The sequence below is a fragment of the Bombus terrestris genome, chromosome 16, assembly GCF_910591885.1.
Source record: "Bombus terrestris chromosome 16, iyBomTerr1.2, whole genome shotgun sequence".
Lineage (NCBI taxonomy): Eukaryota > Metazoa > Arthropoda > Insecta > Hymenoptera > Apidae > Bombus > Bombus terrestris.
Window position 1 is genome coordinate 5,667,185 of NC_063284.1, and position 114,573 is coordinate 5,781,757.

The 114,573-nt window shown below is 45.5% G+C and overlaps 1 long non-coding RNA gene across 1 annotated transcript; it reads left to right on the forward strand.

Moving 5' to 3' along the window:
- The first annotated feature begins 602 nt into the window (after nucleotides 1-602).
- On the forward strand, nucleotides 603-70,905 carry LOC125386484. Its single transcript, XR_007226657.1, has 2 exons — nucleotides 603-666; nucleotides 70,842-70,905. It is a non-coding gene; the product is annotated as an uncharacterized LOC125386484 (long non-coding RNA).
- The last annotated feature ends 43,668 nt before the right edge of the window (nucleotides 70,906-114,573 follow it).

Below are 114,573 nucleotides of genomic sequence, written 5' to 3' on the forward strand. Positions count from 1 at the left end.
ATCTTGCAGTAAGACATTTCGTTTCGTAAAATGGCTTTAAAAGAGACAAGGAAGAAGAATAAATTACAAGAGGATACAGGACTGACAAAAGTGTAGAATACGAGCCTAAATTTAGGGCTGCGTTGGTTAGGTATTTTACTTTATAAGACGATATAATTACTTGTTGCATTAGATTGCCTTCGAAGGAGATACATTTTTGAAACCAATTATGTACGTTCCACGAAGCGTTAGGTGAATTAGTAGACAAGGAATCGGTAGAAAAGAATTTATCTTCCACTAGCATCTCCCTGTGGCGCGGACCAAAGACATTATCGACGAATAATGTGCCGGTTCATGGCCGCGGCGTAGAAGTATTGATGTCCTGGCAAACGCTTCGGCCACTTCCTAGCGGGTGTGCTACCCTGGCTCGAAACCTGCCAGGAATCAATGACAAATCCACCAACCAACCTTCTTGCCTCCCCGCTTTTTAATTGTCCGAATCGATGGACCGCCTGTGCACCCTGAAACCATGCAATAATCGCAGCTAAATATCATTACGCGCCGTAGTGTTACTGAATCGACCATTCGAATTAATGAATTTTCCAATCTTGTCGTTTGTTCCAGGCGAAGCGACGGTAGAGTAAACGACACGGAGGAGTCGGAATCTGGAATGGAGCAGATTTACTGGTAAGTCTCGTTTATTAAAAATTGACGCTGCATAGGAACGCGCCGTAGGAACGGGTTACCGCGTCACACGATAGATGGCAGCAGTAGTCTCTGTCTGAACTTCTCTAGAACCTGGTATTACGAATTATGTAAATACCTAGATCCGATCCAGTACTATTTACCAGATTGATAATACTAGACCGATGGTTCCGAGTAGAAATTGGCGGTCGCTCTCTTTTTAACGAACGTTAAACGACAATTTAGAAGTTGGTTTAACAAATTTTACGCTGGAAAGAAATCAGGATGGAAATCTCGGACGAATCGTTCCATCTACGAAATTCGAAAGACCTCGGAGTAGAAAGTTGCCAGTGTTCCGGAAGGCACGTTTTACCCTAGAGACTTCCCCTCTGGAGGAACGAGTCTCGGTATGCTCGTAACTCGTCCCTCGGAACGGTTCTCTCGCAGAGTTTGCGTGTAAGTTTTTTCGACGGCTCGGATCCGTGGTTATTCGCGCATAACTCGAGGCAGATTCTAGTTGAGCCGCAGATTTATTAGCGATAGAGCAGTTCGATAGGCGGCCGTGCATCACCACGCCCAACCACGCGGCCTGCACATGCATCGAAACACTCGACTCGACTTCGCTCGACTCCACTCGACTCGTCTGTCGAGCACAACGTGGAACGAGTGCGCCCCACGTCGCGTTTCTCTTATCCGCGTAGCTCCTGCAATTTCCTGCAAACCCTGTCGTTTTTTTTCGCTCCATCGTTTCTCCGTTTAATCGTTGCACGGCGGAAAGATGCTGGCTGGAAGATTCTCTGGAAAAAACGTGGAAGCCAGTTGGAAAGTCTCACCGTGGAATATTATCGGTGGAGCGATTGAATCGTCAGAAACGACGAGCCCGGGAACTCGAGCATCGTCCACCGAGCACCGAAGCGATAATTACAAGGAAATCGAGTGCGAACGAGCGGTGTTTATCGGCTGCGATCGGGCAAGCCACCGGCGGGCCAGCGCCGAACAGATAAAGAGCCAGAGAGAAGAGAATCTGTGTCAGAGGTTGCTTATGCCTCGGATTTATGGGTTTGATTACCGGCGCGGCATACGTGCCGCGATTTTGTATGGGTAAATCGTGATCCTCCACGCCTCTTCTGTGGCTCCCTCCACCCCGACCCAGCGAAACCTCGATCGCGTATAAAGTTATCGCATTCTCGGCCCCGTAAGTGTCCATTGTCTACTTTTCAGGCCCGCATTATGCCCGTTCTGCTTCTTCCCCTCTTCGGCTAACCTCTCTCCCAGCGACTTCACCGCCGGTGTAATTTCACTTTTACAGCCGCGTCGGATTCACCGGCGATAATCTCGATACGCCTTTACTCATCCTTCGGGTCCTCTGTTTGACCAGACGAATCTTTCGTATTTCACCAGCGAAATTGTTATTCTCGTTGGCAACGATTGCTTGGCGCTCGATGGCATTTGAATATCAGGAAGATGGAACTGTTCGTGCTCCTTATATCTGAACTGGTGTAACCTAAGTGATTCGCGTGACGTGGCTCTCTGTAATTTGGAACATACGTTGCATAGATATAGGGGCACCTACGCGTTACGCTGATCGACAAAGCCTTAACTTTGGCTTCGATAAGTACGCTCGTTCGTCGATTGACGCGGAGTATCCGTTTCACGTAGATTCGTCTCACGCGAACGGAAATCGCGTAAATAGAGCCTGTCGGTAAGATAGGAAAGATGCGTACACGTTCGATGACTGGCGCGACGCAATGTACTTTTATCATTATAACGTGCAGCACTGACGCGTTTCAATATCGTGGAATAATAAATTATTGTGTGCACTCGTCACTTTTGAAACTTCTAGGAGAATTATTCTCTGGTCGCGTAAATTATGGTCGCGCGTAATATTTACCGCGTAAGTTGTGTTGTAATTTGTCGCGTAAAAAAGGTGCCGCGTAAATTGTGACAAGGAAGGAGAAGTTTATCTTATATTTAAATAAGGTTTCGATAAACCTAAGCAGCAATTTGTTGTGCCTCCCCTTGATATTACGATAGCTGTTAAGTTTCCTATCTTGTATAATTTAGCACTTTCCCTGTAAATGCATAAATATCCGCAACTTAATTATAAGGCGCGTACGATGCGAATATAATAGCAGATTTACCTTAAAAGCAGATTAAGAAGCAGGGACAGTGAAAAGCGTTCAATCTTCACTAGATGCGTACAAACTCTAATATTTATAGATATTTCCCGTCTTGTACGTGGCTCTGCGTTACTTTCGCGTTTCGTAAAATGACTATAATCTGCTCGAACCCTCCAACTCTCAGCCATCGAATCCAACAAATACGAACTAGATTCGTTCGATTCGTGAGAGTCGTGTTCTCTCTTAAGCTTCGTTCACACCGAGCGATAAAGCAATCAAACAGTTGAAATTCAGCCGTGCAAGCACAGCGTCAACCAAGTGGAATCGATTCGTCGTCCGACTAGGAACAGCCCGTTCTTTTATCGTTGGTCCTGATCCTTTCAACACGCGGCCTGATTGTTGCAAGCGCAGTTGGCCGATGTGAACGTGACTTTAGCCGGAACAGCCGGCGCCTTCGGTAACCGTGGACAACTCAGACATTTGGCTCTCGTTATGGAATTTAAAAACGACGATGCAGTTTAGTCTTCTCTTTCGTTCGGCTGGAAATACTCGAGCAGAGGCGATAGCTTGTAACTCGTAAGCAGCTCTCGTCTGGCGATGCCGAAGACAGAGAGATGGTGGCACGAAACGGTCGAAAAACGCCGTTACGCCGGCGCATCAATCTTGCACCGGCTCTCCCGAAGCGTGGCCAAAGTCCTTCGAGAAGGAGGACGCTGTCGGGGAGAGACGTCGCTCGGCGAGAAGATGAGAAACGTCGCGGGAGGTCCCGCGCTCCGGGATTGATGGACATCCTCACCTACACGGCTGATTATTTGCCGCCACACGCAGGTTCCGGCCGGGCCCTGGCCTACCTCCGTAACCGCTCTTACGCGTGTTGCCACGGATTCCCGCCCGTAATCACCGGTCGTTAGCGCCTCATTCACCGCTGATCTCGACGCACGTCACCGATTTCCATTCCCTTCCTTCGTCTTGGATCGTTTTAGACCACGCAGAGGCGCACCGAGTTTCCTCGGCCCAGCTTTCGGTACGAGGACTCTTGCGTCATGCCGAACGATCCTGCAGGACTCGACCTTGGGGCAACCTTCGAACAAGTCGAGTTTTCAAGTTCAACAACAAGTTCAATTTTCATCTGCGCGATCAGTTGGACCGGTCAGCGGTATTGATCGTTCGTCGTTGGTGATCCCTGCGTTTTTAATCGACAAGTAAACGGAGAGATAACGGGCTGGAAGCGGCGTAACCGCATTAAAAGGCTGGCTCGTCTCAACACCTCATCTCTCATCGCGGTGCGTTGATGATGTTCGAAACTGGTCGGCTCATTAGTATGTGAAGCCTGGCTGCCACCTACCGGGCGGGGCAGCGGGTCATTGAAACAATGGTGTTGTGACTAGACATCATCAGGCCCTCTCAGAGTGTCCCGGTCTGATCGATTCCGGCGATGATCGATCGATTCACCGTTTCTTCATTTGTCCAGGAATCTTGGAAGCTGTGGCCACGTGCGTGCACGTTCTTTGTTGTCGAGCTAGATGCCTCTGGCTCCGCGTGCAATTTCCGTTTTACTCGATCGTACGTATACTTTGGAAAATGAACGACGTAATTACTGGAAAGTTTGCGTGCGTGTAATCTCGATGTAAATTAGCCGGGTAATTTATTCGAGGGAAATCAATGAAGGGCCTCCGCGTCGGTATAAATCAGACGCAGCTTCTTCTTTCTTTCTTTTCTTTCTTCTTCTCTTTTCCCTTTTTTCTCTCTTTCTTTTCGACTCTAGCAGGAAGCATCGCTTATTCGATCAAATCGATCGATCGCTAATAGACCTCTGCCGCGGCAACATCATTAATTATGGCGTAATACTCGCCGAGAGGATGCGTCGATCAGCCTCGAGAACCACTCTTCTCCTCTCACCGTCGATGAGAGCAGGTAAGCGTTCTTCTAAACTCTGGGACCAGACGCTGGGGACCTGCACAGCCCTCATCCTCCTCCCTCGAAAAAGGGTACAGAGTGCCAGTCATATATTAGAGAACTGTTGGGGACACCTAACAAGCTGGCAGGACACGTTTCCCAGAATCGGGGCTACCCGCCACCCTCTACGCCTCTCCTACCCTCGATTTTCTCCTTTTGTCCCGATATTCCACCGCGTATTTCACATCCAACTAGCCGGCAGGCGCGGATAGATATTGTTTCGCGCCGTACGCTTGTTCCCAGCCCTCTCGAAACCTCCTTCCACGCGTCGTCCACGTTTTCTTAACGATCCAAATCGTTTCGCCTCTTCTTTTCTTTTTTCGCCTATTGCTTTCGTCGCAATTTTAGGTCGACGACGTTTCGCCCTTTCGTCTTCTCTCTTCCTCCGCTTCTCTTTCACCGGGACGAACGAGCTGAATGGCTCTCCGGTCGCTATGATCGGCAGATGGCTAAAAGTTTAATTACCCAGGTTGAAGAGGTTTTCGCAACGGGATATTAAGGCGAGCGCGCAACTATCGGCCGACAGGCTTATCGCTAATTATTAATCCAGTAGTTCCCTTTTATATGCGTCGTAAGCGGCGCAACCTGTTCGCCGCGGAATTATTATTAACAAGAGCGTACATTCGAGCCACTGAACGATTAATAGAAACGCCACCTTGCCATTATGCTACCTGCCTGGGCAAAAAACTGGCCACGACCAGCAACTCGTCTTTTCCGTTTGCTCCTCTTTCTTTTTGGTAAAGAGAAGGTCCGAGGTAAGATACACGGCCTCACGAAAGTACTCGGACGCTTGTACGTCTCTTTTGTATTATGCAGCTTGTACACACACGCGTCCTTATATTTATTTCATATCCTGGTCGTATCGATAGAATTTGGAAGGAATCCAAAGATGTACCAACTATAGTATATTTCACAGAGGCCAGAAAGATATTTAAACAACGAACTGCCCATTACACGCGTTGAAATAATTACTTTTTCTTCATTTGGTAGACTTTTTACAATCAATTCTCATTTAGAATTATAAGTAAATTATTTTGCCATGGTACTGTAACTTGGATTATAAGAGTTTATAGTACGTTTGATTCTAGTTGAATCTAATGCTTAAATCTAAAGGGTCTGCGGATCTGATTCGTCGTGTCAAGTAATTGGGTAACTAATGGGTTTTGGTGGTCGTTAACTCTTATATTATATCTGTTACTGAATTTCGATATTTTTTCTTTGACTATGGGTATCCTAAGGTCGCGATGTATTGTTTCGTTGGTGACATACCAAGATACATCTTTAAGGATCTTAGAGTTTTTGATTGGAATCGTTGGAGAATTTCTATGCTGTTCCCCATAAAGGTAATTACTCGAAGAAAACCTCTACACCTTTTCGTTTGTATATCCGTGACCTGCAGACTGCTGTTACGAAGAGAATAGAATTTAGTGTAAAAGATTGAAAATAACGAGGGGACCATATTGCTATGGCCTTGAATATAAATTTCGTTTTCGGTTACAAGGTCTACAAAGAAAAGAGCTCCAAGTAGATTCTATTGCTGTTTCTTGTAGCCTTCGGCTACAGCAACACACCAAGGTTAACTTTTTGCTAATGTCCTTTGCTATGAATATATGAACGTGATCCCTATCTTCCTATTGTATCGTAACACTGTAAGAGCGAGGATGTGGATCAGCATACACTATACCTGTACTTATACTTACTTCAATATATTTTTCTATTTAATTCATCCACTGGTTCCTCTATCAGACAACCTCAACGGCACGTGTTGGTAAAGCTCGATATTTACGTAGTCGTGGTCAGCACTCGTTGCACGATTAAAGTATCTGTAACAATTTGTTACCAGATATACTGTAATTTCTACGCACATTTTCAGATGGTTTTCAAATTTGCCGAATATAATCGTAACAGGATTCGTTTGTAACATTAATAAAGTGTCGTTAAACGTACCGTATAACGCACACGATGTGGCCATAAAAGTCTCGCATGGCACCTAGACGTTCAGATACTTTCCAAGTGTGTCTTTTGAAGACCCGAAGATGATTCAGCGTCGTCACTCGTCAAGGGAGCGAGGGAATAATCGATGAGAGGAGAGGAAGAGGAGAGACAACGGAATCAAACGCTAAGGACGAACGTAGTTCGTTAATATCAGTTATCGAGTTGCGAAGCGCCTTAAGTGTCGTTGTCTGTTTGTCGTAATTTAAATATTTAATAACTCGAAGCAAAGTTGGAAACGTATAATGCGTATGAAATTCGAAGCTGTTCCCTCGATCTGGACGACGCGACCACTTTTACGCAGTGGTTCGACCGGAACAATAAAATCGCGAGAGGGCCGTTTTCAGCGGTTTTCCACGATTTTAACAGCCCGGCCGAATCCAGCGGGCTAGTCAGCTGGATAAATTAATCGAAAGTCCAGTGGAGGCTTCCTAAAATACCCGAACGAGTTTACCAGAAATAAAAACAAGTCTTAATTAAACGAAACGATCTCCGTGTTCGCCTGCTCGACCAGAAACCTGGTCGATACTTACGCCCTGGCTCGTTCAGCATTTCCAATTTAGTAGGTTCCACCGGCACTCGACAGTTCCCGTAACATTCTGCCATAGGGAAATCCACGAGCCACCTTGTACGCGACAACTCTGTTCCTTGTTCTTCTACCAGGTGCCATTCATTCGTACGCTTATCGGCGTCGATATTATTTACGATATCATGTTCGAAAAATTTCATTTATTCCCCGAGCAAAGGTTGTCGGTTGACCGTGCGTTGCATCCGAACAAGCTACCCGAAAGGATGCGTTTCGCGTTTGTTCGGAATGGTCAGCGGTTCGAGGACTTCTCTAGGCCGAACGGCTCAGGTAGCTCGGTCCTGGTATCAGAAACACATCGTGTCGTACACGGCTCGCGTCTGATAACACTATTACTCGAAACGATTCACACGGATCTGTTTTCCTTCCGCGATTAGGTCTGCTTGCACCTGGGAACGTTCGCTGCCCGGCTAATGGGCCGATCGCTTTCGTATTTTCTTGCTTGGAAAGGAATCGACAGCGATCGGGAAAGTGGGATCTTTATCATCGTCGGTTTGATTAGCCTGACAGGGTCCCTTGATGGCTTCCTTATTTGTAATCGAACCGCCGTCGTGACTTTCACGGCCTTCACACCTACTCGGATGAATCTTAATGTCCCGTGTCGTGATCACGGGAAACGTGTCTGTTGCCACACACGTAGCCCGAAACCGTTGTTGGGAAATCCAACGTGATACAACGCGCGAGCCACAGCTTCGAAATTCGAAAATGCCCAGCAGAAGAGGAAGGCGCGTTCCAACTATACGGAAGATAGCGGCCAGATCGATTCGACGAATGCTCTCACACGGCAACTCTCATATCCACGTTGTATACTTACGGTACGACCTTCGCGCCACGCGCAACGATTCGCGAGACAGGAATTTGTGGAAGAATGGCGGAAGAGTTATTTCGTCAAATGATCGAAAAGATTGCCCCCGCGGGGTTGCCACGAGGTTAGGACCATCGGAACGATATTAGTAGCCGAGTTTGCTCCGGTGTCACTGGTATTCCAGCGAAGATCCGTGGTTTATCTGCGATCAGGCAGGAATTCGGGATAGAAACCCGGCCGATGACAATATGGACTCGCGAGAGGAGACAAAGTAACGAGTGGCCGTGGCGGTGGAAGAGGGGTCAAGGGTAAGACATTCCACCAGTTGACACTCTAAGCTGGCCCGAATGTTTCGGATGGTTTCTCCTCCGGCTCCTCGACCTTTCGTCCCCTCCCGGTGCATCGCATCGCTACGGGTTCCAGCTGGATCCGACACGGCGTGTTATGGGCCTCGTAGACCCACAACAAGAGAGAAAGAGAAAGAAAAAGAGAGAGAGGTGGGCCGTGTGCCGTGCCACGGTTCGTGTTCTCGGTTCTCGGAATCGCTAATTAGTGTCCTCCTTGTTTTATTCCCATGGCCGGCTCGTTCTCTCCCAGAAAATCCTTGTCCACGACGGTCCTCCTCTTCGCGCACCCTCCGATCCGTCGGTTGACGCGTCCGCTTGACGATTTCATCGCGAATCGAGCGATTTTCAGTACCATCCGACAGACCGATCTTATAGATTCGTTTGTTTTTCGTTGGTTGGTCAATTTCATTGGTCGACACGTTCGATCGTGAGTTCTATCGCGGAAGAGTAGAAGCAAGGGAATGCCAGGCGTTCCCGTACGAGCGGAGATCGAAAGGTTTATCGATTTCTTCAACGAATTTCTCGAATGCCTTACACTTCTTCAGCAGCCTTCACACCTCCGATCTATCGAGCCATCTCCCCCGTGGATTTGATCCACGGACCAGATCCACCGTCCGAAACGGGCCCCTTTCTCGGAATCGCTAATTAGTGTCCTTCTCGCTTTCTTCCTTTCCAATCAGCCGGCCAGCCGTCGAATCTGATGCGAGCCGGCCCCGGGCCCAGACTGACTGACGCCTTCGCATAATTTACGACGCCATAAAACGGTCGATCAATCCATGAAAAACTAACGCCAACGATCGCCACGAGCAAACGACCGATCTCGGTTATACGATCTACGTGAATTAGATTCTTCACATCGATGCATTCGTTACGATCGAATGAAATTGAATGGATTGCAATATGCATAGCAGCGTGATAGTCTCGTCGTGGAAACACGCGCTGTCGTAACACACTTAGTGGAAGGTAAATGGACTTGGCAGAAAGTCTAATGAAATTTTACGTTGCAGGCATCGTCCATTAGGTACCTAAATATTTCGTATGTTAATTGCTGTAATTCGAACGATATTGATTAGAAATCGATATTAATTTTGGGAAAGTCGAATGAAATTTTACCTTTCAGGTATCGACTATTAGGTACCTAAATATTTCGTATGTTAATTGCTGTAATTCGAACGGTATTGATTACAAATCGATATGTATTTTGGCAAAGTCGAATGAAATTTTACGTTTCAGGTATCGTCCATTAGGTACCTAAATATTTCGTATGTTAATTGCTGTAATTCGAACGGTATTGATTACAAATCGATATGTATTTTGGCAAAGTCGAATGAAATTTTACGTTTCAGATATCGACCATTAGGTACCTAAATATTTCGTATGTAAATCGTTGTAATTCGAACGATATTGATTACAAATCGATATGTATTTTGGCAAAGTCGAATGAAATTTTACGTTTCAGGTATCGTCCATTAGGTACCTAAATATTTCGTATGTTAATTGCTGTAATTCGAACGGTATTGATTAGAAATCGATATGTATTTTGGCAAAGTCGAATGAAATTTCACGTTTCAGGTATCGACCATTAGGTACCTAAATATTTCGTATGTTAATTGCTGTAATTCGAACGGTATTGGTTAGAAATCGATATGTATTTTGGCAAAGTCGAATGAAATTTTACGTTTCAGGTATCGTCCATTAGGTACCTAAATATTTCGTATGTAAATCGTTGTAATTCGAACGATATTGATTAGAAATCGATATTAACTTTGGCAGAGTGAAATGAAATTTTATGTTGTAGGCACCGATCATTAGGTACCTAAATATTTCGTATGTAAATCGATGTAATTCGAACGATATTGATTACAAATCGATATGTATTTTGGCAAAGTCGAATGAAATTTTACGTTTCAGGTATCGACCATTAGGTACCTAAATATTTCGTATGTTAATTGCTGTAATTCGAACGAAATTGACTAAAAATCGATATTAATTTTTGTTAAGGTATAGAGAGCATTTGGAGAAACAAATAGTTTAAAATTTATTTACAAATTATTCAGCTCGCTTGTTTGTTTTCTTCTGATGTTTCTAATCGCTTCTAACGGCTTTTAACGACTTCTAACCGCTTTTAATCGCTTCTTTCTCAACTGAGACTTGCACGTCTTTCAACGCCCACATACACTTTCACACGTACAGTACAAATGTACCATGTATTTAACAATTTTGTCAAAGATACTTCTCAGCCAATTGTAGAGAAAGAAAACTCGAAAGGCTGCGTTTCAACGGGCTTGCGTTGTTAAAATCTCCGCTTCTTCTTTCATATTCGCGTCTCGTTCGTTTATTCGCCTCCAAACCGACCGATTACCGTTTACTCGTGGCACACGCCGGTTCTATCGAGAAAAGTAAATTATGTCAAGTACATAGAGTCTTAGAACGCTTTATATTTGTCGAATATAACGTTTACGCGATACGCTTACACGGTCAGCTGACTTTACTGCCAACGCGAGCGCGTTTCTCGCGCGATTACTCTGTTCTTGTTCAACAGACGAGCAACAACGATAGACCGAAAATAGTAGGCGTGATAGAACGACGATTGCTTTATGATGGACGCGTAAAGAAATATAAGAAGCGTTATAACGTCGATAAGAAGAAACACCAAATATTATTAACGCAGCTGTTACGTAATTGCCATCTAATATAACAAGCGATCGTCTCTCACAGGATTCGAGTAGCCCAAACCTACTATCCAAAGCTATGGGGATTCTGTGGTCGCTAGATGCGAGTGTGGCAGGACGTTACAGAGGGTTGAAGATGATTAAGAGTTTCGGAAAGTATGTCGAGCGTCGCTGTCGCGCGACACCGCAGGAATACATATCTGCACGTCCTTCGGCGGCAATAAGAACGGCCGCGGAATAAAGCAGAAACGTGACCGGCGCTCCTCGCAATTTACGTCAAAAGCGGCGTCGTGGATTCCCGCATACCGAATAACGACGTCGTCGAGAATAATGTCGCCTATGTAGATTCGATCCCGATAGCAGCAAAATACCACGCCGGTATCTCGGCGCAGTGCCTGACTGTTGAAACAAACCAAAAAGGGAAAGAAGAAAAAAGAAGGTAGTGGGTAGGTAGGGGGAGGGAAGGGGGTGAGAGAAGAGAGAAAATAGAAGAAGAAGGGAAAAATAAAAGGCGAAAGGAACGGGACAGGGTGTTCTTCCACCATCGGTGCCGTTTTCGAAGATGAAGGGATAAAACCGACTGCGCTTCGTTCCTCTTACTGCTCTCTCTCTCTTGCGGTGCTGTTTATCGCCTGGATCCCGCCACACGAGGAAAGTCAGCACGAGGGAGATCCGAGGGAAGAAGAGCAGAGGCTCGTTTCACCGTGTGATAGATAATGACAATTTCGTGTCACCGGTTCCTCCGGAACGGTTCTAACGAGCGCGGTTTACCTGTTGCACCGTGGGGTCCTGGAAAGGAGCTGCGGCACAATGCGGCCGGCAACGGATAGCAGTTTTTTGCCCAATTGAATTGAATGTAAAACACGGCCTTACATCAATCTGAGCCGCGAGACTGAGTGACCGGAGTGATTTAAGCATCGGCCGGACCGCCGTGCTCTTTAGAGCTTTGCTGTCTCGGACTATGGCTGCCGGGAATCGAAAAGGACTTGGCGTTAAGCCGATCGACCGTTGCTGCTCCCTCGGTCGTTCAACTTGTCTACCCTCGATCGGCCGAGCGTTTCGTTCTCCGGTTTATCCTCGCTGCGATTCCTCTTTTTACTTTATCAGAAAATTCGACGTTTCCACGTTGTTCCGTACCACGCAGGACCACCGTGTTCGTTAACGCGTCCGCACGAGAGAAGATCGATCTCCTACCACGCCAGTTCGGGGATAAAGTCCGACAGGGACGCATCGCTCGGACGCTCCGGGAATTTATTAGTCGGTTGTGCGGCGTTTTATGATAATTGGCCAGAGCTCCGTAGTACGATGCAGTTTTTGCCGCAGTCTACGTGGACGGAAAGGGGAGCTGGTCTCGGGAACGCGGCCGCGTTCTTCGCGGAACCATATCGGGAACGAGTCGCCTGGAATTAGCGTCGGCTAAAAATCGGATCGACGCGACGCAGGCATTCCATGTAAATCAAGGCCCCGTGGCAAATGTGGCGCGCGAACCACGAGCCTCTGCTCTCTATTCCCGGCCACTGTAGCAACGCGTTCCACGCTGACAAACTCCACCGGCTAACAACATTCCGGCCGCGATTCTTCCTTTTCGCCTGGCCATTGTTTGCCGCGTCTCTCCGCCCCTGTCCATTTATTTGTCCTCGATTACCGGCGTCGAAATTTGCATCCAACAACCCCCGGCTCCATCCCCGATACTCGTGCTCCACCCCTCCGCTACATCGTCGGCTACCCTCCGCAGTCGTTGATAGCCGAGTGGAAGTAAAAACGACAGTGGAGAAATCACCAGGGTGTGGAAGATTGGCCGAAGATCGGTGTGCAAGAGGAGGCACAGGCATGGGACGATGTAGCTGGAACACGGTCGAGTTAAGCGACAATTAAATAAAGCCGAAGAGGGTCCCGTGGGTCCCAGGTGGCGCGGGAATCGGTGCCTGCACGCACGTCCAAGGCTTCCAACCGACTCCCACACTCCGCCGACACGGGACACACGTACGTGCAGCTCGGAGAACCGTGTGAGTAAAGGTGGATACCACGGGACAGCCAGCAGGTATATAGCTCGCCTCTACCAAACCGTTGTCTTAAGGCTACCATATATTACGTCGGAAGACCGTGGGGCTGGCTCGGTCGTCCTCGTCGCACCTGCGCGTCCTGGCGTTCTCTCGCGCTCGGTTTCTCCGCTCACTTCCGAGATAGACGAAGAGGAGGCCAGGAGGAGGCCGAGAGGAAGGGCAGAGAGAAGCTCGAAGAGGTCCCACAGGCCCCGTGTCGTCGCGGGCATTCCTGCAGCTGATTTTATTTGTAGGATGTCAACCAGTCGCGGCCACGGAGGGACCAACCGAGGGACGCAGAATGCGAGCCTGCGACGAGACGGAGAGAGCAAGCGGACGGTCGGAGGAGGATGCAAGAGGCGGAGGTTCGAGGCAGAGACAGTGAGGAGCTGCGCGGCCATGGGACCCGGATCGGACCCAGACCCGACAGCACCAAACGGCAATTAATTCCCCTCTGGATTTATCGTGTCTAACTGCGCCGATCGGGGCCCGCGGATCCTATTACCCCCGCGGGCTCCATCATTTTTCCTCGCCCCGGACGCTGGCTCGCGTGTTCCCGGACAACCTCCGCTGCCAATCATTTCGACGCTTCTGTCAGCTTCCGTGACGATTTCTTTTCCGTGTCCTCGCGCTCTTCTAACAAATTTCGCCAGCAGTCGATGAAGATTGACACAGGTTTCGGACAAGTGCAGCCTAAGTTTGCCGAGTTCGTCATCGATCGCGAGAGATCACGACGCTGTTATCGGTAACGGTAGGCGAAGCTCGACCGTAGAAAAAAGGTCAAACGACCTCGTGGCATGTTTCCCGCGAGGCAGATAAACCCGCTGAGACAATGACGACACGATAACAGTGTGTTTTACGGCGAGTATCCATAGCTGCTACGTGGGCTGCATCCGCGCCATGGTGAGAGCGACTTTCCTTCGTCAAATTCAACGTTATTAACTGGCTGTGGCTCGACCATCCCCCCGTCTCCGTCCCTAGACACGGCTACCGTCTTTGATTATCGGTCGGGTATATTTTTTTCCAGCAAGATTGGCTGCCGAGATAAGCTTGACCGAGGGTAGCTGTCGAGAGTCAGCCTCGTCGAGTTCATCGTCGAGTACCCTTTAATTCCACCTCGCCCATAGTCGGAATTTCCATCGATTCGTTTGTCCAATTGAATTTTCGGCGGACGCGTTCCTCGATCGATCGCTGCGGCAATAGAGCGACGAATAGGGTGCTGTTCGTATTCGCCAGGACGAGAGCGACGTACGAGAGGACGATCTAATGGGTAAAAATTAGTCCTGACGGAGGGCATGGGTTCGACGAGACGGTAATGGTCGCCGGATTCTCGTCACGACCATAGATCGTTGGGTGCCGTGGTAGCCGAGACTGCCCGCTGGGCGTCCCAACACTATCGCTCCTGGATCAGCCACGGATTTCAGAAGCTACCAACTTATATATATCCACGGTGTTTATGTATGTTTATGCCTGTGTGCGGCCAGTCTTTACGGACCCCCTGCTGCACAGCAAGCGCGACTCTCCGCTCGCGAAAAGGAAGGAAGAGGGTGGCCATCGGTGGCCTAACCCCTCGCCGCTGTTCGTCCCCTGGTCGGCTGCGTGGCTGTCGATGGCCCATGGGAAAAAGGTGTAATAATTTGCAGTTCGTCCGTCCACCTTCTTTCCTCTGCCAATCAATTTCAACTTTCCTGCAGTGGTGTTTTTAATCCCGGCCAACGTTTATCTATCTCTAGATTCCATTTCGGTATCGATCGATGATTGATTTCCCGTGGATCTCATGGAAATACCGCGGGTACTCGCTTCGTCTAATTGCTCCGTCTATTTTCGGCCGGATGATTTATGGCCAGGATATGCAAAGCAGCTCGCTGAAAACGGCTCACCGAGTCCATTACACGCGTCGTTTCAGACTCTCTCCCTCCCCCTCGCCCTGTCTCTCTCTCTCTCTCTCTCCCTCGCTCGCTTTCTGTCTTTCTCTTCGGAGATTTTTTATGATAAATTAATCTAACCTCGGCAGAGACCAGTTCACCATTCGAACGCCACTTGGAACCGCTCGACAGGGGCAATAGGAATGAAGATCTCCCTGAAGCGGCGGCGAATTCGGTTAAATTAATTACGATCTTGGTCGGTTTATTAATACCTAACGAGTCGTCGGAGCGGACGCTGTCGTCGAAACGTCGTATATATTCGAAAAACGGCTGGTCCGGGCCGCAGGGATAAAAAAAAGCAGGCAGGAACAGGGGGCAGAGCCGACTTTACGACTGGCGGAATGCCCGGATCGGCCCTTTTTACGCGCGGATTTTTAATTGAATTAAACGATGATAAATAATCGAGCCGATACGAGAATGTCGCCCGTTACGTGCCGGATTTTTCTGCTCTCTGGATTCGGATCTTCGATCCCTCGATGCTCTCGGTTTCTTGCCGCCTGCTCGAACGAGAACCCGATCGAATAAATGCTATTCTCCTTGCTACGTTGCGTGCCGGTAAGAGAATACCAGATCGGATCGAGTATAATGTATATTTATTCCTCGATAACTATTCCTCCGTTTACGCTAACGACTACAGTCAAACGGGAAATACAACGTGGCTAGATCGTACGCCAGCTACTAGAAATCGCCAGCCGCCCGCTTGTCTCCGGAAACTCGAAATCCAGTTTGATCGGCGGCGTAGATTCTGCTAAATGCACGTAATAACGCAAGGAACGGTGAACGTTATCGCTGTTCCATCTGGACGAACTGCGTCCTTGACGACGGACGATCGTTAGACGTGGCTCGTAGAAAGCTGTCGGATCGACAGGCTATTCTCCTTTGGCGCGCAAACGTCTTACGACCAAGTGAAACGCGAGCGTCGTGTTTGGTGGAGAATTCGCGCCGCGAGATCGACGAAAATATCCGGCAGCGGCTAAAGGAAATGGTTTGCCGCGAGTTAGGAGGAATTGCAGGGGTGTTGGCGAAGCTATCGAGGGATCGAGAGGCCGAAAGGAGCCGGTGTACGAGGCGGTTTGAGGCGGCCAGAAGGCCCGGCTCCATTTATCATACAGGAAACAATAGGAACTGGCAAAACACGTGCTTCGCGCGCGCTCTGCAAAACCAGCCGAGGCGCAGATCGAACGACGACCACGACCACGACAACGACCACGACCACGACGACCACGACGATGGGAGGAAAGAGACTGGAGAAGAGAGGGTCCAGATACATAATACGCCGAGGGGCTGTGTGCACAAACAGGCGAAAAAGAAAGTCACCACGGTCCCCGGAGTGCAGACGGAGACAGACGGTGAGGGCCCAACGGGGTGACCGGTCTCCCTTCATTTGTTAAAACAATATAACAATTCATTTTTGTCACATCCACTGTCGAAGGGCTTTTATTGCGATGGCCAGCCCTCTCGGAATTGTTTCACCGGTCCAGCCAAACTATTGTCGAACCGGCGCGGCGGTGTTCTCTCGTCTTCTCCAGGGACGGACGAATATCTTACGACTCGGCCGAATACGCCATCTCCGGTTTTGCTTGGCAATTTCCAGAACAGGATTTTAAAAGAAACTGGCCAAATACGAAACGGTAATATGTACGATGGGATTTTTAAGAATCCGATAAACCGATGCAGTCTGTCAAATTGATTTACGTTGTCCCGATCGATCGCCGCAAGACGTGTACTTTGTTGCGTGGTCGTGCGTTTTCTCACTGTTTCTCGCCGTTTATCTTCTCAGGAAGATTTTTCGCCATACTCGCACGGAGAAACGTGCGTGATGCGCCGGTATCTGCGGAAATGCTCATCGATGATGATAAACGGCGACGATGGCGCAGAGTTTCACACTTGTCCGATCGTTGCAAACAGCTGTCTTTTTCTGAAAAAACATTTTCAGGTATAATTTTGTGCCTCGATCGTTGAGAAGAATAAAACTGTTTCTCGTTTGTTTCCCATGAAAATGTCACATCTGGTGTCAGTGTTTTCACGCCTGGCTGTCTATATTCCATGTTTAGGTACAGTTTATTTTCTCGTCAGTTTATTTTATTTGTCAGCTCGACTTTAGAAACTGCTCGTAACGTTAGAAATCGATCGATTTCGTAAGAACGTTTTGGTTACGTCCCTCCGCCCGATCTCTGAGTTTCCTATGGATTTTTGGGGAGAAGAACGTTAAAAACGTCGGTTAATTCTCAGTGGGAGAAAGATTTCAGAGCTGCACGCTTTTTCCAGAACAGGTCAGGGCTGGCGAGGAGCGTCACGCGAACTTGCAGCCGTTTCCACGAGAAAAATCGACTTGTTGCTATCTCGAGCGTCCCACTTCCAATCCTAACGAGCTTCCACCAGCTCCGTCGCTGTTATTCCTCTTTTTTTTTTTTTAAATCGCGAAATCTAGCCACGGCGATTTTTATTAGCCGGCTCTTTTTAGCCGCATTTTCTTCGATCGAACGAAAACGGGGAAGCGGCGCGTCGCGAAATGGCCCACTATGTCGTTCCGGGATGACTTCGGGAGCGGATAGGTTTCGCTAAATAATATTCCTGCAAATAAAAAATATAGAAACACTTTTCATCGCCATTTATTAGAAGCGTTTCTGCATCATTCGCGACAAGAGACTGGTTTCTTTTAAAATTTCTTCAGAGGACAGAGACAATTCTGATCTACGATCTCGTTAATTTAATTTTGGCTAAGTTATCATTGATAATTATAATTTGGTATATTAGCGTAACTTGGTTTATTGCTCAACAACCGTAATGGCAATTTAAGGCAATTTAATGCGACAAAAGATAGGAATATTACAAACTGGACACGCTTCTACTTTATCACCAAAACGGAACCAAATGTCTGCAACACCTGCGACATACTAAACTCTGTTGAACGAGTACAATTTATATACAAATTACACAATTTGCTACAGATTCGATTCGTTCCACTGGTCGTTCTTAACGTGGTCGCTAGTAACCTTGAAAGGTGTCAAAGGCGACTTTAAACACACGATCGAGAAAAGAAAAAGACAGCAGTACCATTTGCCAAGAAAACGCCACAAGTGAGAAGATCTAAGAATTCTGATCTTTTATTGGAAAATGTTCTACGCAGCAACGAGAGTACCGTAGCATAGAATCCAAGTGCAATTTTCTCTACCAAATAATTAATTACGAATAATGGCAGAAAGGTACAAAGTCCAGTGAACGACGGTTAATTATTTCTTGGCTGCTGTCCACGATCCATCTATTTGTGTTTGCCCGAACGCTGTGTTTCGTTTGCGGTTAGGAGCTGGCACGTACAACAGGCTTTTCCACAGGCTTTTCTTTTCCATCAACTTCGACTGCATTCGCGCCTAAGATTTCTCTTTTCCTTGAAAACTCGTCTCTTGGCACCTGCCGTATTTTTTCTACCAGCGCTCTTCGAGGGAAGCCAATTTTTACCACAACGTTCTTCGAGTCTGTTAGGATCTAATCTTAAAGTTAAGATAAATAATCTGTGGAAGACACGATGTTTATGTTGAAACAATATCAGGTGATATTTATTAAACAGGAGCAAATGTATTTAAAATATGAGCGAGTGATATGGTATAATTAACAAAGTGTGCAGGTCAAGAATTTATGGATTGTTGGCCAGTTACTCTCAGACTGACTGTAGGTAGTGATCCATGGTCCCTTAAAGATTTTCAAATCTTTGTGTCCTGTTCAATTGCCTGTGTAGGTGTCTATATAAAATTATTTGTGTCTATGTGTGTAATATCGTTGTATTCCAACAGAGTCCTATGTCGCGATGAACCAAGGCCCCCAATGCTGTTAACTCGAATGTCCCCGAAGATGATTGTTCCCGACCTTGGGGAACAGCGAATTTCGTCGATTTCGAATTACCAAATGTCGATGCGCCACCGCTGTGTAGAAGTTTAAAACGTGACGATAGATTCGCAGCGAGGAACGCCATTATGGATGAGCAAACTGAGGCCGGTCTTCCTGGTCCCGGCCATAAGTTAGCTGCCACCGGCTTGAACCCGGCTGCATGAGAGATACTCGCGGCAGCGCATTATTTACATATTTATATATTAAACGCTCGGCTCCTACCACGCGGCCCTATCCTCGGGGATCCCTTGTTGCCGTTTCGGGATACGAATCGGCGAAATTTGTGTTGTAACCAGCCGATTCCCCATGCGACTCGATAAAATTCTCCAGCCTCTCGCCTTCGCGTCTCTCCGCCCGCTCCTTCCTGCTCTTTTTTATGCACCTTAAAAATTTCTTCGGCAACATCAACTGGAAAAATGGTACTTCTCGCGCTGTTCTCGTGCCCTGTCGCCTGTTCAACAGCTCGCGGGCATAATTCGCGAGGAAACAGGATACATAGTTATTAAATTACTGGCCGAGTCTCCTCTCTGTGTATGCATTTTCGGCCGGTGGAATTTATCCCGTCGCTCCACCGGATCCAATTGCAGCTTAGAGCAAACTCCGTTTCGTCCATTTCGAATGGAAACGAACGAAATTTTTGGTCCGCTCGAACGGTCACGTGTATTTCTACCCGAACCGTGTACCTAAGCATCTTTCTGTGAGTTTTTAGGGTACTAAGATACGATCATTTGTATGTATGTATGAGTATGAGTATGTGGAAGTCTGTGCGTACACAGACGAATGCAAATGTTCAGTTAGTAGTGTGGTATAGAAGATGGCGAGGCAAAGAGAGTGGCGAGACGCGTGCAAATGTATATCGACGAAGATCTTGCGAATCACGTGTTAAATTGTTGACGTTATTAGATGTATAAAGAGAGAAAACGCGTGGATAAAGTGCAAGGTAGAAAATATATATTTAATAGAGGAGTGTAATAATAAGTAGGAATACAGTTTGAGCTGGTCCAGATCCGCACGCTAGCAGTGTTACCTTATGACTGAAAAACCCCGAAGTCAACGTCGCCTGTCTATTGTTTATGGTCTGCCTTCGTGCCAGTCTTTCGTCTATATGCTGTCGATGGCTTCAGCGTTTGAGAAAACTAAAAAGACCAGATGTAGAGTTTTCGTAGAAGCGGTGACCACTTCAACACCCTCCCTAAAACTCTACATGCCTACAAACAATTATATCTTAATAATTTTCTAACTCTTGTCGCAAATATCTGAACCTTGATTTTGTCAATGTCTTCACAAATACGTTTGCCAGCCGCCTTTCTCTTTTCCATTCAAATTAATTTGTTACCAAAAGACAAACTACGAGAAGACTAAACAGATCATGTATGTAGTACTCTACATGTATGTACTCTGTAACAGATCAGAGTTTTTCTTTTTTCTTTTTAGAAGTGATAAATACTTCGACATAAATAAATCTAGAGTTCTTTTGATATCAATTCTAAGTGTAATTTAAATGTTCCTATACATTTATTTCGGCGATTAGGGTCCATAATTCTTCACAGTTTTGAAGCAAACTATAATAAAATCGGAAGAAATAATTTGTCGCGTTCTACTGTTCTCTTTTTGCTGTCCTTTTCCAAGTTTACCAGTTTACCTATTTATTTACATTCACATAAATCTCTGAGAGTCATTAAACAATTGTATTTCACAGGCTTGTACAACATTGTATTAGTACGTTATTGTTTCATATAGTTGTACACACGTGTCAGTTGGTAGCGAAACCTGCTGCTAATAAATTTATGACAGTTTTCCAGCAAAAGGCCCTGGACGCTGTCAAACGTAATGCCACGTAATTGCCACGTAAAACTTAATATTAGAAACTACAAGCGAAGGTTAGGCTACGACAGGCGACTTCTGTACATACGAACGTGAAACAAATCTTAGATTAATACAACAGCGTTACGTGTACTTACGTATTTGCTATAAAAGCGAAGATTTATATCTGTAAATGTTTGTTTGATCGTTGATCTGTCGTCGGATTAGTCGGAATATTTTTATCCTTATCACCGTTCTAGCGTTATCAATTAACGATAAGAGCAATATGTTTCCACGTGCTATGTAAATAGCGACTTTGCCTTACGAAACAACGTTCGAATCTTTGCATTTTATTCGTTCGTTACAAGATTACGATCGTTTAAAGCCGGCAAGTTGCAATTTGTCTTTCGCGTTGGCTTCATCTGTAATTTCTTTTTTTTTTTTACAACTTTTTCATCGCATTTGTCACAAACGATCGTGCTTTTACGATACCTCGGGACTCGTACAACGGCGACTTATTAAAACTCGAAGCATCCGTATGGCGAAACGGTAGAAATACGGCGCTTTTTCGCCGTTCTGGTCGTAGGATCGATCGGTCGTTATCGATTGGCGCAAAAGCGAAAAGGGCAACTTGTTCGAGTTTTCCTTTTAATCGCTAGCGAGGCTCGGCGCGATGCGTCGGTTGGAGCGTGAGCTTGCGATATTCGAGGCGAAAGAAAAGCGTTTCCGACATATTTCATGCGGCCAAAGATAACGCGAAACGGTCACGTGAAACGTGTCAGAAGGAACTATGAAGATTTATCGCGGCCGGCATCGGTGCTCCGGCTGCCGGACGATCGATAATTCCTTCCTCGTTTGCTTGCAGGGCCGCGAGCTTGCAAGCCCGTTTAGAACGCGATAAAGTCGTTAGCGCGCATTATCGCCGGCCAGCCTTTCCCAAGGCCACGCCGCCCGCCTGAATAATACACGTTCCGTTTTATAGATCGCTTTATAGATCGGCTCGAGTCCATCGGGCTCGAGCTTTCGGTAAACGAGCTTCCTTGCCAATAATTTTCTTCGTTTCTTCGCACTGGAAAGTGCGGCAGAGCAGCGCTGGCAAGGTTGCGACGAGGCATAATTTGCACGCGTACTCCGCGGCGATACACCTCACAGCGAAGCGATCCACGTTGATTTCGTATGCGATCCGCGGGGGCCCGTCAAAACGCGCCGACTATGTCGCGCAACCTTCCAATAAAACACGCCACCAACGGCCATACAGTCCTATCGGAAAGTATGCGAGCTATCCTGCCATCCCAAGAAAAACCAATTTTCGATTCGCTCTTCGGTATCGCGTGTCTTTTGCCCCGTCGAAACCTTAGACGTCGTCCTGTTTTTTACCATTTTATCGGTTAACAAGCCGGCGACAGTCTACTTATTTATCGAGGTCCGCGCGCACGGCCACGCTTTCGAGAAGATTTCGACGCGATGTTACGAGCGTGTCTGCTGGATTAATATTTTTCTCGAGGCTGGTACCGCGCGGTCGAGAACGTCCCGGGAATGGTCCACGCCGCTCGTTAACATACTTTCGGTGTTGACTGTATGCGCGTAGAGAGCCGGGCTTCTACGAGGAGTAGGTTTCCGGCGGTGGAATTCCTTCGCGAGGCAGGCATCACAAAGGGACCGCGAGACCGTGCCAGTTGCCGGGGCCCATTTTGGCCGCGGCGCCATTTTGGTGAACCGCTTTATAACTCGGGAACAGCGTGCCTTGCTCTCGAGTCATCCTCTCTCCTCTTCGCAACCTGGTCACCGGCGTCCCCACTTTAATTTCCAGCTGCACGAACCCTGCACGGCCTGCGCAACCATGGTGCCAGAAGTCGAACCCGGAGCAAGAGTCAACGGATATCCACGTCCGTATCCGGCATAATTATGCAAAAACAGGGCGTAGGGAGGCTGGCCGAGGATCGGGCGAGATCAAAACGCCGCGGACGGGCCGGACAAATTGTTGGATTTATGGATCGGTGACGGGGCGAGAGGCCGCTGCTGGATCCACCCTGTTATCGTCAAAATCTCCGTAGCTTCCGAGAAGGGGCCACGACGGAGAAGGAAAAAGACGAGCGAACGGCGACCGATGTAAAGCAGCGCGCGCCTGTCTTCGTGCACCGTCCACCTTCTTCTCTCCTCTTCGCCGTATAATCTTAACGTCCCTGTGGTCGTGGTACCTGGTGAAAAAATTTGCCCGCGCCGCGATAAACGTCGCGCCGAATAAGGAGCGCGAGGAAACTGCGCGAGGAACGTGGCACGCGCGTTTCCTACCTCCGACGTTCCATCTTCTTCGCAGACTCAGCAACAAATTTCCTACTCGAGCGTCGCCCGTTAATTTCCAGATTCCGTCTTGTCGCTCGTTATCGTCGCCAATTGTCCGCGTGATTTCCCGCAATTCGGATCGATCCGAGGGTCAAGGAGACGACGCTACGGCGGAACGCGATTTTTCATCTACGAATGCGCGCTGTGCATTCCGGTTTTTTTCGGTCTCACGGAGAATCCAGGGCCAGGTTGGACGTCTGTGGGCGCCCGGTTTCGGCGAAAGCCAGCTCTCGATGGACCGGCTAGATTTCTATTCGCGATTAGGAGGCGCGTATACGCGTCCTACGTGACGAGAATGCTCGTCAGACGCGCGCCTCTCGTTGAACGGTCCGCGATATCGGGTTTCTGGCCTCTAACCACACCATCTGTTGCGTATCCGTGGCCGTTTGGCCCACGCGGCCTACGAATCCTCTCGCTCGTTCGCGATAACTCGAAGAACAGCATAGGAGGATTTCTCGTACGCGCACAGTTAACTAATTGGTTTATGAATAAGCTAGCGAGACGGTGATCGGTGGAATCGAGTCTCGATGATATAACAGGCCGCCGATTCCTGGTGGTCACGCAGGGACAATGGTAATTACAAGCCAGGCCATTAGGACAATGCGTCGCGCCGCATGGGGCAGGTGTTTTTCGTTCGATCAGCGATGGCTACGAGTCCGCTTGTCTCGAACAATCTGCCCGTTTGTTTGCTGATCGAAATTTCCAGCAGTCAGTTGGACGCGCGGCTGTTGTTCGTCAGTCGCCTTTCAATCCACAACGCTATTTCTTTCGTCTGTTTATCGCCATCGTTAACATCCAGATACGATTGCACGCGTGCAAGCGATCGAAATTACAAGCTTCCTACGGGAAATGTCCACGTGAGTTTCGATAACGAATATCGTGGGACGTGGGATTTTCGTTGGAATCGTTGGAGCGGAAGGCATCATCGATAGGTTCACAGACATCGCTAGGCTCGCGAGACGCGCAGGGTGATTCAGCGAATAGCGGAGAAGCGGCGTGCAAGTCTTACAGGGTCTTAAGGGCCGTTTCTCGCGCATTGTTTCAGACCCCCGCGGGGCTGTAGCCTCGCGAGTCATCCGGGAAAATTAGTTCGTCCGCGGGGGGTTCCTTGTTACCACCGAGGCGCCCTTTCCACCCCCTTTCCTCTCTTCGCGATACGTGAGAAACTTTTTTACGCAGCGTACTCCTTCTTACCGCGTCGTCGAACCCGTTGGATTCGTCGTTCGTTCGCGCCTCTCCATCTCCTCGTCTCGGTGAAGACGGTCGAAGAATTTCGGCCGAGGATTCGCGCTGCTCACGGCCCAACACGTTTTCCTCCAGCGGTGAAAGTCGGCCGTGCACGTTAGAGGGGGAACTTTCGGCTTGTCGGAGTTGTAATTTGACCGTTTAGGCGGCGTCTCCTGCGGAGCGAGATCGACTCGCGTTCTCATAGTCATTCCCCGAGTAACTCGAATGCCATTGTTGCGTAACATAAGATACCGACGAGCCCGAATAATAAGCATCGCGGTCCCTAACGAAATTAATCCCTTTGTCGTCGCCGAGATTGAAATTTCTCCACGAGCAAACGCCGAATCGACGATTTGTCGAGGAAACAAAGAGACACTTGTTCCTTACCGCCCCCGGAGCCACGCCACGGGCAAAAGGTATCTCGATAATTGCGATCGGGACGCGTCGTCCGAGGCGTGAACGACACGAATAGGGCGTTGATTTGACGACACTCCCATCGGGGGGAGAAAACTCGAGGCGCACGCATGCATTATGCATCGCGTGGCCGTTGTTTGTGCGTAGTCTTCCACGCTTTCTTTCGCTTTTCAAACTCCCACCAGTCGCTGGGCAACCACCGACGTTAACCGTCCATTCACTCCATTACCTTTTTTCTAATTCCTCTCGCTGGTCGGCGGATCTTTGTTTCTTCGCTGCTTGGCTGGCCTCTGATCGCATCGTAATGTCGCGATGGTGTAACAACCACATCGCCGTGTCCAAGGTCGGTAAGTTTACCGATAATAATAACAACGACGCGACCAAACCAACGATAACCACAAACAACGAGATACAACCGAGAACCGGAAGACTGGAGCGGTAATTTTAAGCCAATTCCACGTCAACCGAGTGCAAGTGTCAGTCAAGTCGATTCCTAGGCTCGTTGGCTAAGGTTAATTATCAGTTGAGCTATTTCTACCAAAACAAGTCGAAATGACTGGTCTTTAGAAAATACGTAATACGATTTATTGCTTTCTTACACAAGCAATTCAATGTTGTGTAGTACATTTTTGGTATTATTTGTAGCGGCACATGAGTCAGAGGACAATTCGAATGATGTTGTTGTTTTGCCTCGGAGTATCAAGATCGTTGGAACATACAAAATGTAAGAATAAATAAACTGCGGGCAAAACGATGTCGCCGCTACGTGCAGCCGTCGAACAAAGACGAATTCGAATTTTCCGACTCTCCCCCGATCAGTATAAATAAACGGACGCGATCGCGAGCGAATCAGTTATTAGCAGTTATTATACGAGTTATACGAGTTATCGATTAACATCTTCGAGTTATCTGCCAGCGATTATACACTGTCTTTGCGAATACGTTTGCACGAGCGACTTTGGACATTGTCTATATTTATTTATAATTTATTTCATTTATTTCGAATATATTCGACGAGTTGCGACAGCAAGTTCTCGTTACCGTTTTATCAATCCTCTACAATTCCACCACATATTAATCCAGCTGGGACTATGATCCCTGAACGAGGGTTGACAAATTTATGAAATTGTAGAGCCAGTCGTTATGACTGCTGTGGTATTTCTAGTGTTAGCATCCAGCGATCCAGTGATCGATCCGGAATTTTCTTGATATCTGATATCGTCGTATCGAATGATACGCGGTAAAAATTTGAAAAACGCGTGGGAAGTTGTAGAAAACGAGGAAACTGGTTAATTGGGGTTCGATAAACAGATCGTAGGATCCTTTTACATTTTGACTGCTATTGGTTTAAGTAGCCTCGATACGAAATTATTTTCAATTTGAATACACAGAAAACAAAATAAAATTCGTTATATTATTCTTTCAGTTATCGTTGCGAAAGTCATTAGATCATTGCGAAAAGAAATATAACATGAAGTAGGAATTGTAAAATAAAATTGTAAAACCAGTCGATTTGACTGGTGTGGTAATCACCATATAGTACCGAGTGATACAATGTATCAAAGTACAGCGATAAAGATCGACGTAACGATTCTCCAACAAACTCGCGACGATTTAGAGTTCCGTATGCTTCGATTCGACCGAGATCTCGCGGACGATGCTGCTGTAATAATCGCGTACACGTGCACGGAGATGGACAGCTACCGTAGGTCCAAGGACAATTATTTTGGCCTCAGGAGCGAAGCCGACAGGTTGGCAACTCGATCTGTCTTTCATCTGGCACGCACAAACCGTTGCCGATACCAAGGTTCGTTCCCTTATCCGAACCTTTATCACCGCGTTACCTGACCAACGTGCACGGTAATAAATTTCGTCCTAAATTATGGCAGTCCGTTGCACGAAAACGACAAGACAACTTGCTGCAAGAGTGCGCGAAACGCGGTAACGTTTCTAGTAGTCTACGCTGCTTAGTCTAATTAATTCGCGGCGATTACTAATTGGACGATCTCGCGACCGCCTATCAACGAGTTCCAGCCGCGTGATCCACGGTGCATCCTGGCTGACCCTGATAGCGTTTCCAATTACGCTGTGTGTCGGCGGGCTGAAATGCTTGCAAGGTGCCGCCCGTTGCTGTTCGTCGTGGCCCGTTGTCAACCGGCCGAGGCCAAAGTGGACTCATAGCCGCGTTATCGACGCGACGTAAGCAATCGGAGCGATCGATCGATGTGGTAGCGATGGTGAACGCTGTGCTCACCTACCAGAACATCCCTACCGGCTACCGGCGCTCTCTCTCTGGCTCCTGCAAGCCAGATACGCCATCTTCTGCCGGGTCTCGTCGCGTCTTCTCCCGGCACTCGATCTGATATCTCGAGCCGCCTCCATCGGCTATCACTCTGCCCCTTCTCTGTCGCATTCTTTCTATTGCCGCGCGGTTCTCCGTGCCCTCTGTCCGAGTTATTCCGGGGTCGAGCCACAGACCTCGAGTCACACCGGTGATCCTGCAACGCTGCGTGTTTTTACGTTTCGTGGTACGTCGGCAGAGGATTTTCCGGTGGGAAGAGCGGGACGCACGGGCCGAGAACGACGGCAGGATGGACGAGAGGATTTTCTCGGGTCGGGTCCCGGGGCGTTTGTTCGGGTTCTGGACCAACCCATCCATCGTTCGGGTGTCTGCTCGGCTCGTTAGCGATTCTGCATGAGTTGTCCTCTGTTGGCCGGTTGTCTCTTGTCTTTTTTCGTGGGCCCACGAGCGAGTTGGGCCTCCGCGGGGCCCCCTTGACGCGAGACCACCCCGTGCACCCGACAGGTATCCCCGTCTGTCACGTGACCTGTCACGGAACCCTCGGACCCCGCTCGGCTGAGACTCGACCGTTTCCTCGGTCGACGTGATCGACGCTTCGACGGTACGGCAGACTGTCGACGACAACCGAGATTCGTACGTCGTATAAAATAAGTTTACGTAACCCGCAAGACGGGGGTTATCGCGCGTAACCGGTTACACGGTGGCCACGACGCGTTCAAGGCCTTCGATTTCCCATATTTCCTGACCAGCCGGCCGCCGCTGGAAATAACAACGAAATAAATTTCATTTCGTCCCGGCGCGGTAGTACGTTACACGTGTTGGATCCGGCCGATACCATCTTCGCCCGGTATCGATTTCACAAAACCTTCTCTCTCTCTTTCTCTCTCTCTCTCTGTGGCTGACTTGGCCACGTTATCCTGGCTCTCTCAGCAGAGTCCTTTCCTTCCTGTCGACCAGCCATCGAATCGCTACCCGCCTCCGATTTTCCAGCCATCTCGAAGAAACGCCGCGATACCCAACTTCCTGGCGAAGCGAGTGCCCGAAGGCGGAGAAGCCCGACGTGCTCGCCGGATCCCGGGGACCAGGAGTTTAGACTAAACTGGCGGTTCCACGGGACAGGGTAAAAGGCATCGGTTGCCGGAACGCATGTCCTCCGGTTGTTGGACCATTTGCTCGCATCCCGTGTGGTCCGTCGATGTCCCCATTGTTTCTGAACCTGGCCGTCCGTATTCAAATTCGCTCGTTTCGAATTGGCCGGGGCCCCGCTGGCCGGCTCCGCTCGCGGATCCCGCGACCAAGCGAGAGCAACGAGAAGAGAAGAGAAGAGGGAAGGAAGAGAAGAAGGAGGTGGAGAGGCTCGCCTCCGTATTACGATCGGGCGAAACACACGCCGACTCGCTGAAGAGGGAGGAAGAAGAGAGTGGAAGAGATGGTGGAGGAGGAGGAGGCAGCAGCAGCAGCAGCAGCAGCAGCAACAGCAGCAGCAGCAGCAGCGTGTTCGAGAGGAGGAAGAAGCGTGATGCACGGTGTAACACTGTGTGTGCCGGCGCACAGAGAGCGGAGAGAAAGACGACGACTGGAATAAAATATTCACAGCCGCGGCCCGAGCGGGGCCTTAATTGCGATCAGACGCGATCTCGGATTCCAACGGCCGGTGGGCCCACGAACCGAACCTAAGAAGTCCCCTCGAGTTCTTCTTGCTTGCTCGCCTCCTCTCTTCTCTCTCCTCGTCCCCTCTTCGCCTCGCTCTCCGTCGCTTATTCCTCTTCCCTTCTGTTCCTCCACTCCACTCGGTGGTTGTTTCTTCTTTGAACCGTGTGCTGTGCTCTCTCGCTGTCTCTCCTCTACTCTCAGCGACCACGCACAGCTGCTCCTCTTATTCGTTTCTTCGGCCGTTTCGTTGCTCTTTCGAGTCAGCCTCCCTCCCGCCCCAACAGGCCACTACCGTGTCTCGACTCCTGTTTATCCTGTTACAATGAGATGTATCGACCTGTTCCGACCATCTACGAGCCGCGACTGCCGCTCCACGGGATTATTTAATTAGCTAGGCGATAGATCGGCCCGGTCACTTCCACTCGAATCATCGGATCTGCCCTTTTCTCTCGGGACCTGTGCGCTGCTCGCTCGAGGAAAAATCGTCCACGCCTTCGCGGCCATCCGCGCGAAACCGTAGGTTCGGGCGCGAGCCAAGTTTCCAATGTGCACGTGCAAGCAGATAAGAGGCGAGAAATATGCTACGGGTCCTCGTTCGTTTGTCTCTTCTAGTCGACAAGCGTGACTTGGATCGCGACTCGCGATTCGCTCTGCACTTTCAGAAACTCGCCTCTTTCCGCGGAATATTCGTCTTCGCACGATGACAACGAAACTCGATCAGCTTCGGGCAGAATATCGTAACGAAACGGTTCTGAGAACCTGGATCGCTCCAGCATTGTGTGTCCACTTTTAACGGTCCCCAGAGGAACAGTTAAGAATTCTATGGAATCTGATAATCGACTAACTTCTTCTTGCATTTGTCTCTGTTCATCTTCGTCCACGATGTCGTACGATCGGTCCTGCAATTTCTACGCCGATCCATTTTTCGCACAAGCGACATAGCTGAAATTCTTGACAATATCTCGGTAATAAGCGAGCACGATAAGCGGAAATATTATCCGCGACAGGCGTACGAGGAAGATACGAACGTAGCTTCTATGCGGCGTGAAGGAACGAAAATTACGCGAAAAGTGGACGTACGATGTTCGCGCGCCAAGTCGTCGAGGCGCGAAAAGCGCGGGCCGTTGACGATCGCGTCGAGCGCGTTGACCGACGCTAATGCGACAGAAGAAGAGCTGTAAAGTAGACGTTGAATCGGCGGTCGTTCGCTCTCCTCCCACTCTGCCGAAGCTCGACAGGATCTCGCTGGTGGATTGCATAAGACGCATCGTTACCTAATATCGTTGGAAGCAGACGTCCCGCGTTAAACGAGCCGCAGGATATGTCTGAACGAATGCAACGGATCCAACTTACAATTAAGAACCTGGAGAATTTCGCGTCGGTAAGTGGCGTGTAAACGCAAATTCCTCAGGCTGCTTCCGCATAACTGCGAATCCGAAGGAGTCCAGCCTGGATCCTGGGAATGTTGGATTTTTTCCGCGGCTCCCCGCTTTCTCTCTATCCGTTTCTCTGGCTGCTCGGCGGATGTGAACGCGACGATAAGGCCCGGGTACGTGCGTGACTCTCTTTCCGTCTCCGAACCCCCGCCGCCTCCGATCCCCTTGACACGGCTTGGATGCATTGTTCCGCGCGATCTCCCGCGTACCTCTGCACCACGTATATTACATTGTTTCTCCGGCTGGAATTCGTTACCTCGAGCCCGTTACACCCGCCTCGCGTCCGCCTAGCGTTCGTCCCGCGACAGCTCCCTTTCTCCGTCAGAGCTTCTCGATCCTACGACGAAAAATCGTCACCGCAGATCGAGTAGATCCGCCTGTTTCGCTTAGCGACGCGTTCCCGTAGATGCGATACGGATATCGTCGTTTGGATCGTAAGTTTCTAACGTCTCGCGTAGTTATCGACTTTGTTAGGTAGCAGACACCACGCACCGAGCGTTTACGTATCGTTTTATTTACCCTCGGACAGTCGAACAGCGATCGGATCCAATGGATTTCAGTGTTTGAACATGACCAATCGAACAGAGGCTCTAGATAGTAAAAGAACGTCTTTTCGTTATTTTCTGTTGCTATACAGATTTTCAGTTTGAACGAGTCGCTTATCCTTAATCGTTCAATGAGCGTAGCAAAGATAATTTCAATATAAGGAATCATATTTTGATCTTTTTCTGTTATTAGATTTTCAGTTTGTTTGAGTGAACTCCTTATCTTTAAAAGTTCAAAGACTGTAGCAAGATCATTTCAATATGAGGATTGACTTCTTCATTGTTTTCTGTTATTACATTTTCAGTTTGTTTGAGTAAATTCCTTATCTTTAAAAGTTCAAAGACTGTAGCAAGATCATTTCAATATGAGGAATGATTTCTTGATTGGTGTCTGTTATTACATTTTCAGTTTGTTTGAGTAAATTCCTTATCTTTAAAAGTTCAAAGACTGTTTGAGTAAATTCCTTATCTTTAAAAGTTCAAAGACTGTAGCAAGATCATTTCAATATGAGGATTGATTTCTTGATTGTTTTCTGTTATTACATTTTCAGTTTGTTTGAGTAAATTCTTTATCTTTAAAAGTTCAAAGACTGTAGCAAGATCATTTCAATATGAGGATTGATTTCTTGATTGTTTTCTGTTATTACATTTTCAGTTTGTTTGAATAAATTCCTTATCTTTAATCGTTCAAAGAGCGTAACAAGATCATTTCAATTCGAGAAATCATATTTTGATCGTTTTCTATTATTAAATTTTCAATTTGTTTGAGTGAATTGCTTATCTTTAAAAGTTCAAAGACCGTAGCAAGATCATTTCAATAAAAAGATTGATTTCTTGATTGTTTTCTGTTATTAGATTTTCAGTTTGTTTGAGTAAATTAATCTTTGAGTAAATAAATCTTTAAAAGTTCAAAAACTGTAGCAAGATCATTTCAATAAGAGGAATGATTTCTTGATTGGTGTCTGTTATTACATTTTCAGTTTGTTTGAGTAAATTCCTTATCTTTAAAAGTTCAAAGACTGTAGCAAGATCATTTCAATATAAGGAATCATATTTTCATCGTTTTCTTATCTTTAAACGTTTAAAGACCGTAGCAAGATCATTTCCATATAAGGAATCATATTTTGATCGTTTTCTTATCTTTAAATTCCTTATCTTTAATCGTTCAAAAACCGTAGCAAGATCACTTCAATATAAGGAATGATTTCTTGATTGTTTTCTGTTATTACATTTTCAGTTTGTTTCAATGAATTGCTTATCTTTAATCGTTCAAAAACCGTAGCAAGATCATTTCAATATAAGGAATGATTTCTTGATTGTTTTCTGTTATTAGATTTTCAGTTTGTTTCAATGAATTGCTTATCTTTAATCGTTCAAAGAGCGTAGCAAGATCATTTCAATATAAGAAATCATATTTTAATCGTTTTCTGTTATTACATTTTCAGTTTGTTTAAGTCAATCTCCTATCTTCAATCTTGGAACGATCTTATGAATTTAAATGATCGTTCCAAGATCATTTCAATTAGAAAAATTATATTTCGATCGTTTTCTGTTACTAGATTTTCAGTTTGTTTAAGTCAATCCCTTATCTTTAATCTTGGAACGATCTTATGAATTTAAATGATCTTCAAACGGAACGCCATTTATCTATGAGAATTTTGTAAATAGAATAATATCCTCTTTATCCAGTGATATGTTATTCAAGCGTACGATATATGACATGTTATCTTGATCTTAAATTTACTATTCAACTACGTTTTACATCTATATTATACATAATTTTTATTTTTTATTTTTCTTTCCTTTCCTTTTTCTCCAAGCTTCTGTATCCGATCACTATCTGTCGTTGTAAATGTATGTATTCTAATAGACTCACCCTATGTTACATATACATAAATACGTAAATAAATAAATAATACGCGCACACAAGTCTATAGTCGCTATCATCCTCGAGGATACCATTTACCGGTTAATGTTCCTGCTTCTTGTAAACGATGATATTAACTGTGAGTTATTTCCCTTTTGATAGATTTTGTACAGGAAAACACGTACTTACATTACATTAAATTGCTCGTTTTATAAGAAAAGAAAACTTTTATCCAGCCGATGATATTTTAAGATAGACGTGCTAAAAATTCGTTAAAAATTCGACTCGATGCATTTTAATTTTTAGACCAAAGTTAATGCATTCGTCAACTTTTCTCTTTCACTTTGCGACGTGAGCTTTGCTCTTTAAAATCGTTCAACGAAACTCTCAAGTTGTACAGAGCATCTAAGGTTTCTCTGGCTTATAGTCCTCACCGAGAGGAATAAAATACGGTTAAACAAATTCACTGTTTATTTACTTATTTAATTACACGGCCAATCAAATACGAAGCGCCGATCCTGTTCGCAGCATTGCGTTTCAGTGAACCGAGCAACGATCGCGCTATTTTCCTCTGCTCGTCTCTGTACGCTTTTGCCAATGGACGAGTAACTTTTTTATTCCAATTCCGTAGAAAGTGAAAGGCTAAGTCCAAAGCCAAATTCCACGCCAATTGCTCTACTTCTTCGTTGCTGTTGCAACCTTGTCTTGCTCGCAACTCTTCAGGCGTTCGCGATTTAGCGCAACTTGCGCTCCATCCGAAGCCGCACTTCCGCCGCTTAACTTTCCAGCAAATTTCTTCGATCGTTATGCGATCATGTTCGATCAGTAGCCGAACAGCTTCGAAGTTCGCTCGCTTTACAGTTGTCCCGACGCGAATGCCACGCGTTTTGAACGTATCGACGTCCACCAAAAGACGAACTCTCGTGTTCTTCGTAATGTTTCACCTGCAAATAGTAATCGCGATCTACGCGACATTTCGATGGTTAACAATATCCCATGATTGCGCGTTGTGCAATGGAACGTTACTTTGTCGCTCATCGCGTTATCTTCAGGAAAAGCGATAGAAACAGAACGTGTTTAACGCTAATCGGAGCAGACCCATTGAAACGACCGGTTTGAAAATCGAACGAAAGATTGTACATTCGTCATTTGTGTTGCTCGTCCAACCTGATGTAAATTCCTAAATTATCTGATCGATCAATTTCTCAATTTTCGTTGATATACGAATTTACATAAAGTTGGCCGAACAAAAGAAATACGATTTTAGATGAAATGTTGAAACCGGTCGTTTCACCGGCCCTGCTAAGCTTCGTGTTAAAACGCGCCTATTTCAACTCCCACGCAGTCCCATCTGGATAATTGACACATTTCGACATTGCCACATCGTGCAGGCTCGCCGCGACCAGTTTCGTTAACATTTCACCGATCCTCGTACACACGAAATACGAAGATTATTCCATAGAAGTTTCATCAAAAATTGTTACAGTCGGAGCGAAGCTTCGCTCCCAGCGAAACGCAGCGCCAAGAAGTTGCGCGACGATCTTCTTGAGATCGTTTTAACAGTTCGACTGCCACGTCAAATTCGCATGTTCCGCTCAGGACGCCGCAGTGTTCTAACGCAGTGCACCGTCAGATGCAACATTTCTTCTCATTCTTTTTAATTGATGCTCTAATAAAAATGTTTTATTGTTCAATGGAGCACTTTCTATTTCAGAGTATCTTCTATTTATCGGTTATATTCAAAACGCCCTGACTTTTCATTCAATTTTCACGATTGTAAGAAGTCGAAGCTCTCCAATGACCAACGTGGCAGTGAAAGCTCTCACGTCCCTAAACTTCAATTTCGACTTGCTTCTCCGCGATCATAGTTTCTCTCTCAACGATTGACCGGAAAACGATGCAAACCACGGCGAGTTCGAAGATCGAATTCCCCCGTCGATGAATTACGATCCCTTGAAAGTTGACATGGGAGGCTTTGCCTGTGACGACCGGATGACGAGGGCAATGATTTTTTATTGGCTGGGATCGCTGTTTGACCGAGGTCGCTGTGCGCTGTACAATGCGGAAAGTATGCCAACGTGGGCGACACGCGGATAAAAAATAAAGTAATTATAGGCATCCCGTAGGTTCGAATATTCTAACGGGTGAATTCTTCTTGGAAACGGAGAAGCTAACGTGTTGGAACGTTTCTCGCGGAATAATCGAGTTCACCGATATGCTAACGCGTTGTCATCGATAAAGCAATTTATTTCTTCGGTCGACGGACTACCGTTAGTTAGCAGCTGTTGCGAGGCCTCGTCGTGTCAAGATCCCAGCCATCTAACATTCCTATTGCTCGCCAGGCTGAATAAATCGTTCGACGTAACCTCTGCCCGATCTTTCGAACGAAAGCAACCGGAGCGTAGCTGAGCGCAGTGGACTCGACCGCGCGCACATCCAACGTTCAAAAATACCCGCCATAAGAGGCTGCTGTTTCCCTTTATCGCCATTCTGCATGCGCAGCTCTTTAATTGGAACCGCGGAAAACGGCCCATTCGACGATCTTTCAGCAAAATCCTCCAGACTCTAACAGACGCTGGCAAAATCTCAGAATACGATTTTCCTGTCGTATCTTTCACTTGCATTTTTCCATTTCTCCGTGTCTACATGTCTTTCCGTATTCCAAGAATTCTACGATTTGTACCGCGTATCGCGATACGGGACAAATAGCGATGTATGAGATTTATGGATTATAGTTAGTAGATTGATGTGTTTTATATATGCAGGGTCCTTTGGAGAGATTGGACATTCCTTATGGAAAAATGAGAAAATAATGCGCAATGAAGCTTCCTCAGTCTCGGCTTAGTTTTCGAGAAAATCGAGTTTGAACATTTATCAAATATGCTTGAAAGTGGCTAATTGCGGATTGGAAGTACTAAATAATCGACAGGAGGTTATTCTACGTGTAAAGATAAGTGAAAAACGTAGAGTAACATTTCCCCGTTCGCGGCTTCGTTTTAATGAAAATAAAGTTTCAACGTTTAGCTAAGAATCGACCTGGTACACGCGTATGATAAATTTCGGAAACAAGGCGCCTTAAGAAAAATTGTCCTCTCCTGTCGACTATTTGGTCCAGTCTTCTCCGAAATCAGCCACGTTCGCGCATACTCGCCAAACGTTCAAACTCGATTTCCTCGTAAACCGACCTGAACACTTTCATTCCACATCTTCTTGTTTTTCCACAAGCCATCGTGTGCTGCACGCTTGTACGCGTTACTCGGCCGCACCCTGTGTACGACACCAGCTCTTCTTCCTCGACTCTTCGACTCTTTTAGACACAGTTTCACGAAGTTGAAAATTCTTGCCGGAAATGATTCTTCGTTCACGTTGAATTCTTGTTCCTGGGCAACGAACAACGCCGTTGCAAGAGCCGTTGCTCGTGATCGGTGGCGATCACGAATGCCGAGCCAGCTCGTTAATTCGTTGGACGGAAGGTGTCGAAATCGGGTGGCCGAAGACGAGGCACGCGCGTGCCTCTTGCAAGATTCCGTGGAACACCGTAACGGAATCAGAAGCGTGTTTTTTCGTGGTATGGCGTGAGGCTGCGGAGAGTCGAGGAGGCGCTGAGGCGTCGCGGGGACCAGATAAAAATCTCCTAGTGGCCGCCGTGTGACCAGAATTCCATTATTTCCACCGTGGAATCATGCACTCCGGCCTCCTGCCGGAGTGTCGTCCACTGCCCGCCGTACATTTCAATAAGCCGTGGCCAATTACGCGGCGAGTTTATGGAACGGGCCATCCAGTTCGCGACCTCTTTTCCTTCTAACTTCTCGCCACCGTGCCTCCTCTCTCTGTTCCAACGAAACCTTTACGATCCGTGTTTGTGAGAATCGCACGAGGATACGTTCTCTGGCGAAGCTTTGGCTTCGGTACAAATATGTACAAGCTTCCAGCCAGATGCATCTCTCGTTTTATATTTCGATAGCGGTGTTTTCAACAATTTTAACGATCGTCCCAACGATTACGTAAACGCGCGAGTGCGTGTTTGCCTGTGTATTATATCTGCTTTTGTTTATCGTGTTTATCGTAGCCTTACACGAAATCAGATTGAACATTGAACATTCAACGTTGCCTGTCGAACGTAAAGCGAAGAAACGCGCGCGCCAATTTCTGCACACTTGCGTAGGTCAAGGTTCTCTTGGATCTACGTTAATTTAATTCATTTAGATGTAAGATCCAGGTGAACCTCGACCCAGGCAGAAATTCCCGCGCGCGTTTCTTGTATTTCTTATGTTCGCTTTATATTCTAATTTAGATCCAAGCTTCTTTCCTAAAGTTTCGTTTCTAAATCGCGTTTATCGTTGAAACGCGACGTACAAGAAGAAGCCCCGATACGACGCGTACGATAACGCACTAAATAATGCAATCACCGCTCAATCTGAAGACTCCGGGGAGTTCAGGTAAATTAGTATTGCTAATGGGAAAGTAAATTGCGCGAATTACCACTTAATTACACTCGTAGGACTACGATAACGACAAGCCTCTCTAAGTAAGCTTCCCTGAACTCAGCTCGAGCTTTTCTATTTTCACGTCAAAGTTTCGAGCTTTCGACTAGATCGATATTGGGCAATTTTTTGGCGGATTTTTTAACAATACTACACAACCGCGTAACAGTGTGCGGAGCGTATTATCTCGTTTCGCTTATCGCGTCCCTACAGTCGATGTTATTTAAAGTTCCTTCGGACGTGGCTGTTCGCGCTTAAACTTACAAATTCGCGCCACGGTATTTTCCGTGTCCAAAGGATATTTCTACGTTCAACGACGACGTGGTTTCATTTTTATCGCGTCGCCAGGCTTATTAAGAGACTCGCGAGCTGCCATTTGGCTCCAGGCTTTTCGAATAGCGTGTGTGGAAAGAGAAAGCTCGCCTCGTGGATCAAATTTCGTGAGCGAATATTCAAATAGAGTTATGAATATTTCGTGGAGCTAATAGATAGCTGGAGAGTTGTACTTGGCGGAAAAAAAGAGAAGAAAAAGAAGAGGAAAGACCGGCGTTTCGTGAGCTATCGGCGCAAATCAACGGAGAAATTGAAATTCATACGCGAGATTATCGGCGATTCGTCGGCGAAAAGCACACGCCACTGCGCAATCTCATCTCTGTGCTATTTAATGGCACTTTGTACCCATGGAAATTAGCTACCATTTTGTCACTGCTTCACTCGGTCGCGATCCATCAGTTTTCTACGTCCCCAACTCGCTTCTCTTCCGATGAGCAACGAGATTCCTGTCGCTTTTGTTGTAGTACAAGTTTTTCCCAACTTCGAAGAGGTCAGAGCCTTCGAAGTATAAAGACAGCCACAAGACTTTCGCACACAGACATTTGCAATAATTTTTGTTATAGCTATTGTTATCGTTGAGAATTTTGGATCTTAATAGTCGAATTAACGATATAGGAGGACTGGATGAATTAGAACGTGTCCATTTATTTTGTCCTTTCACTTTTATACCGTGGCTTCTGAAAGTATTGATAGACCTTTTACGATCAACGTACGCATATTATACGAAACATTTTCAAATTTCATTAATGCTGTAGTGACATCCAACTATCATAATTATATTTTTAAAATCTGAAACGATTCCGAGAATGAATGCAGAAATTATAAGATATTTAGTACAAGTACATGCACATATATTTTGCAGAGATTATAAAAGTATTTAAATAAGCGATCATTCGTAACATTAGTAAGTCTCAGTATTCGGTGGGACCATTTTTAATATGATACATTATACGCTTAAGGTGACTATACATACTGTATATTAACTTTATATTAAATACAAGTTTATATCAAATATTCTGTAACTTTTATATGTATTTTCAAATTGGCAATATAAACAGGGCGATCTGATTATAGTGCTAACAAAATTTCCAAATGTTTTATATACAGCACACAATATGAATATTAAAGTTCTCCGTGACAAATGTAAATACTTTAACGAGCCGCTGTATATATCAACGTTAACAGCATGTTTTTGCATATGTAGAAATAAAATAGAAGTAAACTTTCAAAATATCTGTTGAGAACTGTGGATCTTGGTAGCCGAAATAATGGTATAGCAACACCAAATTTACACTTAGAATTCATATTAGAACAGTTATATATTTATTTGACGAAGGATCTCAAAGATATTCATCGATATACATTTGCACGCGTCTCAGCATTCTCTTCGTCTCATCATCTTCCATACCAACTGACTCAACAGTTTACATTCCTTTGTTTTTGAGACGCACACCCACATTCACACACGCGTATCGCTATTACGCAACTAATCTAATCCAGCACATAAAATTATAGTTATTTCTCTTTTTACTTTTCGTTTGTGACTTGAATATCCACACGCGAACCTTCCACAGTATCGACACTGTGTCTCAACAAACTTTGTTATTCGAGCAGCGAGGCTCGAGCTTAGGCTGTGGCTATTAATCTCAATTTAATTGCTTCAACCTGAATTGCTCTAAATCGAACTAATCGCCGATTAACAGTCAACAAGCTGGAGTACAAGAGAAAGAAATATTTTTTTCGAGGTAGATGCTGGCTTCGCTTCTTTCTTGGTGCAACGAGCTCGAGCACGGTTCACCAAGCAATTGGAGCAACTTGTACGAGATGTTCTACCGCATTCTCCAAATCTTGCACGTTCAGACTGTCGCTTATCTCGCTCGTTGCGAAACTACCTCAACGACACGAACTCGTCTTCCTCGGGAGATTGCAAAGACGACTGGAAGGTTTCTTCCTGTCGGAAGACAAAGAGTGTCCCTGGACGAAAAAAAATATCAATAACGACGACCGATGTTTCAAGATTCGCTTTGTCAATCAATTTTGACAATATTGGTTCGACAATGCGTATCGATCCTCGGCTGTCTCGAGATATTGACGATGTGTATTGATAGTCCGAGGGCAGCCTAAGCGATCCTACGCCGATGGAATAACAAAGTTGCGACAAAGATGGCGAAAAGTCGATTGAGATATGTACAATTTTATGTGCTAGACTAGATTAGTTGCGTAGTAGTGATACATGTATATGAATATCAGTGTGTGTGGAGTATGTGTGTGCGCGGCGTCTGGAAAACAAAGGAATGTAAACTGTTCAGTTAACAGTCGGCTATGGAAGAAAGTGGTGAGACGCGTGCAAGTTTGTATCGATGAATATCTTTGAAATCGTTTGTCAAATAAATATAGAACTATACTAATATAAATTCTAAGCGTAAATTTAGTATTCCTATACCATTATTTCGGCTATCAAGATCCAAAATTCTCAACAAAGACATCGAAAGCAATGGCGTATATATACGTCGATCGAACACACCTTCGGTTTGCTCGTAAAACCGGAGCGGACGCTTCAGGTTCCGCTCGATGGACAGTGGTTTTCGAACAGGAGTGCTACCGTTTTAGGGAAAATCGAGGATTTCAGCGGGACTGGACGATTTCAAGAGCTTCGGAGTTTCAAACGAATTGGTCGGTGGTGCGTGCGTTAGATGAGAAAGTCGGTAGAACGGGTGCCACGCGTTCGAAGAAGAGGAACAAACGAGGGGAAGATGGCGCGACATTAACGAACGTTCTCCGGGCTGGTATCGCGATCCTCGATCGTTTTACACCGGTGGAGTTCATATGTCGGTGGTCGTAGAATAAAATAAAATAAAATAAAGGGACGGCGTGCCACTGAATACAAAAAATAGGCCCATTAATTCGTCGGCTTATGTCCCGGCGTCTCGCGCGTTCTCACAGCGTCGTCACGCGACTTCGTGCCCTTTCTTGTCCGACTTCCACGCGAAAAGCCTTCTCACGAACGAAAGTTTTACCAGCGGACTCGCCCATTCGTCTCCAAACTTCCTCGTTCAACGTCAGATCTCGTTTCGAACGAGCGTCTGGCGAGAAACGGCCGACGTTTCGATGGCAAACCGAGGATTAGCGCAATTCCGAACAAGTGGAGGGTCCGCGGTTTTACGAAACTCCGGAAGAGCGATCGTTCGTGGAACGTCAAAAGCTACGCTCTGTTCTTCCCCAGGCGAATCACGTAGCAGCGTGCGGATTTCCACGGACACTGCTCGTTGGCCGGACGATTTTGGAAAACCAGCGTGCGACCGGCTGCTCATGATCCTTCGGCTTATCGCTCGATAACGTTCGAGTGAAGAATCTCGATCGTCTCCATTTACGAAGCAACGAGGCTGAGAGAGCGAAGATTCTTCCGAATTATTTTCATCTTATTTTTCGAAGATCGTTCAACCTCTCGCAACAGCTACTTAAGCGAAGATCAGCTTCCATCGCTGTAATATCGCGTCAGATGCAAAGCGAATCGCGTCAGAACAATTGCAGCTAACAGCGACGTTGTAAGTAAATTTTGCTACAAATGCGATCTGCATTCATCGTAGCACCGATTTATAGCGCGACTCGATTTCGCACGAGGCAACGAGCTAACTATAGAAGAAAGTATGTACAGGCGTTGTTCGTATCACGCGGTGCAATCAACAGCTAAGAAAAGTACGTAAACGTAGTATTTCTTCGTAACTGAGAGAGACGCGTTTATCAAAACGATGGATAATTAGCTTAAAGCATTACGTGTTAATACTAGAACTACCACACCAGTCAAATCGACTGGTTTTACAATTTTATTTTAAAATTCCTACTTCATGTTATATTTCTTTCCGCAATGATCTAATGACTTTCGCAACGATAACTGAAAGAATAATATAACGAATTTTATTTTGTTTTCTGTGTATTCAAATTGAAAATAATTTCGTATCGGGGCTACTTAAACCAATAGCAGTTAAAATGTAAAAGGATCCTGCGATCTGTTTATCGAACCCCAATTAACCAGTTTCCTCGTTTTCTGCAACTTGCCACGCGTTTTTCAAATTTTTACCGCGTATCGTTCGATACGACGATATCAGATATCAAGAAAATTCTGGATCGATCGCTAGATCGCTGGATGCTAACACTAGAAACACCACAGCAGTCAGAACGACTGGCTCTACAATTTCATAAATTTGTCAACCCTCGTTCAGGGATCATAGTCCCAGCTGGATTAATACGTGGTGGAATTGTTGAGGATTGATAAAGCGGTAACGAGAATTTGCTGTCGCAACCCGTCGAATATATTCGAAATAAATGAAATAAATTATAAATAAATATAGACAATGTCCAAAGTCGCTCGTGCAAACGTATTCGCAAAGACAGTGTATAATCGCTGGCAGATAACTCGAAGATGTTAATCGATAACTCGTATAACTCGTATAATAACTGCTAATAACTGATTCGCTCGCGATCGCGTCCGTTTATTTATACTGATCGGGGGAGAGTCGGAAAATTCGAGTTCGTCTTTGTTCGACGGCTGCACGTAGCGGCGACATCGTTTTGCCCGCAGTTTATTTATTCTTACATTTTGCATGTTCTAACGATCTTGATACTCCGAGGTAAAACAACAACATGATTTGAGTGTCCTCTGACTCATGTGCCGCTACAAATAATACCAAAAATGTACTACAAAACATAGAATTGCTTCCGTAAGAAAGTAATAAATCAATAAGTATAAAAATATTCTATTGTTACGTATTTTTTAAAGATCAGTGATTTTCACTGGTTTTGGTAGAAATAGCTTCGTGTTAACTATCGGTAGTTCTAGTGTTAATACGTAACGCTCACAGTATCAATGGTATTATGCCAGTTGAAAAAAAAGTCACCTACATTTCGTCAGAAAATATTGGAAAATTTGTCCACCGCAAAGGGATTAATTCCCGACGAACTAAAAACGAATAAGAAATTTGCATATTCGAAACTTCTGCATCCCAGACGACTAAGAAACGGCTGGAAAAAGGTGCAAAGCGAAACAATTCAATTTTCACTGTGTCACTTTGCGCATCGATTTTTCCAATTTCTCCAATCTGTGCGATTTCCAAACTGTGTAGGTTGATAGAACGAAATCGTATTACAGAAAGAGCAGCGCGGTACTGGGATTTTCCCAATCGCCGACTGTCGTAGCAATAGTCGCTATATCGTTGTACACGGAGAAAATAATTTCAAAGAAGATATCCTCCGTATCGATACAGCGATGCAGCGGATAAGAAACAGCATCGATTTACAATTTACCATTGAATCGTCGAAACTGTTTTCCTCGGAAACGCTGATATCGGATCGATATGTGTACAGTAGGTCATCGATATCGAACAGAGTTTGTTTTCTTAGCTGGTTAAATTACGAGCTTCGATTAGCATTAACCGAGAGAACGTGCAATCGCATGATTTTCCCTCACTGCGTGCTGCCTCTTCTCGTCCGCTTTTTTCACAGGGTAGAGAAGAAGCGGACGGCGATGCTGGAGAAACGGAATAAATCCGCCGACAGGCCGTCCATTTTCATGAAGCACGTATCTCCATCGAGGTGTGAAGACGTTATTCAAAATGTACAGCCATTAACCATTGGCATCCTACGGAACTGCCGGCCCTGAATTAACAAGTACTCAATGTGCGCCCGTACATCACCGCGAGGTGTCAGCCGATTCAGAGAATCGTCTCCCTCGATCTCGGAAGCCATTCACGATGCGACCCGTCGCGATTAACATTTCAAATATTCACCGGACGGGAACGGGCAGCTACTTAGGTCCTCCTTGTCCACGGCAAATCAGAATTTTCAACGTCCTCGACGTTCTCCACCGACCATTTTCCCCTCTCCTCTGGTAGTCGTTCGCTCGCTCGATCGTCCAGCAATAAATTAATTTCCCGCCAGTATCAAGAAAACATTTACGCAACGATCGGCTCGTGCAACTGCTAGATCGTTATCGGTCGCTCTTCGAGCTCTTAATTACGTCGCTTTTTATCGAGTAGCCGAGGAAGTCGCGGTTTTCGTCATCTCCGACAGCGACCACGTTCGTTCACTGTGACCGATATACAGTTGAGCATTCGGCGATCGCGAAATCTCCAGCGCCGCTTTCCATCTTTCGTAAATTATCTTTAATATCCGGAACAGCCGCTGCAAGTCGTTCGTTTCTACGTTGTTGCACGTGGAAACTCGAAAGGAGTTACCACGGATAGGTACGAGCTTTTCCACAAGCTTTTCGTTTATCTGCATCATCCGACAGCGAATTTTTATGCGAATTCGCGTCTCTGTGAACCTAATGGTAAATGAGATTCGCTTGGTTCGATTAAAGTTGCGCTAAATTGTCACAGATGTGTCCCTCTGGTACAAACGCGTCCGCTACAACGACGAATGCTTATACAAACGTTATCTTTATTTTAATGGAACAAGATGGATCATACGTAATTCAATAAAATAATATAAAAAGAAAAATATCGTGCGTGCTGCTATTTGCTTACAAAACGAGAGAATCTTCTCGGACAATCTGATGATAATTTCCACGTTTTTATTATATTTCTTTGGGTATTAGGTGGGTTTCTGTACCTTGAAATTTGCCAAGATCGCGTACAATTTCACGATCTACCGATTAGCCGCGTTTCATTGAATTGTTTTACACGGCTTGAAAGTTTGCAACGAGCTTTGTCCGAATTATTTTTAGAAACATCTTTTTCCCAGCCTTGTAACACGCAGGTAGCGTATATCGATCTGTAACATGCAGCTAAATTGCTACATATGAATTATTATAATTAAATCGATAAAGTTGAATTAATTATAGATATAATAACACGTAGCCACGTTTCTGTCAGAATGATCGATGGGAAAAGTCAACGTTAATTTTCCGAAAGGTGAAATGTACAGTGACGGACAGAAGAAAATCTAAAGTCGCCAAGTAATTTACTTGTGTATATGCGCATATTAATTACCTTTGTATTTGATATACATATTTCACCGTGCTGCTGACAGTTACTTATACTACTTAGAATACAGATACACGTATTTATTCCCTGTTCTCGTGAAATACAATCTGCAAAATTATAATACGTTTCGTATTATACCTGTCCGGACTTTCTTTCAGTTCACTGCTGTGCCTATATTTACTGCAAAGGTAAAAATTCCACAACCTATAATTTTCAGAGTGTCGATGTCTTAAATGATGTATGGAAGACGAATTGATTTGTCGTTCTTTTATTTATGAATCTTAATTTTCATTCGTAGTCGTTTCACTTTTATCGGAAACAAGTTATATCGCATCTGTCTGTATTACATCTACGTTGGAATAGTCTAAGCGTGAAATCAAATTAATGAAATTAATTCCTCTGCACGAACATTCGATTCCGTGGTTGCAGAACTTTCTGACAGAGAAATGAGCCGGTTAACGCTTACCACGCCAGGCTCGGTTAAGCGACCGGTTTCAAAATTTAATTTAATGTACGTTTACTGTTATTTCTTTTGTTCGTCCAACTTTATGTAAATTCTTATAGCGTTTGATTGATCAATTTCTCACTTTTTTTTTTTTTGATAAAATGGATTTGTAAAAATGAGCAGTTTCAAAAATTATTTTATTATACATTCACTGTTACTTCCTTTATTCGTACAATTTTATGTAAATTCTTATAGTATCTGATTGATCAATTTCACAATTCTTGGTAATATAATGAATTTATAAAAATGAGCAGTTTCAAGATTAAATTTAAAATTGTACATTCATCATTTCTTCTTCAATTCTTTTCTTCGTGCAACTTTATGTAAATTCTCATAGTATCTGATTGGTCAATTTCTCACTTTTTGTTGATAAAATGAACCAATAAATATGAGCAGTTTCAAAAATTAATTTACTATACATTCACTGTTATTTCCTTTGTTCGTCCAATTTTATGTAAATTCTTATAGTATCTGATTGGTCAATTTCTCACTTTTTGTTGATAAAATGAACTAATAAAAATGAGCAGTTTCAAAAATTAATTTACTATACATTCACTGTTATTTCCTTTGTTCGTCCAATTTTATGTAAATTCTTATAGTATCTGATTGGTCAATTTCTCACTTTTTGTTGATAAAATGAACCAATAAATATGAGCAGTTTCAAAAATTAATTTATTATACATTCACTGTTATTTCCTTTATTCGTCCAACTTTATGTAAATTTTTGTAGTATCTGATTGATCAATTTCACAATTTTTGGTAATATAATGAATTTATAAAAATGAGCAGTTTCAAGATTAAATTTAAAATTGTACATTCATCATTTCTTCTTCAGTTCTTTTCTTCATCCAACTTTATGTAAATCCTTATAGTATCTGATTGATCAATTTCTCACATTTTGTTGATAAAATGAATTTATAAAAATGAACAGTTTCAAGATTAAATTTAAAATTGTACATTCATCATTTCTTCTTCAGTTCTTCTCTTCATCCAACTTTATGTAAATTCTTATAGTATCTGATTGATCAATTTCTCACATTTTATTGATAAAATGAATTTATAAAAATGAACAGTTTCAAGATTAAATTTAAAATTGTACATTCATCATTTCTTCTTCAGTTCTTTTCTTCATCCAACTTTATGTAAATTTTTATAGTATCTGATTGATCAATTTCATAATTTTTGGTAATATAATGAATTTATAAAAATGAACAGTTTCAAGATTAAATTTAAAATTGTACATTCATCATTTCTTCTTCAGTTCTTTTCTTCATCCAACTTTATGTAAATTCTTATAGTATCTGATTGATCAATTTCTCAATTTTTGTTGATAAAATGAACTAATAAAAATGTGTGGTTTCAAAAATTAATTCAAGACTATACGTTCACTGTCATTTCTTTTATTCGTCTGACTTTGTGTAAATTCTTACGTTATCTGATAAATCAAATACTCAAACTTCGTTAATATAAGAATTTACGTAAAGTTGGATGACGAGAAGAAAGAACGTACAAGTTCAAATTAAATTTTGAAACCGGTCGTTCGACCGGACCTGCTGAGGTCAGTGTTAACCTGTTAACTGTGGAGTTTAGTTTCAAAAATCCCTTACGGGAAGCGCAGGTAAAATCAAGCAATGACGAGTATACACGTCGTCCGCAGGGTCAATGTTCCTATTATAAGCGTCACGAAAAAGGTAAAGCAAACCGAGGGAAGCTTAAATTTTCATTCGATGAAAAATTAACAATTCATCAATTAAAAAAAAAGAATTCTTATGAAAAATTTAAAAATGATCAAAAACTGATAAACCAAAGTATACAAAACAATTCATAGAATAGTCGATGCATTGTAGAAACCAATCGACTCAAGTGATAAAAAGCGGTACGTTACACGTACCATAAACCGATATACGAAAACAGAACGATCGAATAATCAAACTTTCCTTCTTCCAAACTGTCTTTTTCTCTTTTACAAAGCACGTAACAATTTTACTCCAAATATTAAAAAAGAAACATATCGCCAAACGTCATTCATATTACTCTCTACTAAAACCTCCAGTCCTTGCATCAAACCTTAATTTCCTGCTTCTCACGACGAGTATACACGTCAAGCTCGTCGTAATAAAGTAAACGTGTGTACACGTCGAACGCAGTTAACCGGTTAACAGGTTAGTCCGCTGGCAGAGTTTGGTGTACGGGGACGCGCGTGTAGCGGCGCGCGCGAAAAGCCACAGTGGATTGGTCCCGTGCGCGATCAGACAAGTGAATGCGCCCGGTGCTCGTTAGCCTGTGGCCATAATCCGCGGCTAGGTGCCCGCCAGAGGTCAAAGTCTTCGGTACGGGCCGGCGGGCTTCTCGTCCGGTCGCGAACCATCGCCCGTGGCCGGCGTTTAAATCAAAAAGTCCCGATAATAGGGGGATGCGTGCTCGTTAGACCCCGCCGGTCCGTGTCCCTCACCGGTGTCCGGCGATAAGTGCGAACAAGTGTGCGCGGCTGTCGGAGCTTCTCGCTCCATAGAAGCCACAGCTAAAAGGGAAAAACGAGAAGAAAAAGCCGCGCGACGCTGGTGGAAAGAGGCGGCGGTGGAGCGGCGCAAAGGGAGAAAGAGGAGAGCGAGGCGGGCGGTGTGCATGGTTCGCGAGCAAAACAAAGGCTCTCGCGAGCCACAGACGCGTATATAAAGGCAGCAACGGAGGGACAGACGGACGGACAGACGTACAAACACACGAAGAGAAGGAAAGAGAGAAGCGGGGTCGTGGGGAAGGTTGCGTAAAAGGTTTCCACGGAGGGAAACACAGGGGCGACGCGCGATGCCAGGAGGAGGTGCTCGACGACACGCGATGTAGCATGTTCTCGGCACGATGCAGCAGGATTGGTCGACCAGCAACCTGGGCGTCCATGGAAGCACGTCTCTGATTGGCTCCCGGCCTCGCTAACAAGCCTGCTTTCCAACAGACGAAATAATAAACCGCGGCCAGCTTCTCTCTCACTTTCTGTCTTTCTTTCTTTCTCTTTGCTTTTCTCTGTCTCTGTCTTTGCCTCTCTTTGTCGTTCTTTCTTCTTCTCGCTTCCGCCAACACCTCTCGATCCTCTCTTTTCCATCTTCCTTCCACTCGCTTCTGACCTCCTCCTCTGCCCCCGCCGCTGCCCCCGCGAGGCCGATGATAAAATATAACGTGGTGGACGGCCCTCGGAGTCGCGCGAGCCACGAGCCTCCTGATCCCCCGATCCCGACGTGGAAACCACCACCAGATGGCTCCCAACGGGGATCGTAGAACGATTCGAGGAACCTGCGCCCCTGTTCGACCATCTTAAGCACCGTGCTCGACGATCTATCGGCCAAAGGTGAACAGGTTCTCGATCGATCCAGCCACTGGGCGGAAAGAATTTTCCTATGGGGAATTTTTGGGTAACATTCCAAACGGGGCTCTCTCTCTCTCTTTCTTTCTTTTTCTCTCTTTCTCTCTCTCTCTCTCGCCGACACCCACTTACACCCGGAATTAGTTGCTCGACTCTATCTGGCGAATCGCGTGCCTGGCTTAATGGCTACCGCGGGCTCGAAGTTGCATGTAAAGTTGTTTGTAAAAAGGCCACTCTCCGTACCGAGACTGTGTGCGCTTTGCTAGCATGTTAATACGCGTACGTACACGGGCACAAGCCGGCTGTATAATCGCAGAACCCAGCGGCATTCGCATCGTTTCCATTAATCAGTCCGCAGATCCTATCTACCGGCTGCAGGGAAAAAGAAAAAGGAATCGCTGAAAAAACCGGGAGAAAAAAGCGTACCGAGTCGAGAAGTATGAATTAGCCTTCTTTTCCGACGCATTAACAGCTCCGTCGCGTTTACAATCTCGCCCATCTATACGCAGATCGTTTCCTGTTTCACGCGTCGCATCCCAATTTCCATATTTCCCTCACCCGAGAACAAAACGCCTAAATTCTTCGTTCGTCGCCGATGGCTCGCAACGCTCTCTTGCAAACTGTTGCTGTACTTTCTGCTAGCGCTCGATCAACGACACGGTCGATTTTCAGTGTACGGACACAAATTGCGTGAAAAGTCAGGCGTATTTTATTCTCGTTGAATAATTCGGCTTACTTCGTCTTGCGCACCAGAGATGCATTTTTGAAGCTTTTCATCTTCGTCGACACTATCGCTAAGTCGCTAACTCGCTCGTTCGAAGCGATATTTGACGAATCGATTCGTATACCTGTTGATAACGACCTTTGAACCGGCGGATTCTAAACTCTGAAGCCACGTTGCACCTTGTACCTTGTATTCGTCGAATACGAGGCACGGCCGATGGAAAATACGGAAGAAAATTCGTCAGAGAAATAGGAGAACCGTTTGGAGGAGAAAGGATGGCTGGAAAGGAAGTTCGGGCGAGGAAACTTTGGACGAAAAGATTATTTTGGTCGATGGCTGGAAGGGAGGATCCAACGACGTCCTCGTTAGCCGGCTACGCATGAAAGTGAATTTTAAGCGCGTTAGTCAGCGGCTTTATCGTTAGCCCGATCGGCCACGCTGCTCGCCGTGTGGAAATCGTGGAAAGGGATGCCTTGCCAGTCGCGGTTTTTAATTGCAAAGCGATTGCTGGTTTCATCAGCGCGAGAAACTCGTTTCGCGGCTTCCGATGTTATCGTCATCTTTTGTTCGCTCTTGTATCCTCGATTTTCCGACGTCGTTCGAAGCCGAAAAGTGGCGAAGTGTCTGCTCGGCCGTCTGAAATCCTAACGAGACGTCGTTGCAGTTTCACGTGTCCAAATTGACCGTCGCATCTCCCAATTGAAACGAGGCACAAACAAGTTTCACATTTGCCTGGTTTCCTTTTCTGCGAATTCGCGTGGAAACAAAGTCCATTTCGCGACGTAAGTGTCATTGGAGTTTCTCCTTTGGCTCTTATTCGCGAGTCAACGTACCGCTACATTTTCGCGGCGTATTTAGCTTTCTTCTTAGGAACAAATCTCCGTGGAATGCCAAAAATCTCCGTAGGAAACAGTCGAGCGGTGTTGTTAGATCCTTAGAGCGCAGTGGCATCGATAAACCGCGGACGCGTTCGCAATTTTGTGAAATTCAAATGCACAGAATGCACGCGACGCGCGGTGACGTGTAAAGTATGGAAAGTATAGCGCAAGGTTCGCCTAATTACGATAATAGCTGAAACAAATTTCCTGCCAAGTGTTGCTCTTTCAGTTACACTCGCGAAAATGAGCATGATTTGCATAAAAATTGCCAGGATCTTTGCGCGTCTAAACGAATACGTAGAACACTCTGTAATTTATCGTTAATTAAAAATCACCTAATTTTACCGCTTAATATCGTCCCACGAGGGGACACGCTCTGACGTTTACAGTTCGCGCTACGAAATCCACGAATTTACCGAAACAGGCACATTTAGATTATTCTCGGAAAGATTGGTAAAAGTTACCTCTGATTTCTTTATCTTCCTTCTGCGGGCCAGCTGGGCGTCGTAAACAAGCCCCAATCAGCTCGACACGAGTCGTTAAGATTAGACAGGTCTAACGGAACCCGGACATCGCTTGCAAGTGGTCGCTTTTATTTCCGATCGCGTTGCCACGGCAATATCCTTTCAAAATGAAATATCGTGTAGTTAATGGGCGATATAATAATTAACGAGGCACGCCCCCGGGGGTGGAGGGTAGGCAGGTCATCTCTCACCTGGTCGCGCGTCCAGAACTCGCTTGGCAACGATTTGATGCATTTAAAAGCCTCCCGGTGAGAGCCGTTTCATTTTCCCCGAACTCCATTAGCGGCCACGATTACCACGCTTCTTCTCTTTCTCCTGTTTCACGGCCGGGTTTCCGATGACGAGGGAAATGCAAATTTCACGCGAGCCCCTCGACGAGTCATCGGCGACAATGCGTGGCAACTCGACGCCACGGCCACCTAATAAAACGCAGAACCTGGCGTTCTCCGCTCCGAATGCCAAAGGTATCCGGTTTCCACGTTGATTCGACGATAATCTGTTCCCGAAGCTAACGCGCCGCTCCAGTTCTTAACCGTCCTAACGCCATTCTTCGAGAAAAACCTGCGAAGCGAAGATACCTGCGTTTTCCTCAAACGACGAAAAATCATTTTTATGCCGTTTGTAATCCAATGGAAATTTCTCTTTGGTTGCTAAGCCTGTGGAACTGTGCTTCCAGTTAGGATATGGTAAGTCGTAACGAGGTAAACGAAGGAAATGACGTTTTCCCGGCGATAACTCGAGAATCGTATTCTTCTAGTTGCGTCCGAAGCAATTGAAACGCGTTTGAAACGATCGTTGCTATGCCAAGATTTATTTTCCTGGTTTCACCAAACAGGACAGTATCGTCAAAACAAGTATGTACGAAGTATTATCAGTGTAAGCAATCTTTTACTTGAAAATGTAATTACAGAAATTATGCACCACGTTTGTTAAGATTTTTCAAATCAAAAATACTTTCATCTCGCTGCCAGAAAATATCCACTTTCAATCGTCGACTCAGTTTCACGTACAGATTCGATCTTCCCAATTTCGATTATACGTCAGAACCGCGAGCTGCGAAAACAGTAGTCGCATTGTAGAAATTCGCGTTATACGAGACTCTACAGCTTCACTCTCGTTAGTCAAAAGCTGTAGCTTTGTCGTCAAATGGAAGCTCGCCTTAACGCGTGTTTTCAAAGAAATCTCCGTCAGGCCACGAGTGCAGCAGTACCAAGCGTTCTCTGCTGGCTGCTCCCATCGATATTTTAGTAATGCGAATCGCTCAAGCGATGGTCTCAAGAATGATCTCTCGTTTCGTTTGTTCGCAATGTTAAAACCATTAGCTGTTGTTGAATATAACGAAGGAAAGTGCGGTATAGATTATTCCGAGCAAATGGTTTCTTATGCCACCACAATTAGAAAAGGAATCAAACGGTACAGAAAACTTGGCGTTCAACTCCTTCTGGGAATTTCTGTCGTAAACGCTTTGAAGGTTTACAAAATTGCAACAAGGGAGAATATAAATATTAGAATATTTAGACAATTATTATTTGGAAAATTATTAGGGTTGTCTGAAAATACAAAAAATCCTTGCCTTCGACGGAGTCAGCATAATATCGCCGTTCGGAAAAATGATTCCGGAAGAAGCATTAGACACGCATGCGAACCATGTTATGCGAATAAAAGACGTCGAATGGGCCGAACAAAGGCACAAAAGAATTTGAAGAAAACAGCGACTTATTGTCCGAATTGTGCCGACCAACCTCGGCTACGTACAGAATGCTTTAAAGTTTTACGTTCTAAATAATTTCTTTAATAAATCATTTTCGTATTATTTTTATAACAATTCAACAGTTCTATTATTATGGAATATCTTTTCAAATACCTACGACGATCCTTCGCCAGTAGTGAAATAAGCGACACCCGAATATGGGTTAGGCGGACCGACCAGAAACTTTGTTGACACCCGAATACGGCTGTTTATGGCAGTCAACGTGTTAAACTATTGGAAAGTTCGTCGGCCAGTGACCGGCGCGATTATCGGTAGTCGTCGGCGGGTCGACCTTGAGGCGGACTTCCGCCGCGGAGTTTGGCCGATGCGGGGCGCGCAGCCAGGTGGGAGGCAGATTGGATCGGTGCATCTTCGATATTAGCATAAAGCTAATATGCCACGCGAGGGGGACAATGCGTTATTAGAGCGGCAGATCGTTGCCGGTGATACGTCACGGGCCACGCATATGCTCTACTTAACATAATATAATTGACCGCACGCGATTCAATGGAGAGGCCAGAAACAAACGGTATTGTTTCGCCGGTTTATCGACGGAGCAGGTCCTCCGAGCGGACGTTGCACAGGCTCGAGAAAAAGACGAAAGGAAGCGAAGAGGCAAGGGGAAGAGGGCGCATGGTCCGCGAAAACGCGGAGAAAATCATGGCAGTGGCGGAGGGGAGGGGGCAGTGTGATGGCCTTGGAGAAGCGATTCCGCAAGAGGGAGCAGAAAGAGAGTGTCGGGAATGATAATGAGAGATCGCCAAGAAGCGATAATCGCCGCGTCTCTTCCTTCAGCGCCGGTGTGGGTGTACGTGGCTTTTTAACGCTTCTCACAGACGAGTTGCCGGACCCCCCGGCGCGTTAACGGAACCCGATTGTGCGTCAGAAGACGCGGAGGAAGCGCGTAAGCGTCGTCCCAGCGTTCCTTTATCCTCGGCCGATCGGGCCCCGATCGATCTAGCCGCGCCTGTCTCCTTTATGCTGGTCCCGGTCCCGTTTAGACGCACGGTGGCCTCCAGAACCACATTTCTACGACGCACAGCATCCGATGATACGACCTGTTCCTTCGATCGACCAATAAATTCCCTCGTCTTTCTTCCAACATCGTCACTTTCATCTTCCGCCTGCGAAACGAGTAAATTATCGAGCCTGTCGTTTCCAAGCGTTTCGTCCTTTGATCGAGACACACCGATACGCACTGCCGATCATAAGTCAGCCGACGTTCGTCTATTTCGGTTCGTGCGATAGCCGGATTACTGTCGGAGCGTAGGATACTTTCGACGTTTCGCGTAATGGTAACTTTGTTTCAAAATACGTGCCGTGCATATTTTAATCCGACGCAGAAACTCGCACGGAGATCATTTTGGACGAAACTAAGCGAGTGTGGCAATACTCAAATCCACGCTATTCCATGCTATCCGACAGCCTGACCGTTAGCTTTCGACTTGACCTTTGCACATGTCCCATTACATTTCCCCATTACCAAGGGCAATTAGGATCCGCCCTTTGCCCCTCGACACCTACAAACGCGACATATGAAAACTGCAAACATTCGACCAGGAAGAGTCCTTTAAATTTTGAATCTCGAGTCTTGTGTAGAGTTTTGCCTATGATTTGAACTTCGCTAGTTCATTGTAATATTATTCTTAATAATTTTCGCGAATGAAATTCTAAAAGCACGGTCTCGTTAAGTTATTGCTCGACTACTCCCTTTTTACCATAAATTTTACGTGATACGCGAGCAACTTGTTACGTTGATCGTGGAACACCGAGGCGACTAATATCGCGATATTAACGGCACGATAGATGTTCCACTATTCCGTGGAAGGAAACGCTTCAGAAATATGGAAACGGGTTTCTCAGAGAGAACGCCAGCCGAATATTTTCGCACGATGCTGTGTAATATTCCCACTCGAGATACGTACGTACGTATAATCGGCACGGAAAATGTGAAAGTCCCGAGATCTCCACTCTCACATTACTGTCGCTGCATACATCAAGCTGACAAGAACAGACCGAGAGGAGAGAACAGCAAGAAGAAGAAGAAGAAGAAGCAGAAGAAGAAGAAGAAGAAGAAACAGAGGAGGCAGAAATGTGGCCCGGTAGAGCCGTGTCCTTAATTGACAGGCCGTGGTCCCGTGTCCTTCGACTTCGTGGCAGGACCTCGTTAGCGAGGGGCCCCCATGGCCGAGGGGCGAAGAGGCCACGGGACAGAAAGACTGGATGGCAGTCAGAATGCCATCTGCAGGTATACAGGATCTACCGGGCCGAGAGCGGAGAGACGTCTCTAAATTAGTCGGGACACATTATCCTCGATAACGTGCCGCTACCACCGGTCGGGCCCGTGAATCGAGGAATCGATCGTCGTCCACGGAACCGGGGCCCACGTGTCCCCTGCTAATCGTCGTAAATTCAATTACCATGCGTCCACCTTGAACGCGATTCCTCTCGTTAGCCTCGCGACTGTTGCTGCTCCTTCGAGGTTGTCGATTAGTTAAAGAACTATTACAGCGAAGTAGTCGTCATAATCGTCGATAAATAAGACGAGTCTGTCCATCAGCTAACCTCTATCTCTCGAATCGCGTGCATAAAGATATAAATTTGCATAAGATGGCGTACTCGGCTAATAAGGAAAGTCGGAGGAGAAGGCGAGATGACCGAGCCGCGTTATCGCGTCGCGCTTCCTCGTTCCCTCGAACATTATTTCCCCGGCGAAACGTCGGAGAGCCGAGACCGGAGATTAAGACAGTTTACAGCGGTCGCTAATTGTCGGCCCAGCTGGGAAAAATTGATTCGAGCGCGGCGATGCACGCGTGCCCTGGCGCGTATGCACATCCGGCGCGGCGCTTAGCCGAGGCGAACATCGCCGCATAGCCGAGCTTGTTCTTGCGATCATCGCTCAGCAGCCTAATTACAGGACGATTACTGAATCAACACCTGCTTCCCTGAAGGCCGACGACGCCGTCGGTTCCCATGCTCGCCGGTGAGATACGTACGCGTTTGATGCGCGACGAATGGTCGTTGCCAACGAACCAGATTATAAGAGTGAAAATTCTGTGACGTCCACCGGGATTCGGTGTCGTTTAATTACTCGGGCCAGCCATTTCCATTGCCAAGGGCTCCATAAATGTTTTACAAGCTGCGACAGGCTCGTTACAGTCGACTGTTGATTGCTAGTTTTGCGTCTCTTCGTAGATCGATGTCACGGTAGCCGCTCTGTCCTAAATATCGCCATTTGTCGAGAGAATTTTACCAGCGTCAGCCCCCCGTCGATCGTCGGATCTCCTGCACGCGTTCCTGCTCTTTCTATTCCCACGCACGGAATGGGATTTCGATGCGTGACATTTGTACCTGGCGGTGGATAGGTGGAATCAATTGGTCCGTATTGGTCGAAGGCAGAGGGAATTTCGGTAGCCGGTGGAAACGTCTGGTCGAGGGAAGATTAATATTCTCCGCCATGGTAATCTTGGAAATCTTCATCGAACGTCTGATACGAGGGAAAAATTACCTGGCAGGATCGCGTCCAAGGTTCTTCTACCTGGCGCGTTTCGCGGCACGTGTTCCCTCGAAAAACGTCAGCCGAGATTTAGGCCCTTTGTTTCGCTTTCCATCAGGAATTTCCCTCGGCGTCGGACGGGTCGGGTAACACCCGACAACGAAACTGGTTCTTTCGTGCAGTCGGCGCGTAGTCGCCGGGCGAAAACTGACGCGTCGTGAAACGAACGGCCGAGGAAATTTAATCGAACGTCGAGCAGGACCCCCTGACCGGGACCTCTAACGATCGAACGTGCTCGTAAAAGTCGTCTACCTGCACGCATCTCCCGTTAGGAATTCCTTAAAACAATGTCAGCATGGCATTCCTCCCCCGTGTACGGAAAGAACCAGCCGCTCTCTGTCCACGACCCCTGTCCATTTCGGGTAGTCGCCCCGTGATTTGTGCGTCAGCCTGCTCACAAACATCCTCGTTTCCAAGAAACAGAAAGGACAACGGTACAACCGAGCGTCTTTCTCGTTGCACTTTCACCCCCGAGGGTTTTGGCTTTTCCTGCGCGAGACCTGCGCTCTCTTCCACCCGGAATCAGACAGAGACAGAGAGAGAGAGAGAGGATCGTGGCTTCCTCGAAGACGCGAGTTCCGGGGGCAGGAAAAGGGGTAGGGGGAGGTGGCCCCCGAAACGAATGATAATGCGGAGGATATCGTATTAAAATCTGGCGCTACCTAGAGGCCAGGCAAGGATCGTTGGGCGCCAAAATAGATGGACCTCGTTACAAATGGAATGGAGTTTATAATCAGTATCTCTGCGGTGGCATCTGTGCCCCCTCGTCGACCGGGTGCTTCACCGGAGAGCGGTGAAGAAAGAAAGAGGGAGAGAGAGAGAGAGGAGGACAGTCGAAGGAGAAGGCAGAAAGAAGAGTGGAAGAGCTCTCGGTTCTCCGTACTCGTTTATATCTCTCTAACTGGTACCCTGCCGCCCTCGGCTCCCCTCGCCACCCGTTTTCGTGGCCTCGCCACCTGCACACGAGAAACAAGTCCAACAATAAGATTATAATAGCCTGTGGGAATGCGTCGTATTTATCATTGCCCATTGTTTACCAGCGTCAGGTCTCACTTTTTTAAATCGAACCCCTTGTGCCGCGTCCGTGCCCCCTATTTCGCTCTCGATCCTTTCACGAGCAGGCCTGCATCTTCGTCCTGGCAGAGTCCTTGCTCGCGCGAAGTACACGACCGTTGGTATCCCTGTCCTGTTGCTCGTGCGACAGTGACGAACGGATGGACGGCCTTCGACAGCCGGGCAATTATCATAATCGATACCCTCGGAGCGTGAAACGATACATCCATCACGAACCTGGTTCAATTAACCTGGAAAAAGCGGTTCTCGGACTTAAAAAGTTGTCGGGGAAAGAATCGGCGGTAGAAATCGAGAAGCCGCAGAAATAACGAAGAAGAGGAAGAAGAAAAGGTTGGAAAAGAATAAAGAGAAACATATATACATACATATATACACACGTATATCCTGCGGTGTCCTGCACGCGCGTATTTGCATGCCGTCTGTGCGGAGTAAGTTCGAAGGGGGCGTGGGGATCCTCTCCATTGGTTCACCATCCGAGTAATGGTCGCTTGCATTAGCTACTCCACGAGGGTCTGCTGGGCCCGTAGGCAAAGCAGAGACCCCGATAATTCCTCCCGCGGATCCTCCTCCGCCTCCCCCTCCGCCCCCGAGCTCTCTCGCTTCTAGTTTCTTCTTCCTCTTGTTCCTACTCCCATCGGTATGCGTCGTTGCAACAGCCTCGACTACGCCTACCGTTCCCTGCACCGGTTCCACGCGAAACTACGCCTACGTGACTTTCTTCGCTCGCCGGTCCGACAGTCCGGTGCTTCCTCTTTTTCGCGCCCCGGGGGTGGAAACGAGGGAACACGTTCCACGGGCCCGGAAACAGCCGAGAAGCGGCTCTCGAGTCGTCGCAACGAGTCCAACGCGGAATGTGGAAAGGGCTGCGCGAGTCAGGGCGCGTATTTTAATATTTAGCGCGAAGGAACGTTAGACGAGCGATCGTAGATAAGCGGCGATGTTGCAGCGCGTACTTCGCTCCCACACCCTCTGTCACCGATGACGAAAATTCGGTTCACGGTCGCGCAAGCTCGCTAATTAGTCGTCCGGCCAAATGACTCGATGGTCCCACGAACGGAGGTCCCATATGCCGAGCTCGTTCGGGGTTAGATTAAAATCTTCGCTTCCGTCTCCTTCCATTTTACCTTCTCTCTCTTTCTCTCTCTCTCTCTCTCTCTCTTTTTCTCTCGATCGTTGGCCGCGTTCCGCGCCGCATCTTGCGGTACGTGCGTGCGTGCGTTTACGACCCTGGATGCGTTTTGTGATCCAGATCGAGGGGATCGTTATCTCGAGCTGGCCGGTTATGCCTCGGTCGTCGCAGAAAACCGTCTCACCTGGTTCCTCCTTCCGGAACGCCCTCCTAGACTCCTCCACTCCTCTCCTCCTCTTCGCTCGTTCCCAAACTTCGATTCCTTTCGACCAGACGAACTTTCCGCTCTGTTCGCTCGCCACTCAAATCACAGAGGACAGCGTGGATCGCGACGGTGACGCCAGATCGATGACAAGGAAGGCGTTGCTATTTTCTTCGAAGACGCGTGTCTATGTTTGATCTAACGAGAAATTAGCGAAAATTAGCAACAGCATCAGCGAAGACAGCGCGGCGGTCGATCAGGACGGAAGTTTAAAGAGATAGAAAGTTTGAGAAAAGAGGATGAGTGGCAGGCTACGTGGGCCGCGCGTCCCAGCCTCCCTCTTTCCCCACGAAACTCGATCCACCTTGGAAGCCTGTGGTTAGCGCTCCTAAAAGAGCGATCGCGATCGGCGTATTCAAATTTAACGCCACGCTCGTGAGACTGGCCCTCTGAGCTGTATCGCCTTTCGCTACGATTTAATATCGGCCGCGTGCATTTCGATGCTCGAATGGCCGAACTTCGACACGATAATCGCGAGACGCGCACGAGTTTCACCGCGTTGCGCGTCGCTCGCGTCTACGCTAGATCCGAATCTCGAGCAAAAATTGGCGAAAGAAGCGACGAGGGTAGTGGATGGGTTTCCACGAGGGGCAGGAGGCTGCCCTAGGTAGGGCAACATTATGCAAATCCGTAGTCAATACCTAATACAAGATAATCACGATGATTATACGTCCCAATCTGCCTTCTCACGGGGCCGGGGAATGTGTGCACACACAACGCACACCCTGGCCCCGTGATCGCCGTGCTTCTCTTCCTTTTTTCCCCGCACGCTTATCCTTTCCACCCTCTCACGGCGTCTGGCTGGAACTTGCAAGTGCCTGGATCGCCCCCAGGCGGGGTCTCGTGGCAAAAATGCATCGCTGCTTATCATACAATATGCTCGCGATGCACCTGGAGAGAGGGCACCGCTCTCAGCCCTCCACCTACCCGGCGTCCCGAAAGTATTTCCCCAGCCAACTTTCCAATTCTCGCGAATCTCCCGCCTTCGCGTCTTCGCCAGTTTCGCTTTTCCGTTATTTCCACGCTCGTACCACTTAGCGCGAATATTTTCCAACCACCCGGACAGCCAACAGATCGACTTGTACGTAGTTAGAGACGAAGGTTTTTTCTCCTCGTCGCGGAACACCGTGTACCCGAGCGCAGAGACTTCCTCCACGCACTTACCCCCGGGTGGCACATAACATTATGTGGCTCCCCGCGAGAGAGCTCGTGTTTTCGTAAGAGCACGTATATATGGAAGTTGCGCGGTGCTTCTCGCTCGGACCGCGATGGCAGCCCGCGGCCAATTGGAAATTGTCCCTAATAACAGGGGAACACGCTGGACCGTCCACTCGTATCTCGCGGGGTGGATTGCTCCGCTCCGTTCTGCTCCGCTCCGCTTCTACCGCATACCACGGTGAAACGTATTCTTAGACGAGAGAACTGTGCGGTGAGATGGCCGAGAAAATAAATCCTTCCATGTTGCTCGCATCGCGCAGTGCTCCTCTCGCTGCCCAGTGCTTTCCTTTTTAATTTCGTTAAATTTAGCCGACGAATTATAGCAGGCGACTGGTCGGTTGGCCCGCAGTGGACACGTGGGAAGGGCGAGGTGGAAAGCAGGAGGAAGCCGCGTGTTCCTTAATGAAACGTCGCGACAAAAAACAGCCACCACGGTAATGTATTCGCGGCGGAAGTAGGCCGACGGGGTTGGGGAACCTGCGGTACCGAGCGGCCAGCGGGCCCTTCGGCTAAGACCGTTACTAATTAACGCACACGAACCCGCCATATATCCGTCCTACCCTTCCCACGTGATTTATCGATGCAACGACTGCGACCGCGCCGATTTCCCGGCCGTTTCTCCATTTCATTTACGAGGAAATGCGGTGCGCTGGAGCGGATTTCGCAGGATCGCGAGGCAACGCGATGCTCTCGATGCTCGTGAATCGAACAAGCTGAGTCTGGCGGCTGAGTAAAAACGAATCGACGCGACGTTTCTAACGTAATCAGTGGCCGAAAATTATCCGCGCGGTTCCCGTACACGTTGCTCGTCCTTTCTCATCCGTCCCCCTTTGCTTTTCTCTTTTTGCCAGCGAATTGCCGCGGTAGCGAGACCAGACAATTCCGTTGGCCGGCCGACGGAGACGGACGCACGCGTGCAACGGCAGTGAAACGAGAGGGAAAGAGAGAGTAGACGCGTGCACGAGTGCGTGATATCGCGGACACGCATCTAAGATCCGGCGCGGCGATATCGAGCACGCATATTACGAGGCCCAGAGAGCAGATGCTAAGTTCGGTTGAAGCCGAGCCGCTGCCTCCGTTCCCGGTCGTTGCTTCGACGCGAGCAGGAAAGAAGCACGCGAGGAAACGGACGCACGGGGAGACAATGAGGGACTTTTTCGAGCTGCCCCGCGGGAACCCGCCGCGATCATCCGCTTCCTCCTCTGTTTTCGTCCAGACCTGCCGACAGTGCCGAGTCCAGGTACCGCGTTATCGGCAACCTCGTCGATAGGCGTCCATCGTTTCTTCAAATTGTCGATATTGCGCGCGGCTATCGATAAGAGACGCTCACGGCCAGGCAAAGTGTCGCGTCGACGTTAATTTCGGTTGAGGAGAGACACGCGGCGTATAATTTCCTGCCACGTGGTCTCGCAGCTTTGTTAATACCTTTTTACAACTTTTACGAGTGTCAGTTCCCGCGTCGTCGACTCAGCGCGCTGCCAGATACAAGCGTCGTTGATGGTTGAGATTGAACATAGACAGAGAATGACTCGAAACGATACTGTTGAAGTGGGTCTCCCTTTTAGGGAAACTCTACATCTTCTATGGTGTTTAGTTTTTGGTACAACGATTCTCTTTACAGAGGATTCTTTGGTCTCTGTTATTGCGTTGGCAACTAAGTGATTGTTTAGTTGCCAACTCAATATAATACCGCGGGAAGATCGTCGACGTACAGACAATGACGACGATAAAGTGGAAATGCAGACAAGTAGAAAGGGTCGGAAAAGTTGAATGGGCCTAATGGCCATCGATGTATTTCGGCACGGTAGTTAACCAGCGGAGAGTGAAGAATTGTGATTGTCACGTCCCACGCTTCGTACGATCGGTAGCGCGAAAGTAAAATTGGTAATTTCTTTTCAAATCAAGGTAATTTGAAACGTTTATTTGAAACCGTGTTTGCAGTATTTGAAGTGAAAGGCAGTTAAAGCCGCTAGAAGCTATATCTTGCGATAAATTTATCCAACTGTGTTTTTATAATTATCTAATTATGTTTTTATAATGATATTAAGGCAGTTTAAAATTGTAAAGAAAGTGGGCAGTTTGAACAAACGTTGGGAATCTTCCCAAACATTTTCAATAGAAAGACCCCGATGTTTTTTCATCTCCGACAGATATAAATAAGTGTAGCGACTCAGAGAAGTCAATAATTAATTACCATTCGTTTATCGAGTAATAATTAATTACAATTCGTCAACCGAAGAATTACCATTTTGTCAACCAAAGAATCATAATTTTGTCAACTGAAGAATTACCATTTTGTCAACCGAAAAATTACCATTTTGTCAACTGAAGAATTACCATTTTGTCAAGCGAAAAATTACCATTTTGTCAACCGAAGAATTACCATTTTATCAACCGATGAACCATCATTTTGTCAAGCGAAGGATTACCATTTCGTGAACCAAAGAATTACCATTTTGTGAATCAAAGAATTACCATTTTGTCAAGCGAAAAATTACTATTTTGTCAACCGAAGAATTACCATTTTATCAACCGATGAACCATCATTTTGTCAAACGAAGGATTACCATTTCGTGAACCAAAGAATTACCATTTTGTGAATCAAAGAATTACCATTTTGTGAACCAAAGAATTACCATTTTGTCAAGCGAAAAATTACCATTTTGTCAATCGAAGAATTACCATCCGTCAGTCTGTCAGTCAATTGTCAATATCGAAATCGAGTAAGATTTGAATAAATTATTACATATTATTAATTTATTTTCGAACAACTTTAATCCTCTCCCGTGCCAGTATTCCCGCACATAGCAGGTTAGCCGGAAGTGGAACTTATGGCCAGTTGCATTAAACGTCACTTAACGCAACTAAATAAAACGTAACAGTGATATCACACTATTGTATTAAGTTGGCGTCAAATAATCATCGTTTCTTTTTTATTTAATCCACTGTAATAAATGCATCTATCAGTACATTATCATGTAGAACAGAAACCATTGGAAATCCTAATTTCTAACATTTTTGAATAAAGAATTTCTATGATATATTCACCCACGAAAGAGCGTTTGCTTTTTCTATTTCGAGATATATAAAACCTTAACAGATACGAATACGAGAAAGTTTGTATGAAATTTATCATCTGTGGATGATACGTTCTAGGGAACACGAGTCGACCAGCTCGCAGCGATAAGAAGGCGATTTCAGTGTTTTCTGTTCCTCTTTGGCTTCGAGAAACTTTGCAATTTGTCCAGCTACGACGTTCGGCAAATTGATTTAGCCGCGGCGTCGTTATACGTCTACGCGTCACGTAGATACATTTCTCATTGGAAGAAGATCGTTGCGGCGTTTTCTACGCAGTCTTCTAGCAATATCTTTCAATGTTTAATGATCGAGTTCCTCATATTCGAATTTCGCTTTTCTTCTAAACCGGGAGCACGTGCTTAAATATTCGCGAGAAACGTTGGAGGTGAAATGGAAAGGAAAAATCACGCGTATCGATAACTGACTATTGTCTCTTATTTTTCCGAAATTTTCTACCGAGGAAGAGAAATGATTCTGTCGAAAAATAGAGGAAGAAATAGAGGAAGTTTGAACAGGATTATTCTGGAAATTGGAAAAGGACAGAAAAAGGAAAATTGGTTATTCGTAAAGCGTTTTAAAGGAGGTGTTTTGATTTCGATTGATCTCGACTTGGTTCCTGTTAATTAAAATTACTCGAATTGTACTTGCAAGTTCTAATTGAATTACGTATGTATCGATTATAGTATAATACGCTATAGAACTATAGAAGCATAGTAGATCTTTACCATAGTTTTCTCATACGATATACAAAATTTAAAATTAATTAATTTACAATATACAAATTCCGTACAAAAATTTATTTCCTCGATTTTCTTCTGTTCATTGGGATATACAGAAAAATGGCTACGCGTAATTTAACGTTGCAAAAGTAGAAAATATCTGGGAAGATGGTACAGCGAAGGATCGGAAAAGATGCAAATACGACGAAATCTGTCCACGATCGGTTCGTTTGCCATTCTCCAAGAATCCTCGATTCGAATTCACGCGGAATTTTCACCACCTCGCATACGTTAATCCTTAAATTAACTATGTCACCGGCGTGTGGCTGGTGTGCCATGAATTTTCGAGTCTCCGTGTTTATCGATGCCCGATCGTGCGTGTCGGAATCGCTTGAAATCGTTCCCGTTTCCCACCGAGCTTTATTTGAATACAGAACTAATTGAGACGGCGCAGGGATCGTCCAACGGAACGGAAATCCATCCAACGACCGCGTTCGTCGTTTCTCTCTCATTGTCAATCTGTTTACCTGTGACGGGCAGTTGAAGGGAACGATATCGATAGCGATCGCTGCACAAATATTATATGTCCGTTTTTAGCTTTCTTTTGGAAGAAGACAGGTTTAGAAATTCAATGGTACTCGATGATTAGACAATTAAGTGTTTTCCACGAGTATACTCGTCACGAAGAAACGGCGATATTTTGTGTTACGACTTGTGAAACGACTGTTTTAGTTGAGAACTTTCTCACAGACAGGACTCATGGTAACGCAAAATATTGCCGTTTCCTCGTGACGAGTATACTCGTCAAGAAATTGCGATATTTTTTGTTACGACTTGTGAAACGACTGTTTTATTTTAGAACTTTATCACAGACAGGATTCATGGTAACGCAAAATATCGCCGTTTCTTCGTGACGAGTATACTCGTCAAGAAATGGCGATATTTTTTGTTACGACTTGTGAAACGACTGTTTTACTTTTCAACTTTATCACAAACAGGACTCGTCGCAAAATATCGTCGTTTCTTCGTGACGAGTATACTCGTCAAGAAATTACGATATTTTGTGTTACGACTTGTGAAGCGACTGTTTTACTTTTCAACTTTATCACAAACAGGACTCGTCGCAAAATATCGTCGTTTCTTCGTGACGAGTATACTCGTCAAGAAATTACGATATTTTGTGTTACGACTTGTGAAACTACTGTTTTAGTTTAGAACTTTATCACAGACAGGACTCAATGGTAACGCAAAATATCGCCGTTTCCTCATGACGAGTATACTCGTCAAGAAATGGCGATATTTTGTGTTACGACTTGTGAAGCGACTGTTTTATTTTTTAACTTTATCACAGACAGGACTCATGGTAACGCAAAATATCGCCATTTCTTCGTGACGAGTATACTCGTGGAAAACAGCCAACAGGATACACATTTCGAAACGAAAAATACGCGACTCAGGCCATTTTCGTAATCACCGACACGCGTATAAAGAAAGAAATCCGTTCCAACATAAACTTTGAACTTCCTCTTTTATTATACTTTTTTCTTCACCTTTGGGTGTCATTTGTTTATCATACAGGTTTTTACAGTTTATATCATAGCAGTATATTGTAGCCAGTATTGATAGTACAACCTAAATACAAACCTCGATACAAACCATTATTTACTTTATTTATTTATTTATATAGAAACGTACATATTAAATGAAAAGGCAGGTCTTCCGCAATTAAAAGCGAGGATCGTTTCTCGAAGAACTAAAACCGGGAAATACGTTGGAAAACGTGCACGGAAATTTAATTCGGGGAGCACATCTATGTATGCAGTACAGTGTCCAGCATTTTCAACAATTTTTGCATTAATAAAATAAATTCTAACAACGATACTTTGTGCTTACTCGTAAACCTACGGCATATGTTTCGTCTCGAATATGGTATCCCATTGGGGATAGCCATGCACATTTTACCTAACAATTAAGCTAGAAAAATTTACCAAAATCCAGCTGGACAAATTGCAAACTACAAATTAAATAATGATAAAAAAAATATATTTTTTGAATACGTCTAACCAGTACATAGCCAAACATACTGAAAGAAAATCTAAAGCCTCCAATGAAAACAATTTAATCCACACATTCTACTTATTTTCTCGCGTACGATCACACCCTGCGGTACCATCAATACTAGGACACCCCGTACATATTCCTGCACCCCATTCTTTCGTTTTCTCACGTTTCTCGTCTGTACGACTATCTCATGCAATTTCTGCGACTATTCCGCGTACAAAAGACACGTGGTGGTTATTTAACTCGTATAATAAACGAAATTAAAATTACCAGCTCTATTGGAAAGTACTGCGAGCTAGATGCGAAGATAGCGAAGCTGTTGAGTTTCGCTGGAAATCGGTAGCGAAGTGGACCGGCGAGGAAAAATTATAGCGCGAATACTAGTCAGCTGTAGCTCACGATGGAAGTCAGCCCCCGGCAGGGTATTGTGTTACTCGGACCCTCCTATTAAACCGCAGCCACGGTCAGTATCGTAGAGAAAATCGTAAACGCAGGGTGGAAAATCAAGATACGCGATACCGGCCATGGTCCACGCGCCGCGGAATTTTACGCTTTGTCAGATTTCAGGTGCGCCGTGGTTTCAGTCTGGTAATTTATTTAAGGCAGTGGAATACGCCGATACGCCCTTATTACTACCAGTTAATGAGTGGAAAGGAACGCATTCCGTGGCGAACGCGCCAACGTTGCGCGCCCTCCCCTAACTCTTGGCAAATTGCTATCAGCGGTTGCTAATAGTTTGTTCCTCGTTATCGATGCTTAATCGCCACCCGCGTACCCTGTTTTCGGTTATAATTACTTGGTGGCTGTGGTTCGCGTTTCTGCTCGATTAAATCTCGCCGTTCAACCTGTCTTGTATGCAGCAATCAGCCCGGCGCGACGCGACGCTCGGCTAAATCTACGGACATTGTACGTCAGCGGCGCAGTGTACAGGGCAAACTCTTTTGTCTCGCAAACTGCAGATAAAATTGCGCCGATATCGATGCAGCAACGTTGAACATTGTACGCGTCGCGTCTACATTTTTCCTCGTTGAACGTCGAAGAACGTGATAATTTGGCCCAACAAACGCGGCTTTCTCCCACTCAGCTTCTCTGAATTTTCTTTTTTTCTTTTTTCACCTTCGATCGTTTGGCGGTTCGTACGAGAATACGCCGTTTGTCGATCGTACCGCGGTCCTCGGAGAAGAATTTTCGTATGGGAAGTTGAAGATCAACTGCGTTCAGTCTGCAGTTTCTTCTTGCATCGGGTAGCCCGTGTTCTCTTCCCTTGGGCCTTTATCTTCTCAATTTTCCTTCGGAATTCGTTCGCACTTCTCGATCAAAGGTTATTTTTTCGATTATTTTCGAGTTAGAAGCCAGCGTCGTTGCCTCTGAGGCTGCGTGTTTTATTTCCACGGCGGATTTCAGCGGACCCGGCGGACGCCTTCATTCCGCGAATGCCGCGCGTGTGCCGCGGCGCAACGAGCGGAAAATATACGACCCGCAGGCGAAGGCGGATCGAACCGACTTAAACCTGGCGCCTTTTGTCTCTGCCGGCCGCATTTGTCGTGCCGGTATGCCTGGCGTTTCGCGCCTCGTCTACCCTGATTGGCAAATCGTTCCGTTTCTCGCGTTTCTTTCGTCCGTTTTTTCCCCTCCCGAGCTTCTTTACGAGCTGCCGGCTCGACGCGCGTTGCTCTCGGTGTTACCTTGGAATCTTCGCCGAATAAATTACGCCAGGTTCGCACCAACGCGGAACAATGCCCGTAGGATTGATCGCCCTGGCAATTATCAAGCTATTGTACATACGTAGTTAGCGTCACTCGACTTTCGGTCCACTGGTCCACTTTTCTCACGGTACTCTAAGAATTCCGCGCAACGAAGACGAAGGATTTGTTGACCTTTCTGCAGTTTCGACAGCGGAAAACAGTTACAGGTAGCCAGAGCAGGCGGATACGGCAGCTGTTGTATTTTAATATCGCGGTATTTTGCGAAATGCTAACTGCGAAACGTTTCTAAATTCTGCGGTGGACGGTGAAACGCGTTGTTCGTTAAATTAATAATTACTTATAGTTAGTTGCTTATAGTCAGTTGCTTATAGTCACTTACTTATAGTTAGTTGCTCATAGTTAGTTACTTATAGTTAGTTGCTTATAATTAGTTGCTTATAGTCACTTACTTATAGTTAGTTGCTTATAGTCAGTTACTTATAGTTAGTTGCTTATAGTCAGTTACTTATAGTCAGTTACTTATAGTTAGTTACATATATTATTAATAATAAAAATAGTATAAATATATAAATAATAATATATACATACTTATAAAAATCAATAATGAGACGAGTTCATTTAATTAACTATATTTACAGACATTTTAAGCTGTACAATACAAAATTAATCGCAAGCGTTGTTCGCTTTATGATACTCGTTATACCAGTTCGCTCCGACTGACTTACTGACTCCATACTGTTATCCATTCGCACTACTAATGACTCGTGGAGAACTTGATCGTCTATTTGTACTGGTCGAGGTTTGGACTTGTCGCCCGTGGTAGGTTGCACGTAGCAGCGAAATTGCTTTGTCCAGAGTTTGTTTATTACATTGTGTGCGTCGTACAGCGTTAATCCTCTGTGGCAAAACAACTACGTGAGGCATGTTCGTACCGAAACGTCCTAAGTCGCATATGCCGCTGCAATTCCATTTGTAAGAAGCGTGAGGCCGGCAACGCCGGATATAACCGACGCTATGCACCGTGGACGAATTGCTGGATGCCGGAAATAGCCGATGTGAGCCGCGAAAGGGTTAATAAGGCGTAAATCAGGTAGAATCAGCGGGTTGTTAGCCCTCGTGGAGGTGTTCGGCTAGTGACGTTTCCGAGAAGGTTGAGCGGGGACACGACAATCGTCGTCTAAAATCTCTCACGGCCCGCCCTCCCCCCATCATTATTCCCGCATCACCCACGCCCGGCGTTCTCGGAGGCGCAAGAGAAACGTGGACAGGACACGTCGAACGTGTAGAGCGTAGAGACTGTAGACGATCCTGAGGAGGTGGCTGGGTTCCACGGGGGAGAGCTTAAGGGGCCTCGAAAGCTGCGTTGCGAATTATCAGTCGCGTGTGATCGGCTGGCCGACCGAGTCGGCCCCCGACAAAGACTCTGGCCATCCATAATTCAAGCAATCCGGTCATTGTGTGTCCCCGCGCGGCCGCCCAGGCGCCGATTGCCTCTTTAGCCGAGCGAAACGGCCCTCTTCGCGCCCCTCGCGACACCTTCGGCCGCGGCTCTTCCTCTTTACGTGTTAATTCCGATCCCTCTTGTACCTTCCGACACCCTATCACGCAGCCTCCGCTCTCTCGCATCGGAATTTCCTCCTTCCTGTCCGCCTTCGTGAAAGCTAATCCTCTGGCTATCGCCCGAGCTCTTCGTAGGTACCTCGGCAACTAGCACTGCGTTGACTTAGCCTTTGGAGGAACAGTTTCGCGATTGCCTAAGGTCTCCTCTACGATCGTGCAAACGCGTCTCAACGCTAGTATAGCGAAGCTTACGGAAAACCGTGTGGCGGTTCAATCAACGAAGTTTTCGTTCTTGTGAGACAGGGACAGAGGCGAGTACAGCGACTCTGTTTCTGTCTAAGACGACGAAGAGAACTTCCTTGTCCTACATGTTGAGTTCTCGCGACTCAGTTTTCGCACTCTTTTTCCAAGGCTTCGGTGTACGGACGTCGGTACCTGTTTATACGGCGGCGGCTTCTGCTACGTTTCGGCCGGGCTTCACATTGGTAACACGTCGGATTATATGTACAGGGTGTGACTGAATAACAAGCGGCCACTAGGTGATTGCTTCAAATGAAAAGAAAATGTGGAATAAAATTGGTCGTAGTTTATGAGAAAGTCGAGTTTCATCAAGTATACCTGAACGTGGCTAATTAACTAGACGTGGAACATGATATTTTCTCAAGACGCGTTTTTGAAAAAGTACATTTGAAAATTTATCGATTCTTAACTAAACACGTTTGAACTCTATTTTCTTGAGAATAAAACCTTAAACGGAAGAATTTTATTTTCTATGTTTTACTTACTTTCGCTTCTACGATAATGTCCTGTTAATTGCCTACTCATATCCACTCGATAATTAGCCATAATATTTATCAAGTACATTCGATGAATTTTCAAACTCGACTTTCTCGAAAACTAAAGCGAAAATGAGAAAATCTTGTTGTATAGTATTTTTTTATTTTTCCATAAGGAATTGCGTTGTGTGCGCTTCTACGTGTTATTCGGTCGCACCCTGTATATACGGCAGATATACGCGTACGTGATTTCTCGTTTGTTTAGCAGAGCTTCGCGTTGCGACAAGTGGATCGAGTCGATAGGAGGAACCATTTAATCAAAGATACTGTTTGATCAACGCTGTATAGTTATGTCGCTTCTCGATCGCAGTACGCCCTTGTAGATGTCGTGTGCAGTTATTGTAAATTCAAATGACTGCGCGCGTTCGCTCGCTTGGATGCGTGCGTTCCAGGAACAAAGCCTGGAAAGCGAAGCGTTACTCTACAAAGTTGTACTAAAACCTATTTGGACCCGTGGGATTGAACCGTGCGAGACAGCCAGCGATTTTAACACAGAGATCCTCCAACGATTTCAATCGAGGACATTGACCAGTTGGTTGTTGCGAGCTCCTTGAAAAGTGTGAAAAAATAAACCATGACGAGTATACTCGTCAAGCACAGAATATGCGTGGCTGTTGCAATATAAAGTTAAATTGTAACGAATGTTTCATTTTTTAATTTTATTACTGATAGGGCTCGTCGTGAGACAAGGTATTGCCATTTCTTCGTGACGAGTATATTCGTCGAAAACAGTTAACTGATTAAGAACAGTCACAAACGTTCCTTGCTACGTGAAGTCGATGAAACGATCGCTTGCGATAAAAGGAGAGGCATCAAAGTACAGCAATGAATATAATACACGCGTAAACAATCAACAGAACGTATTGGTCATCCAACTGTTGGACAGTACGGAAGACGTTCGCAGATTAAAATCCGCTATCCTCCAGAATTACACGATAGATTCGGCTAAAATGGGACATTCGTTCGCGTAAAAGCCAACTGTAAGGAATTTGAAATTACTTATAGTTGCTTATAGTCAATTACTTATAGTTAGTTGCTTATAGTCAGTTACTTATATTTAATTGCTTATAGTTAGCTACTATAGTTAGTTGCTTATAGTCAATCACTTATAGTTAATTGCTTATTGTCAGTTACTTATAGTTAATTGCTTATAGTTAGCTAATTATAGTTAGTTGCTTATAGTCAGTTACTTATAGTTAGTTACTTATGGTTAGTTGCTTATAGTCAGTTGCTTATAGTTAGTTACATATATATAATTAATAATAAAAATAGTACAAATATATAAATAATATATACATACTTGTACTAATTAGTAATTCTCGTTGACAATTAATCGTAGTACATTCGATGACTAAAGAAGAAAAATTCCAGCAGCGAATTCTTCTTCGTTCGCTAACGACAGTCCAGCTAACGTAAACGTTAGCTCGATCTTGTTCTTGTTACGCAAGACTCTGCAAACGATGAACTTCTTTCTTTTTCGCCGCTACTTAACCAACGGTGTAACTACTTCAAATTTCCATTTACAGGCTGCACCACCCGACGACGAAGATTCATCGCGAACGACGAAACTTGGGCCGCTTACCTTACAACGCCCAGCAAAATATACAAAAGGTACATTAAAATATCCACGCTTTGCCTAAAAACGACGCGTTTCTCCCATAAATTTCACACGTTAAAACGCCAACGTTTTACGCGCTGCCGTGATATTTTATATCAAATTGCCTCAAAATCTGAATTATTCCTCAAAAAACGAGCTTTCCAAGCGACCAGATACAATCGTCCCAGCTCGATTCTTTCGCCCAGATTGATTTTTAACCTACTTCGGTATCGTTCGACGGCAGTTTCCTCGGAGAGGCAGCCGATCACAGGTTATTTTCCGTGCGGGAAAGCAACTGCTGCGATTGAAATGAAGCAATTAGGGAATTACCATACGTAATACCGGCCGTTTCCGAAAGCAGTAAGCGGAGGCGCACGCACGTTCGAACGCGAACGCGAACGTGGCTATCTGATAGGGACGTTTCCTCGCGTTTAACCGGAGGCATGCAACAAGCCTCGTGTGTACATTCTTCCTATGTGGCAACTCATTAAGGATACTCCACGGAACGTCTGACCGCCATTGAGCCTCACCCCTCCGCCGAGGGTTCAAGGTCCTCCCGTTTCTTTTCCCTTCCGTCGACCAACGTGAAGCAACTCTCTGTCTTTGCTTGCTTTGTTTAGACACGGGAGAAAGTCCTGCGCGGAAATCCAGCAGCGTTTGTCATTCGTTAGAAATCAACCACAGCTCTAGTTCGATCCTTGTTTCTTTCGTTCGTACCGTTCAAACCTGAATCATCGTTCCCATGTACGTGGCTGTCTGAGATAATGAGATCACAGCCGAAAATCGGATTAAAGAGCTTCGTTGGAAGCGCGTTCTCGATACCTGCGAAACGATTCCGAAGTGTCGGGGTATTAGGTTGTCCGAAAAGTCTCTTTCGTTTTGCAAAGCCATAATAGGTGAACGACAATTTGTGTTTTATATTATTTTATTGAATTAGCTATGATCCATTTCGTTATATTTCTATTACTATGTTCGTGCGTAATTCAATAAACTAATATAAAACGAAAATAATATTATAAAAATAATATTATAAAACGAAAATGATATTATAAAAATAATATTAATAAAATAATATTATAAAACGAAAATTATATTATAAAAGTAATATTAATAAATTAATATTATAAAACGAAAGGTATATTATAAAAATAATATTAATAAAGTAATATAAGACGAAAACAATATTATAAAAATAATATTAATAAAATAATATTATAAAACGAAAATGATGTTAGAAGAATAATATTAATAAAATAATATTATAAAACGAAAATTATATTATAAAAGTAATATTAATAAATTAATATTATAAAACGAAAAGTATATTATAAAAATAATATTAATAAAGTAATATAAGACGAAAGCAATATTATAAAAATAATATTATAAAACGAAAATGATGTTAGAAAAATAATATTAATAAAATAATATTATAAAACGAAAATGATATTATAAAAGTAATATTAATAAAATAATATTATAAAACGAAAGAAACTTTTCGGACAACCTAATACCTTTGTACAATAGAAAACGTTGTAGGTGGCACGTTGGAAACTTGTCGCTTTTGGAAAATTGGCGAATGGGAAATGTTCTACGTAGCGAGAATATCTCAGCGTAGAATTCCAGTGCAATTTTTCTTCTCCATAGATAGTCGTTAATGACGTTGGAAGATGACTTCGTGATGTTGGCTGTATGGAGGAAACTACGAGTGCCAGTAAACATTAGCCAATTGTTTCTTGGCCTTTGTCTATGCCATCTATCTAAGCGAGCGAGCACGTTCATTCGGAATATTGGCATCGCAATGGGAACGTCGTGTCTTTTCTGCAACTAAGAGCTGGCATATGCAGCCTTTGCCATGGATGCGTTTACCATTTTCGTGAATTTCAACTACTCTTCGATTATAATCGTCGGTTAACGTGGTCGATGGTGTTGCGATTAATTAAGGAGCGGTCCTGAATTAGAATGTTCTAAAACGGTGACTTTTTGTGATTTCTTTTAAAAGGAAAAAAAAAAGAAATGATTAAATTATTAGAACTAAACAAAGGCAGAACAAATATAAAATTAGAAATTTTCGCGGGTTTAAAGAAAAAGAAACTTTAAGGTGCTCTCACAATTATTTAAATAAACTATTTGACGAACTTTGTTTAATTCGCCCAGAAGAAAAATATATAATAATTTAATCCTTTTTTGGTTTTTTGTTTCGGTCAAAAATTACGAGCCGATTGAATACTACAGCGTCAAGACGCCCATGAAATAGGCTTAGAAATCTGCTATAATTTTCCATAAATTACTTTAAAGAAAATATTTCCGTATTCCTTAAATATATATAAAACCATATCTCAAAATTCAATAACTCCGTTTCTTTCTTTCCCTTCTAAAAAAAATCACAAAAAACTCTAGGACACCCCGTTAATACGGAAAAGCTTAGAATTTCCAATGTACAACGCCGTATTTATTTTTCAGGCGACGCCGAGGAATTTGAAAGGGGAAGGGAGAACCGCCGCAGGCATCGGTGAGCGAAACAAAAATCACTGTTTTTTTTTTTAATTATTCGCGATGGGAGCGAGATCCAGGAAGCTCGTCTCCAAAATCCTTTTGTATTATAATAGCCGGGCCGGGGATATTTAAAGGCGCGCGGTCGGCCTGTATTCAAAGTAGCCTTCAACTAATTTGAATAAGGAATAAAGTGCCTTTTTCGAAGTGATATAAGCGAGGGAGCCAGGTGAGGCCCCTCTTGGCCGCTGTTTATCTAATCTTGTCGTGCCATGTAAGGCGGGATGGGACAGGCAGCTCTTAAAAGTCCCAGCCACCGACGTTATTATTTAAATAAGCCCACCTCTTCCTCTACCGATGACACCAGCTCCTATCCACGACCTCGATATGGAGAAATATCGAGCAACTAGTCTGACGAGCGATCCTCGGCTGCGATTGTACCCCTTTGTCATATTTATTTGCATTTTTATGACGTCCTTATCGACGCCAGCAGCTCCACGTGAAACGGCCACTTCGTTGTTCGAACCGATCGAAATTTCTTCTTTTTCATTTTAATGACATACGTCACGCGTGTATTAAAAATATACATATACATGTATATTTATTATAATATATTTTGTTCGTATAATTCAGAGTTAGGCAAACATCGATAATCTGGATGTCCGGATGTCTTGTTCCTAGAATTTGCTGGTTCTAGCCAAATCGTTTGTGTCAGCCTGTCGGCCTAAATCTTGTCGATTTTCTGCTAAGATCCTTGACCAGTATCGTAGCCAATTTGACGCCAATTCTCCGTTGTTGTCTATTCAACGCTATTCGTAGGTAGTTTTCTCATGGTAAACGTGACGTGCACAGATTTTGTTTGGCCGATCTTTGCTCGTCACGTCGCCAGCCATGTTTCTACGCCTCTAATTCCCTTATGAAGCATTTTAGAGGCTTGGGATCTTGATTAACTGCTAGTATCGTTGTATCGTTAGCTACCGATCGGAATTCAAAGTCGGAATTACCATCGAGCGATTTCAAAGCGCGTCCATCCTGGCTACTTTACATTCTCCTTGTTAAACATTTACGCGGACGTGGCACAGGAAAAATGGACTCGCGGTAGATGGGCACGTGAGATAAGGACGATGAAAACACGTGTCAATAACGCGACTGCGATGGAAAAACGCGACCGTTCGTCGCCATTGCTCGGGATAAATCCCAGGGCGAAAAGACAATGATCGTATTAGAACAAAGGGCCATTTTCCCCGCTCTTGGTCCACTCGTACGAAGATACTCAACCGAGGGTAGTAGAAGTAATGGCGAAATGGCAACGTTCGCGCGGAAGGGTGGCACAAGTCGCGCGGAGAACCGGTTGGAAACGTTCGGTTGGAACTAACGCCATTGTCCATGGTTGGGAAAGGCCGCGGGAACAGGTGGACGGCCGTAATAACATGGAAACGATAGCCAGCGAGAATATCGTTGACATCCTACTGACGTCGACAAACGGAATCGCGAAGAAATGGTAAACTTGTAAACCCTTGCGGCTTCTAAAAATCTATCAATCTTTTTACCTCTTCAAGTTCAAGTTTATGGCATCAGAGGTCGGCAGAACTCTGGAGAACGATTATTTCAATTACTTTTGATCAACGTTTACGTTCGAGTCCTATCGGAGAAACTATTATACTTGCCAGTTCAACTTGAAAATTCCCGGTGGTCGTAAGCTGTCGTATGTCGGAAGAATCAGTTCCAAAAAATCGAGGGACCTTTGCTGGAGAAATTGTCAAAAATTTTCGAGTATTTCTACTGGCATGTTAACGAACTCGGTGAAATTCGATCAGCGACGTATCGTTGGCAGTTGAAACGACTGAAAATGAAGAGATTAAGATCCCCTGATCCTTCAGGATCCGAATTCCGGTGGAGGGGCATCGATCATCGTGAGCTCGGGGGCGCGCTCGAAAAATGGCCCCTGGCCGGCTAATCGAGGCACGAGGCTGGTCGCCGTCGACAACGACCTACATCGTCGTCCTGGTGGCTCGTGAACACGCGATCTGATAGCGCTAGACGTGCCGGTTCTCGTGCCGAAATAAACCGTCGCGCTTTACATAATGCGCGTCCAGAGGGAGAAACGATCCTGGCCGCGGAACGAGGAGGAAAAGGGCCGAGAAACGTGGTGCACGTCCGTTTCCGTGTAGGTTCTGCCAGTCAGTCGATAAGTCATCCTCCTTCTCGTGTACGTCCAGCAAAGAAACTAGGAGGAAGAAAGAGGTAGAGAGAAAGAGAGAGAGAGAGAGAGTACGAAGCGGAAAGCTCGATGGTTTTGTTGCTTCCTCGTTAACCGACGAAAGCCACCCCTCGCACGAAAGCCGCGGCGCGATACCGATCGTCTCTCGACGGAAACAACCGGGTAACGATGCGACCGCCGACTCGTCCACGTTTATCGATTCGATTCTGGCCGCCTCGCCGATACGCGCTTCTTCCTCTGCTTGTTCTCGGATCGCGCGTGGCCAGAGTGCGCGCGGAATATTCGTGGAACGCGTTCGGAACCAGCTGGAATGTGCTGGATAAAAGCGACAGGATTTATATATGTCGAGTTATCATTGGGGTTAGGGGCGTTTAACGAATCTTCATTTAGATTAGCCAGTGTTGTTATACAATATAGATGATAGTTAATGGTACAAATATGATTATTACAGAATTTGACAATTAACCATGGCGATTAGATACTTGAGATGCTAATGACAATAATCTTAGGTTCAATAACGAATACACGGTCAACGATAGCAAATGCGCCTTCTTCCAAAGTCTAAGTCGAATTGAACTTGTCCACAGTCCAAGTGGAACTCAACTTACTTGTCTACAGTACAAATGGAACTAAGCTTACTTGTCTATAGTAAAAGTGGAACTAAACTTACTTGTCTACAGTACAAATGGAACTCAACTTACTTGTCCACAGTACAAATGGAACTCAACTTACTTGTCCACAGTACAAATGGAACTAAACTTACTTGTCCATAGTAAAAGTGGAACTAAACTTACTTGTCCGCAGTACAAATGGAACTCAACTTACTTGTCCACAGTCCAAATGGAACTAAACGTACTTGTCCACAGTCCAAGTGGAACTGAACTTACTTGTCCATAGTAAAAGTGGAACTCAACTTACTTGTCCACAGTACAAATGGAACTAAACTTACTTGCTCAGAGTCCAAGTGTTACTAAACTTACTTGTCCACAACCCAAGTGGAACTGAACTTACTTGCCCACAGTCCAAGTAGAACTCAACTTACTTGTCCACAGTACAATTGGAACTGAACATACTTGTCCACAGTACAAGTGGGACTAAATTGACTTGTCCACAGTCCAAGTGGTACTGAACCTACTTGTCCATAGTTGAAGTGGAACTAAACTTACTTGTTCACAGTCCAAGTAGAATTGAACTTACTTGTCTACAGTCCAAGTGGACCTCTCCCATGTACATTTCTCTGTACCTCTCTGTACCCCTCGGGTCAACTATATTTTGAAGAAGAGCTATACAACTACGTCATACCTCATACTTAGGTAAAAATTTGCATTCCGTGACTGTGGCTACGTTTAGCGACTAGATGTGTCACTTCGAGTCCAAGCCTACTGTCATATATCTTGAGCAAACATACTCGGATTAGATGATTAACAATTGCTTCTAAGTTTCATTAGTTAAGTCTCAACAGAACAAAATCGATCGTACGTAATTCGACAAAATAATATAAAACAAAGAACATTGTGCGTCTATTATTTGCTCATAAAACGAAAGAAATTTTTCGGACAACCTAATACTAAGATAAACTCGACTAGTACGACTAACGTTACTTTCCTAACGTTACGACTAACTACGCTACAATAGTCGCGGATAGTCGCGCTTCGCGAGCAGCTGGCGGACCGTCGCGACGTCCAACGCTCCGCTCTTAACGCGTCCTCACGTGCCGCTACGTTTATCGGCAAAGATCCGCGTAGCTTCGTCTTTAGACGCGATGCCATCGGCCTGCGTGTAAGTGTTGACGCAGGCAGATCACGCGTGGAGTCCGCTTGAGCGGTACGCGGTCGTACAAACATCCGCTCGAGTTTGTGGAAGTTGCGCGAGCCACGTTGATCTCCGCCAGCAGAAACCTGGTCCCACGCTTGTCCCCGGAAGAAGCGGTCGAAAACGAAGGAAAGAGGATACACAGAAGCGAGTGCGCGCCAGTAGCGTGTCCGGGGAGCGTTTAAACGGCTCGAGACTGCCGGGAAGGACCCCTGGAACGAGCTAATTATGAAATTATGATAATTCCCGAGTGGTCGCCGTTCCGGCTCGACGACCGCCGCGCAGTTTCTTCTCTCGAGTTCTCTCGGTGTTGCCAACCGTCCTCGATTTCGTCCGCGGCTTTCCACCCACTCGCGTCGAATAATTCTTACGCAACGAGAAATAAAAGAGAAACTGGTTAGCGTGGTTCGCATGATAGGTCCGATCGAGCGCCTTCTATTAGCCGCAACTTCTGCAAAGTCGTTGTAAAATCGAGCGTAGTCGTGCGATTTTCGCATTCGCGAGCTGCGATTGATTTCGCAAAAAGCGAACAAACGACGCATTCGCCTGTACGTTGCTGCAAATTCGAAGGATAAATTCCGACAGGTTGGGTAAAACACGGTAGTCGGACGCGTTTTCGCGAATCATCCTTCCGGGGAAAAATTAGTACGTTGGAGTAATCGGCCACTTTGCCCGGTTGTTTTCAAGCTCCATGAAGATAGAGCATCTCATGAATGGTAATTGCAAGCGTGCCGGCTCGAGGTGTATCTTGATAAGCGGCTGCGCGTTCGAAAAGTCGGAGAGAGAATCCGCGGGCTTCGTTAGAGTTATTGCATTGTTCTGTTCAATTCGCGGATAAAGCCACGGCGCGGAGCAAGACGCGGCCTCGCGTTCGCGTGACCGTCGGTCTCGGCTGGCTAGCTTCACCGCGCCATCCTCGCTTCTTCAAACTCTTCTTCCTCCTGCGCTCGGGCCGCCATTACGCCCGAACCAGCGGCACCGCTTCCATTCCGTGCCGCCTCGCCGTTTTCCACGCCGATTTCTCTCTCCTCGTTCGCCGAAACTTCATCCACGCTGCCGGCTCTTTCCTTCGGTTTCGCCTTAATTAGGTGAGTCGGTTGGCCTAGGTCGGAGTTCATTAACGCGAGCCTCGGTTACCTGTAGGCGAAATTATACAGGGTATCTCCAAAATCGCGCTACAGGCGACCGGACGATGATTCTGCGTGCAAAAATAAATGGAGAAGGTGGAATAACGTTTGTTGGAAGGTTTGGTTTTGTTGGAGAAAAATGAGTTGGGAGAACTGTCGAGTAGCCGCGTGTTTTAACCGGAAGCTTGGAATTATGAAACGTGTTATTAAATATCGAAATTATTACATACGAACAGACAATGTGAATGGCTTCCTGTTATTGTCTTATCTCGTGATATCGATTGTTCTTCCTTATCGATTATCACGCTTTCCTTTATTCTGCATTTAGTTCGAATGGTTTCATAAATATGGATAAGATTAGCGCGTTTCAAGAATCGTTTTATCAATCGCGAATGAGATCGTGACGTTGTCTGTTGTGATAGAGAGACGAAGAGGAACAGGAGTTTCGCGATTCGAAACTGTTGAGAATTTGAGAATGCTTTTCAAATCTGTTGAGAATTTTGGATCTTAATAGCCGAAATAGTGGTATAGGAAGACTGGAAGAATTAGAACGTGTCAATTTATTTTGTTCTTTCATCTTTATACCGTGGCTTCTGCAAGTATTGATAGACCTTTTACGATCACCGTACGCATATTATACGAAATATTTTCAAATTTCATTAATGCTGTAATGACATCCAACTATCATAATTATATTTTTAAAATCTGAAACGATTCCGAGAATGAATGCAGAAATTATAAGATATTTAGTACAAGTACGTGCACATATATTTTGCAGAGATTATAAAAGTATTTAAATAAGCGATCATTCGTAACATTAGTAAGTCTCAGTATTCGGTGGGACCATTTTTAATATGATACATTATACGCTTAAGATGACTATACATACTGTATATTAACTTTATATTAAATACAAGTTTATATCAAATATTCTGTAACTTTTATATGTACTTTCAAATTGGCGATATAAATAGGACGATCTCATTATAGTGCTAACAAAATTTCCAAATGTTTTATATACAGCACACAATATGAATATTAAAGTTCTCCGTGACAAATGTAAATACTTTAGCGAGCCACTGTATATATCAACGTTAACAGCTTGTTTTTGCATATGTAGAAATAAAATAGAAGTAAACTTTCAAAGTATCTGTTGAGAACTGTGGATCTTGATAGCCGAAATAATGGTACAGGAACACTAAATTTACACTTAAAATTCATATTAGAACAGTTATATATTTATTTGATAAGCGATTTCAAAGATATTCATCGATACACACTTGCACGCGTCTCATCTTCTTCCATACCACACTGTTAACTGAACAGTTTACATTCATTTGTTTTCGAACACACATACTTCCACATACTGATATTCACATGCAAGTATCACTACTACGCATCTAACCTAGTCCAGTACATAAAATTATACATATCTCAATAAAATCATTTTTTTCGAGAACCAAGCCTTCGATGAAAAGATCTCGTTTTTCCTTATTTTTCCACGTCGAATCTGACTGCTCGTTAATCCGTTAATTGTAATGCGCGTTAAATCTAGATCGGAGGCACGTTGAACCGCAACCTGCGTTACCGTAGGACGCAGTTATCCTAAACTCGAGCTATTCAAGGTTACAGTTAACGCGGATCCAGACTGTTGCACGCGACAGTTAACCCGAACCTGTTCTTTTTTACATCTTCCATATACGTAGAATGCGATATACATGCGACTCGCAGACATAGACATTAGGTAAATCGTTATATTCGTAGAAGATAGAAGATAGCTGAAAGACGATATCTCCATCGAGACAACTTTATCCGGCACATTATCTAACTTCTTTATTGGTACGAGCTATCGATCCTAGTTGCTGCGAGTCGCTGGTTGTTTGACTCGATTTTCAGACCGTGTTCCTTTAAACCAGTCGGCTGTACTTGACGAGTACACTCGTCACGAATAAACGGCGATATTTTCTGCTACGACGAGCTCTGTCGACGGTAAAATTAAAAAGCAAAACGGTCGTTTCGTTACGCAGGAGGACGGCTTGATGCTGTAAAAAGAAAAACCAGTTACGTTCATTTATTCAGCTATTTAACGTGACAAAGGCGACCGAAGCCTCGTATCTTTTGACATTTGCTCGGCGGCTGACTAAAACCGATCGTCTACGATTCGACGTTGGGGAACGTTTAGATTATCGGCGTTCGATCCCAACATCGATGACTGACACGGGTCCTTGAGAAAGGTTTCTATGTTTTATCGCCTACAATTACAACTTAATTTTATATTGCAACAGCCACGCACCACTCTCTGTTTCACGAACATACTCGTCGTACGCGTCGTCGATTGTTTTTTGCCGCACGTTTCAGGTACATGTTTCAGGTACTTTTAAAAGAGATCGTAACAGCTAACTGATTAAACGCTTCGCGGATATGTCGGTTGCATCCATCGTCGACCAACCCAGTCTTCCAGTCTTCCAGCCCTCGAAACTTTCAGTCTTTCAGTCCTCCAATCTACCAGTCTTCCAGTCTTCCAGTCTTTCAGTCCCCCAGTCTTCTAGTCCTCCAGTCTTTCAGTCTTTCAATCTTCCAGCCCTTCAGTCTTTCAGTCTTTTAGTCCCCCAGTCTTCCAGTCTTCCAGTCTTCCAGTCCTCCAGTCTTTCAGTCTCCCAGTCTTCCAGTCTTCCAGTCTTTCAGTCTTTCAGTCTTTCAGTCTTTCAGTCTTCCAATCTTTCAGTCTTCCAATCTTCCAATCTTCCAGTCTTCCAGTCTTCCAGTCTTCCAGTGTTTCAGTCTTCCGGTCTTGCTCTAGTCCAGATCTACTAGGAACGAGGATTGATACATTTCCCAGCTGCGGAGGATACTGTGAAGCGGTGGATCGCGTGCGGCTGGGCGAGGACAGGTGGTGCAAAAAGACGGATGATGGACGGTGGGAATCGGAGAAAAGGACGAAATATAGGAGGAAGGCGAGGTGGGCGAAACGCGAGCATTATGCCGGCGATTATGTATTTAAATGCGGTTCCGGTGATCAGCTGCCGCTGCCCATTTTTCGACAATGATAGCCGTGATGGTAGCCCGCGGCCGGCCACGCGAACGCGATCCTCTCGCTAACGAAAACAGCCGGGGACCCGGCTATATCGATACGATTATACGGTCGAGCTGATTATAGCGGCGCCGCGGCCGACGCGACGCAGAAAACCGGCGAAAAACTTGCTCCGACTGAAATTACACCGTGTATTTCGATTATGCGGGACCACGGACGCGTTTTATTAAATTTGCGCCGATCCGTTATCAGGAGCATCGGTTAACTTCGCCCTGGGAGAGGCCGGTTAATTATTAGACCGTACGCTCGCGATACCACGGTGAAAATTACTCGGACTCGCTCGAGCTAGACCCGTTGGCTTTTTAAACGGACTCGGCTTTCGGAATATTTTAGCATATCTCGGCCGATCTTGGGGAACAGAGAGGCAAGATGGAGGCTTGTAAAGCCGGGGAACGACACGAATTCGAGAACGACGTTCCGTGGTAACGGACAACCGACGATATGTATCACTCCTGTGTCATACAACGATCTCCGGTGGAATCGATGGTAAACGCATTATCGCGTTGCGATCGCGGAAGGGTCCGTTTCGTTCGGATAAACATCGGCGTTTTTAAAAGCAGCCCCGCGAAATCGCACACGCCACCGCGTCGCAATTTAACAGCCTAATGACCGTCTCGAACCACTGTGTTCCTCCTTGTTCGCAACCGATCAACCCCACTCGATTCTTTGCCCCGTCGATTTCCCTCGTCGCATGCTCGCATTACGCTCTTTGTGTATCGTAATTATCTTCCTCGGCTTTGCGGATACTCGCCTCACTGATTTCACATTTTCAATGATTTTCAAAGGGTTTCGTCAAGCCGACTTTCAACTTCTCTACGTAGGCGTTAACGACGATTTCATTTTTAATCTACACCGACGTTGAATCGAAATTATCGCAGCTTTGTATTAACTTGGATCCGAGTTTCATCGAGTTTTACGTTAATTTAACTCCGAGTTAACTCGCATCTAGGTTTCACTAAATCTATGTATATCGACTTAGGTGCGAGATTTTGTAGATCTATATACGTTAACTTGGGTCTAACCTTTTTCATTCTGACGTTAATCTACATCTCTAGGACTGTTTTAATTTAGATACAAACTTCCATGGGTCTACCTTGACCCAAGCTCGAAGATTCCACAGACCTATGTTATTGTATGATTATATAATATACGTTATCATGCACGTTAACTCGGATCTAATCTTTTCCAGTTCGACGGTAATTTAAATCTCTAGGTCTGCTTTGATTTAGATGCGAACTTTCGCAGATCTACGTTGACCCAAGATCGAAGCTTCCATAGACCTATGTACGTTAACTTGGATCTAACCTTTTCCACTTTGATGTTAATCTACATTTGTAGGTCTGTTCTAATTTAGATGTAAACTTCCGTAAACTTTTCTATCTTCACCCAAGCTCGAAGCTCCCACAAACCTATGTTATTGTATGATCATATAATGAACATTATCATATACGTTAACTTGCATCTAATCTTTTCCAATTTGACGTTAATCTACATCTGCAGGTCTGTTTTAATTTAGGTTCAAACATCCCCAAACTTTCCTATCTTGAGCCAAACTCGAAGCTTCCATAGATCTGTTTTATTGTATATACATTTATGTATTGTATGATCCTTGTATGTTAACTCGGATCTAATCTTTTCCACTTTAACGTTAATTTACATCTCCAGATCAGTTTTAATTTAGATTCAAACTTCCCCAAACTTTCCTATCTTGAGGCAAACTCGAAGCTTCCATAGATCTGTTTTATTGTATATATTGTATTATTGTATATTGTATATATTATGTATTATTGTATATATTGTATTATTATATATTGTATTTATGTATTGTATGATCCTTGTATGTTAACTCGGATCTAATCTTTCCCACTTTGAGTCTAAATTAAAACAGACCTGGAGATGTAAATTAACGTTAAGACTCAAACTTCCGCAAACCTACCTTAGTTCAGGTTCGAAGCTTCCACAAACCTATGTTATTGTATGATCATATAATGTACTTTATAATGTATGTTAACTTGGATCTAATCTTTTCCAATTTGACGTTAATCTACATCTCCAGGTCTGTTTTAATTTAGATTCAAACTTCCCCAAACTTTCCTATCTTGAGGCAAACTCGAAGCTTCCATAGACCTGTATATTGTATATACATTTATGTATTGTATGATCCTTGTACGTTAACTTGGATCTAATCTTTTCCACTTTAACATCTCCAGATCTATTTTAATTTAGATTCAAACTTCCGCAAACTTACCTTGTCTCAAGCTCGAAGCTCCCATAGACCTGTTTTATTATATATACATTTATGTATTGTATGATCCTTGTACGTTAATTTGGATCTAATCTTTTTCACTTTAACGTTAATTTACATCTCCAGATCTGTTTTAACTTAGATTCAAACTTCCATAAACTTTCCTATCTTGACGCAAGCTCGAAGCTTCCATAGGCCTGTTTCATTGTATATACATTTATGTATTGTATGATCCATGTACGTTAACTTGAATCTAATCTTTTTCACTTTAACGTTAATTTACATCTCCAGGTCTGTTTTAATTTAGATTCAAACTTCCATAAACTTTCCTATCTTGACGCAAGCTCGGAGCTTCCATAGGCCTGTTTCATTGTATATACATTTATGTATTGTATGATCCATGTACGTTAACTTGAATCTAATCTTCTCCCGTTCGACGTTAATCTAGATCCCTAGGTGTGCTTTAATTTACATTTAGGTTTCCGCTGAGCCAAGCTCGAAGCTTCCATAAATCTATATATGTTAACTTATACCTAATCTTTGCTAAGCCCTCGTTATCCTAACGTGGCGCGATCTAAGCGTGGAGAATGTGCACGGCCGAGCTAAAACCTTGCTCTCGATAAAGAGCAAAGCTCAGAGACATTCCCATGGAAGGAGACAAAGAGCGTTTGAGAAGAGTCGCGCTGGGGACTGGCGTCAAGACAGGGACACAGCGGGAGCGAAACAGGGATCCAGAGGGATATCAGCATTGACAGGCGGGTATAGGAAGAAGCGTGGAGGCTGGAAGTTGGCGGTGAATCGCGGCCGGTGACGAGGAACAGGGATCGAAAGAAAGAGACAGAGAAAGAGAAAGAGAGAGAGAAACGCGAATAGGTGCAGCAACAGCGGACAACAAGGCGACAGAGAGGAGGGAAAGAGGCGAGTTCTTTGTTCGGGAACGCGAGGCGACGGCCGATTGTGCGACGCGTTGATAATTTTAAAACAAAGCCTCGCCGGCCGGCCGGCCATTGTGCAAAAATCACGGGGAAACAGCGAAAAAGAGGGAACGCGGACTGGGAAACAGGGAGAAAGAGAGAAACGACTGGTTCGTTCGTTTGTTCGTTGCCTGGCAAACGACACGCGAGTGGGCTGGGGCCCAAGCTTTTATCTCGCGTTTACGAAATCCCGAGCTGGCCTCGATCGACTAATCGACCGTGTCGACGCCAGAGATCCCCTGAAAGCCTCTCCGGCCGGCAGAAAAAGCCTGTCGATACGCCTCTATCCAATGCCACTCCGTGCGATTCGTTTCCCGCCAAGATACGCCACTTTCGATCGCCTTCTCGCTACGCCGCCAGGATACTCCCCTTTTCCTCTTGCAACGCTTCATCAGGAAATGGAAAAAAGCGCCGCGTAAATCGCCGCGATTCTCATCGCAGTCGCACTCGCTCGTCTAATTCGCAGTCCACTCGTCGCAACTGCGGCTTCGTGCTTTGCGAAATGAATATTTTATGAACGCATTTTAACGCGTCGCCCGTGGCTCGCCGGATGTTGGCCGAATCAGAGTCGACGCATCTTCGAGCAAGGTGGCGAGTTCTTCGGCGGGAAATTGAAATAAGTCTTGGCCGGTTGTCGTATCGGAAGGAAACTGGAGCCGCGAGGATCCCGTGGCGCGGAAGAAGATTTTCGAGCGCAGGTTTTTCCAAGTGCGCCCTATCAATCGGCGGGAACGTTCTGCAGCGAAACAGTGCAAATCACAGCGGCGCGTACAGCGATGCATGTCATAATGAACGGCTGGCGACTTTTTGTTTCGGTCCCGTCGGCCGGAAATATCGGCCATTTTGAATTTTCAATTTTCAACGCTCTAGTAAGCCCCTTCGGCTCTCCCGGCCACCTCCCCCACCGCCCCTCTGGCCCCTTGTCCCCCTCTAGGCCAGCATCGCCAAATGCACGCACGGAATCCATCGCGTCCAACGATTCGATTCGCTTTTTTCACCGATTCGTTCTCAGCCACTTGGAATTTCGCCTGGCTACTTTCATTCCGCCGCCATTTCACCAGTTCATTTCGTTGTAACGTTATCGTCGTTTATCTATTTGTCAGTAGGAGGAGCGGCAATTACTCGGCCAGCAAAGATGCGAGGCTTTGAAATTTATTTCAAAACACGATAGCCCCGCGGCTCTTCTTTTTCCTACGGTTTTTCGTTTAACCATCCTTCTCCTCGCGGGAATTCATTTCGTGGCTGGACGATTTTTATGGCCGATCCAACCAGATAGCCACGCAGGCCTCCGCTAAATATTCCTACGTTGCGCGTCTTCGTTTCTCTTCAGAAAATTGCCGTTTTCATGCATTCGCAATTAACGTGGCCGCTTTCTTTTCAGTATCTCGATTCACGCCACCGTGTACCGATATTTGGAAACTCACTACGAACTTTTACGACAAACATTCTCCGCATTACGAGCAAACAATCTTCCTGCACTCTCGAGTCTCTGCTTCTTCCCATAACTCGAACCATGATCGTTCTCCATGTTTTCCCTCGTTTCTGCCATGAAACACGTGCCGATCGCTCGGAAAGTTGGTTCCGATTTTTAAGAAATTTGATCATATCGGCAATTTCTTCGCCGAAAAACGACAGGTTCTGGAAGGATGGAAAGGCGGAAAAAGCTTGTGCAAGAAAATAGCACACGTATATATAGTTCGATAAATGTACATCGAATGGAAACCAACTTTCCGAGCTTATTTACGCACGTGCTATACGAATTTTCGCGCCTCCGCAAACTTCCCAACGAAGCTGCACATGAGTCACAGGACAATTCAAATCACGTTGTTGTTTTGCCTCGTCATCAACATCGTTATCAACATCGTTAGGACGTACGTAATGTGATAATAAGTAAACTCCGGGCAAGACAATGTCGCCGTTACGTGCAACCGTGAAACGAAGGCGAATCTGAATTTTCCTCGATCGGTATAAATAGACGATCATGTTCTCCGGAAGTCAGTCAGTCTTGAGCGATTTATACAGTGTCTTTAGAGAGTTGGTTAGCACGAGCGTCTTAGCGAACGTTATCTGTATTTATTTATTAATTATTTCAACACTAGAACTAGTTAACACGAAGCTATTTCTACCAAAACCAGAGAAAATGACTGGTCTTTGAAAAATACGTAACAATAGAATATTTGTATATTTATTGTGTGGCGGCACTCGACAAGCCAAATACCACCACTCGACACTAACTAGTGTCGGACGACGGCAGCGCAGTGGTTAACGTCAACTGTCCTGTTTTTGCGAAACTGTCCCGTTTTTGCGTCCAGGCTTTCAGGACATAAATTAAAACATCGCACATAAGCTCAGCGCAACAGCGGCTTAAATTTAACTTACAATAATAGGCGTAAAAAAAAAAAAAAATAATAATAATGTAATAATGCATGGCTACGTCGTACCGTCGCGTATCGGTACTTTTGCCTGTACCACCCTACAATTGGAATTCAGCGTTTATTCTGGAAAAAAATCCATGTAAAAACAAATATGTAAAAATCCTGGAATTAATAAACAAAGTTAAAAAAAAAAGCAATGGTTAACGTCTTAGGTTGCGAACGTTCGGAACCCGGGTTCGAATCCCGGCGACCGGAGTCCGATTTTACTCCCACGCACCAAAAACGGAGGAAAATCAGCAGTACCCCGGGCAGCGACATCTACAGCCCCCAGTGACAATTACAGCGGACCAGGCCCAACAACTATAACTCACTCACGGCCACCTCAACAATTGATTTATTACTTCCTTACGGAAGCAATTCAATGTTATGCGGTACATTTTTCTTATTATTTGTAGCGGCGCATGAGTCACAGGACAATTCAAATCACGTTGTTGTTTTGCCTCGTCATCAACGTCGTTATCAACATCGTTAGGACGTACGTAATGTGATAATAAGTAAACTCCAGGCAAGACAATGTCGCCGTTACGTGCAACCGCGAAAAGAAGACGAATCCGAATTTTCCGGCTTTCCCGCGACTTGTACAATAAACAGACGCGATCGTAAGGAGTTCAGTTTTGTCAATCAGTCGTGCGAATCGATATCAGTTATCGGCTATCTGATTAGCGGTTTACACATTGTCTTTAGCGAATATTGTCTCTTTGACACTTTGGTCGCCACGTCACCCATATCTATGTGACGGTATACTTCCGTGGGGCCCGTCACCCAAGTATGGATGACGCTCTTCTTGTTCCAGTTAATTAACACGTTGGTCGGCTATGTTTCCTGCGGAGGCCAAATCCAACAGAACGTAAACGAACGACAAGCGGCGATTCATTGTAAAGAAAGATTATTTAATTGTGAAATGGAGAAGCTTTCCATCCGAGGGATCTCATGGCAGATATCTCAGATCCTTCATTTAGTCGAGAAGCATACTCGCGAGACGTACATCGATGATTTTTTCCATTGAGATATGCATAATTTTTGTGCTGAACTAGATTAAATGCGTAGTAGAGGTATTTGTGTGTGGAGATATGTGTGTGCGCGGCGACTGAAAAACAGACGAATGTAAACAGTTCAATCGGTTAACAGTCGATTAAAGGTCGGGTATGGAAGAAAGTGCTGAGACGCGTGCAAGTGTGTATCGATGAATATTCTAGCAATCGTTTATAAAATAAACATGTGCCTACGTTAGTATTAATGCCAAGTGTAAGTTTAATGTTTCCATAACAATATTTCGGCCATCAAGGTGCACAATTCACAACATTTTCATCCTGAAAATGTTCAGTAAACAGCGTAAAAATATATTTGAAAGTAAGGAAAGTAGTGATGACGAGATCTACGACTATTGTTCAAAGTGGCCAAAATCAGTCCAAATGTGTTTGCAATGTTTTAACAAATACCATGCGATATAGCATAATGTAATATTTTATCCAGAATATAAATTGATAAAAGGTATGGTGTAATTTGTTTTTAATATTTTTATCTTGTATATCCTATGTATAAAATATACCTGCCGGTTTCAACAACGAGTTGCCTCGTTATTCGAACAAACCAACAATCCTCTGCAGTAACCACGCATACAGTCACACAACGAAACCTCAACGTACCCATCGGTGATTCGTATCCCAAATCGCAGAAACGAGTGGATTACGCGTCGCGTCGCCTTGCACGTACGCAAGAATCGTTGGCGATTCATCGAGCGATTTAATAACAGCGCAGATCGGTATCGTTAGGGATCACGGGCGGCCGATCGACAGCTCGTTAGAAACGCTGGCGTAATTTCGTTGCCGTAATGGAAAAGTCGACGGCCGTCCTATCGACGCGTGTCCATCTACGTGTCGGCTCTAAAAATACGTAAAAAGTACGCTGGATGCGATCGATAACTCGGGGAAGAACAGGCTGGTGGACGTGGACGCGAGACGCGCAAGACAATCGGCGTGGCGAGAAGATAACGTTATCCTGTGGAAACGTTTGTCGGGACAGCAACTCCCTCGTTCCGACGATAGATAGATCGATCGACGAACGCTCGTTAGAGATCGGTGACGAGGCCTCGAGAGCAGGTGTAGGCCCCGGTACGCGCACCGTTCGATGAACGACACCTGCGGAGGCGCTCCGCACACCGGGAAATTATGGCGCGTAGTGGCGCGCCATATTTATTGCTCGGCCAACTATCACCGGAATCGTCGTAATTTATCCGCGGCCTGCTCGCGTCCGACAGCGTTAATCGTTGTATATGGAGCTGGCGGTTTCACCCCGAGCACGGCCACCGGTGATAGAGTAATTTAACGATTCATTAGCGCTTTCCACGCCAAGATTGCTCTCGCGAATGTCGAGAATGTTGCGCGGTGACTTCTGCCTTTCGGCTAATCTTGCCGTTTCAGCTGGACGTTCTTCGAAAAATAGAGGAACAGGCAGAAGCGAGACGATCGGGCCGCAGGATCGCCACTTATCGGGGAATCGGCGAGGTAGTCGCACGGAACGACGCCGATAGCCACGCGTTTCGCTTTCCGTCTCTTAATGGATACTCGAAAGATTACATCCGCGTTAATTGACGAGCCTGCCGGGCTCTTTTCACCATCCACGGCCTTTTCATCGCTATCTCGCGAGCTTCCTCGTGCTCGTTCAACGAGAGAATCCCATTAATTCGCACCGCAAGACGGCCAAATCCGCCCTAAAACGCGCTCCTTTGTTTCTCTTCACGCTCACAGCATCCGATCGTCGCGATCGTCTTCCAAATTCAATTCCTTCTCGGGGGCTTTTCGATTCAGCTTTTCGCGTTGCAGGCTCGCCGTGAACGTCGCAGACACGTGAAAGACGTGGCAAGTAAGCGGAACTATGTCGAGTTTGTACGATTCGAAGATTATAAAAACCACCGTACTCCGAACGTTCTATTTTATTTCTCCCTGCGTACATTCGCGTCTTTCAATTTCCCACGAACGTGTAAAAGTCCGCAGCCTACTCGTTGGAATTTTAGACGCCCGGAGGGATACAACTTTGCCATTCGTCGTCGACCACCCTCTTTTAAAAAACCGTGCGAGTCGTGGCGCGAGTTTGACCGATTTACGAAGCAATAAAACTTTGTGCCAGTTGATTAACGGGGCCAGATGTCCGCGGATACAACGATACGCCGATTCGTCGTAGCAAAGGAGCCTAATTTCTCTGGTCGCGGCGGAAAATCTCGCGGTAAATTTTCCCGCCGCTAACTGCCAGATAAAAAGTGCGGCCTCGGCTTTGCGAACGATCGCCACTGCCGATTAATAAATGCTGTATACTCTTATCGGGCTTAGAACGTATAATACATACGTATACGGTAGCTAACTGGCCACGGCGTATCTGGCGTGGTATACTTAATACGAAATAATAAAAACCGGCCACGGCGAGACGTGTTCGGCCACGTCACCAGATAATCGTGAATTATCTACAGGCCAACTGAACACGCGGATAAAACTCGACGTGTACCTGTGTACGTGTGATGGAGGCTCGCGTGCCACTCGCTTATGCACGCTCGGTTATCTAGATGCCTATCTGCCCGGTTTATCGGTAATTTATCTGAACGGGCATTAGTTTTTGCCGGCCGATGGCGTGCACCCAGTAGACCTTCGCGAGGTTAGATTATTCATTATATGGAGCAATCCTTCGCCCTTCTTACCCGCGCAAGGTGTCTTTGATACCTTTTTTTCGGTTATTACGACGCTACACACGACGTCCCACGGCTTAGCGTACGAATTCTGCCAGCCAGTTTTACGAGTAGATAAAAAATAGGGCTGTAAGTAACATGTAGCAATCGTATATCAACGTACAGTCCTTAAATTCTTAACAGGACACCCTGTATATGAGAAAATAAAGTTGTAAGTAACATGTAGCAATCATATAGCGACGTACAGTCCTTAAATTCTTAACAACATATCCTGTATATGAGGAAACAAGGCTGTAAGTAACATGTAGCAATCGTACAGCTACGTACGGTCCTTAAATTCTTAAAAGGACACCCTGTATATGAGAAAATAAAGTTGTAAGTAACATGTAGCAATCATATAGCGACGTACAGTCCTTAAATTCTTAACAACATATCCTGTATATGAGGAAACAAGGCTGTAAGTAACATGTAGCAATCGTACAGCTATGTACGGTCCTTAAATTCTTAAAAGGACACCCTGTATATGAGAAAATAAAGTTGTAAGTAACATGTAGCAATCATATAGCGACGTACAATCCTTAAATTCTTAACAAGATATCCTGTATATTAGGAAACAAGGCTGTAAGTAACATGTAGCAATCGTACAGCGACGTACAGTCCCTAAATTCTTACCAGAATAGCCTATATATGAGAAAATAAGGTTGTAAGTAATATGTAGCAATCGTACAGTCCTTAAATTCTTAACAGGGCATCCTGTATGTGAGGAAATAAGGCTCTAAGTAACATGTAGCAATTGTACAGTCCTTAAATTCTTAACAGGGCATCCTGTATGTGAGGAAATAAGGCTCTAAGTAACATGTAGCAATTTTACAGCGACGTATAGTCTTTAAATTACTACCAGAATACCCTGTATATGAGAAAATAAGGTTGTAAGTAACATGTAGCAATGGTACAGCGACGTACAGTCCTTAAATTCTTAACAGGGCATCCTGTTTATGAGGAAACAAGGCTGTAAGTAACATGTAGCAATCGTACAGTCCTTAAATTCTTAACAGGGCATCCCGTATGTGAGGAAATAAGGCTCTAAGTAACATGTAGCAATCATAGAGCGACGTACAGTTCGAAAATTCTTACCAGAATACCCTGTATATGAGAAAATGAGGTTGTAAGTAACATGTAGCAATCGTACAGCGACGTACAGTCCTTAAATTCTTACCAGGACACTCTGTATGTGAGGAAATTACTCTCGAAATTTTCCCGAAAGTTTGTGGCTTTCTGATTTCCGTTTGCCTTGGAATCTTCTCTAATCACGTTGATCGCAGTCGCACAAATTCCGCCACGTTTCGAACCCGCCGTATTCCTTTTGCTCAGCTTGCGCTCTAAACACGTCATACGTTTCACTTAATCAGAAACGTCAGATTTCGATAACGAAGCTTTCCGAATAATTGTATATCATTTCCTGGGACGTTGGCACACGTAGCGACCCCATCCCCCGCTGCCGGGGATGAGATATTCGTCTTCGGCGGGTCGGCTAGCGTGCATCGACTTAGCCCTTTCAGGGGCTAAATTATGCATAGCGCGCCGTAATTCCAATGTATGTACGTGTGCAAGCCTACACCTGCCCGGCAACGTCTGACGTTTATTAATTACGTCGAAGAATCGCGCTGCCTCCGACCATCGATCAGAATTATTCTCGCAATTAATGGAAATCATGCGAGATCCTTGCTTTTTACCTTCGTATCACCGATCCTCGTGTTACCCGAGTCGTTGGCACCTCTACCACGCTGGACGTTTGTTGTTATCGACGTCGGACGAGACCGTTTGTAACACGTTTCGTTCATCGACGAATACATCTGTTCTTATCCGAAAGAAAGAGGAAAAAAGGAAAAAACGTAACGAGCAAGAACCCTTCAATTTTCTGCTTCGAGTAGTCTGCGATTTCGCTGCGATTCTTACTGTAGGGCTTATCAAGCACGCGTTTCACGGTTCACGGAGACGAAAGATGATCGGAGCGATTTGCAGAACGTGTATCGGCCGCGATTAGATGCCCCCACGGATAAACCAGCCACGATTAATAATTAATTATCCTTCGCCCATTATCGTCCGATCGACGTTCATCGTTATCGATGAAGTCGTCATTGGAAACTCGTTTCTCGGTTTTCCTTGCCGCGAGCCAGATGCGTCGATCGATAGCTATCTGTTATTAATTATTAACCTGCAGAAAGCGGTGGGGATGATTGGTGCAAAACGGGAACGAGCGTTTCGTCTTGCAAACAGCCACCTTATTATCCCTCGTCGTTGCCAACAATTCTCCAATTTCGGTCATTTTAGCGGCACATGAGCTACAGGACAATTCGAATCATGTTCTTTTGCCTCGTTATCGTCATCGTCCTTATCAACATCGTTAGGGCGTACATAATGTAATAATTAATAAACTCCGGGCAAAACGATGTCGCCGTTACGTGCAACCGTGAAACGAAGACGAATCTGAATTTTCCTCGATCGGTATAAATAGACAACCATGTTCTCCGGAAGTCAGTCAGTCTCGAGCGATTTATACAGTGTCTTTAGAGAGTTCGTTAGCACGAGCGTCTTAGCGAACGTTATCTGTATTTGTTTATTAATTATTTTAACACTAGAACTAGTTAACACGAAGCTATTTCTACCAAAACCAGTGAAGATGACTGGTCTTTAAAAAATACGTAACAGTAGAATATTTTTATATTTATTAATTTATTACTTCCTTACGGAAGCAATTCTATGTTTTGTAGTACATTTTTGGTATTATTTGTAGCGGCACATGAGTCAGAGGACAATACAAATCATGTTGTTGTTTTGCCTCGGAGTATCAAGATCGTTGGAACATGCAAAATGTAAGAATAAATAAACTGCGGGCAAAACGATGTCGCCGCTACGTGCAGCCGTCGAACAAAGACGAATTCGAATTTTCCGATTCTCCCCCGATCAGTATAAATAAACGGACGCGATCGCGGGCGAATCAGTTATTAGCAGTTATTATACGAGTTATACGAGTTATCGATTAACATCTTCGAGTTATCTGCCAGCGATTATACACTGTCTTTGCGAATACGTTTGCACGAGCGACTTTGGACATTGTCTATATTTATTTATAATTTATTTCATTTATTTCGAATATATTCGACGGGTTGCGACAGCAAGTTCTCGTTACCGTTTTATCAATCCTCTACAATTCCACCACATATTAATCCAGCTGGGACTATGATCCCTGAACGAGGGTAGACAAATTTATGAAATTGTAGAACCAGTCGTTATGACTGCTGTGGTATTTTTAGTGTTAGCATCCAGCGATCCAGCGATCGATCCGGAATTTTCTTGATATCTGATATCGTCGTATCGAACGATACGCGGTAAAAATTTGAAAAACGCGTGGGAAGTTGTAGAAAACGAGGAAACTGGTTAATTGGGGTCCGATAAACAGATCGCAGGATCCTTTTACATTTTGACTGCTATTGGTTTAAGTAGCCTCGATACGAAATTATTTTCAGTTTGAATACATAGAAAACAAAATAAAATTCGTTATATTATTCTTTCAGTTATCGTTGCGAAAGTCATTACATCATTGTGGAAAAAATATAAAATTAATTTGAAAAACGCGTGGGAAATTGTAGAAAACGAGGAAACTGGTTAATTGGGGTCCGATAAACAGGATCATTTTACACTTTGACAAGTACCAGTCATTTTGACTGCCATTGGCCACTTGCCATTTAAATTTGAATACATAAAAAACAAAATAAAATTCGTTATATTATCCTTTCAGTTACCGTCGCGAAAGTCATTAGATGATTGCGGGAAAATATATAACACGAAGTATGAATTTTAAAATAAAATTGTGAAACCAATCGATTCAACTGGTGTAGTACTGTTCTAGCGTTAAATACACTTGACGCTTTCAACTTCGAGTTATCTCGTCATTTTAAACCGCACGACCAACCATCCTCCGCGTAATTAAGAGCAAATTATTTTCCCGGTACGCCGTTTATCTTTCACCTACGTTCCATCGATTCGACGATTAAGAACGCGCGTCTCCGAAATGAGAAAGTTCGCGATAAAGGGCCAGCCCGGTCTCTCGGAAGAAAAGATTCGAGCTGTGGGTAAAGGGCAACACGAAAACCAGCGGCCCGTCCTCGTAAAAGAAATATATCGGGGCTGGTGATCTAGCGCCGCCATGGAAGATAATTATTCACGTTTAGATAACGAACGGCCGGCGATGATATCGAGCGGAGGCGTCCATTAGCGGGGCTAAGCGTCGGACCGAGCAAAGGTATATCTATTTATCATCAGATAACGTGCCGGGAATTATCTCGAAAACTCGCCTCGAACGGCTCGATATCGCTCGCGTGTCGCCGCTACGCGCGCCCGACCGTACCACCTCGCCTCCTTTTCGCTCGAAATTTTCTCTCCCTCGTTTATTCGACGCAACGACCGGCCAGAAATTTTTCGTTGCTCCGTGCTCCGGATTCCTCGGATTCCCCGATTCTACGATATCGAAATTCTTCCTTCCAACCTTTCTAGCTCGCACGATGTTCCAATTCAACGTATCCGTGTTCTTCCCGATGTTTGGAAATTTCACTGGACCGCGGATTTCGAACAGGTCCGTAGGAAAATTGCTATCGTGACGAGAAAACGTAGGAAACGTAAAATTTTCCACAACGTTCAGACCTGCAAGTAGGCTTCTACTTACATTCCATTTGCTACTCACGTCTGGGAGAATACGAATTTGCACGAGAGTCTGTCTAGCTAACGCGTTTGTTACAATTTCCGTAACTCGGTTGCTTCCCGTAAAATAAAATATCTTCCGCGTTTCTCCTTTGTAATAAACATTCCTTCGTTTCTTCCATTCCTTTCGGATGAGCCGGCCGTTTTATCGATACGCCTCTCTTTCTTTGTACGAGTTTCTCGAATGCCAAAGACTTGTGATCGCAGGCCTCTGGAACCTTGAACTTTCGAACTCCTTTTACCATTATTCCTGCGATCGTCGAGTAGATTAGCCGGCAATTGAGTAACGAACCTGCGGCTAGGGCTGTGCGGCTATCGCGACCCATTAAAATACCAGCTATTAGAAATTAAATATTCAAGGGAGAGGTTCACGCGAGCGCGCGGGCCGCGGTAGGGCGACGAAAATCGGCGAAAAGCCGAAGGAGGCGAAAGAGCGGGACACGGGGCAACTCTCGTCCGGCCACGGCACGGTGGCCAAGCTTGTCCGGTAATATACGTTCTCTCACGGAAAGCCGCGGCCACTTCCGGCGTGGCTAACCGATTATATATTCGCCGCGCAGAAGGACGAAGTCGGAGAGAATCAGCCGTTTAAACACGAGCCAGTAAGCTTCCACGAGGCTTGTCCAGTGGCCGGGATCACGCTAACCCCTCGTTAAGTCATAACTTACCCCCACCCTGGCCTGCTCTGCACCGGCCTACCCTCCAGCGTTCTTATTTATAAGCCGTCTCTGCGCTCGGCCCGGGCTAATTAAATATTAATTAAAACCCGTGAATTACAAATTACGCGCTTTCCGTGGATATCTCTCTTGTTCTGCGCGTTTTTCTCTCTACGTGTTTGGTGGATTTTCCAAGGGAAAAGTTGAGAGGAAGAATCGGCCGGGGGTGAGACTGGGAAACGCACGGAATCGTCGAGCTGTTCATGCCGCGCGGCGTCGCCTTGCAACGCGATAATTAAATGTTAATTAAGCCGCGGGATTCGCCGAGTCAGGCCGGCGTGATCGACTCGTCGAGATACGCGTCGTCTAAACTCGTCGAAATTCACCGCGTTATTGCCGCAACGAGTCTGACGACTCGAGAAACGCCGATGGAAGTTCACGAAGATGTTGCCGAACTCGCGATGAACGAAACCTCGATCCGACCTTCCCGCCGAGTCGCCTACGATTTCAGCAATTTCCGACGGTTCTTGGAAATTCCCGGTGAATTTCCAGTTTCAGGCTCGGCCGACCGTTCTGCTCGGCTGTTCCAGGAACCGGCCGCCATGCTCCCTCCGGTTGCATCGCGAATCAACGCCGTCGGCGAGCAAACGACTGTGACCGGCCGTATTCACGGGTTATTAAATTCCTGCGAGTTTGAATCCGCGAACCTCGTGAACTCCGTTGCTCCGGGCGCTATGCAAACGATTGGACGCGCGAAACAGCCAGCCGCCAATTATCCCCGGCCGCTGTTTCGTCTACCGTGTCCCGGCTATCGTCGAGTTACATCCATTTACTCCGACAATTTTTTCGTTAGAATTACTTGGAACAAAGGCGGTTCGTTGGAGGGAAATTTCCCTCTGTCGGCCGCGCGCACTTTCTTGACAATTACAGACTGCAACAATCGGCCTTCCGTGGCCGCCGGCCACTGAATAATTCGACGCGTCCGCTTATCATGTGCCGAGCTCGTTGCAATTAACCGGACCAAGATGCATTCGCGATAACGCGAAAGTCGCGCTAATTAATTAATTCCCGCCTTCCGCGCGGTTACTCGACAATTTCCCTGCAACAGTCCGAGCCAGGTATAACATCGTTGTTAGAGGAGAACGCTGTTTCTCGATACGTTGATATCTCGGTGGATTGTTGGGCTGGTTCGTTGCACAGCCTCGACAAGGCTACAGAGGCTCGTCTCTCTTTTCTCGGATCGTGCGAAAATTCGTGCGCAGACGGGGCCCTGAATATTCCAGCGTCCCTCGAGTTCCGTTTGCGACCGCGAGGCGAGCAATAAAAGCGAGCGATCAGAGGGCAGGGGGTGGAAGAAAGAGGGCGAAGGTGGCGGGTCGGCCGGGATTTTAACAAGAATTTCGCTCGGAGCTCGCAAAGAGACGAGCGAGATGGACGGGGGTGGGGTGCAGAAGCTGGGAAGATAGCTGGCCCGAGAACGAACAGCTCCGCTTCCCCTCCCTCCCACGCGGGCCCCGGGGGTGGCTAACCCATCATTATCGACAATTTATCAATAGCCAATAATATTATATTAAAGCGGCCTGGCCCGCGTTCCGCAGCGGCGTGGAAACCGAAACTCGCGCGACGCCACCCCCTCTGCCCCTGCCCCTTTCCTTCGCTTCGTATCTGCACGCCAATGCGCCCGTATTTATGTTGCCTGCAATCATAATGTTTATGTTGCCGCGCCGCCAGCAGGGGCGAGACTTCAATCAGATCACCGAGAAACTCGGTACCACGTGAGAATCTCGATCGGTGCCCACCTCTTCGTCGGTTCTTTTCCTCCAGTTTTCCCGTTGGTACGCGTACGCTGTGTGCAAGCTGCTAAAAAAGGAAAATTGGACGTCGCTGGTTATCTAATAGAAGGCAGGCGAAAGAGGCGGATAGATAAAGAAAAAACGGCGGAGAAATGAGCCGATTAAATGTCGTAGGCACGCTCCGACAGTATCGCGGCCATTACGATATTTACAGAGGCAACTTAAAGACACCGTAAAAAGTAAAACCAGCCAGGCTCCAACCGTTTTGCATATCGCGCGCGAGACCCGATGCCGAGACGATCTCTGTTTGCGCAGACGAGATTCTTTTAATCTCGATGATTCTTGCCGTTGCCACCTCGCGCAGTACGAGCTTCTGTTTGAATCGCACGCGATCGTCGTCGCAGGGACGAGGAAATTGGTGAAAAATTGAAAAAGATAGAATCTGAGGATGAACGGCCGCGGTGTCCACGGGTGGCTTAATTTACAAGAGCGATCGCGATCGCGCCGATAACCGCTCTTGTCTTGGGATATAATTTAGCGGTAGTCCGCTTCCACAGACCATCTCTCCAATCAACCACTTAGCCCGACGATGTATTTACGAGGTGTTTTGTAATTTTCTCTAATTCGACGCGACTTGCCTTCCGCGTCTGGCCAGCACGCGCCTTCCGCGTCCGATCGACCTTCTGCTGAACGAAAAATCCTGCGACTCCTGCTCGCCTGCCACTTTGCCAGCGTTATGCTTCACGGTAACCGCGATTTGTCTTCTCCGACGATACCATCTACCCACGATAGATCTTCGTTCGATGATCGCTGCTCGATAACCATCCAGATCCCGTGAATAGATTGCCACCTGATGGATGAAGGTTTCGTGGGTTTTGGAAATTTGACGAGCCCTCCTCTGCCCGTCTACCATATTGTACGCTGGCAGCGATTTTCAAGGTTGCCGCATCACGAAATCGTAAATCAACAGCGGCGCAGGCAGAAGAGAGAAAGGGGTGGCGGTGGGAGGACGAGGATGGAATTCTGCTCGGTGGACAATTCCTCTGGCTCGTACTTAGCCCGACCGACAAAAACACAGGTTCCCGATCGTCGATATATCCGGATACATCGTGCGGCACCGGAGAAGGGAGACTGGTAGACCGCGTGTCTGAAAGGATGCTAACTAGATGCTCGACCCCGAAAAGGGCTGGTCGATCTGCTGGCTTGGCTCGTTCCTTCCTCCCCCACCTCCTCCGCTCGTTCTTCTTCTTCTTCTTCTTCTTCTTCTTCTTCTTCTTCTGCCGGTTCCTCGTCCCCCTGCTGCTCTTCCTGTTCCTCTTTCACGGCGGCTGGCCGGGCCCCTGCACCAGAGATTAAAAAGTTAATGGGGGGGCGTGCTGTGGGGGCGTGCTACGTGTACGTGGTGCCGGGATTTATGTCTGCACCACCGAGATATCGTTCCGCTCGAACGCCAATAGGCACTGGCTCGTTCTAAATCTCTACCCCTCGCCGCCCCCTCGGAACCCCCTGTCCGTGTCTCGTGTACTCGACTTTTGCGAAACAAGCCTCTGCCCCCACCCCTCGCCCTGCGCTTTTCTCTTCCTCCATCGGTCCGCACGTGGATTTTCGACTGTCCGAAATCTTCCATCGAAATGAACCTCCTATCGATCCACCGGTTGGCTTTCGTCCGGCCGATTCCGCTCGGGAAACTGTGAACGGAGCCGAGCGGCTCGTGGGAAGTTCGTCCGGCTGTTAAAAGGGGACTGGCGTCTGGCGAGAGAAATTTCAGCAGAGGGGAAAAACCGTGACGAAACCGATCGGATCGATGGGTTATCGGGGGCCGCCTTCCGGGATTTTCAGCCTCACGATCCGACTCGCGATGCACGAAACCGATCGCGCTATCGTCGGACCGAGATCCCGTGGCCCGGTTGCTTTCAGGTAAAAACTAGACGGAGCTCGGCCGACTCGTCGACAACGCCGTTCCTCCCATCCCATCTAACTTTCCATTCCATTTTTTCCCCTTTTAATTGCCGATAATTTATATACAGGGAAATATTAGATTCGTGCGAAACCGTATTAAACCAGGCCCATGGAGCAGAATGAAAGAGGAGGGGGGGCAGGGAGGAAACCGTCTCTCGAAAGCCTGTAATTATTGGCAAACATGAGCACCGCGGGCCCATAAGATTAATTTTTACGCGAGATTGATGCCGCGGGATCGAAGGGTATCGACTGACGGCCATGGGGAAGGTTCAACGGGTCCTATTCTTCCCCCGGTTATCTCTCCCTTAACGAGATACCATCCCTCCGTTCCTCAAAATCCTGTCTGAATATTAGTAGCTTTTACACTCCGCAAGCTCTCTGCCGCGTACATCGATAGCAGTCAGCTTGTTTGCCAACGTCGTCCAATCTCGAGGCAAATTTCCGTGTAATGACACAACTGTCTGTGCCTGAGACAGCGGCGTATCGATTATTTACGCGGTCGATACAAAAGTCGTAGGTATGGTCGGTTAGGAGCGAAATGAGAAAGAAAACGGGAAAGAGGCGGCCGATTTACACGCGCGACACGCACGCAACGTGTTCGCCGCGTAAGAAGAGTGCGCGCGTTATCCGGTGGGGATAATTGCGACACGATGAAAGGTGCAGCCACTCCACTGACACAGAATCGGCCCACCGAACGATCTCGAGTTTCCTCGGCCAGCCAGACCGGCAATTACCGAATTAAATATAAATTCACGGGTAATCGGCGCTTCCGCGATCGACGCCGAAATTCTTCTCTGCCTGTTGCTCGTCTGCCTCTGTTCGATTGTCCGGCACGGCGGTTCTCCGGATTGGCCAGCCTGTGCAATACGCTTTGGGATCGGCTTTAATCGATCGGCGGAATGCAAAGGCGGGTTCTCCAAGCGTGCGCTTTACCGGCTTTAATTACGAGAGCCGTGAGAATTTCGGCCAACGCCGGAGATTGAGCCTCTTGTTCGGAGGGGCAAGCAGATCGCGTATCGACGTAATGAACTTCGCGGAACCGTTGCTTCCTCCGTCCCTTTCGCCAATTTGTAACCGGCGCGACCAGAACTCTCGCGTACGTTGCTACACGCCATTTCGGAGAACGCGTACAGAATTATAGAAAGGGATACCCTGTCGCGTTCGGGTTATGGGGAAAATCGAGTATTCTCGGCGGCCAGGCTCCACCATGAATTACACGGTTGACCATTAAGACAAAACCCGACCTCTGCCATAACTCTGCATAGATTTATAGTAGCCGCGCAACGAAGGAAAAGGAGCCGGCGTTATAATCCTTCTGGTGTCCTCCGTGGTACCCGGTTTCGTTCCTCGGCTCCAGAGGAACCTCCGCGCAGACAGAGACAGCAGCACGCGGCCAAGCGCAAGCGAGAGAAAGCTGGCGGACCAGCCTCGGTTTCACGCTCACGAACGCGCGATACATTAGCATCGAGAGACAGAAACCGCAGAAAATGCAGCTTTGTGTGGTGTCCACACCATCAGCGCATAAAACAGCCACGGGCTATAAATATCGGCTTATTTACGGACATAGGTCCTGCCACGCAGCGGGGATAAATTCAACAAAATGCCCGTTTAATTAACACCTTATTTATTGAGACGTCCGGTTCCAGCCTCTTTTCCCGGCCACAAAGGATCCCCATCGAGGGAACAACGAAACGTTCCACCTCTACGACGCGCTATTTGCTCCCGCCTTGTGCGAAATTCCCCTTTAATCGACCACCACGTGCCACGCGAAAAGAGCGTCGAGTGTCGCCGGCCAGTCGAGCAACAGAGTTCAGCAACGAAAACGATCAAAGGGACAAAGAAACGCGCACAGCGTTGGACAAAAGGGGGTGGCGTTCGACGAGCAACGCACTCGTCGAAACAGTCGCGTGTGCCGTTGTTCTTTCGCCATTCTTAACCGTCCGGCTCTGGCTCGTTCCAAGTTTATATTATTCGTTCGAATGCGCCAAGTACGAAAGGACAAAGGCACTGGGAGAAAAGCTTTTGCAACTTTCCGTTCGAGCCCGTACGAAACGTGGAAAGTACGTTTCGTAGATTTACGTGGGTTTATGTACGCGTTGACAATTTCGTGCGTTCCGTGTGTCAGCGGGCAACTAACCTTCTCGCCGACTGGAAGTTGGGGCGCCGCGGTTCCGTAGAAAAATTAAGTTTTCCTCGTAAGTCAGAGGCATGACGGGCGAAACGCTCGCGGCGGATCCTTTACGGCCCCATTTGGCGGCGGTTAACCGGCGGCGGGACTTCAATTACCCGCGCCGGAATTAGAACCTCGTTAAATAATCGTCGGGGAAGCGCGCAAAGTGGCCCGTTCGATCCATAACCCGGTTCGTCCCGTCGGTTCTTCTTTTTACAAGCGCGTTCAGGTGCCACTTTTCTCGAAGATTCAGCTGCTGCCGATGTCTTCTTCTTTCCTCTCTCGGGCGCGGCGATCCAACGGCCACTACCGGGTGGTAAAGTACACCGGGACGAGCCAGGCTCGCTTACACCTGCTTTACAAAAGCCGGACGCGAGAACCTCCTCATCCTTAGCGCTCACTTTGTTTCTGCCTTCTTTTCTCCGGTTATCGTGGTAGCTTCACGCACGTCAAAAATCCTCCTGTTTCCTTGCTCTTCGTCCGTGCAAACGTGTCCTTTGCTCCGGCAGAAACCAGCCTCGCGGACGTTACGGTTCATCGCTGACAGCTTCTACCTCGCAGCGGAACGAATTCTCCTCGTCTATACTATGTACGTAAATAGACTGCGGATACTTTATTTCTGCAAACTCGAACTCGTGCAGACGCGATTGCAGAAATGCAAGCTAAACGGAAGTGTTTCGTGTATCGCGAATCGATCGGATTCGGTATTTTTGTCGCCAGCTCGCTTTGCTTCTTACGTTCATTATGGTTTATTATGGAGTTTATTAAGTAAGTTGGGACCATAGGAATTTTCGAATTTAGCCAGACAGCTGTTTCTCACGAGTATACTCGTCGTCGCTTATTTCTTGCGACGCGTTTGAGGTACTCGCTGTTGGAAGAGGTCGCAGCGGCGAACCGGTTGAAGAATCGCGAGAACGTTTCATCGACGAGAAGGATTTCTGGGATATTTCGGCTGGAATTAAGACCGGAGATGGAGAGACGGTTGCTCGAAACGAAAACAGCGATCGCCCAACTCCCCAAGGACCGCGGTCGTCCACAAAACAGAGTGGATTACACCTGCGCAGCTGCCCGGCCCGGCAGGTGAATCCTTGGCTCACCTGAGCACCGTAGGTTTCGCGCACAAAGCTGCCCACGGCCACGGCACGTTGACACGTGTAAAGAAAAATACAGGCTCATCCGACACTCGGGCCCGCGCCCGGGGAAAAGTGTCTTCGAGGACACGGGCAGGTGATATCAATTGTACGAATTATGGTTGATTGACTTACGAGAGTCGACCCTCCTTGCCGCAGGCACGAGCCACTGGCCAACACCAACTATAATCTATAGTTTCGAATTTCAGCCGACGCGTGCTCTTTTCCAATGGAATTCCATATTCAAATTTCGTCTGCTCGGCTAATTTTCTCAATTTAATTTTCTGTACCCTTCGAATGCTGAAATTTAGCGTTTCCGAATTCGCGTATCCTCTGCATTTGTCAAACTTCAATGTTCCAGCGTCGGCCGTGCAATTCTCTTCGTTCGGAATTTCGAAATTGAACGCTCTGTAACTCGTAATACGACACAAGCTTGAAGTTTCCATTTGATTCTACTTTCGGCTGCTCTCGTCCAAATCATCGAAACTTGTAAATCGATATGCAGATGTATGTCGATATGACTGGAGATCGGTATTTCCTTTCAGTTTACGTTACGAAAAAAGCACTCAGTTTGTATAAATTACAGAGAGTTAGGACATTGAAGCAGTTCCTTGGTCCTTTGGAAAGCCACGAAAATTTTAATGCTGCTGTCTCTGAGTTGTCGAAGCACGGAGTTTCAGACTGGCGGAAGATTTAAATCGGAAGCGAACTTTTCGAAAGCGTAAAAGGTTCGAGACGTTGAAAGCGTGGAATTGAAATGGAAAGACGGAACAGAGTGGCCCTCGAAGCGCCGACAGACTATTCACCGGCGACTAATGAAAGCGAAGAGGCCTCTAAATTTCCGCGCAGCTGTGGCCCATTTTTTTCAGCGGGCGGCGTTCGCAATAGCTCGTCTTCGATCGGCAAATAAAAGCGGCCCCGTATCGATCTATAATCTGACCATACGCTCGGCCTCTTTCTCTCTCTCTCTCTCTTTCTCTCTCTGGCAGCCACATGCAACCGACCACGAGCCTCCGCTTTAGCCAGCGCATATACTGGCCAATCTTTGTAATTATAGAGCAGCCGCGCGTCCCATTAGCTCGATGGCCCTCGCGCACGGAACAGCGACTCGTCGGTGAAAGAAGAACGGAGAAACTTCGTATCATTTATCCGACCACTGACCAGCTCAACATCGTCTGCGCGTGTTCGCCGGTGAAAATTTCGTTACTCCACAGCTGTCTTGTCTTTCTAACGTTAAACTATTTTAATCTCAGCTACAGATTCGAAGAGGTACGAGGAGATTTTCCATTTGCCGATTCTTAGGCGATGAGCCATTGGAGAGGAGAATCTTTTAAACGTGCACGAGGTTACCAGGCAGGTTTCGAAATTTAATTAAAAATCGCACGTTCGTGCGACTTTATGCAAATTCGTCTATTGACAAAAATTGAGAAATCGATTAATCGGATAATGTGAGGATGTACGTAAAATTGGACCAACGAAAGGAATAGCGTACGATTTTTAATTTGATTTTGAAACCGGTTGTTTCACCTGGCCTGGTAACTTTAGCGTTAACTGATTCTCTTTTCTATAGATCGTCGAATAGAGAAACAGTTTGGTGTGAACGCACCATATTGAATGAAATATGCGTAGCAGGTTTCTCGGCGTGGAATTTTTGTAATTACATTATGCGTGCCGCGAGATGAGAAAGGTTGAAAATCGCTGGTCTAGACGACTAGCGGCGGACGACGAACCACGAAGGACAGGCTGGTACAAGCGGAAGTCGGTTGTAAACCCGTGCAAACGGTTTTGTTCGCGAGGGAGCGTGGTTCACGCACGCGGCAACACCGACAATGATCCTGTAAAACACGAGCTCGTGGATTTACTCGTATGCCAATGAGAGGCTGCCCCTCGAAGGAGGTGTTCCTACCGCCGACAGTGCTCGTTACCTCCTTCCCTGATGTCATCATTTCGGACGTGGCGTTCCTACGCCTCTGTCCATCCGCTCGCGTCGTATCTCCAGCGCTGGAATCTTGGAAATTTAAAAACGCGCTTCACCGGTCGCCAAATGTCCACGCTTGTCTTTCTCGTGAAAGTTGTCTAAGTCGAGGAGCTTAGAAAAATTCAGATTGTCGCGTTGCGTTTGTCTCCGATTATTTGCGATGATATGAAGATCTTAGAAAGCAGTAGAAATATTTGACAGATTAGGTTTCATGTTTGTGTACAAATACGTCGTTACAGAAGACGTGTTTTTAAAGGAAAGACACTTTTGGTATAATTTTAGTATATTTTGTTAAAATTCGTAATTTTCTTGCACATGAGCAGTCTCTTTGCGTCCTCTCAGAGGCGACGTTCCAGTCGTTTCTTCTCATTTGCGAATTGTATTATTGTTGAGAATTTTGGATCTTAATAGCCGAAATAATGGTATAGGAAGACTGGAAGAATTAGAACGTGTCAATTTATTTTGTTCTTTCACTTTTATACCGTGGCTTCTGAAAGTATTGATAGACCTTTTACGATCACCGTACGCATATTATACGAAACATTTTCAAATTTCATTAATGCTGTAGTGACATCCAACTATCATAATTATATTTTTAAAATCTGAAACGATTCCGAGAATGAATGCAGAAATTATAAGATATTTAGTACAAGTACGTGCACATATATTTTGCAGAGATTATAAAAGTATTTAAATAAGCGATCATTCGTAACATTAGTAAGTCTCAGTATTCGGTGGGACCATTTTTAATATGATACATTATACGCTTAAGGTGACTATACATACTGTATATTAACTTTATATTAAATACAAGTTTATATCAAATATTCTGTAACTTTTATATGTATTTTCAAATTGGCGATATAAATAGGACGATCTCATTATAGTGCTAACAAAATTTCAAAATGTTTTATATACAACACACAATATGAATATTAAAGTTTTCCGTGACAAATGTAAATACTTTAGCGAGCCGCTGTATATATCAACGTTAACAGCATGTTTTTGCATATGTAGAAATAAAATAGAAGTAAACTTTCAAAATATCTGTTGAGAATTGTGGATCTTGATAGCCGAAATAATGGTATAGGAACGCTAAATTTACACTTAAAATTCATATTAGAACAGTTATATATTTATTTGATAAGCGATTTCAAAGATATTCATCGATACACACTCGCACGCGTCTCATCTTCTTCCATACCACACTGTTAACTGAACAGTTTACATTCATTTGTTTTCGAACACACATACTTCCACATACTGATATTCACATGCAAGTATCATTGCTACGCATCTAACCTAGTTAATTATACATATCTCAATAATTATTTTAATTTTAAAGATTTTGATAGCAATATCGTTTTCAACGATGAATCGCAAATTCTCTATCCAATAAAAATGTAATCCTCCCTCGTTTTGCTTCACCCTTTCGTTATTTACAATAATAAGTTTACAATTGAGCCATTTACCCCGTGTTTGACGTGTATACTTCATTCGTTGCTTGATTTTACCCGCGTCAGGCATTTTCCAAACTAAACTGCGCAGTTAACAGGTTAAACACAGGATTGTGGTGAAATGGAGGGCGCACGCCGCTGCATAGTGGATGGCGACAAAGGAAGTGTGTCGAGGAGGCGAACAATCCCGCCTTGATTCCGTTGCTGTCCGCGACAGTGGCAGGGGCAGTTACGGGGGCCTGTAATTCATTGGTTCCGCTGCAGGTGTTTTCGCTCCTTGGACGCGAGTCCGGCTGAGTCCGAAAGCAACTATTAAATCGCGATTTTATGGCCGATCACCGAGTCGCGTGCCCGAATCTCGAGCTACCTATAAGCTCCTAATTAAACAGCGTTCGAACTGCAAGCCTTCGTTGCAAAAGGAACGCGAACAGCGTGTTTGCGAATCGTTAAAGTAGCCGACGCGTTTGTCAAAATCCGACTAACAGCGACAAAATCGAGCGCAGTTTGTTCGCAGCGCATTCTCCATGCCATTCACCCAGTTTTTCGACGCCGCGTCGTTTAAAAACGCGTCGCGTGCTCCACTGTACCACGCGTCGTCCAGCAGGTGCGTCTCCTACCTGTGGATCGACCTTAATATTCCCCCCGATCCGCGGATTCCTACAGAACCAGGGTGCTTCGAAAAACTTTTTCCAACGAATCAACAGGTTAATTGGTCGGCTTTCTAGCATCCCCTAACGACCAGACAAGACGAAGAACAGAGCAGACTAGAGCGTCTGACTATGCGTCTGGGTGGCGGTGAGAAAAAAGTGGGAACAAGGTAATCAGCAATTACGGCAGAATTTCCAGGTGTTGCTGGCGCGGTTCGTGAACGTCACGGAGAGATTTACTCGGTCGTTAATCTGTCCGATGAAGGAACGAGAGGCGATAGGCAGAGACTTTTCCGGCCAGGGACGTTCACCTGCCTCCGCGACTTTGCATTTATTTCCTAATCGGTCGAAAGTTCGCACCTGCTTTCCACGTCCACTTTCGTACGTCCTCCCTGTCCTTCGTGCGCTTCCTTTCCGGTCGAGCGGAGTCTCGATTAAACCGGCAATCGTTAAACCTCAATAAACGAGACCCGCACCAAAAACGGCTCGAGCCCCTTTCACGGTTAATCGATTTATCGGGCTCGCGTGATCGGCCACGATGATACATAATTAATCGTAGCAGGAGAAACCACGAGGGCAGGATGATGCGCGGTTTATTTACATGATAATCGACCGAAAATTATGTTTCCATTCTGTCCGGCTGGAGCTGTACCAAGCCGGTCTCGATCGCCGCAACAGCCTCCTTTCCATCACGTTTCTCTTAATTGTTCTACAACGTGGGAAATATGGACCACATTTTTCCAGCAACCTGGTTCGATATTTGTGATCGATGGAACAGCGCGATCAACAAGTTCGTCGCAACTTGCAGATCACGCGTGTACGCGCACGATTTACGTACGTACAGTAGCAGACAGAAGGTAGTTTACAAAGTAAAAACTATAGAAGAACAGTGTAATTTTATAAAATTTTATCAAATTTATCATCCATTTGATTCGAGTGGAACAAAGGCAATTAATAAATACGATAAATAATGTTAGGACGAAAGTTATTAAAATTCGTGTTATGTCAATTTTTAATATTTTTATCTTATCGACCATAAGTATATTATGTATGTTATATACATCAGGGCACCTATTGATATTTAGTCAAAATTACATGTTTCTATCTGTTAGTAATTTTATTATAAATCCACTATTGCATTATCGTACACTGTGCTGTGAATAATTATACGTTGAGACAGATTTTCTGCCTTATTTCTTCGGCGTTTCCAAGAAACCACTGATTATGCCTCAATATGTTGAGCGAAATTGTTTTTGTAATGGATAAATTGCACGCTACACATGTTGCACGGCCAATTATTGCCCTTGATAACCGGAATAGAAGACAAAAAGGCAATTTTTCAACGAGACAATGTTCCTATTCATACAGTCGCCAGTGCAAAAAAGTGGTTCCAAGATGACGGAATAGAATTATTACCATGGCCAGCACCGAGCCCTGATCCGAACACGAGCGAGGACGGAGAATTTTAGCAAGAAAAGTTTACGACCAAGCGAAACCATCGCTGGAAGATACCCATCAACCCCCCTAAGAAAAAAATGAATAAAATCCACGAGGGCGGATATTGAAAAAAAGATACGAATAAGTTAGATAGTGTAGCCAACGGATGAATAAAAGCGATCAAAAATAAAGGAAAATCCATGGGATGTTAAATAAAAACGTAACAAAGTGAACATCGAGTTTACGTCTTTTCACAGCCGAAGGCACGAGTTAATAAAAGCGATCAAAATTAAGAATTAATCAAAATTAAGAACTGTTAGCGTTGTCGAGTTGCGAGAAGTGTTAGCGTTGTTGGGAGTGGAGTTGTTAGCGTGTCGAGTTGCGAGAGGTGTTAGCGTTGTTGAGAGTGGAGTTGTTAGCGTTGTTCAGTTGCGAGAGTGGTCGAATTAGAGTAAGATTGTTACAGTTAGTTCCAAATTAAACAATCATCGTTTTCTGTCTAATTAATATCCGTATAACTAATTTACTGTAAATAAATTGCAAATTATAAATAGTATCAGGAAAAAATTTATACCTAAATTTCCCCGATACTACAAGTGGAACATCCATCGAATGTTAAATAAAAATGTAACAAAGTGAACATCGAGTTTATGTCTTTTCACAGCCGAAGGCACGAGTTAATAAAAGCGATCAAAATTAAGAATTAATCAAAATTAAGAGCTGTTAGCGTTGTCGAGTTGCGAGAAGTGTTAGCGTTGTTGAGAGTGGAGTTGTTAGCGTTGTTCAGTTGCGAGAGTGGTCCAATTAGAGTAAGATTGTTACAGTTAGTTCCAAATTAAACAATCATCGTTTTCTGTCTAATTAATATCCGTATAACTAATTTACTGTAAATAAATTGCAAATTATAAATAGTATCAGGAAAAAATGTATACCTTAGTTTCCCCGATACTACAAGTGGGACATCCATGGAATGTTAAATAAAAACGTAACAAAGTGAACATCGAGTTTATGTCTTTTCACAGCCGAAGGCACGAGTTAATAAAAGCGATCAAAATTAAGAATTAATCAAAATTAAGAGCTGTTAGCGTTGTCGAGTTGCGAGAAGTGTTAGCGTTGTTGAGAGTGGAGTTGTTAGCGTTGTTCAGTTGCGAGAGTGGTCGAATTAGAGTAAGATTGTTACAGTTAGTTCCAAATTAAACAATCATCGTTTTCTGTCTAATTAATATCCGTATAAGTAATTTACTGTAAATAAATTGCAAATTATAAATAGTATCAGGAAAAAATGTATACCTTAGTTTCCCCGATACTACAAGTGGGACATCCATGGAATGTTAAATAAAAACGTAACAAAGTGAACATCGAGTTTATGTCTTTTCACAGCCGAAGGCACGAGTTAATAAAAGCGATCAAAAATAAAGAAAAATCCATGGAATGTTGAATAAAAACATAACAAAGTGAACATCGAGTTTACGTCTTTTCACAGCCATTTTCAGGGCACAAGTTTCATAGAAAATGTAATTTCCCTCGAACTTCGAGACAAGACAATTTTTCAATTCCTTGTATCTTCACTTTTATTATTTCGTTATAACATGAAACCTTCTAGAGCATCTTGTCAATTTTTCCTTCAATCTCATGAAAAGCCTGAAAATAGGCTCGACTATATAATCACGCGTCTCGCCTGCACACGTAAAACGCTAAATAAAGTAGAAGTTGTTAGAATTCTACGCTAAGTACGACAAGTAGATATCCTGATACTTACGACCGACGATGTACGTTGTAAGTTGGTCTCGTTGCTTCAACGAGATGGTTAAGTAATGGTTATTTTGCCTCGGCCACGAAACACGCTATTTCTGGTCTCTGACTAAGAGTCGTGTGCAGAAGTTACGTATTGGCCGATCGGTGGAAGGTGGCACGGCGACGAGCTCTCGGTCGCATTAACCGTACCTGTTACTTGCCTGCGCCATCGGTAATTAGTTCAGCTGCAGCGTGCGGAGACGCGTGCCCAGTGGCCAGTACTCGGTGCTGCAGCTGCACCTGTCGCCCCGGACGATCCGCACGCCTTCATAAATACGAGGCTCCGCGGGCGCGCGGCTAGCGTAAGCGCGCACCACCGGCGACAGAGAGCCGCCCCGATAAAAAGCCGCTATTAAGCTCGATTCCAGACATCCGGGCCCGCCTGTAACCATACACGCTGTTGCACTTTAAATTTGATTTAGGACTGCCACGAGGTCGCCTCTCGCTTCTCGTCGCCTCCTCATCGTCCCTTCTATCGAGCGGTTATCTTCGCCGCTGCAGGGACAGACAGCGTTGACGCGACATGTATTGGCTTGGCAACTAAATGATTGCGGGTTTTGGCATTAGATGGTATTGACAAAACCCGCAATCACTTAGTTGCCGATCCGATGGATAGAAATCGATTGGCGAAAAATTCCGGGATCGATTAGTTTAGTCGCGTGTTTTAACTTGTTAATTTGCTTTTGATGGTGTAGCTGGTGTAAAGTTATGCAAAGTTGCTATAAAAGAGCCGATATACACGGCAAAGGGGATGATCAAATAATCGAATTCTTTATTTTTGTAAAATACCTGGTAGGTTTACTGAAAGCGTAAAGGGAACATACCACTGAATGTCATTGCTTTTTACTAAAATTTTGAGCCTTTATAAATAGCAAATGGTAATTTGTTGTACGTCAAATGCGCCGAAATAAAGTTGGAGCGTATACACGTGGGACGTAGTTGACTGGTTAACATTGGACTTTTAAGTTTCAGGTAGCTTTGGTATTGACGATTGACGTCTAACTTGGATTTTTCGAAACGTTGCGTCGATGGATTCTCGAAAACTCTTGGCCCAAGCCACGTCTGCCATTGAAACAACGTGGGAAGATTCAATCGTCAATTTTGAAAATGAAGTTCAGTTATTTTTACAATCTCTCCATTACAAATTTCAAAAAAGAAACAAGCTACAATTTTAGAATAAAAATTCAAAGCTATGGGAGAAAAAAGTAACACGTGGAAGCTTCGAAGTCGACAAATTTATCTCCTCAGCTTTAGATTCCAAATCGAGTTACAAAAATATCGCGATCAAAATACCCCTTCCCCTAGAATTTCTAAACTTCGTACACGTTGATCCTCGGATTCTCGGCAGGCTGACTATTTCCTCTTTCGAATTCTCGAGGCTGTGGATTTGCAGGTTGCGCGAAAAAGTCCCCCCTCTTGCAGATCGTCGCGGATATTCGGTTAAATTCGCAGGTGTTGCGCTAGTGGCGAAACGCGCTAACTTCGCAGCGACTATCGAGCATATAGTCGGCGCATAGTCGGTGCACCGCGATAAATCTCGCCCACGATACTTATCTCGGCGACTATGCAAGTCAGCCAGACGGTTTCCTCGTCGTCGCGGAGCGTCGTCCCCTCGCGACGTAGCCACGACCGCTCGTCCAACCTCGATCTTCGACTGCAGATTCTCCGGGACTTCTGGAATTCCGCTAACTCGGTACTTCCGCGTGCCTTTGCCCTCACCTGGGGGAGCAATTCGTTTCGGCCATTGCACGAAACTTTCCCATTCTCAGCCACGCCACCGCCATGGTCCACTTTATTTCGAGTCTCGTTGGCCAAGTCGATCCGCGTCTCGTTCACGTGCCTCGTCTTTCGACAGCAAAACGGCCATTTAAAGGGAATTTGCACCTTTTTAGTTTGGACCATCGTTGTGGTCACGGGTCGAACGAGAAACGTTGTTCTTCCTGGCGTTTCGTCCAAAGTAAAGAGGCTAAATTTGATTTGAGTCACGAAAGGGACGGCGGATCGGAAATTGAGGGCCGCGCGTTCGGCACGCGACGAGCGGCAAGCTGCGAGCGCGGCGAGCGAGCGAACACAAGCTGCAGCCTCTGCGTGGAACAGCGGTCTTATGAATCACGCGGAACGCGACCAAGCTATCATTACGTCCGGTAATCACGGTGATTTGTCGGAACTGTTCTAATCGAGAGTCGATATCGGCTCCCTTTTCACTTCGCTGCGAGACCGCGCCTTTCTTCCCTTTTCTTAATCGCATCTTTCTTAACGAGTTTCCAACGAGATACAAAGCGTCGAATTCCGCGTAGTTGAACCGGCACTCCGCCAACTCTACGCTTTGCGATCGTTCGAAGAGTTCTACTTCGAGAAACCGCGCTGAACTCGTACGTTTCAGGATGAAATGCACAGTCTGCTCTCGCACATATTAAGGTTGATTCATAAATGCGTGTCGATAGTTAGCTACATATAGAGTAGCTTAAGACCACTTTCCCGACAAATTATCGCGATGTATCGCAGGCAATGGACGACCAACAGCCCTCGATCCCTCGCCGTCGAATTCCGCTAATTAAACAAAAGTCCTTATATTATTCGATTAATCAATTTCTCAATTTTTGATGATATAAGAATGTGCATAAATCTGCTCGAACAGCAGCGATAACAACGAATATACAACTTTAAATTAAATTTTGCAACCGGTTGTTTGACCAAGTCTGCCAAGGTCAACGTTAAACTAGTGTCCGTTCAATCGTTCCGCTCATCCTCTCGAACATATCGTTCGTTTCAAAAGTCTGTTCATAGATAGTCTTTATATCATTCGATTAATCAATTTCTCAATTTTTGATGATATAAGAATGTGCATAAATCTGCTCGAACAGCAGCAATAACAATGAATATACAATTTCAAATTAAATTTTGCAACCGGTTGTTTGACCAAGTCTTCCAAGGTCAACGTTAAACTAGTGTCCGCTCAATCGTTCCGCTCATCCTCTCGAACATATCGTCCGTTTCAAAAGTCTGTTCATAGATAGCATACTCGCAATTATAAGAACAAACTCGAAAGCCTATTTACAATGCATGTGCGAGAATCTATGAGAAAGTGAGTGTTCTGAAACTTTTGTTCGCCACTGTATGAAGAAACGAGCGTTTGCTGTTAATGACACGGCGATGATATCACTGCGGCTTGTCTCGACAAGCCGGCACATCCAACAGAAGCGTAACACGAGGAAGCTAGCGTTCGTCGGCGCAATTTCGTACGACGTTACCGCGAACAGGGAACAGGTCGATGCACGGTTAGGTCAGGGAGTTTTTTGGCGTGGCAAGAAGTCGGCCGAAGAAATACGCGCAACACGAGCGAGCCGGGGTTAACGATTACTGCGCGGTAAATAACCACGATCCACCTGTGCGCGCCCGGTTGCCTTGTAAAACCGACAGAACGCTCCATTGTTTTACATGGACGATCGTAAAGCATAACGAGGCCGCGAATTTCTGGCCGCCGCCGCGCGATAGTCGTTCGTCGTGCGTTGCAGCGGATCGCAATATCGACGCTTGTAAATTCGTTGCTAACGAACGGGCGAAGGAAAAAAGAAGGCAGGAGAAAAATAATTCGCAAACGTTACGTTGTAGATGTTTTCCTGGCAGCCGTGGAGAAAGAGCTCAAAGCAATATTATTTAACCGTTAAAGTCAGTCCTCGTTAGGCCGTGGCCGATAGAGGCGTGGGTCGTGTCGTCGTATATTAGTTGGGAAACGCCTCCTGCGGGATCGAGAGGGGTGATGGCACACGAGATTAATAGCCAGCGGGTCAAGTACGCCGAGAGGAGA